The sequence below is a fragment of the Mesoplodon bidens genome (genome assembly GCF_964165515.1).
Source record: "Mesoplodon bidens genome assembly, chromosome: 5".
Lineage (NCBI taxonomy): Eukaryota > Metazoa > Chordata > Mammalia > Artiodactyla > Ziphiidae > Mesoplodon > Mesoplodon bidens.
In genome coordinates this window covers 145,088,004-145,215,487 of record NC_138161.1, presented here as the reverse complement: position 1 = coordinate 145,215,487, position 127,484 = coordinate 145,088,004, and the positions used below count along the sequence as shown (strand labels likewise).

Below are 127,484 nucleotides of genomic sequence, written 5' to 3'. Positions count from 1 at the left end.
CTGCCGCCACGTGGTCTATGCTTTTAGGACTGTTCAATGAACATTTATTTGGGCTTATAACCCAAATGTTTAGGAACAAGTTGCATGTGTGTGTGTGTATTTCATACAGAGAGAAAAGTGAAAAACAACCTTCATCTCTGGAGATTTCCAGGGGACATTTGTTGCCCTCTTCTTGACTTACATGGCTTGCTTGGGATGTCTCCCTGTCTGTCTCCATTCTTTGTTTACTTAGAGTCTCTCTTCCTCTCATTGCTTATTAAAAACCAGAGAGTGAGTTCCATGAAATCAGCAGTTGAGGCTCCACTACTGAATCCCAAGGAGCTAGCTCAGAGCTTAGGAAATAGTTGTTGAATGTTTGAGTGAATGTCTAGAACCCAAATCAGAACAACTGTTCCACTTATTGAAGAGATTGTCTTTTCCCCATGGTATATTTTTGCCTCCTTTGTCATATATTAATTGACCATAAGTGTGTGGATTTATTTCTGGATTCTATATTCTGTTCCATTGACCTATGTGTCTGATTTTTGTGCCAGTGCCATACTGTTTTGATTACTGTGGCTTTGTAATATAGTCTGAAGCCAGGGAGCATGACTCCTCCAGCTCTGTACTTCTTTCTCAAGATTTTTTTGGCTATTTGGGGTCCTTTGTGTTTCCATACAAAATTTGAAATTATTTATTCTTGTTCTGTGAAAAATGCCATTGGTATTTTGGTAGGGATTGCATTGAATATGTAGATTGACTTGGATAGTATGGTCATTTTAACAATATTAATTCTTCTAATCCAAGAACACGGTATATCTTTCCATCTGTTTCCATCATGTTCAACTTCTTCAATCAGTGTCTTATAGTTTTCTGAGTACAGGTCTTTAACCTCCTTAGGTAGGTTTATTCGTGGGTATTTTATTCTTTTTGATGTGACGGTAAATGGGATTGTTCCCTTAATTTCTCTGTTTGATAGTTTGCGGTTAGCGTATAGAAATGCAATAGATTTCCGTATATTAATTTTGTATCCTACAACTGTACCAAATTCATTGATGAGCTCTAGTAGTTTTCCGGTGGCATCTTTAGGATTTTCTATGGATAGTATCATTTCATCTGCAAACAGTGACAGTTTTACTTCTCTCTTTCCAATTTGGATTCCTTTTATATCTTTTTCTTCTCTGATTGCTGTGGCTAGGACTTCAAAAACTATGCTGAATAAAAAAGGCAAGAGTGGACACTGTTGTCTTGTTCTTTTCAATAAGTGGCACTAGGAATACTGAACAGCTATGTGTAGAAGAATGAAGTTAGAACATTCTCTAACACCATATACAAAAATAGACTCAAAATGGATTAAAGACCTAAATGTAAAACCAGGTACTATAAGACTCTCAGAGAAAAACATAGGCAGAACACTCTTTGACATAAATTGCAGAAATGTTTTTTTTTGGATCCATCTCCTAAAGCAAAGGTAACAAAAGCAAACATAAACAAATGGGACCTAGTTAAGCTTAAAAACTTTTGCACAGCAAAAGAAACCATTGACAAAATGAAAGGATAACCTACTAAATGGGAGAAGATGTCTGCAAATGATATGACCGATAAGGGGTTAGTATTCAATGTATTTAAAGAGCTCATACAACTCAACATCAAAAAAACAAAACAGCCCAATTAAAAAATGGGCAGAAAAACTGAATAGACATTTTTCCAAAGAGGAAATGCAGATGGCCAACAGGCTCATGAAAAGGTGCTCAGTATTACTAATCATCAGGAAAATGCTAATCAAATCCACAGTGAGATATTACCTCACACCTGTCAAAGTGTCTATAATCAAAAAGACCAAAGATAACAAATGTTGACAAGGATGTGGAGAAAAGGGAACCCTTGTACACTGTTGGTGGGAATGTAAAGTGGTGCAGCCACTGTGGAAAACAGTATGGAGGTTCCTCAAAAAACTAAAAATAGAACTGCCAGATGATCCAGCAATTCCACTCCTGGTTATATATCCAAAAAAAATAATTCAAAAAGATATATGCACCCCAATGTTCATAGGAGCATTATTTACAATTGGAAGCAACCTAAGTGTTCATCAACAGATAAAGACAAAGAAGATGTGGTGTGTGGGTGTATATATATATATATAGATAGATAGATAGATAGATGGAATACTACTCAGCCATAAAAAGAATGGAATTTTGCCATTTGCAGCAACATGGATGAAATTGGAGGGCATTATGCTAAGTGAAATACATCAGACAGAGAAAGATAAATACTGTATGATATTATATGTGGCAATTAAAAACTATAACAAACTAGTAAATAGAGCAAAAAAGAAGTAGACTCACAGATACAGAGAACAAACTGTGTTTACCAGTGGGGAGAGGGAAGGGGAAGGGGCAATATAGGGGTAGGAGGGGAAAAAAAGGTTATTGTGGGATTATATGAAATCATATGTGGGAAACTTTTGAAAATTGTAAAGCCCTGTAGGATTTAAAGAGTCTTTCATTCAATAAAAAATTTTCTAAATAAAAATAAATTTAAAAACTAAAAAATTCATCCTTTTCCCGCTGGGAAAAAAACAAACAAACAACTGTTCCACTCCTCAGAATGGCCTTTGGTTTGGAGCCCCATAGACTGTAGGGCATCACCCTGGGATATCTCCCCTATGATGCCTGGCATCAGGCACAGGGCCACCTTTCAGACTCCCACCCCACTTCTGCTCTGGGGTTTTGCTCTCGCAGGAGGCTGCATCCAGCATGGGGCTGAAGGGTGCCCTAGAAGGAGACAAGCCTCCCAAGCCGCAGCCCTTCCTGCCTCTATGAGTGGTCCTTCCATGGGGACCCAGCGGGGCACCCTTCCTCCCACACACACCTTTTCGTAACATCTGGTCCTGTCTTCCCACACACTCTTGTCACATCCTGAGCAAATCGTCTGTGGCAAGACGAAGTGCGACAGAAATGGTACCATCTTATAGGTAAGCCTGGGCAAGTCCTGTGCCTTCCCTGACCATCTGGTCCATACGTGAGGCAGGGGGCCGTAGGGGAGGGAGGGGTGGGACACGGGCCCCTCTGGGCACCTCTAAGCCTCTGAGTCAGCTTACGTGCTTACCAGCCCCAGCTGACTGTGGGCCAGGATGCCTTGTGGGACTCTGTCCAATTCTTCCAGTTCAAATGACAAAACCCCGACTCCAGCTACTTAGCTACAGCGACGTGGGCTGGCTCAGGTAGCGGGAGCAGACAGTGGCATTGCTCACAGAATGTGGTCATCGGGCTATGGGATCAGAGTTGGCTCCACATCCCTCTCCTTCCCCACCTTTTGTCATTGCTCATCTCTCCTTATTTGGGGTCTTGTCCTTAACCTGCCCTAGAGCAGACAGGCTTTCTCCAGGTGGGGAAAACAAAATGTGAAATGTGGCCACCGTGACACTCAGTTTGGCAATCCCTCTGGAACAAGTTTCTTCCACATGGCATCCTTGTGTTCCATTTTTGAAAATTATGTAAAGCTTCCTATTGAGGCTAACGATGTATATATAAGTTGTAAAGAAAACCTGTCATTAGGAATGCCCATTTACCCTCCACCCAGCTGGAGCAATCAAACATCACAATATTTTGAGGCCTCTGTTGTTTCCCTCCACTGCGCCCCTGCCGCCCCCTCCCCCCCCAACGCAGAAATCCAGACCCCCAGCTGGCTTTTCTTTGAGTTTATCACATTTGGATGTGTCCTTCAACAATACCTCCTTTTGTTTGCACCTTTTGAACTTCATCTAAGGTATCCAATGACGTATTTTTCTCCTATGACTTACATTTTTCTTACGTCATGTTCCTAAGATCCATCTGTTGCTGCGTATAACAGCAGTCCTTTCATTTTCACTGCGATTTTGTATTCCATTGTTTGCTCCAACTTTAAAATCATTTTCAGTAAAATGTGTCCAGTTTAAAACTGTAAACGACTTTTAGATTCACAATGATAACATCTTACATAGCCATAGTACATTAGTAAAACCAGGAAATTAACACTGGAAAATGTACCCAGTTTTCCTTCTGCTACTACAAATAATGCTGTTGTGAACATTCTTTATGTGCCTCCTGAGACAGCTGTGAGAAGTTTTTGCAAGCTGTGTATTGAGTAACTAAACTGAGGTATAGAATTGAGTATATGTTTAACCTTATGCCAAACCGTTTCCAACAACAGCCCTCAGCTCATAGAGCTCTACACCGTCACTTATAGTTTTCATTTTCTTCAAGAGTCTTGACTCTTCTCAGCTCTGTGCTATTATATGCACTTTTTAAAAACTTTTTAAAAATCTGAAGTATAGTTGATTTACAGTGTTTCAGGTGCATAGCAAACTGATTCATTTGTACATATTATTATATGCATTTTTTTTAGAAGCAGATACACAAAAACTTTTATTAAGTGGAAGTTAGACTTCATGGTAATTAACCAGTTACAAGTGCATTTAAATGCATGTGTGTGGACACCGTAGAAGTCAGAATGGTCTTCCTGAAAGTCCAGAATTATACGCATTTTTAATTAAACTTTTTATTTTGAAATCCTTATAGATTTACAAGCAGTTGTAAGAAATAAGACAGATCCTGTGCATCATTTATCCAGATTCCCTCAGTGGTAACATCTTGCAAAACTATAGTACCATATCACAACCAAGATATCGACAGGTGCAGAACATTTCCATCCCCACAAGGGTCCCTCATGAGGTCCTTTTATAGGGACACCCTCTTCCTCCTGCCCCACCCCTTTCCTAATCTCTGGCAACCACTAAACTGTTCGTTGTCTCAATAATTTTATCATTTTAAGAATGTTATATAAATGAAATTATACAGTATGTAACATCTTGGGATTGGTGTTTTTCACCTGGCATAATTCTGTGGCGATTCACCCAGGTTTTGTGTATCAATAGTTGGCTCCCTTTTACTGCTGACCAGTATTCCATAGTAGGGATTACCACAGTTTGTTTACCATTCACCCATGGAAGGGCATCTGGGGTATTTCCAGTTTGGGGCCATTACAAATAGAGCTGCTATGAACATTCATGTACAGGTTTGTTTGTTTGTTTGTTTTCATGTACAGGTTTTTGTGTGAACATAAGTTTTTATTTCTCTGGGATAAATACCAAGGAGTGCAATTGCTGGGTCATATGGTAGCTGCATGTTTAGTTTTTTTTTTTTTTAAAGGAATAGCCGAACTCTTTTCCAGTTGGTACCACTTTACATTCCTACCAACATCGTATGAGGGATCCGGTCTCTCCACATCCTCACCAGCATATGGTTTTGTCACTATTTTTTGAGCCATTCTGTGAAGCGTGTAGAGATATCTCACTGTGTTTTTAATCTGCTTTTCTCTAATGGCTAATAATGTTGAACATCTTTTCATGTGCTTATTTGCTATCTGTATATCCTCTGAAATATCTGTTCATGGCTTTTGTTCATTTTTTTAATTGCATTGTTTGCTGTTTTACTGTTGCTTTTTGAGAGTTCTCTATATATTCTAGGTATCAGTCCTCTGTCAGATATGTGGTCTGCAAATATTTTTCTCCCAGTCTGAAGCTTGTGTTTTCATCCTCTTAACAGGGTTTCCTGCAGAGTAAAAGTTTTCAATTTTGATGAAGCCCACCTTATTGAAATTTTCTTTTAAGAATTGTGCTTTTGCTGTCATGACTAAGCCCTAAGTCTCAAAGATTTTCTATGTTTTTTCCTAGAAGGTTAAAAATAGGTTTATGTTTTACATTTCAGTTCATGATTCACTTTGAGTTAAATTTGTATGAGCTATGAGACTTAGGTTGGAGGCTTATTTTGGGGTTTTTTGGTCTATGGATGTCCAGCTTGCTTCAGCACCATTGTTCTTCCTCTAGTGAATTATTTTCAGCCGTTTGTCAAAAATCAGTTGGGCCTTGTTACCTTTGGGGAGGGGGTGAACATCCGGACTCCCCACATGGTCTTCGCCGACACTACGGGTGGGAGTCACTGCCCACCTCCCCCCACCCCATACTGCCCAGTGGGGACAACAGGCCCAGCTCCCATCTTGGCCTCCTCTGATGCCCCCGTCCCAGCTGAAGGATTGGGGCCCCTCGATCTAGCTTAGAGATGGTAGAAGTCCATACTCACCGCTTGGACTTTGCTGGGGTAGGTAGGTGGCCGTGGGGGGGACCTCACAGTTTTTCTGCAGTGTTTGACTAAAAGTTTTCTGTCTTACTAAGCTGCCCCTTTCCTGCTCCATTGACTAGGGAGAGCAAGCTTTGGTTGGGGCTTTATTTTTGTCTGTGCTCAGTGGTGTTTTTTAGTCACTAGCTTCTTCAGCTCCAAGTCCAGGAAATAAGAGGTAAAAGGAAAACCCAGGGAACTCATCACTGTGTCATTCCTGAGGGCCTAAGGTCCAAAGCTGGTCTGCCTTCTTCTCTCCACATTTTAGAGTTTTCTTATGTTTGTTTTGTACATAATATCTAGAGTATTCAATTGTATTTAGCAGGAGGAATAGGGAAAAGTATGTTTGCTCCACCTTTCTACCTACATATTTTAATGTAAGCTTTTATTGAAATATATCATGCATGCCTAAAAGTCAACAAATCACAAGTGTATAGCTTAATGAATTTTTGCAGAGTGAACATATCTCTCTAACCACCACTCAGATCAAGAATAGGAATATTATATATATATATATATATATATATGTATAACTGAATCACTTTGCTGTACACTTCAAACTAACATAACATTGTAAATTAAATATACTTCACTATACTTCAATTTTTTAAAAAAAGAAGGGGAATATTGCCAGCATCCCAGAAGTCTCCATCATGCCCCTTCCCAGGCGTTGCTCTGTTCCCACAAAGGAAAGAGCTATTCAGATATTTCAGCAAAGACTGGTCTTGCCCATATTTAAACTTTGTATAAGTGGAGTCAAACAATATGTACTCTTTTTTTTTATATTTATTTATTATTTATTTATTTGTTTTGGCTGCTCTGAGTCTTAGTTGCAGCATGCGGGATCTTCATTGCAGCATGTGGGATCTTTAGTTGTAGCATGTGGACTTCTTAGTTGAGGCATGTGGACTCTTAGTTGCAGCATGTGGACTCTCAGTTGTGGCATGCATGTGGGATCCAGCTCCCTGAGCAGGGATTGAACCTGGGCCCCCTGCATTGGGAGCGTGGAGTCTTACCCACTGGACCACCAGGGGAGTCCTAAACAATATGTACTCTTGCATCTCTGGCTTCTTTCATTAAATATTGGGTTTGTGAGAGTCACCCATGGTGTTGCATGTAGTAGTAGTTGATCCATTTTTGAGGTTGTATAGTGTTCCACGGTGTGAATATATCAGTTTATTTATCCATCTATTGTAGAGGGACATTTCAGTTGTTTCCAGTGCTTGGTTACTACAAATATTGCTGTTATGAAAATTCTTAGATGTGTTTTTTGATGAATATCTGTGCCAGGTATACACGAATATTTCTTCTGGGCATATACCTAAGTGTGGAATTGCTAAATCATAGAGTATGTCTATTTTCAGATTTAGTATATACTTCCAGCTTTCCAAAGTAGTTGTACCAAGCAGCAGTGATATATGAGAGTTCCAGTGTTTCACACCCTTGCTTACACTTAATATTGTCAGTCTTATATTTTTTTTAAATTTTTAAATTTTTAAATTTTTTTTGCGGTACGCGGGCCTCTCATTGCTGTGGCCTCTCCTGTTGCGGAGCACAGGCTCCGGACACACAGGCTCAGTGGCCATGGCTCACGGGCCCAGCTGCTCCGCGGCATGTGGGATCTCCCCGGACCGGGGCACGAACCCGTGTCCCCTGCATCGGCAGGCAGACTCTCAACCACTGTGCCACCAGGGAAGCCCTGTCAGTCTTTTAATTTTAGACATTCTGGTGGATAGGTAGTGATTTCTCACAGTAGCTTTAATTTGCTTTTCCTTGATGCCTAGGAAGGTGTTATCTTTCTTTAAGGAGGATTTACATTTGTTTATGCCAGGCACTAGGGAATCCTAGCAAACGGTATTCACTTAATCCAGTTTCAGAAACTGAAATGCTTTGGAGCTGGACTGAAGTCTCTGTGAGAGCTGGTCTCCCTGCAGTCCAAACTGATGACTAGGTTGCACTTCTTTGGGTTCTCATCCCAACATGAGTCTCTCTTCTTCAGTGAGTCCTAGATTCCAACTATCTACCCCATTCCTTTGAGCCTGACTAGTACACCTCCCAGACTCTCGGCTGACTTGTCCACAATTAGTAAATGCTTCTGGGCCAGAAGTAGTCCAAATGTTGGGCGCACCTTCCTGGATTCCCATTTTCTCCAAAATCTAGGCCCACTACATCTTTGCTACTTTGTTCTCTCTCCAATATCTTCAAGTATATTTTTAAGAACTGCGCCTAGTTTTTCTTGGTGTCCGGATGAATCACCTACTCTTCTATCAGAAGAGACATGGGGTTTTAAAAAATTGCTTCTTGTTCCTTCTTCCTTTTACAGATATTCTCCCTTATACCTTTGAATATATTTGCTACATTTGCTATACTTATTTTACACAGTTGATCTGTATGCATTGTGTCCAGTTTGTTGTATATCTTTTACAGTGGTTTTAATCCTCAAGTCTCTCCTGGTTTTGGCTTGTGAACTCCCGTGTCCCTTGTGGTTATCAGCTGTCCAATCAGATAATGAGTAAGGGATACGATGAAGGTCTGCTTTTGTCACTCCTGGTGAGTATGAAGTGTGGAGTGGGGATGACCCTATAAGATGGAGAGCCCTGGGTACTCCAGAACTGCTACTCAACCTCCTTCTTGCTTTTGTGTCACAGAGAATTCTCTCTAGTCAGGGACTCCTAGATTCTTTGAAAAAAGCAGCAATGATAGAAGGCAAAGTCTTTAGAATGGTCTCATGAGTGGGATCACCTACTGTCCTTGAAGCCATCATCTGCCATCCGTGAGGGTCTGGAGGAGACTGGGGTGGAAGAGCAGATGTCTGGGCTTCATCAGAATCCCAGATGGGCGTGGCTCTGCTATGAGCCTGGCACCCCGAGCAGCCAATGGGCTGCCGTCCATTCCTTTTCTCCTGTGACAGAGGATCCAGACATCCTCCGGGAAATACAGCAGCAAGGAACGAACAGAACTTAACATCTCTCCACCACCCTTTCTTCCCACCTGTGTACCTGCCACCCCCGCCTCAGACTGCTACTAACGTTTCACATTAGTCACCCAGCTTAGTCTCCCAGGGGTTAGTCACAGTGTTTATATTAGTTTCTCCATCTTACTTCTGTAATTTCTCTGTCATTGATTTTCTCTTCTTTTTCCTCCTTCTTCCTCTTTCTCCTTTTCTTTTTCAACTTTAGGTTTGATTAGAGTTTCCTTATCTCTACTTTGCAAATTACTCTGCAAGAGAGTCTTTAAAATTTATTTTTATTTCTACGCTATTTCCTTTTGATTTGTTGTGATGTGTGTTTTTCATAAATCGCCTTTATCCAGTCATTCTAGCTATGAATCACTCATCTGAGTGAGAAACTGAGCTTCTCTCCCATCAAGTTCTTATTGCGGTCCATTGAAGTGAGGCTCCAGGCTGCTTAACCTACATAGTGTGGGGTGGGAGTAGATGTTAAACTATGTGTAAATTGGCAGGTCATGTTCAATACTGGCTGGATGGCCGGAGAGCTGAGCAATGGGTGGATTTTTGAAAGGTTTGCCCACAACAAAAATATCAGGCCCATGTTGGAGGAGGTCTAAAGCAATCCAAATATGGGCAAAATTTCTGCCTCATGGTCTGCGGCTGTCATCTTTGCTGATGACCTTTCAATAAAGAGGGGATTGGTTATTGTGAGAAAATCAGAAGTTTCAGTTATATGGCTCTATGCTTAGAGTCATAAGATCCACAGTCTCTGTTGTAAGAATTTTCATATGGCTGAGAGGTGATTAGGGTGTGAGCTCACAGACCTCCTTATTGCTCTCATGGAATGCTGTGGTCTTCTCTCTTTTTTTTTGTTGTTCAATTTTTTTTCTTTTTTTTATACAGCAGGTTCTTATTATCTACTTTATATGTATTAATGTACCTATGTCAATCCCAATCTCCCAATTCATCCCACCACCACCCACCACCCCCGCTTTCCCCCTTTGGTGTCCATATGTTTGTTCTCTACATCTGTCTCTATTTCTGCCTTGCAAACCGGTTCACCTGTACCATTTTTGTAGATTCCACATATATACATTAATATACGATATTTGTTTTTCTCTTTCTGACTTACTTCACTCTGTATGACAGTCTCTAGGTCCATCCACGTCTCTACAAATGACCCAGTTTCATTCCTTTTTATGGCTGAGTAATATTCCATTGTATATATGTATGTGGTCTTCTCTTGGTGATGGGAAATGGAATGAGATCACAAGAGAATCTTAGAGGGATACCACTCCTTATTCTATGGAAGGTCTAGATTTTAGAGTTATCAGTGATTGGATAAATTGAAAAACTGTCTGGATGAGTAGATGAATTAATAGAAAGGATAAAAGGATCCATGGGAGATGGAATGGACTAATTTTTGAATGGGTGCCTTTGTGGGTAAATAGCTGAATAGAAGACTGTCTGGAAGAGCGGGTGTAATTATGTATGGATCTATGTACATGTGTGGATATTGGAGTAAATGAATGTAGATAAATGGATAGACAGATGAATGGAAGGGTGGTGGGTGGACTGACAGACAAAATAGGGGGTGGATAAATAGCTACATATACATGCATGTAAGTCTGCATCATGTGTGTGAATGGAGGGATGACGAAGTAGGTAGGTGGATGTTTGATGGATGGATGGGGATAACAGATGGATAGAGTCAGAGCTACATAGGTGGGAATGATGGATAATGAGTGAGTGTGTAAGTGGATGAGGGCAGTGGATAATGGATGGATGACAAAAGAGTGAACTTTGAAATCAGGCCTGTGTTTTCATCTTAACTTTTCATCCTAGCTGTGTGACATAGGGTGAAATCCTTTAATTTCTGTAAGCCTTGGGAAAATTTTAAATATTCAAGAAAAAGTAAGCCATAAGTGAAAAATTTAAGGGGAAGTATTATTGAAAATAAATACTTCCAAGGTTAAAAACGTTCAAGAAATAAATATCAGAGAGGGGTTAAGGTTTTACTTGAAGTTAAATGTCTGTAAATCAAAATGAAGATTTCAGGAGCAGAGAAGCTGTGTTAAGATTTGGAAACATTTAACTATGAAATAATAGTAATACAAAACATTTTACAAATTGTAGTTACAAACTAAAATATAAGTTCTATTTATGTAAACATATTAATATCACAATATGTGACGATGTGAGGGATGGGAAGGAAGGCTCTGGATCTGGTGTCCTCATCTTTCATATCAGGGAGTCCAATGATAATGCCTACATTGAAGTATGGAAAGTAAAAATGATTACTCTCATATCAATGTGTTTTTTCCCTCTAAACTCTCTTTTTGTAATTATAGAAGGATCTTTTACTTTTACAAAACTCTCTTGAAGTGAATAAATATTTATTTGAAATTTTATCATTGTTTCACATTCCTTTTGATTTCTTTTTCAAGTTTTAACTACAAATGAACTGAAAGACAATAACATTACAAATAACATATTAAAAATCACATATTTATCAAAATATTTCAATATATATGCACTTGATCTTAGCCAAAAAGCTGAGAAGTGATAAAATATTTCTTTATATCTATTTAGCTTTTCTGGAACACATACATGAAACGATGTCTAGAATGATAACCTCCTAATGTAAATACTAATTATTTATGAGTAGTGGCATTTGAATTTCTTTAACCTCTACACAGTGCTTGAATAATTTATAATAAGTATGCATTCTTTGTACAAAACTCATACTGGTTTTACCTTATATGAAAGAGAAAATTAAAAAAAAATTAATTCTCTGCTTATTCAGCTCTTTTCATCATTACCTGAAGTAGTTTATTTGTAGGCGTACTCTGTAACCTTCTAGCTCTAGGCTTACTGTTAATTCTTTCTGGAATGCAACCCTTAATCTCAGGACATAGAAATTGCCATACTCGCTTTATTTTGCATGCTTGTTAGAGAAAAGTGTTGTTATTAAGATACTTGTTATAAAAAATTACTGCGAACTGTATGTGGTAGGAAAAGAAATTTGCTCACAACCCTTGAAAAGTAATCCTTGACTGTGTGCCCTCTGACTCTGTTATAACTAATCTGAGAGCATGTAAACTAAGTAGAGTCTCTGGAGAATAAGAAATTTAATGGTTAAGCTTTCTTTTCTAAAAAATATATGCATATTCACTTTTAAATAAAACATAGGGTCTCTTTTATGACAGTCATGGAGTCATGGGGAGCCGGGGGCAGGATGCATAGCAAACCCCCTGCCAGCTCAAGGCTAAGAGGAGGCTGATTATGCTTTGTTACCACTAAGTCATATATAGAAAGGAAATGCCTGCCTGCCTCCCAGCCAACTGGGTTGAAAACCAAAATTTTAGAAACTGACAAGAGGAAGTTTTCTTTAAAAATTTAGGGTTCTGCCTGAGACGTGGTGTACTACCTTCCTTTGGCTGCTGTAACAAATGACCACAAATTTGATCAGAATTCGTTCTAACCAACAGAGAATAAGAGAAATTTATTCTGACAATTCTACAGGCCAGAACTAGGATCACTGGGCTGAAATTAAGACTTCGGTAGGGCAGCGGTCCCTTTGGAGGCTGTAGGGGAGAATCTGTTCCTTGCCTCTTCCAGCTTCTGGTGGCTGCCAGCATCCCTTGTCTTGTGGCCTCTGCAGCCCAGTCTCTGCCTCCGTGGTCCATTGCCTTCGCCTCTTCTGTGTGTAATCTTCCTCTTCCTCTCTCTTAGAAGGACACTTGTGATTGTATTAGGGTCCACCCAGGTAATCCAGAATAATCTACCCATGTTAGATAATCTACCCATGTTAAAATCCTAAATTACAGCTGCAAAGTCTTTGCCATACAAACTAAGCGGCACAGGCTCCAGGAATTAGGGCAAGGAGGTATGTTTGGAGCCACCATTTAGCCTACCGCAAGTCATGAGGTTGAGAAACAGCTAGCAAAGTTTTACTCTTCACACTGTATAAATGAAGGTTTCCATCTGAAAGCTGTGAATGAGTGAATTTACTGTGATCTGAATTGTGAAACCCGGACCTGGGAGGGTTCCATCTCTGCCCCAGACCAAGGCAGAGGCCCGCCTCTCCTCAGTGCTCCCCTGGCACCCAACGGCCTCTCTTCTTGAGGCCTCTCTGCAGGGAGAGGATAAAGCTTCAGTCAGATAAGACACCCACCCTGGTGGTCTGAGTGCTTGCTCTTTGGAGCCCTGGGTAAGGACAGGAAGGCATAAAGGGGTGTATTGATCCAGAAATGGCCGCACTAGGGCTTGTTTCCACAGGAGTCACTTCTGACCACATGTGTCTCTTTCCTTTCCCTAACTGCCCTTGGGGTATTCTGGGGCAGCATCAGTCACATCGAAACAATGGGGTCCACCATTTGTGAGCCAGAACTCAAAGGGGATGCTTGCTGTGTGTGTGTGTGTCAGGATATGTAGCCCCTCTCTGGATGTGTGCCCTCTGCTTTGCACCCCAAGAAATCCCCACGCTTGTCGAATTCCTGGCAGCACTGTGCAGGTTGAGAGGGCCTCCTGGTGCTCTCTGGTTGCACCATGATTATAGCTCTGTTCCTTTTTAAAGTGTGAATTATGTGCCCCACGATCGTCCCAGTGCAGCGAGGTGGGAGGAGAGAGGAGGGTGTGTCTCCACAGATTCCCGATCAACACATAAGAATCATGCTCATGGACTTCCTCGGCAGTGCAGTGGTTAAGAATCCGCCTGCCAAAGCAGGGGACACTGGTTTGATCCCTGGTCCGGGAAGATCTCACATGCCACGGAGCAACTAAGCCCGTGTGCCACACCACTGAGCCTGTGCTCTAGAGCCCGTGAGCCACAACTACTGAGCCCCTGTGCCTAGAGCCGGTGCTCCGCAACAATGAGAAGCCCGTGCAGTGCAATGAAGAGTAGCCCCTGCTCGTGGCAACTAGAGAAAGCCCGCATGCAGCAACGAAGACCCAAGACAGCCAAAAAAAATAAATAAATTTATTTTAAAATATCATGGTCATTTGGGGTTACCCATCCAAAGACATGGAATAAGATTCAGTGGTATTCAGACAGACAGGACAGTGATTTGTAGATTCCTGACTCATTGCCATGAACGTTTTGTTCTGTCCCCCTGCCCTCCATGTGTCCCTGTGGCCTGAGGGGGCCCATCTTTGCAATCTCACACAAAGTCCAGTGAAAGAGTGTGATTTTTAAATTCGAAAATGTGTGTAAGCATATTAAATGAGTGAAGAAAATTCATGGAGAGAGGACTGGACTTTATAAAAAAACAAGAGCTTTGTTCTTTTTCTTTTTCAATACATAAATTTTTTAATGTTTACTTATTTTCTTATTAGTTATCCATTTTATACATATGAGTGTATACATGTCAATCCCAATCTCCCAATTCAGCACACCAATCCCCCCACACCCCACCACTCTCCCCCCTTGGTGTCCATACATTTGTTCTCTACATCTGTGTCTCAATTTCTGTTCTGCAAACCAGTTCGTCTGTACCATTTTCTAGGTTCCACATATATGCGTTAATATATGATATTTGTTTTTCTCTTTCTGACTTACTTCATTCGGTATGATAGTCTATAGATCCATCCACATCTCTACAAATGACCCAGTTTCGTTCCTTTCTATGGCTGAGTAATATTCCATTGTATATATGTACCACATCTTCTTTATCCATTTACCTGTCGATGGACATTTAGGTTGTTTCCATGACCTGGCTATTGTAAATATTGCTGCAATGAACATTGGGGTGCATGGGTCTTTTCGAATTATGGTTTTCGCTGGGTATATGCCCAGTAGTGGGATTGCTGGGTCATACGGTAATTCTATTTTTAGTTCTTTAAGGAACCTTCATACTGTTCTCCATAGTGGCTGTATCAATTTACATTCCCACCAACAGTACAAGAGGGTTCCCTTTTCTTCACACCCTCTCCAGTATTTGTTGTTTGTAGATTTTCTGATGATGCCCATTCTAAATGGTGTAAGGTGATACCTCATTGTAGTTTGGACTTGCATTTCTCTAATAATTAGTGATGTTGAGCAGCTTTTCATGTGCTTCTTGGCCATCTGTATGTCTTCTTTGGAAAAATGTCTATTTAGGTCTTCTGCCCATTTATTGATTGGGTTGTTTGTTTTTTTAATATTGAGCTGCATGAGCTGTTTATATATTGTGGAGATTAATCCTCTGTCCGTTGATTCATTTGCAAATATTTTCTCCCATTCTGGGGGTTGTTTTTTCCTTTTGTTTATGATTTCCTTTGTTGTGCAAAAGGCTTTAAGTTTAATTAGGTCCCATTTTTTTTTGTTTTGTTTTCATTACTCTAGGAGGTGGGTCAAAAAAGAAAAGATCTTGCTGTGATCTATGTCAAAGAGTGTTCTTCCTATGTTTTCCTCTAAGAGCTTTATAGTGTCTGGACGTACATTTAGGTCTGTAATCCATTTTGAGTTTATTTTTGTGTATGGTGTTAGGGAGTGTTCTAGTTTCATTCTTTTACATGTAGCTGTCCAGTTTTCCCAGAACAACTTATTGAAGAGACGGTCTTTTCTCCATTGTATAGCCTTGCCTCCTTTGTCATAGATTAGTTGACCATAGGTGCGTGGGTTTATCTCTGGGTTTTCTATCCTGTTCCATGGATCTATATTTCTGTTTTTGTGCCAGTACCATATTGTCCTGATTACTGTAGCTTTGTAGTATAGTCTGAAGTCAGGGAGTCTGATACCTCCAGCTCCGTTTTTTTCCCTCAAGACTGCTTTGGCTATTCAGGGTCTTTTGTGTCTCAATACAGATTTTAAGATTTTTTGTTCTAGTTCTGTAAAAAATGCCATTGGTTATTTGATAGGGATTGCATTGAATCTGTAGATTGCTTTGGGTAGTATAGTCATTTTCACAACATTGATTCTTCCAATCCAAGAACATGGTATATCTCTCCATCTGTTGGTATCATCTTTAATTTCTTTCATCAGTGTCTTATAGTTTTCTGCATACAGGTCTTTTGTCTCCCTAGGTAGGTTTATTTCTATGTATTTTATTCTTTTTGTTGCAGTGGTAAATGGAAGTGTTTCCTTAATTTCTCTTTCAGATTGTTCATCATTAGTGTATAGGAATGCAAGAGATTTCTGTGCATTAATTTTGTAACCTGCAACTTTACCAAATTCATTGATCAGCTCTAGTAGTTTTCTGCTGGCATCTTTAGGATTCTCTATGTATAGTATCATGCCATCTGCCAACAGTGACAGTTTTACTTCTTCTTTGCAATTTGTATTCCCTTTATTTCTTTTTCTTCCCTGATTGCCATAGCTAGGGCTTCCAAAACTATGTTGAATGATGGTGGTGAGAGTGGACATCCTTATCTTGTTCCTGATCTTAGAGGAAATGCTTTCAATTTTTCACCACTGAGAATGATGTTTGCTGTGGGTTTGTCATATATGGCCTTTATTATGTTGAGGTAGGTTCCCTCTATGCCCACTTTCTGGAGAGTTTTTATCATAAATGGGTGTTGAATTTTGTCAAAAGCTTTTTCTGCATCTATTGAGATGATCATATGGTTTTTATTCTTCAATTTGTTAATATGATGTACCACATTGATTGATTTGCATATATTGAAGAATCCTTGCATCCCTGGGATAAATCCCACTTGATCATGATGTACGATTCTTTTAATGTGTTGTTGGATTCTGTTTGCTACTATTTTGTTGAGAATTTTTGCATCTATATTCATCAGTGTTATTGGTCTGTAATGTTCTTTTTTTGTAGTATCTTTGTCTGGTTTTGGTGTCAGGGTGATGGTGGCATCATAGAATGAGTTTGCGAGTTTTCCTTCCTCTGCAATTTTTTGGAAGAGTTTGAGAAGGATGGCTGTTAGCTCTTCTCTAAATGTTTGATAGAATTCACCTGTGAAGCCATCTGTCCTGGACTTTTGTTTGTTGGAAGATTTTTAATCACAGTTTCAATTTCATTACTTGTGATTGGTCTGTTCATATTTTCTATTTCTTCCTGGTTCAGTCTCAGAAGGTTATGACTTTCTCAGAGTTTGTCCATTTCTTCCAGGTCGTCCATTTTATTGGCATAGAGTTGCTTGTAGTAGTCTCTTAGGATGCTCTGTATTTCTCCGGTGTCTGTTGTAACGTCTCCTTTTTCATTTCTAATTGTATTGATTTGAATCCTCTCCCTCTTTTTCTTGATGATTCTGGCTAATGGCTTATCAATTTTATCTTCTTAAAGAACGAGCTTTTAGTTTTATTGATCATTGCTATTATTTTCTTTGTTTCTATTTCATTTATTTCTGCTCTGATATTTATGATTTCTTCCTTCTGCTAACTTTGGGTTTTGTTTGTTCTTCTTTCTCTAGTTCCTTTAGGTGTAATGTTAGATTGTTTATTTGAGGTTTTTCTTATTTCTTGAGGTAGGCTTATATAGCTATAAACTTCCCTCTTAGAACTGCTTTTGCTACATCCCATAGGTTTTGGATTGTTGTGTTTTTATTGTCATTTGTCTATAGGTATTTTTTGATTTCCTCTTTGATTTCTTCAGTGATATCTTGGTTATTTAGTAACGTATTGTTTAGCCTCCATGTGTTTATGTTTTTTACGTTTTTTTCCCTGTAATTGATATCTAATCTCATAGCATTGTGGTCAGAAAAGATGCTTGATATGATCTCAGTTTTCCTAAATGTACTGAGGCTTGATTTGTGACCCAAGATGTGATCTATCTTGGAGAATATTCCATGCACAATTGAGAAGAAAGTGTAATCTGCTGGTTTTGGATGGAATGTCCTATATATATCAATGAAATCTATCTGGTCTATAGTGTCATTTAAAGCTTGTGTTTCCCTATTAATTTTCTGTTTGGATGATCTGTCCATTGGTGTACGTGAGGTGTTAAAGTCCCCCACTATTATTGTGTCACTGTCAATTTCCTCTTTTGTAGCTGTTAGCAGTTGCCATATGCATTGAGGTGCTCCTATGTTGGGTGCATATATATTTATAATTGTTATATCTTCTTTTTGGATTGATCCCTTGATCATTACATGGTGTCCTTCCTTGTCTCTTGTAACATTCTTTATTTTAAAGTCTATTTTATCTGATATGAGTATTGCTACTCCAGCTCTCTTTTGATTTCCATTTCCATGGAATATCTTTTTCCATCCCCTCACTTTCAGTCTGTATGTGTCCCTAGGTCTGAAGTGGGTCTCCTGTAGACAGCATATATATGGGTCTTGTTTTTTTATCCATTCAGTGAGCCTGTGTCTTTTGGTTGGAGCATTTAATCCATTCATGTTTAAGGTAATTATTGATATGTATGTTCCTGTTACCATTTTCTTAATTGTTTTGGGTTTGTTTTTGTTGGTCCTTTTCTTCTCTTGTGTCTCCCACTTAGAGAAGTTCCTTTAGCATTTGTTGTAGAGCTGGTTTGGTGGTGCTGAATTCTCTTAGCTTTTGCTTGTCTGTAAAGTTTTTGATTTCTCCATGGAATCTGAATGAGATCCTTGCTGGGTAGAGTAACCTTGGTTGTACGTTCTTCCCTTTCATCACTTTAAGTATATCATGCCACTCCCTCTGGCTTGTAGAGTTTCTGCTGAGAAATCAGCTGTTAACCTTATGGGTGTTCCCTTGTATTTTATTTGTCATTTTTCCCTTGCTGCTTTCAATAATTTTTCTTTGTCTTTACTTTTTTCCAATTTGATTACTATGTGTCTAGGCATGTTTCTCCTTGAGTTTATCCTGTATGGGACTCTCTGCACTTCCTGGACTTGGGTGGCTATTTCCTTTCCCATGTTAGAGATGCTTTCGACTATAATCTCTTCAAATATTTTCTCAGGTTCTTTCTCTCTTCTCCTTATGGGACCCCTATAATGTGAATGTTGTTGCGTTTAATGTTGTCCCAGAGGTCTCTTAGGCTGTCTTCATTTCTTTTCATTCTTTTTTCTTTATTCTGTTCTGCAGCAGTGAATTCCACCATTCTGTCTTCCAGGTCACTTATCCGTTCTTCTGCCTCAGTTATTCTGCTATTGTCCTTCTAGTGTCGTTTTCATTTCAGTTATTGTGTTGTTCATCTCTGTTAGTTTGTTCTTTAATTCTTCTAGATCTTTGTTAAACATTTCTTGCATCTTCTCGAATTTTGCCTCCATTCTTTTTCCGAAGTCCTGGATCATCTTCACTATCATTATTCTGAATTCTTTTTCTGGAAGATTGTCTATCTTCATTTCATTTAGTTGTTTTTCTGAGATTTTATCTTGTTCCTTCATCTGGTACATAGCCCTCTGCCTTTTCATCTTGTCTATCTTTCTGTGAATGTGTTTTTTTTTTCCCCACAGGCTGCAGGACTGTAGTTCTTCTTGCTTCTGCTGTCTGCCCTCTGGTGGATGAGGCTATCTCAAAAACTTTGTTCTTGAAATAGGTAACTTGTGAGTATAAAATTTAACTATGTATTAACAATTAAGCTCCCATTTAAAAAGTAAATATTGTGCTCTGACAAGACAGAACAAATGTATGCAGATATTTTGGGGCAAAAAAAGCTATTAATTAGAATATTTTAAGATCCAGATGAATTTTGAACAATAAATATTAAAATTTATTATAATTTATGATGAATGTTAAAACTGATAATCCTATTTTTTTTCACATAATGTTTTTTCCCCTAACAGACAGTGCATACTGAGGAAGTGGGGAATAAAAAAGTCATTTCTTTATTCTACTAAGTTAAAACAAATCAGACTTTTGGCTTGAAGCCATCTCTGTCTAAAATAAGTTGCAGGGCAGGTGGTGCCTTATAACATGATAATATTGGCCCTCATTTTAAAAATTCATAAATATAAAGGTAAATTGGTGAAACTTTTACAATTGGAAATGCTTTGTATTTGAGGACCTTCAATACAAAGACCATTTGTTTAAAAAGATATATTATTATTACTGTATAATAAAATCACAAGTGTTGATTTTAATCTAAAATTTACTCAAAACCCTTAATTAAATAAATCCTTGTAAAATCAAATCTTAGGTGTGAGTTTTACTTTAAGGACGATTCTGTGTTTCATCCCTGGGGCAATCGTGCAATTACAATGGTGCCCAAAAGAGATGCATGCATGTCATTTTGACTCTTTATACTGTGAACTATGATACACAGAAGCACATAAAGCATAACTGTATGGCTCAATGAATTATCACAAAACAATGTATCCACCAGGAGTTCAAGAAGTAGAACATTGCTACGATCACAGCAGGCTTCCTCATGCCCTTCCCAGTTACTAAGCCTTCCTTTCTTCCCAAACGTAACCACTTTTCTGACTTACAACATACAGTTTCATTTGAGTGGTTCTGGAAGCCCAGGGTATGAATTCTATTGGGTTTCAGCTTTTCACTCAACAGAATGTTTGTAAGATCCATCCATGATGCTGTGGTTACTATATTCATTGCTGTATGTATCGTATATGTATGTGCTTGTGTATGTGTATGGTGCAGTTTCCAGGTGGGGCTATTATGAATGATGTTGTTATGAAACATCTTGCTGGTGTCTCTTGCACACAGGCAGTGTATTTCTGTGGGTATATGCATAGGAGTGGGATTTTTGGGTCAGATGATATGCAATGTGTTCAGCTTCAGTAGAAAATGCCAAAATGCTTTCAAAAATGATGACACCAATTTACACCCCCATCAGCCACGTATGAGCATTCCTATTCTTGCCAACACTTAGTACCATTGGTCTTTTTAACTGTGGCCATTCTGGTGGAGATGTAGTAGAATCACTTTGTAGTTTAATTTTTATCTGCTGAATGACTAATGATATTAAGTACATTTTAATATATTTGTTGGCGTTTGGATATCCTCTTTTGGGAAGTAAGTATACAAGTATTTTGTCCATTTCTCTGTTGAGTGTATGTTTTTCTTGTTTACATGTATAGGAATTTTATGTACAGATTCTGGATACAAGTGTTTTACTTATTATATAAGTCGGAAATCTCTTTTTCTTCTCTGTGGCTTGCTGTGTCACTCTTTTAATGGTGTTTTTGCTGAAAAGAAGTATTTAATTTTCATGTAGTTCAATTTATCAATCTTTTTTTTTTTTTTTTTTTTTTTGCGGTACACGGGCCTCTCACTGTTGTGGTCTCTCCCGTTGTGGAGCACAGGCTCCGGATGCACAGGCTCAGCGGCCATGGCTCACGGGCCCAGCTGCTCCGTGGCATGTGGGATCCTCCCGGACCGGGGCACGAACCCGCGTCCCCTGCATCGACAGGCGGACTCCCAACCACTGTGCCACCAGGGAAGCCCTATCGATCTTTTTAATAGTTAGTGCTACTTATACTCTACATAAGAGATCATTACTGAGGTCTTCCACTTCCATTTCAACTTTGGAAATAGGCAGTTTCTTATGAAGTTACACATACACATACCCTTTGATCTAGCAATTTTTACTCCTAGGTTTTTCCCCAAGAGAAATGAAAACATAGATCCATAAAAAGATGTGTGCATAAATGTTCATAGCAGTTTTATTCATAGTAGTAAAAAAAAATTGTAAACAACCTAAATGCCCAGGTGAATGGATAAATTATGGTATACTCATCCAACGGAATACTAACCAGCAATAAAAATGTATGAACTTGTACGTATTCACAACCACATGAATGAATCTAAGCAAAAGAAGCCTGACACTGAAGACTATGTATTGTGTGATCTCATCTATATGAAATTCTAGAACAAGTAAAGTTATCTGCAGAAATAAAGCATATCAGTGGTGGTTGAATTAGGTGAGAGGATGGGGTAGGGAGGTAAGTGTAGTATTGACTGCAAAGGGGTATCAGAAAGTTTTCTGGAGGTCATGGAAACGCTCTATATCTGGATTCAAAACTCACTGAACAGTAAGTAGGCTTAAAATTAGTGCTTTTTGTTGTATGCAAATTATATGTTAATAAAGTTGATTTTTTTTTAAGCTTATTTTCTATTGTCTCTGAGGTTTTGGTCTAATCACTAGGAAGCTAGAGTGCTGTTAAGTGAGATGGGAAAGTCAGTGAAAGAAGGTTTGGGGAGAAAGATGGGAGTTCTGCTTGGACTTCATTCTCCAGCAGGCCCCAATCAGCCACCTGCAGTCACCACTGTCTCTCACAGCTTCTAGCAGGCAGTCATCTATCTGGCCATTATTTCTCAAACACAACCCTTTGCTTCTGGACTGGCCCTTTCCAACATTCACCCGGATTTCTGGTGGCTTAGCTTGAAGCTTTAGGGGTGTAGGTATGTGTGAAAATTTAAATACCCACAGGGGCTAAGCACGTGATGTGGGGACCTCAGCAACCCTAAGAATACAGGGACCACCTGAAAGGGTGGTCTCTACTCAGCTCCAGTTCTGTTGCAGGACTTGAGTACTGGCCCAGGATTTTTCCAAGAAACCCCCCCCCCGAGATTCAAACTCTCCCAATGATTGCAGCTAATTTAAAAACAAATGTCAAGTGGGTCAATTAGACCCCATGTGTTGGGCCCAGAGACAGCCAGTTCCCAACATCTGTATTTTTTTTGTTGTTTTTTTGCGGTACGCGGGCCTCTCACTGCTGTGGCCTCTCCCGTTGTGGAGCACAGGCTCCGGATGCACAGGCTCAGCGGCCATGGCTCACGGGCCCAGCAGCTCCACGGCATGTGGAATCTTCCCGGACCGGGGCACGACCCCGTGTCCCCTGCATCGGCAGGCGGACTCTCAACCACTGCGCCACCAGGGAAGCCCCCAACATCTGTTTTTTAACAAGGCACATTCTGGTGCAGGGACCCGCTCCAGCAGGTCTCACGCGAACCCTCACACTCTGGGCAACTCAGCCTGGCCACCAGGAGCCTGTGGGCCCCTGGGAGGCTCCTGCTTCTCGCTGGTCCCGCCGTCGGCTCTGGACCTGCTGGGGCATCTCAGCTCTGACTTCCTCTAGCAGCAGTGCCCCCAGCAGCCACCAAGACAGGAAGGAGGCCTCCTTCCTGAGAACCTACCTTTGCCAGCCCGGCTCCCTTTCCCAAGTACAATGCAGCCCCAGCGGCCTTTTAAACCCAGAAATCTGGTTGCATCTTGCTTCTTAAAAGCGTGTCGGTGGCTTCCCATTACCCACAGGCAGCATCCAGTTTCTAAAGCAGGTGTAGACGGTGCGTGGCACACCTTCCCTCTAGAGCCTGCTTCGCAGCTACACTCCGCCTCCTGCAACTTGTAACTGTGCTACCCAAACCCGACCCCCCTCCAGGCAAACATATCACAAGCTTCTCCCCTGTGAGTCTCCAAGCCTGTAGCTCCCCCTGCCCAGAACACCTTCATTCTAAGGCCCCTGCTCCACACACTTGCTCCCACCCTTCAAGATTCAGCTGGAGTTCACCTCCCCTACTCCTGATCCCTAATCCACTAGGGAGCTGGCCTCTCTCACCTTTGTGATACCACCACATACCCCCCTTCGCCCTGCATTCCAATGCAGGCATCTGTCTGCATTTATCCTCCATGGCACTATTGCAACTGGAATTATTAGCCAATCTCAACCACACAATTTGTGTGCCTTCTTGGTTACGTCTGTCTTCCACCGGGGAATGGCTTCTATTTGTCTTGTTCACCGCCACAAGCCTGGTGCCCGGCACTTGCCTGATGCCCGAGCCTGCGACAGGATGGACAATTGGACACTCCCCGAGATGGACAGGGCCTGAATCGGACATAGCTTTCTCTCTGGTGCCCGCTTCTGTCTCAGGGCCAGACCCCAGGAGGTGCTCCGAGAACCGGAGTTAAGGAGGGATGGGAGGGTACCCGAGCGCCCTGCAGCCACAGAACGGTGGTTCCCAGGCGGCGGCGCTGCGGGGAGGCTGTGACCCCATAAAGCGGGCTGGGGTGACCGCCCTGCCCACGACACGTCGGAGAGCGTGGGGGAACACATGTGTGCCTGCGGGCCCTCTCGGTGCTTCCTGGCACCCTTTTCTCTACCTTCCTCGTTCTTGAATGTGTTTACTGCACTTTCGTACTGAAAATACAGATAAACACACTAAATGGCGCTTTATCGCGCGGCGGGGGAGGGAAATCTTCTCAAGGACACGCCAGGGGCAGGCGCCCGAGGGCTGAGCCCCCGGGCGGTCCCGGGGTGTCCGGGATGCGGGAGTGGGGTGGGCGAGAGGAGCCCGGCGGGCCCCAGGGCGCCGGGGCGGGGACGCTGGGCTGCGGGAGGCTCGCGAGGCCGGGCGGCAGGGGGCCCCCGGACGCGCGCGGTGGGGACGCAGAGCCGGTCTCCCCCGCGCTCCTCCGCCGGGCGGGGCGTGGTGCCCGGCGTCTCACCTCCGGGCCCGGCGCGGCGGGCGGCGCCCCCTGGTGGCCGCCTTCCCCTCGGCCTGGCTCCCGTGGCGCCCGCGAGGCGCGGCTCTGCAGTCGCCAGCGCCTGCCCCGCGCCGCCTTCGGTGGAAATGAGAAAAGGGCCCCGGACCACAGTCCGCTGTGCCTCAGGTTCCTCATGGGATATGGCAGGATAATTGCATCTCACTGGGCTTGTGGTGACGATTAAAGGTGCAAACGTATGTGAAGCTCTTAGGACAGAGTCTGGGCGCTCAACACACCTGATCTATTGAAACGCTGGGCTGCAGGAGCCCTTCTGGAATCTCGGTGTGAATGGAGCGGAGGCTGGCGTCAAGGAGCCAGACGGGAAGAGCGTGAAACCTGCCTCGGTCTTTCGCAGTGGGGGACCCAAGGGAGAACTCATCCGAACCCGCTGCTTCCTCTTCCGTAAGCTGGTAAGGTGGTAGTGAAGTGTAATGAGGGCCGAGGTTTAAACCAATGTTGGGCCCCGTCTGGGATCTCTGAGGTCCCGTTTATGGAGCTGGTGTCTGTAGGAGGGGATGCACGCTGATGGACCACAGAGCAAGGAGAAGGGGGTAGCAACACACTGAAGGCCTGGATGGGTGCCCCTTTAAATTACCTGCCCCGTTCTGCCCTGAGACTCAGACTTTCTGACTCCCATCTCCAAGTCTGGGGTTCCAACAGGCTCAAGTGGGGAGAGAGAGGAGGTGGGAGGGGAAGAGAGGGGATAGAGCAGCTTCCACCCCACCCTGGGCCTAGGCAGCCTTGGAGCTCTGGCCAAGAGGGAGGACGCAGATGGGTGGTTCCTCCAAGCACAAGACTGGGGGCTCCCTGGGAGCATGCCAGGTGTGCTGGGGGTACCGAGAGGACCGCTCCCTGAGGGACGGCAGGGCCCACCCAGGAGCCCCTTCCCAGTGCAGACAGAGCCTTGGAGGGGACCTGAGCTAGAAGGACCTTCCTGGGATGGGTTGGCTGGGGCTCTGAGGCCCTCCTTCCAGGCCCAAGTAGGAAGAGGTGGGCGCTGACTCAGGAGCCAGGACCAGGGGGCCCCACCACTCCTGGCCGCCCTCAAAACCCTCCAGGAACCGCTAAGCCCAGACACGACTGCCTCTCCAGAGATGACCCCTGCTCTCCTTCATGCACCCTGTGTCCAGTGAGTTCTCAGAATCCCCACAGGTTTTCCTGCTTCCTGGTCTCTGCCTGAAATGTCTTTTCCTACACCTTGGGGTCTCTTGAAATCTAGCCCATCCTGCAAGGATGGATCAAGCCCCTACTCTGATCTCTCAGCCAAATGAGCTCTCAGCACTTGTACCTAATTCTTGCTCCTGATTATGTGACCTTGGAGGTTAGGGATCATGTGTGCGTCATCTTTTGTCCTCATCTACCTCAGGTACTAAGTGAATAAAGGAAGGCACAAGTCACAACTGGGAGGGCCTGGTTTTCTCCACTTGTAGGGGTAGAACTGGTCGTGCTGGCCTTTCAGGGCTGGTGGAGGCTCTGGGTGAGATTCCTGCACAGAGGATTGCCGCACCCCCTCTTCCTCCTCAGGGCCCTTCTCTCTGGCTCCTCAGCCTCCCCGCTCCTTTGGCCATTTGCCCCAGAAAGTCTCTCCCATCTCAGGAGAACCCTTCCCCGACCCCGCATCTGCCTCTGCCAATACTCCATCTGCTTGCTCGGAGCCAACCTTCCTGCCCACCTCCCGGTTCCTCGGCAAACTGCCTACGGGCTCAGCTCTGCCCGGAAACCATCCCCTCCCCTTTGGGGACCCAGTACTGATGCTGGCTCCTTTGGAGAACTTCTTTTTGCTGGACCCCCTCCCCCAACACCTGATGCACTTGACTTAAGTGTCCCAGTGAGCGCCTACATCCATCCAGGCTCGCCCCAGTGGTGGAGGAGCCTCGCGCTTATCCGTACCTGCTTTCTGTCTCTTCTGAGCTCACAAACGGATTATCTTTCCCCATCCCTGTGGCAGTTAGGCAGGGACACCGACGAGTTCTGGCCGAGGGGCTGGGAGCGGAGGTGAAGCCTGTTACTACTGGGCCAAGACGTTTACTTCCCAGTGCGAGACCTTCGAGGACTGCCTGGCCCCGCCTCGTCCATCACGGCAGTGTATCATGAAATGGAGGCACTGAGCCACCGCTTGGAGGCCACTGCCCTGAGAGCCGCCCAGACCCACAGTGCACTAAGACGTAAACTCCTGTTGTGCCACGTGACAGATTGGTGAGGTTTGTTACCCAGCGCAGCCAAGCCTATCCTGACTGAGTTTCCAGTTAAAGGAGTTTGTTAAATGAATGGATGGCTTTGTGAACTGTAAAGATCTGTGCACATTTTAGTTACTGTTATTGTCATCAAGCTGTAGCAGGTGCCTGGGATCAGGGACTTCAGCAAGCTGTGGTGACCCCTGTGTGGCACGGCAATGACGCTGCAGGGGTGGGGTGGAGAGCGGATGAGTGGGTGAGCGGGCAGGGTGTATCTTGGGAGAAAAACTTTCTCTCACTTATAATTTGCCAAGGGCTTGCCCACGACCTGTTTACATATTTAATCTCTGGTTAAAGGTTATAATGAATTCTGTGCTGTTGGCAGGAGATGGACATTTCTCCCAGGTACTTAGTTCTTGTGGTTGTAAAAGATAGTATTTCTCTCTTGGATTCAGAGTTTTTATTTTTATTTTATTTCTCTTTCTCGCTGTCTGTCTCTGTCTCTCTCTCACACACGCACACGCACACACGCACAGCCCCTGTCAACCTCTCTGGGAATCTGTAATATAATATTTTAATATTAATTTGATAGCGACTGGATTCACCCCCAGATTAACTGTATCTCTTCATCTTTGAACGCAGTTGGAGAAAATCACAACGTGGCTTTGTTTCCTAAGCGAAACTGCTAACCCGTCACCAGGTGGGCGTGTCTCCTTGAAGGTCTGTCTGTGTGCAGCTCTCTCAAGGCCTTTTCTCTTGAAAGGCTTTTCCTCTTTGTCCCTTTTCTCCGTGACTCTCCTTTAACTCCTGGTGCTATAGGGCTGACGCGGCCCTGGTTAATGAACAGTTGTAACATTCTTATTGCTTGAAAAGAAGGTGGGTAAGTGAAATATTACCTGGTTCTCTCCACCTCCGTTACCTACCTTGCTTGGCCCTCAGCAGATTCCCTCACCTCCATCCCATGGGCTAGTGAACTTCCGAGGGAACAGACTGACTCAGTAGGAGAGCTGGAGCAGACAGAGAGGTCTGGACAGCCTGGTTTGAGTCCAGATCCGGCCAGTTATTATTTGCATAAACTTGACTACATGGTCACTTCCTTGATTTCAGATTCCTCATCTTCAAATGGAGCCTTAAGACCAGTCTGACCTCCAACATGGGGCTATGGTAAGGGTCACCCCAAAGGGCTGTGGGCCAAAGGATAATTTATGGAGATGTGGCATTTAGTTCTCACTGCACTTTCCCTCTCCTGTGCCAAGAAGGCTCATGGAAGGATGGGATAAAAAGGTTCCTGCATACCCTTCCTTTCCTGGCTTTTTCGTTCAGCCCCTGAGGGGCTGGGAGAGGGAGTGGAGTGGAGGGGTGGCTTCCTAGGACTGGATGTGGGGATGGGGAGCATCACTGGGGGTACACAGGACCCTAGTCTTGGGATCTGGCCTCTTCAGGGTTTCCAGGCTCAGGGAAGAAGCAGGGCTTCTAGGAGGCCTCACACTGGGAAGGGACCAAAGACCCCCAGGGGCAGGACCCAAGGACGTGCAGATGGCTCTGAGAGCCAGACTCAAGGCTGGTTGAGGTTGAAGTTCCAGCCAGTCAGCAGCATGAGGGCCTGAAGTCAGACACAACCAATATGAAGAAATGACAGTGACACATTCTGCACTCTCAAGCTTGTACAGGGAGAGTTCCACTCTTAGGACTGGTAGAACCCTATATAAATGTGGGCTCTTGCATTGTTTTCCATGTCCACTAGCCCCTGATTGGAGCCTTCTCCTCCTCCAGTCACCTTTGAGCTGACCACAGGCCCAGTGTGGGTCCGTGTATCAGTGGTCTAACCATAAGTGGGCATCCTTGAGGCCCTGATGGCCTACCACACAGGGTCTGACAACAAGCCGCATCAGCCTCACACGAGGGGCCAGTTAAAAATGCCACTCCTGGGCCCCCTTCAGCCCCATATAAAGGGCCTCTGGGGCTGGGTGGAGAGGGTTGGGAATCTGCATTTTAACAACACACTCTATGAGAGTCCGACACTCAGGGAAGCTTGTTAAGCTATGCACCAGAAGTGAAATGAAGGTGACACCATTATAGTCCCAGCTGGCAGGTTTGCCGTGGGCCAGTCATACTGGCTGTGACCAAGTGATCGGTGATGATTACAATATTAGTTCTCTTTTGTTTCATGGACTTAGCTGTCCATGTCCAACCCCACTTCTGCATATAAACTCAAGGGCAGGAATCAGGGCTCCTGAGAGCCCAGCACTGTGGGGTCTTGACAGCCACCTGCAGAGCTTCGCTGAAGGGACAAGAGGCACCTGCTGCTGCTCTGTACCAGGACGATGGGTTAGAGCGGCATCACCTCCCATCCCCATGGCCTTGCGCCCCCAAGGGTTGGGGCAGGGGCAACTCCTCTGGCCAGAAGGTGTAGGTTCTGTCTGCTCTCTAGCCAATATACATGACAGTACAAATTCATGACCAAATTATATCAACAGCAGAATTATAATATATTAATAGCAATATCATAATAGAAAAAAGCCTTGGGAGGGCAACCATCTTCCAGAATCTGAAGGCTGGCATCCATTCTTCATGAGCTCAGCTGAAGGTGGTGCCTTCAGAATTCGGTTAAATGGCAGCGAGGAGGACCAGGGTTAGTTGCAGGGAATCATCTCCCAAGCGGGACCATTTAAGGGCCCACACTGGCCCCTGAGGTTGCATGGAGCCTCCCTTCCAGAGTGAGATCTGTGGAAATAGAGCTGGCGGCTTTGGAATCAGGCTGTCTGCGACAGTGGCTTTCACAAAGACTTCGGTCCCGTGGCAGTGTGGCCGTTGACATTCCACCATATGAGGCCTTTCTGGAGGTGGCTTCTGGACGGGTCTTCCAAGAGCAGTGGCACTCAAGAGATCTGCATGTGGCCACGACCAACATCCAGCTGCTCCACAGGACATGGCAAGTCAGCTCCCTGTTTGGTAAGGGCCAAGAGCGGGCTCAGTCCGATGGGGCGTGGACGGTCAAGGTCTTGCTGACAATCTCCGGGTTCTTGCTTGTGCAGCCCCAGCCCTGCCCCGTAAGCCCACTCTGGGAGGAGGCCTTAGTGTAGATGGAGGGCGGGGAAGCTCCGGGAGAACCATGCGCCAGCGCCGCCTTGCACAAGGTCGGTCTCCAATAAATAAAATACTTGTGGATGAAAGGCCTCCCTTGCTGGTTTCTGACTCTGAACCTGCACCCACAGCAGCAGCGCCTCTTGGCCCAAGTCCGGAGAAGGCGCCCACCCCTCTGGAGGCGGTGAGAAGAGGCTGAGAAAATGCTAATGAGCGTGTTCAGGACCAGGAGAGTCAACCTCTCGGGCCTCTACTCTGTGGGCTGCAGATGGCCGAGCATCCTGGCAGGTTTTGACATTCCCTGGGCTTCATCACCTGTTTTGCGGACATCCCCGATGGCCTCCCTTTACTCCGCGGCACACAGGCTAAAGTCCAGACGAGGGAGCCCATGTGAAGCCACCTCATCTGCGCCTGGGGAGGCTTGTGGGGGAGGGGTTCTTCCCACCACTCTGAGATGACGAGTCCTGTCCTCACACCGTGGAGTGGGGCCTGGGCATCACGGCTATCCACAGCCGGCCGCAGGTCTTCACCACAGCGTGGCATTCTTAGTTCGAGATATACCCCCAGAAAGACAGAGATAAACATGCACAGACCCATGTATAGAAGGGCCTAGAGTTAACGTGAACGGCATTAGGATGGCCCACCCTTGGGTGTCAGTCCCAGCTCTGGCACCTGAGCGTGGGTAACTGAGAGGGGACCAGCTGGCCGTACTTCTCAATGGGGCAGCTTCCAAAGTGGCCTCTCGGGGCAGGAAGCGAGGACCTGAGGGGAAGGTAGCCAGCCCCTCCTGGGTTCTGTGCTGGTGCTGAACCCGGACGCAGAGGGGGCTGCAGCCAGCCTCCCCCCCACCCAGGCTGGTTCTGGCCAGTAAGAGCTCAGCCCTCCCTTCTTCCTCTGGGCAGATACCCAGAGGCCTCTCCGCCTGGGAAACCACCCACTACGGGGCTGGTGGGTGCAGAGCTGCCTCAGCGAGCAGCCCTACTGCGCAGGATGAGCCTGGGCCTCTGGGGGCCCCTCCCGAGGGGCCAGGGAAGACCCAGCCCTCCAGCTCTGTGCCCCCCCCCGGCCCAGGTGCACAGCGGCCCCAAGGGACCCTGGGGTGCTCTGGGAGGAGGAGACAGGGAAGGCAAATTGTGGTGGGGTTTTCTTTCTTATTTAAGAAAGGAAAAGGAGATGCCGTGTGAACGTTAGTAAATGTGGGCAGCTGCGGGGCAGGGTCCGCCCTCGCGAGCAGGGCGGCGGCCGAGGTCGCCTGTCAGATGAGGCTGGCGGCCTTCTCCTGCACGTTGTACTCCTGGTTTTTCTTCACCCGCCAGCTGACGTACAGGAGCAGCAGCGTGCCCAGAGCCTTGTAGCCCACCTGCAGGCCCAGGTACCTGGGGGGCAGGAGACAGGCCCCGTGAGGGGTGTGGAGGCTCTGCGGCCAGCATCACAGTGGCCCGGGCCAGGTGTCCTCACCACTCAGGGAAGGATGCGGGCTCACCCAGGTGGGGCCACGCTCCTCATCCCTTTTATCCCCAGGACCACAGGCCTCCCAGGGAGTAGGCGGGGAGTAGATGTGGGACTCCCAGTCCAGTGCTTCTCGTCCCTGCCCTGGCGCCCCCCGGAGGGCCAGAGAAACGCTGCAGGCCCAGCCGCCTGGAGGGCCCTGCTGGCCAGCACAGCCGGGAGGGGGCCCCTTCCCGCTGCCCTCTTGGTCGGCCCCTCTCCAGGCCTTCTGTGCCCCTCCCACGCCGTTTCCAGATCCCGTCCTGCCCCCTGAAGCCCGCTCTCCCTGCTGCGCCTCTCTGTGTGATGAGGCAGGTGAGGTGCCGAACTCAGTGGTGCTGCAGCTGGGTGCCGCCTGCCCTTGGCCTCTGCCAGGAGCCGTGATGGGCCACCGCTTTCTGAGCGGTGGGAGGCTGGCCTGGCATCATCATCCCACAGCCACGGCCTCTCCCTTTGAAAAACCTCTTTCTGCTGCTGTTCCCGCCCCCCGAGGGCCAGTGGGGACTGCAGAAGGGGGGCCACATCAGAGCAGCCCCTGAGTCTTGGACGGCTCTCTGTGAGCCCTGAAATGCTGGTCACCGGTGGCCCCGCTCCCTGCCCAGGGCAGCTCCCCGCCTGCCCTCTCCCTCGGAGGCCTGAGAGCCTCACAGTTGCCCCCGGAGCAGATGACGGCCTCTGCTTGGGCCTGGGGCCTGGCCCGTCGTGCGGGCCCTCACCTGTCTCGGAGAGCGTCGTTGTCGTAGTAGATGCAGGCCCCTCGCCTTCCAGAGCAGTGCGCGCCCCAGCGGATGCAGGAGTAGTCGATGGTGAGGCCGTAGAGGGCTGGAGACGGCAGCCAGGCTGGCACCAGAGGGAAGAGAGTTCAGAGAGCTCAGGTCACGTGGACCTGCCAGCAGAGGCGCCCGGCAGGGTGGGGAGCGAGCCCCCCGGCGCCCCCGCACGGCTCCGCCCCACCCCGGGAACCACAGTGACTTTGGAAAGCGGAAGAGCTTTCCGTGAAGCCTGAATTACTCTTTCACCAGAGGCTTAGAAGAGAAACGGGGCCTGAGTCATCCTTCCAGGGCAGTGAGTCACAGATGTCCCCGTGGGCTGCTCAGACAGATACCGTAGTTCCCACACGCGGGACTGCTAGGCTCCACTGGGTGGCAGGAGGCTCTCGAGGACACCAACTCCTCGGGTCCTCACAGCAGCCCGGAGGTGGGTGCGTGTCCTCATTTTTACAGGGAGGAAGGTGGGCTTGGCTGGCTCACCTCTGCATAGGCAAGCGGGGTGAGGGCTGGACTTTGCACCCTAGTTTTTGGAGGATCAGATCCCACATTCTTCCACTACACGAAGCTGCCCTGCTGGCTTAGACAACACCCCCAGCAGACCCCCAACACCCTGGCTGCTCAGAACCTCCCAGGCCCCCTGAACTCCCCCACAGCTGAGTGGTGAGAACTGGTCCAGCAGGGGCCATGCCCTATGGCTGCTGAATATTCGGATGAGCCCCGCATCCTTAGCTACAGTTCTAGGCAGTCACTGGACTGGGGAAGGGCTTGGCCGGATCCACACCTGGGCCAGGCCACCCCATTCTCAGAACCACTCTGAACAGCCTCTCAGACTCTGTTTTGGGCCCTGTGGGAAGCTGCTTCTGGAGGAAAGAAACAGGCAATCTTCTGCTTGTGGCTCTGCCCGGAGGTGGGAACCTTCAAGAACCAGCCTCTCTATTCAGACCTGCTGGCTCCCAAAATCTCCAGGTGAACAGGGGATGGAAACTGGACACAACGACTGACCTTCCTGAATGCTGTTCCCTGAATAGAAATAAAGTCCAGAAAAATTTTCAACCAAGTCCCAGTGGGTAATTTGAAACTTGCCTAGTCCTTTTTTCTACCCAGGGTGGAATTGCCTTCTCAGGTGATGAATGGGTCCCTCCAGCCTGGGTTTTCTATCTGTGGTGGCCACACTGCGTTATATCTGAGCTCAAATGAAAAAACAAAGGCAGCAGGTGCTTTGAGCCTCAGGAGAGGGGCTGTTTTCACGGTGGCTGGAGGAAGGAGGGCAGGGCTCTCCAGAGCCCGTCCTGGCTGCTGTCGGGCCGGGCGGAATGTAAGGTTTCCTTCCCAGTGGAGCTTTCAGAGCAAGTTATAAAGGATAAGTTATAAATGGAAAGGCACTGTGGTGACGACCATACCTCTGCCACCAGGACAGGATAGATCCCAGTGTCCTGTGTCCTTTGTGGCTGTAATACAGGCCAGAGGAGGAGAGTCTGAAGGGGGGCTTCTGGGGCGAGAGGAGCAAGTGGCCGGAGACCGAGAAATCACCGAAAAACGGATTCAGCCCTCATCACCCCACACCTCCCCCAGATTTGGTCGGAGAGGGCCCCCTGCTCAGCAGGCCCAGGAGAGACATCACCCACACACCCCAGCGTGGTCATGGAAGCTGCTACGGGGTGAAGTGCAGATCAGACTCCCGGATAATAATGCACCACGCGCTCTGCAGGGATTTCAGCGTTTAAGGTCAGAAAGTGCACCCTGATCACAAATGAATTGCCTTCACTGCAGTCACCGTATTCCCCGCTGCGGTGCATGCCCCCGGGTCCTCAATAAATCTGTCCTTTTATCTGGTCCCTTTACTTAGTGTACCTTCACTGCAAGGGTCTCCATATTAGTGCCCTGTGTTTATCTAGTGCCTGGAGGTGTCCAGAAGGGACAGTCCAGCGTGAGCAGTCTGGGAAAGGACCTGCAGGGCAAGCTGGGCGCTCCCTGATGCCCGCAGGCAGCTCGTCCTCCTGTAGCCAGTCCTGACCGCTGTGCACAGTTCCCTTCCTCCTGGGTTCTGGGCTGCTTGAGAGCAGGTAGGGTTGGTCGGCAGAGGGCCCCACTTTGCTGAATGGAGGTAGGAGGAGTGGATTTTGTCAAATGGAAAGGAAGCCGGGCCTGGGCTCCACGGCCCTTCTGGTTGGGACAGGAGCACGAGGCTTTGTTCCTACAGCGAACTCTTGGAGAGAAACGAAGAAATACCTGCCTTTGATGTTCTATTAGGCATTCTCAGCTGCGTCCACTTTTCCTTTTTCTTACATACTTCCATTTGGTGTTAATGCCATAGATGGAATCTTTCCTAACCTCAAGTGATGGGGAAACCGCCCACATGGGATTTGGCATTTACTGTTGTGTTGATTGTGTACAGCTTCTCTTTACGACAGAGGTGAAACAGGGCTTTCCCCATCCCCACCCTGCACCCCACAGCCCTCTGATTCCCTGTCATCTGGGGCCACGAGGAGGGGGGCATCTCCGACACTCACCCAGCAGACGCATCAGCAAGAACTGTACTCCGATGGCAAATGACTTTTCCTCCTGGTTCACCACGCTGCAAAGGCACACAGGAAATCAGCAGTGGGGGGACTCAGGGCTGTGCCTTCCCCCCACGGGGGCAGCCATGGCCTCAGGCCGCGTCGGAACCTGTCCTCACGTGGCCTGGCGGGGTTCACCGGGGCCCCGAGCTCCCGTTGCTCCCCTCAGTGGTTCTCAAAGCATGATCACTGGACCAGCAGCATCAGTATCCCCTGGGAACTTATTAGCAAGGCAGATTCTCAGGCCTCGCCTCAGAAGAAGAGTCAGACACTCTGGGGATGGGGCCCAGCGCTCTGTGCTGGAAGCAGCCCTCCAGGAGATTCTGTGCACACTCAGGTTTGAGAACCACTGGTCTCTGTGAGTTTCTGGGCTGCCCAGAGCCCCCTTCAAGAAGCAAAGGGCAGAGCGTCTGGGAGCGGAGAGGACACTGAAGGCTGTGTTTATGGCCGCAGGTCTGAACAGCTCCTGTGGTGTTTACAGCAATAGAAGACAGCGCTGGTACTCAGTGTAATTAGGGCCCCTGGGTTGTCAGCTCCTGTGTGCAACTAAAAGAATCCCCTACTTTGGGCCGGCTTCGTGGGCATGCGACCTGTGTGGCCCCACAGGGCCCCACCCTCCGAAAGGTCCCGTGTTTGCTTTAGTGTTCTGCTGTGGCTGGCTTGAAATCCTTAACGACTTTGGAACCAGGAGCCTTGCGTTTCCATTTTGCACTGGGTCCTGCAAAGTATGCAGCCAGTCCTGCTCCCACCCTTCTTCCCTCAAGAGGAGAAAAGTGCTTGGTGAGGAAGGAGGTTCAGAGAGAGAGGAGGGAGGCTGTCTGCAGGAGGTACCGCCAGGCCCTGTCACCCCGGCTGGGCGTGGAGCAGCGGGAGGACACACCCTTCCACGAGGTGGGGAGCCGGGGGCGGGCCAGCCGGGGCGCCAGGGTTGCCTGTGCCCTGAGTGCACACTGAGTGGGAGCTGGCTGGGGGAAAGCCTTCGGGGGCTGAGGGGCCAGCAAGGGAGGGAACTCAGAAGTGATCCCCAGGTCTCTGCACACGTTTTGTTTTACCTCCATAGTTCTGCTAGCAAACTGGAAAGGGACCTTCTTTCAGCTTCTCAGGATACCCACCGGGGTGAAGCAGCAGGGAGGCACCCACTGGGATCCCCCAAGTGGGAAGTGCCTCAAATCTCAATCTCATGGGCACTGCCTTTATTGCCCATAGACGCCTTCAGTGGTCCAATCCATAATAGAAGCTTCTGTGTCTTGGTCCTTGTCCCTGGGCAGACTCCTCTGGATTCTCAGCTAAATGGGACTTGGGAACCCCAGTTTGGCTTCTGATAGAGATTTTGAGTTCCTTGTACTCTCTTGCCCCTTCAGCCCCGAATTAACGCTGGCTCTCTGACCTCTCTTTCCTGATAACATTTTCAGCAAAGCTTCACTCCCAGCCTGTATCTCCATGCGTGGCTGGAGGCCACGACTGATACAAATAAGGTTTGGGTCACCTACAATGCCATCTTTAAGCCTCACCTTCTCCATACTTCACAGCATCCATTCTTTCATCTTTCCCAGTGGGATTTATCTTTAAATCATTTTGGGATACTGGGGCCTCTTCTCCAATTTCACTCCAGCCCCTGACCAGAGATTTTCTAGAAAAGCCCACCCTGTGGTTGAAATGGTGCTTTGCCTCCACTACTTCTCCATCCCTGGGGCTTGACGGTCCTCTGGGAGGTGACCTAACAGGGATGCCCTTGTCCGCTGCTCAGGGACTTCCTTATCCTATTCCCTCTCCTCGTCGTGGCCACCCACACACCTTTCTCAGGACCACTGGGTCCACCATAGTCCATCTGACTTGGGGTGCAAGAAGGGAAGCCCGCTCAGGGGCCTTGGGTGAAAGCACGGGTACTTGGAATGCACGCATGGGGAGCAGTGGAGGAGAGGGTGGTGCTGGGAGGCAATGTGCTCCGAGCATCCCTACACAGTCTTGCGGAGTAGGCTAAGAATGCAAGGTCCTGACTGTTCGCTTCGTGGGCCATTTCCCAGGGTTGTGGCTGCAACGAGCATCCTTGAGGCATGAGGTAGAATCTTCTAGACCAGCAGCAGGCTTGGTCTATATAAGCAGTGGCTCTCCCAAGCTCACTGTTCCTTAGCTGTGACCTACACCCACTGCAGGTGAAACATACACCTGAGCCCCTCCACGCCACCCAGTAGGACTTGGGGGGCATGGGTAAATGATGCAGCATGAGGTCCACACTGCCTGCTGTGCTGTGAGCAGCAAAGTCCTCTGGCTTTGACCCAGGAGTCTCCCGGCCTCTGCCAGCATCCTTGTGGCACAGTGACAGAAACAGGAGCTTGGTAGTTTGCAAGCTACCTTGGAAGTAAGGTAAAATCCCAGACCCTTCCTCACCTCCTAGTCTTCTGGGGAAACTAGGTCATTGCCACCTAGCTTAGCTGATAATAGTAACAGCAATAACAATAATCCGGTTCATAGTGATAACTAACCAATATCCAGAGCACCTTATATTTACAAAGCAATTTACCATATAACCCTGACACCAACCCTTCAAGGTCAATATCGTTAACCCCCTTTCATCCGCGAGGGAACTGAGACTTGGTGAGGTGGGCAACACCCAAGGCCTCTCAGCCAGTACGTGGCAGAAGTGGGCCTTTGACCCTGGCCCCGGGCTTCCAGATCCTGTGTCTTTCCCTCTCTGCTTGCCAGATGGACGAGGACACGAGGGAGGCAGGCGGGGGTGAATGATGCCCACTTGGTTGAAACCTTACTCTCTCCTTCGCCGAGGGTGAGGCGAAGGGAGGCCGTCCCCTGTCCACACCCCCGGGGCACCTCCATGCTGCTATCACGGGATACCTGTGCCCCCCCCCCCCGCCTGGCCGGCCTCTCCCTTCCGACCTGCCTCCTAGCACACTGTGCTTTTCTCATTTCCATCCTTTCCGTGGCCCTCATTCCGTCTCTGGAACTTTCCTCATTTTCCTTCCCCGATTTTATGTATCCAACTGAATTCTCCTCCGTCCTCTCAGTTCCTTTAGGACTTGAAGATAAGTGGATCTACAGGCGTGCAGTCAGGCCACCTGGCTTGGTCACGTGGCTCAGCCGCCAGGCTCTGCCCTCCCTGTGCGGGATGGAGGCACAGGGACCCCGTGAGACACGGAGCGAGGGTGCAGTGAGGGACTCCCGACAGGCCCGGCACACGAGCCCCCGCCGCTGGCGCACCAGCATTATCTCCCTGTATCACCCCAAGAACGTCCAAGGACCCTGAGGGGCATGAAAGGCAGGAGAGCTGAGAAGGGGGCAGCTGGGCACGAAGTGAGGGAAGCGTGGGGAAGGAGAGGCGCACTCACCGCAGCACCATCATGTAGAGAGGGTTGTGGGAGGTGCAGGCTATGAGCGCCACAAAGGAGATGAGGAAGATGGCTGGGAGCAGGAAGTGGGCGCAGGGGATGGGGCACGGGCCCGTCTTTGCTGAAGCGGATCCTCCTCTCACGCAGCTGCAGTTCCAGTAGGTCTTGGAAGGAGAGGGAGGGGAACGGGGGAAACCTGCTGTTATTATTTCGACTCCACATACTTTAAACGCCTGCTCCAGCTCTCGCTCCTCTGACCTCCCTGGGGAGCTGGTGATGCTGGATGCAGAGGTTGGACAGGAGATCAGGTGGGGGTTTCAGGTGCCCCATGGATCCTGCCTCTGACCACTATTTGGGCAACAGAAACCACCTTCACCAAAACCAGTTGTCCAGCGTGGGCTGGGCTCTTCCCGCAGTTACACCCGCGTCGGAATACGTAGGATTCCACTGCCAGGCACGGCCCACCCAGTGGGGACCGGGGCCTGGGAGGGCCCTCCTCTGGAGCAGCAGGGGTTTTGTGGGTTGCTGTTTTTGGTGTGTTTACTGCAGGGACGTTAAAAGAAGATAAAAACAGGAGGAGATAGCAGTGGGAACCCAGAGGAATCTACTGTACTTTCTGCCTGAGAGGAATTCCTCCTGCCTGCAAACATCTCTGTCTCAAGTCTGCAAATCCATATGGCTCAGCACTGTTGTACAGCTCTCCTTGGTGGCCACTGCCTGTCAGGTGGCCTTCGTCTCTTCTCTCACAGTGTCTGAGAGACCAGCCCATGGTCCAATTACTGTGTCAAAGCAGTGATAGGGGCAAGATGAGAACTAACGAGCTGGTATGCTTCCTTCCACCAGGCATTGGAACTATGTACCCTTTTTACGTTGGCTGCTGGGAAGCTCATAATTAAGTTATATACAGTGTTGCCGCCACCTCCCTCAGGCTGGATTGTTTTAAACATAGATACTTTTCCTTATAATTTGCTATTTTTTCTTGATATTATGCTAATGGATTTTGGTCTTGATGTGCTTGTGCTGTTACTGGAAACCTGTCAAGATTATTTCTGGAAACAGATGAGTCAGAGGTAAGTAAATAAAGATAAGAAAACCACAGAAGCCACCACAGGCTCCTCTGACTAGAAGGCAACTGAGAGAGCGTCTTGTCCAAGTTCTTTGTCCTCCGGCCGCCTGAGAACCACGCTCCTCTGTCCGCAGAGCTGGCTGTGGAAGCAGCCTTGTCCTGTCCTCTCAGGGGAGGATGGTAAATGGGTCTAGCCTTGCCTGTGCCCTCCACACAGGCTTAAGGGAATAAGATGCATCCTCTCCTTAGGGCATCCTCGGGGGAACTGCACAGACTTCCCAGTGCTCTTAGGAAAAAGAACATCCAAATCCTAACCCGACACCCCTGCCTGCTCGCTGGCCGAGCTTCTCCTCACTCCACCAGCAGCCCTGGCCTTCTCTCTTTTCTCCTGTGCCGGCTCCTTCATGCCCTGGGGCCTTGCAGTTGCGTTCATCCCGTTTCACTCCCCCAGGTCCTCATAGTGTTTTCTTCTTCTGGTGGTTCCTGTTCTAATGTCACCTCCTCAGGGAGGCCCCCAGGCCTTCTCTGTCCCGTTAAGTCTCTTCGTGGCACGGGTTACTTTCTACACTCCCTTGTGCGTTTTGGTGGAATACAGCGTCCTGAGGGCGGGGGCCTGGGCTGATGGCCCCGCATACTTCGCGCCCGTGGCTGCCTCTGCTGCGCACTAACCATTGGCTGAACAGCCGCACAAACGGCTGGACTTGGTTCACTGCTGTCTGATCCTGGGGGCCATAGTGCCCCGAGGGCCGGCCAGGACCTCACCAAGGTAGCCTGGTGAGTGTGGGCTACCTGAGTGGCAGGCGGGGGCCGGCAGATACCTGGTCTTGCACAGACATGCCCCAGGCTGAGGCGGCACCCTGAGTTCTAGTCTCAAATCTGCCCCTAAATAGCTACAGACTTCAAGCCAGCTGTGTGGCCACAGGTGAGCGTCGAGAGGGATGGAACCAAATGCCCACTTCTGGCTCTAAGCTTCCAGGTCCACATCACAGAGGCCCTCTGCCCTGGACCGATCTGGGCCAGGCCATGTAGCTTTGCAACACTGCCAGGACGCAGACAGCCCCATTAGGATCCTTCAGGGTGAGACTGGCAGGCCTCAGCTGAAGGAATGCTCTGGCTTGTTTCTGCTCTGAGCATTGTTAGGCCTCAGGAAGGTGAATTTGTTGGACATCGGCCAATCTTTAATTGACTTTAGGCTGTAGACATCTGGTCATGACCCTAGGGAAGAGGAGGTGGACAGAGGGTGGGTGTGGCCCAGAGGCCAGGATGCTGGGAATGAGTGGGGTGGAGCCCTGCCCATCCCGAGTGGAGGAGCAGGCTGCAGGGGCACACACTCGGCAGTGGCCCGGGGCCCCTCCAGGCCCTTACCGGTTGCTTGGAGACTAGAGAGCTGACGTTGATTTCACTGCAACCAGCATGGCAAGGGGAGAGGTACTCAACCCCATCGTCTCCACAGACCGGGTGGAAGACGGAATCTGGGCACGAGCAGTCCCTGCGGCAGGCGGGAGCCTGTGGATGTGTAGAACTTGACGCGCTGCCAGCAAAAGAGGAAATGGGAATCAAACGCAGCAAGAGCAGAGGAAACCCCTCCATTCCAGCCCAGTGTGAGGCCCCCGCCCGGTTAGTGCGCCTGTGTGTCTCTGTCTGTCTTGGGCCAGCGCCACCCAGGGATCTGAATTATGTCTATTGGAGCCAACAGTGAATGTGGTCGGTGCTCACGGCACCTTTACTTCTTCTGCTAGTAGGAGCCCAAACTACTAGTCGTTAGAAATGCTTGGCTGGCAAATCCCCCACTTCAGAAGGGGTCGAGACAGCCAACCAGTCAGGACTCTGATGAGACAGATGGCAGATGCTATGGGAAAGTCACAGGCAATAATTTCCCTTCCCTTCTCTTTCGTCTGAGTTCGGGCTGAGGCCCCTTGAGGCAATCCAGGGTCTAGATGGCCCCCGTCTCTGGGTCTATGTAGCCATCACCCAGGTCACTCCATTCCCCTGAGCTTCAACCAAGGGATTTCAATGGCCGATCTCACCAATCTGACCATATCTGATATTCCTGATCTTCTTAGGGTAGGGTTGGGCTTGGGGCTGATAAACCACAGTTCAGAGCTTTGCTAAAATAATTATACTAATCCTAGTTAATGGGCATCTCTCATGCTCCAGGCACTGTGCCCGAGGGCTTTTCCTGCGTGCCATCACAGTATTAGTGGTGCTCCTTTTGTGGATGAGGAACCTGAAGATTAGATAAGTTAAGTAACTCTCCCCAAGCGGGAAAGAACAGCGCCAGAACTAGGACCTGGTCTGCTGACAAAGCCCCGTGCTAAACTCCCAGTAGAAGCCTTCTTGGTCTCTCTCAATCCACAGCCAGAAGACCAGTACAAACCAGGGGGTGGGGGGTCCCAACCTGAGTGACACTCCCTTCCCTCATACCCACCAGAGACAGGAGAGTTTCTTTCAAAGAGAAAGAGAAAACACCAAGGCTGAAAAGTATGGCATCTCCAAGTATTGCAACCTCACTGGGCAAGATCTTAAAGAAGAGCTGTTGAAAGGTGGCTCCCAGGAAAAAAGTAACGGCTCCTTGCTCAGCACACTCCCTCATGGGCCTCAAAGCCCTTCCTGAACATGAAGCCAGACTTAGAACTTAAAACCATGTTGCTTTATGCAAACCGACAGGTATACTTTACCTGCCCTCTTCCTCACCTGCCCTAATTTTTCAAGTTTGTCATCACCTTCCTTGTTCTTTCCCAGATCTTTGCAGGTCTCCGTCTCTCATCTTTCTCTGGCAGCTCAATAAGACTCTGTAATTTTAGCCAGTACAGAGTGGATGCTAAAGGTAGCTATTTCCTGGTTCCTCAGCTCACAGCACTACAGATTCATCCTGAAACCAAACTAACTAGTTTCTGGTGCTTCTTAAAAAACAGAACCCTAACCCTGATTGCTGGTGACCCACTAGGACCCTCTGATTTCTCCTCATAATTGAGCACACTATTCAAGATCTGATTTTCTCAGTTGCCACATAAGAGATTAGACCAACAAGGGAAGAGGAGAGAGGACAGTTGCGAAGAAGCAGAAAGGAAGACGTGTGGCAGCCACAGACAGGCTCTGGCCCCAGGCTCATTCCCACTACCTGCGGGGGTTGACCTCTGCCACGACTGGGGTGGAGCAGCCCATGAAGAAAAGAGGGGCACAGAGGATCATGGAGATGGTGATGATGGTGGCAGCCACGCGGGGAATGGTTTGCAGAGAGAAAACAAAACGCTTCATGAGGATTCCTCCAAACAGCATCCCCAAGGCCGCAGCAGGGAGGTTCACAGCACCTACAGACGGAGAGAAGCTGGTCTGGGTGCACAGGCCTCACAGTGTGTGTGGGCCGCACACTGAGCTGGACCACACAGAAGGGGGCATGGCTTCCTGAAGCGACATTCAATATGATTAATTGCAATAGTAATAAATGACATTAATTGAGCATTTACTGCAGAGTTATCTTGACGTGGCAGACTGCCCTGCCTGTGCCAAGAATAAAGAAGGAAGTGGGGCCCTTGCAGCCAGAGGGATGTGGTTGAATGTGCACTTATTAAGCACCTTTCATTACCTGGCCCGTCCTTGAACTATGATCACATGGGGTTAGCAAGGCACTGGTGGCGCCCCCTGCCTGATGTACTAGTCAGAGGCCAAAGGCTAGAGGCGTGAAGTCACAGCCGAGAGCCACACAGGAGGTCAGGGGTCACGCCCCGACCACCTTGCCACTTCCACATGGTCAAGCTCACCTGTGAATTGGGCCCCATAATTCCCTTGGGTACTTGGTGGAACCACATCAGTGCTTCTCACCCTCAGCTGCAAAAAACACCGATGCTGGATGCTGGACATTCTGCTTTCATTGATCGAGGGTGGGGCCTGGGCGTCCGTATGTCTTAAAGCTCTGCAGGGGAGCCTAAAGTGCAGTGGGGATGGAGAATCACTGGGCCCCACACTCCTTATCCAGGTGAATGTCTTCAAGTCATTGGAGAAGAAGGAAAAACCCCAGAGGCATCTTGCCCAGCCCCCAGTTCAATCCCCTCTCTTTCCTTTGTCGCCCCCGATGATGTCAGGGCCTTTGGGAGGCAGTCAGGCTTTCAGCCCCTCTGACGGGGAGGAAGTCATCCCCCAGCCTCCACCCACTCCTGTCTGGAACGATAGGGGCCTAAGAAATCTGCCAAGAACGGTCTAGAGTGCCAACCTGGAAGAACGTCCTTAAAATTCTTTCTCTCGGGCAAGAACCCTCTGGCTCCTGCCTGTGTCCGGTCTGGGGGCCCCCGGCCCTGGGTGGGTGGCGGGAGGGCCCAGCTGCGGCGGCACCCGGGGGACTCACCGATGAGGAAGTTGGCATAGGCCGCGGAGGCGCCGTACTGCTTCTCCAGGAACTTGTTGAGGAAGGTGGAGAGGCCGGCAATGACGGAGGAGAAGGTGCACTGGGCCAGGACCACCAGCATGAATAGCGGGTTCATCAGGAGCCTCAGGAAGATGCGGGGGAACCCTGCCAACAGGCTGCCGTCAGGGCCGGGCCTCGGGCAGTGGCCGCAGGGTCCGCGACACCGGCCAGTGCCCTTCCTCCCCCCCAGGCAGAATCCAGGCCCTGAGCTGTTCAGTGGCCTGTTGGGGGCCCACAGCCCCTCGGACTCCGCTCAACGTGCTCATGGGCTGAATGAAAGGAGGACAGCCCTGGGAGAACTCAGGCGGAGGGTGACTGTACATGACGGCTGCATCCATGGGAAGGGAGGGGAGAGGAGAACGTGGGCCAGGCGGTGTGGGTGGGGCTACCTCTGCTGAGTTTGGGTCTCCTGCTATCTGCACAGCACCAGTCACCGGGGCCCCTGGCAGAGCCAATTTTAGACCACCTGCTTTTAGTGCCCCTCACCACACCTGACACCACATGGGCTGGGCTACCCCGGACCGCCCCCACCCCCAGCCAGCCCTCCCAGGGCTGCCGGGTCCCTCAGTTACGTTTAATGAAATCCACCAGGGAGCTTCTTGACTTGGCCTCTTCCATCTTCCTGGCCTCGTCCGCTGTGGTGGGAGTCCTCTGAAGGCAGCAAAGGGGGCGAGGGTGAGTGACCCAGGCTCCCCGCAGCCACCTTCCCTGGGCCCTTGATCCTTCTGGTCTTAGTGGCTCAGGGCTAGGCAGTGGTCAGCCCCCCGGGTGTGTGTGGGAGGGCTTCCAAAGCCATCACCACCTGCGTGTCGGTGAGCCCGGTGCTTGGCCACTGACCAGAACGCATCCATGCCAGGGCCTCCCAAGATATTATTTCATATCTAACTGTTGGCTGATGCCAAAAGGCATCTGAGTGGATCTCACCCCTCGTCTGTCTGTCATGGCTACGCTTCTTCCCTGTCCTCGGATTCCAGGGGCTGTGGGCTCCTGGGACGCTCTGGTCTAGAATGACCTCTGCTTTCCAGCTCTCTCTTTCAATCTCCTCTATGGAGTCCCTTCTTTCTTCGGGGCCCAAAGTTGGGTCCTGCTCAAGGCTCTGACCTGGCTCTCAGCCTGCACTTTCTGTGCAGACCTCCCCAGTGAACTCGCCTTCCGCTTCCGAACTTGTTAGCTGCAGCCTGAGGCCCCCAGCTCTGAACCACCACACAGACGCAAGGCCCCTGAGCTCTGACACCATTAGGATCCCCCAGGGGACTCATCAGCAGGCCTAGGAGCTCCCATTCATCTAGTGCTTTCTCCACGGTGGGCAGCACACCCAGTGCTCTGCATGCAACGTCCCGTTCCTCACCACCTCCTCCCAAGATAGGCGCTCTATCTCCAGTATGTTAAAGCAGAGGAGGCTTAGGGACGAGGAAACTTGCTCAGGATCCCTCAGCTAGTTGACAAGTAGCAGAGCTGGATTCAGGTTTGCCTCCCCCCAAAACCACCCCGATGTGCTGCCAACCTCTGACATTCTTCCTCGAGCCAAGCGGAGGCCCCTCCAGCCTCGCCCTCCTCCGAGCTGGGCCTGGACCGCACACACCTCATCGCCAGGCGTCCAGCCCTGCCTCTGGCTCCGAACCTCGGCACACAGTTCTGCTCCTCTCAGCTCACGGCTGAGTCCTTCTGGGCACCCCCTCCGAGGACCTCTCCCCCCGCCCCTGCCTCATCTGTCCGCAGCCGTGGCCTCGGTCCTCAGCTGCGTCCCCATCTCCACACTGGCCTCATCAGATCTCCAGCCTTCATTCCTCCCAACTGTCCGGCCTCAACCTTGACCCGGCTGCCTTGCTGTCACCTGAGTGGGCACCAGTCCCTCAGAATTTCATGGGATTAGAACAGGTTGTAGATCCTTCAGTCTAAGGTCAAGGCCCCCACCCAGACGTCTCCCCCCTGTTTTCCATTCTCATCCTTCCCTGATGTCTCTCCCCAATAGATAGGACTGGACGATGCAGGGCAGGGCAGTCGGCTCCAAGTACGCTCCACTCACAGCCCACCCTCACGCCCTGCCGCACTAGGAATCCCCTTGTTACGCAGTCCTTTAGGATTAGACATGACCGGCCCTATCACATGCAAAAGTCAACGGCTCCAGGTCACATACTCGGCTTTTAATGGCTCTTAATTCCTTATCCCACTTTAGATGAACTCAGTGTTTCCCCAGACTAGTTCCCTGGAGGCCTCTTAATCTCTGAGATGCTAACAAGGTAAGGGAACACTGATGAGATACCATCGTTTGGAAATTCACAAGCACTCTCCCCTCTCAGAGTCTCTCAGAAGTCCTGTGTTGTGAAAGTTGTTTAGATTTCACCCAGAATTTACTTAACCTGCTGCAACTTCTCAGCTCTGTTTACTTTCTACCTCCACCTACTTTTAGGAAACTCTTATAATAGGTAGAATTGTGGGTTCTCAGAAGCTTACCTCCATTCCTCTGGGCATTGCTCGAGGAAAGAAAAAAAAGGGGAAAGAGGTAACAACCAGGCAGGCTGAGGAAATGAGCAGGCCCAGCCACCAGGCTCCTATCCATCGGGGGTCTCCGGGGCTCAAGTTAACTGCAGCTGAAGAGAAAACAAAGGACACAAGTGTTTGTTGGATGAATGCACGATCTCACCTTACTGATCGGGGGAACTTCCTTCCCACGATGGAGAAGAGGTCAGCTGTGAGCTGGCATCTTCGTCCAGATGGCGTTCTCTCTCCAGGCCACTCTGGTCTTCTCAGAGGACGGAGGGCACCGCGAGGATCAGTGAGGTGAACTTTGGCCTGCAAGCGCCATTCCACTGGTCAGTTTTCAAACCCACGCGTGTATTCGTGGTTTCCAAACCTGCACTCTTCATCACTGGATGTTACCGCCTCCCAACTGGATTGATCCCCAAGAAGGGAGGCCTCATCGTCCTTAGAGGCTCAAAAAAACAACCACCAACAGAGTAGGCTACCAGGCCTCTGCGGGAGATGCTTTCTTCTTTGTAGTCTCCCACCCACGCCTAAGGGTCTGCCACTGTGTTTCTCTTTGTAAAGAAACTACAGGGGCGTGGAGGGAGGGGGAAGACAGCAGAACAGCCCTCAGCCCAACGCTGGCCCGGGCACTGTCCCTGGTGGCCTGGGAGCTCAGTTGCTGGTCTCTTTGGGCCACGAAGAGCCAGGACCCAACTCAGGAAGTGCCAGTGAAGGGCAAAGATGGCTTGACCCTGAGCAGACACCTCCGCTGGCTTTGCCCTTTCATTTGAAGTACAGGTGGACGACCCCGAGCAGACGACCTTGCGGTCAGACAGCCCCAGGGCCAGGAGTCTATGGGCTGTGGCGGCGTGACTGGGTTAAGGCCTGCCCATGTTCTTTGTGAGACAGGCAGGCTCTGATCTGGGTGCTGGGCAGTGGGGGGTGGGGGCGGGGTGTTATTCCTGAAGGCCTGGCTTGGACCTGCCTTCCAGCCACACCTGGCCTGTGGGAACTTACATATCACCCACACACGCCCCACACATTGCCCCCCTTGGCTCTGTCTGGATGGTTTCCTCCACTGGGAAGGCCTCTCCCATCACCACCTGTGTAATTCCACCCACATGGGATGCAGACCTCACCTCCCTGGGAGGCCCTCCCTCATCACCTCATGCAGGAGCACTTTTTCTGCCTTGGAACTGTCAAAGCACTTTGTCTGTCCCTCTGTTACAGTGCCAGCCTTCCCTGCCTTGTGGGAGGCTGGGGTGTGTAAGGCAACCTCACAATAGCCATATGCCCTTGTAGGGTCCATCCCGGGGTCGGTTCCCTGAACGGTTAACTCAGTACGTGTGCTGCTGTCTATGGATTGCACTTTCTCATCCTAAGACACGCAGTGGCTTCATCCAGATCACTTTTTAAAGAGCTCACTCCTGTCAACCTCAATATGTATCAGGCATGTTCTAAACACTGCAACATCTCTATTTCACTCTCATTAGCCCTTTTTTACAGATGAGGAAACTGAGGCACAGAAAGGATGAAGATACTTGCCCAAGAGCACTCAGCCAGGAGAGGAGGCGGAACCAGGATTAGACACAGGTTCTCTACTACCTGTGCCCACGTGGTTAAACACGATGTTACACCCCTCTGGAAGGGAGTCATAATCCATGTGTGTATTCTATGTAGTGCTTCTTCTTTTCCCCAAAAGAGCTCTTATCAATATTTTCTTAAGCAATCAAAACCATCTTAGAATCAAAGAATCATAGAGCTCTTTTTAATACCACCACCAAGACAGGCAGCTGTGGTAGCAACACCTGAGGCCCTGCCTTAGGTCTCAAGGTTTCCCGCTGCAGAAAGTGTGCTTTCTTAGGGCAGAAAGTGTGTTTTCTTCAGCAGCGCATCCCCCTTGCCCACCCCCACCCCGGGCCTTGGAGAGAGGAGGCCCACGCTGTCCGCTGACTACAGGAGGGAGGGAGGGAGTGGGTGGCGAGGGTGCCGTGAGCATTTAAAGTTCAAGCTTCATCCTTGTCCCGACTGGCTGGGGGTTGTGGTCCTGGCACACACTCACCTGTGTCCACTCTGCCGTAGTCCACAAAGATCTGCAGCATGACCGAGCCCAGCAGGTACCCGAAAGCCGGTCCGAATACAGAGATGGCAAATAAGATGGCTGGAAAGGGGAGGAGGAAAGGAGACTGAGAGGGTGGCAGCCCTGGGCTCTTTCTCTTGCTGAGGGGTTCCTGAGACATCACCCCATCTGTCCCCTGGCCCTGACAGGTCCACACCTGTGGCATTCACTATAGGCATGGCTGGAGCCACTCAAGATCCTGAGATGTGTGGAACCAAAGCTGTTTCTCCTCCAGCCAGATGCCAGAGAGATCCACTTGCCGGGAGAGAAGTGGCCTCCTCGGCATTTACAGATGCTGGCCCAGGTGCATGTTGGTGGGCAGATCTCCTTGCAGGTGCAATGTGGCAGTGGCAGCCCTGGGGGAGCTTGTGGGCCACAGAGCCTGTGCGTGTGGTCTGTCTGGTCTGGGCCGTGGGCCCTGAGGATGCTCAGTGTGGCTTGTGCTAAGGGAAGGATTTGGTCAGTCAGATGGTCATGTGCTATCTGCTTTGCATATGCTTCTTTGAGGCCAAACTTCTCCCTAAGTGGATGGCCCAGAGAACAAGTGTGCCCAGCCTGTGCCCAGACGCGACAGACACAGTAGCTACTGCTGGTCGAGGAGCTGCCCGGTGCCTGCCCTGGGACCAAGGGCTCACGTACGTCACCTCAGGTACTCCCACGTCCCCAGTGCACAGGGACTGTGGGCCCCATCCTGCTGGTGAGGAGCTGGGGCCTGGGCTGGGACTCAGACCACGTGTGTCAGATCCCCAGACCTCTGCACGCATTGGCTGGGCCACGTCAGGACCCGCCCCCATCCCACAGCCCTCTTCAAGCCCGACTCACAGATGTACAGGGGCGAGTTGTTGGGCTCCGAGAAGTCGTCCACGTAGGAGATCCCGAACGGCTGGATGGGCACCGTGCCGATGCCTGCCAGCAGCTGGGCCACCACCATCAGACCCCACATGCTGCTGGTCTCCTTCCGGGAGTCCTGGGTGCTGCTGTGGCACTTGCTGGGGGGCAGGCCCTGCCAGTGTTTCTGACAGAGCTCAGTCTGGAGGTGGCTGCTGTTCCCTGCAATGAGACAGCGGGCGCCGGTCACCCCCACCCTGGAGTCCTGGCCGCATCAGCTGGCCTCCAGACCCGGACTTTCTCCCAGGCCTTCTGGGAGCGGCTCTAGAAACAAACGTGAGAGGAAGGGAGAGGGTGGGCTCCCTGCCCTGAGGCGGTGCAGCCCTTGTCGGGTGTGAGAGCCATCCTCGTCTCCTGGGGATCCATTCCTTCTCCTCTCTGGGTACAGGTGGGGGGCGGGGTATGGAGGAATCAGTACCTTCCTCCCTGGGGAAGAGGGAGCCAAGATCAACACCCAGGCGTGTCGGCCTTCAGTGCTCCTGTGCGCAGCCTCAGGCTCGGGCCCCCAAGGTGTGGTTCACTTCAGCAGGACAGAGGTCATTCTGTCCCACAGAAGATGGTGTCACCCCCAGCCTGGGATGCTCGCCAGGGGTCATGACTCCCAGAGCGCTCACTCCTGGATGACCCCGGCGTTGGGTCACGCTAGAGAGCCCTGTTGTCAAAGGCGTTGAACGTGCTTACCCAACCTGGCAGCTCCCAAGGATCAAGCACCTGGGGAGCTGAAGGGACTTTGAGACTCTCTGGTTTAAACCCTCCTGTTACAGATGGGGGGCGAGGCTGCACCTTCTGTGAGGGCCCCAGAGGCCGCAGTGCGGCCTGTGGGCACCAGTGCCTATGGCTCCGGGGACCTGGCCAGGCTGGACTGCCCCTCCCGTGCCAGCGTCTCCAATCCCGCACTAGGCAAAGAGCACTCTCAGCTCTCCGAGGGCTTCAGGGCGCCTGAGGGCTCCTTTCCAGGAGATACCTTCTTTTCCAGCCTTGTAGAAGCCAACGGAAACCGCTCACGTCACGGATCCTGCTCCTTGGGGCTCCGTTTCGCTCTCATCTGTGGTCCTCCCAGAGGCGGCAGAGCTCTGAGCTGGGTGGGCCTCAGAGTCCCACAGAGAGGACAGATGAGGGCCGTGGACGGGATCTGTCCATCACAGTGGACTCTGCCCAGCGCTGCTGAGCTCAGGGCTACCCTGGACGGTGGGGCTGGGGAGGGGTCTGCCCTCCGCATCGTCCCCTCACCTCCCGCAGACACACATGCTTGGCCAGCCTGGCCCCAGCATCTCCCGTCCTCTATACTAGTGCCTGTGTAGGACATGTTTAAAAACCACTGGCCTAGGGGGCTCCCCCATCGATCAGGGGGGCCCTTGGCAAAGGGGGCCAAGACGCCTGCCTGGTCAAGGTCATCCAGACCTGACACCAGCCGTGTGCACGGGAGCTATGTGCACCCAGGCCAGCGGCCAGCCCCAGGGGAGCTGTGTGCACCCAGGCTGACGGCCATCAGCCCCAGACGTGTGGGAGCGTTCCTCTGTACCTCCCCCCTCCCACTCCACACCCGCTGTCCCACCTTTCAATTCAGTGTTTGGATAGAGAGTGGTCTAACCACATGGGTAAATAGGAGGCGCCTCTTAGAATTAGAGTGGGGAGGTAGCCTTATTGACGTGCAAAGACAGCTGTAACATCTTGTAGAGTCAAAAAATAACTAGTAGGGCTTCCCTGGTGGCGCAGTGGTTGAGAGTCCGCCTGCCAACGCAGGGAACACGGGTTCGTGCCCCGGTCCTGGAAGATCCCACATGCCACGGAGCGGCTAGGCCCGTGAGCCATGGCGGCTAAGCCTGCACGTCCGGAGCCTGTGCTCCGCAACGGGAGAGGCCACAACAGTGAGAGGCCCGCGTACCGCAAAAAAAAAAAAAAAAAGCAAAACAAAACAAAACAAAACTAGTAGTTTGGAGAAGAATATGATCCCTAGTTTATAAAATGTATGCGGCCTGGGTTTCCCTGGTGGCGCAGTGGTTGAGAGTCCGCCTGCCGATGCAGGGGACACGGGTTCGTGGCTCGGTCCAGGAAGATCCCACATGTCACAGAGCGGCTGGGCCCGTGAGCCATGGCTGCTGAGCCTGCGCGTCCGGAGCCTGTGCTCCGCAACGGGAGAGGCCACAACAGTGAGAGGCCCGTGTACCGAAAAAAAAAAAAAAATGTATGCGGCCTAATGGAATATGCAGAGAAAAACTCTGGGAGACCATGGTTCTCTCAGGGTGATGGGATTGTGGTGATCTTTGTGTGTGTGTGTGCTTGCCTCAGTGTACTTTCTAATTTTTCTATAATGAACACAAGATACTTTTGAAATAAAGCAACAGTGAAAGGTTTTAAATTAAAAATATTTTTTTCATAAAAATATATAGCCAAAATGTAACAATGTCTCTCCCACTTCTTATTTCTTTGTTCCACAGCCATTGCCCTAGGCCTGCAAAGGGCAGGCCCATCACACTAGGGCTGAGTTTCTCTGCCCACCCCACCTTCCCTGACGCCTCTCCTGGCTTGTGTATTGGGCCTCTCTCTGACTTACATGCTTTACTGTAGAGATCCAAGTTCCAGCGCCAGAATTTTTAAGCTTCTATTTACTGCACAGGCAGACACTGCCAAGGCCGTGACGTACATTTTGTCCTACTCGCAGGGGTTATTGGCCCACATAAGTGGCTGCTCTGGGGCAGAGCTGGTATTTGAACCCATGTGTGCCTGACTCCAAGTCCTTAATGACATCAAGTCTGAAATGGCAGCTTTGAAAAGACACAGCACACAGTTTGCAGGGATGCAGGAGCCAGGCCTGGGGAGATTCCTCTGCCCATCCCTAGTTACATTCAAACACAGGAGCCCTCTGACCTCTGTAAGTGGCTGGGAACTTCCTCCCAGGTAGAGGTATCCTGGAAAGGGGCTGGCTGCTGGGAGTTTTGCTGAAATCCGAGACAAAGAGACGAAACAAACACATGGTATAAAGAGTCAAGAAACTGGCTTTGGTGAAATAAGCCAGACACAGAAAGACACATACTGTATGATCTCACTTATATGTGGAATCTAAAACAGTCAAACACAAAGAAGCAGAGAGTAGAATGGTGATCGCCAGGGGCTTGGGGGAGGGGGAAATGGGGAGGTGATGGTCAAGGGTATAAGGTTTCAGTTATGTCAGATAAGTTCTGGAGATCTACTAGACAGCATAGCGCCTATAGATAACAATACTGCACTGTAGACTCAAAATTTACTAAGAGGGTAGAACTTAAGTGTTCTTAACACACACACACACGCACACACAATAATAAAGGGGCAGGAGGAAACTTTGGAACATGATGGATATGTCTGTGGCTTTGATGGTGGTGACAGTTTCATGGGTATATTCATCCTCAAATTCATTAAGTTTTATACATTACTATGTACAGCTTTTTACATGTCAATCATATCTCAATAAAGGCATTTTTTTAAAGAAAGAAAAATTGGTTTTAGCCCTGGGTAGCTGTGTGATCTTGAGCAAGTTTCTGAACCTCTCTGAGCCTCAGTTTCCCTTTAGGCAGAGACCATAAGGTGGCTGGATAGGGAGAGTCCCTATGGGTCATTAAAGGGCTAGAAGGCTATGGTTCCAGAAAGGGGAGCAGGCATGAAAAGTTGGACCCGCTGGTCAGTCAGCATGGCTGATGGCTGTGCCTGCCCCTTTGTAGGAAGGCTGGTGTGCCTCAGTGAGGCTGCAAGGGCCTGATTCTCAGGATTGTCACTTTAGTCTGGAAGCACAAAGCTGTGAAATGTTCCTGCTGAGAAAGAGCCCCTCCTCACCACACTCAGGAACCCTCCCACCAACACTGCCCCGTGTCCAACACTCAGAGACGGGGCTGTGGTGCTGGCAGACTCATGCCCATCCCCAGGGGGAGGCCCAGGTGGCTGTGGGCTGGCAAGGCCCATAGATGTTGGAGCGGCTGGGCTGGGAGCCTGGGACCTGGGTTCTAGTCCTGGATCTGACTCCTCACGTCAGTGACCTTGACTTTGAGAGACCTCAGCAGATTCTGGGGAAGGGGCCATGCACTGCAGAGGGTGGGCGGTAGCCGGAGGGCCAGGCTCACAGCTCACTCCGCGCCCTCAGTACGGCAGCCACACGGACACCCCAGTGCGTGAGCGTTTACACGCTGTGGGCTGTGCTAGTCTTTAGAAAAAGACTCCACTACCCTTCTCAAGTCCATATGGGCAGGTTCAGGAATGAGGGTGGAGCCGGCTGCCTGGCCCTGGCCACCCTCTGACCCGTGCTACCAACTGGCCAGGTGCAGCTGTGCGGTCACTCAAACGGCTGGCCGCACGCCCTGCTCACCTCCCTCTGCCAACTTTGACTGAGGGGACACACATCTAAAGGGCTCGTAAATGAAAAAGCTGCTCAAATGGGCAAGTTCTCAAACGGGCATTTCTTTTCAGAAGATTCAGACAAATTTCGAGTAGATTTTGTTGGCGGAAATGAGCAAAGTCTGGGGGTCCCTAACACCGTGGGCCACTGTCACTTGCAAATGTGTCTGGTTGAGCTGCCTGCCTCTGTCTAGGAGTGACGGCAACTCCCTGTCACATGTTGTCTTGTCGGCTCTGGGGTGGCAGGGTCGGGTCTCCCTTAAGTGCAAGGGTGGAGCAAAGATCACCCACAGGCAAACCACCACACTGGGAAAGAGGTGCGAAGAATTGGCCCTGCTCCCAGGGCAGCCACTGAAGGACCACACCCAGGCCCGTCAGCTCCCATGGACAATGCCTGCCTCACAGGGAAAAGCTGGGATGCTAAGACCTGAAAAGACCCCTGGACACACCTTCCAAAGCCTTCTGTCTGCTGTGCTACACACATCATCAAAGAAGCAACCGCAACGTTGCCAAAATATCGGTCAAATCAAAACCACAGTGAGATACCATTTCATACCCTTCAAAAAACAGAAAACAAGTGTTGGATAAGATGTAGAGAAATTAGAACCCTTGTGCATTGCTGGTAAGAATGTAAAATAGTGCAGCCACTGTGGAAAACAGTATGGAAGCTCTTCCCAAAAAGTTAAACATAGAACTACCATATTATCCAGCAGGTACACTCCTGGGTATTTACCCAAAAGAATTCAAAGCCGGGACTTGAACAGATATTTGTACACTGCTGTTCATAGCCAGATTATTCACAATAGCCAAAAGGTGGAAACAGCCCAAATGTCCATCAGATGAATGGATAAACATAATGTGATATACACATGCAATGGAATATTACTGCACCTTAAAAAGGAAGGCTTAATACACATGCTACATACAAAATGAATGAACCTTGAACTTGCTAACTGAAACAAGTCAGACACAAAAGTACAACCATTGCACGATTCCATTTATATGAGGAACCTGGAATAGAAAAATTCATAGAGACAGAAAGCAGAATGGCGGTTGCCAGGCAGGGGCTGGGGGAAGGGGGAAGAGGGAGTTCATGTTTAAGGGGCCCAGTTTCCACCGGGAAAGATGAAAAAGCTCTGGAGATGGATGGTGACAATGGCTGTACAACAGTGTGAAAGTACTTAATGCCCAGAACCGGACATGTTTAAATGGCAAGTTTTATGTTATATATATTTTACCACAATAAAAAATACAGCCTGGTATCCACAGCGTACCAGAGAGCACGTGGGGAGGCACCAAACCCAAGTGCTGCTGGGGAGAGGGTTTGGGAGGGATGCCCAGAGACAATAGCCTCTGAGCTCAGAAGAATCAGCAAGAGACAGAAGAGCCGTGGTGAGGAGGGGAGAGCTCAGAGGTTCGGGGGGTCAGTATGCAAACACCACCAGGGCGAGGCCCAGCTGCTCCTGGAGGGCTGCTGCGTCCCGCGAAGGGGCCTGGATTACATCCTAAGGAGAACCCAGAGGGTGACGATCAGGAGGGGGCCAGTACAACTAACATCCTGGAGGGATTAACCAGTTTTCAAGGCCCGTGTGTAAAGGGCGGAACTGACCCAGCCAAGAGCTACTTCGGTGGTAAAATAGGTGAGGCTGTGTGTTGCATGAGAGGCAGGCAGGGAGTGCTGGTCCACCCCACGGCTGCGAGCACGGGGATGCTCAGCCCACAGCGGGTGTGTCAGATACACAAGGCCAGGCTGCTGTAGGGAAGCAGAAGCCTCAGAAACAAAGGGCCAGAGAATAAGTATTTCTTTTCAGAGTTCTAGTTCTTGATGTTGCTGATTCTTATTATTTTACTAAAGTCACATTTACTAGAACATTGTTGCTGGCAAAATTATTTTTCGTGTGCCTTTTAGCGGTCATCAAAGATTGTAAAAATGTTGACTGGCTTATTAAGTCTTTACATGGCATGTTGCACCGTGCCCCAATGCCACAAAAATCCTCATGAAATTTCACCTAATGAAGTGTCCAGGAGGCAAAATTCTCTGGGGATCTTTTAACTGTTATCCTTAACTTGTAGAATGTCAGATTACATGTCAGAAACTAACTGCCTTTATTAAAAATGTGTATTTGGGGACTTCCCTGGTGGCGCAGTGTTTAATGCTGGGGACACGGGTTCGAGCCCTGGTCCGGGAAGATCCCACATGCTGCAGAGCAACTAAGCCCATGTGCCAAAACTGCTGAGCCTGTGCTCTAGAGCCCGCGAGCCACAACTACTGAGCCCACGTGCCACAACTACTGAGCCTGTGCTCTAGAGCCCGCAAGCCACAACTACTGAGCCCGCGTGCCACAACTGCTGAAGCCTGCACGCCTAGAGCCCTTGCTCCCCAACAAGAGAAGCCACCGTAGTGAGAAGCCCGTGCGCCACAACGAAGACTAGCTCCCCACTCGCCACAACTAGAGAAAGCCCACGTGCAGCAACGAAGACCCAACGCGGCCAAAAATAAATTAATTAAAATAAATAAAATTTTTTTAATGTGTACTTTAAAAGATAATCAATTGGCACCAAATTAAATCCAAGTCTACTGAGATCCTCTTGGGCTATTCTACGTTCCAAATTGATTCAAGATCTCTCAACAAACTCTCTTTTCCTTATGCCTGCCCCAAATGGGGCCAAATCCACCCCAGACCAGGCTGTGACACAGGCGAAAGGGAAAGATCAGTTCCTCCACCTGGGAAGCAGCAGCTTGCTCTGCGTCCTGGAGGCGGGGTGTGGCGGTGGGGAGGACCCGCTGCTCCCTGACGTGTTGTGTTGTGGTGAAGGTGTTTGACAGAGACAAGGTCTGAGCTTTCCAGGAACTGACACCTGGGCCTCCCTGCGGGGATGGCCCTGCCCAGCTCACTCTGGTGAGGACAGAGTCTTCTAGAGTTTAGAACCTTAGGCTCTTCTCTTAAAAAGAAGAAGACAGGGCTTCCTTGGTGGCGCAGTGGTTGAGAGTCTGCCTGCCGATGCAGGGGACATGGGTTCGTGCCCTGGTCCGGGAAGATCCCACATGCTGCGGAGCGGCTGGGCCCATGAGCCATGTCCGCTGAGCCTGCGCGTCCGGAGCCTGCGCGTCCGGAGCCTGTGCTCCGCAACGGGAGAGGCCACAACAGTGAGAGGCCCGCGTACCGCAAAAAAAAAAGACAGTGATGGGAGTGAAAAGACCTGTATCAGGACCCATCGGCAGAACTGTGGGGCTCAGCTTTCTGCAGCCCACCCCACCCCTCTCCTCCCTGGAACGGAGCACCCTCTCCCCGGTCCTCAGCCGTTCCAGCAACGGCCCCGCACCCAGTCCTCTCCTTGGACTTCGAGAAGCTCACCGCCCTCCTCCTCCCACCTGCCCACCATCAGACCCTGTGATATGGTCAGAGAAACGCCTGCTTCTTCCAGCCACCACAGACTCGGAGGCCACCCGCCTCCGCCTTGAGGGGCCTGGGTAAAGGAGGGAGGGGGTATGTTCGAACGGGCTGTCAGTCTGTTTCTCATCTTCCCTGAGGCCCACTTCTGGAAGGCTCAAGTTTATCAGAGCACATTCTTCTTCCCACAAGACACCAGAGGTCTAGCCGTGCCAGTTTTCACAGGGCTAACTAGAAACAATTGGGGACCTCTCCCCTCCTCCAGCAACCCCCCCACCAGCCCAGATGCACGCCAGTCAACCCTCTGACTCATCCCACAATTTACATACGCAGAATTTCAGCTCTAATTTCTGAACCCCTCCATGGGCTTGGGACGTGGGGACGCGGTGGCAGGAAGGGTTACCTCCCTGGACTGGGACCCGCGGGGACGGTGGAGCTGGGCAGACTAGGGCCTGGCCTCCCCACTGTGCAAGGACGCACGTTCCAGGTGCGGCCGGGCTGAGGCCAGCGGGCTGTCAAGGGTCTCATAAGAGGTCTCTGGGGCTTCCCTGGTGGCGCAGTGGTTGAGAGTCCGCCTGCCGATGCAGGGGACACGGGTTCGTGCCCCAGTCCGGGAGGATCCCACATGCCGCGGAGCGGCTGGGCCCGTGAGCCATGGCCGCTGAGCCTGCGCGTCCGGAGCCTGTGCTCCGCAACGGGAGAGGCTACAACAGTGAGAGGCCCGCGTACCGGAAAACAAACAAACAAACAAACAAAAACAAAAACAAAAGAAGAGGTCTCTGCACAAAGATCCAGCGCTGGGGCCAAGAGAGGACCCTAGAAGGGTTGAGCAACATAGGAAGGCTGTGGCGAGTGAGTAATCCTTCTCGTCTGGTAGAGGAAAGAGAGAATTGTGCCAGGAAACAAGAGGGCAGCACCTTGAGAGCCACCCATGACCTCCCTGCTCGGAAGAGGGCACCGTTTGCGGGTGAGTAGGGCCAAATGAGGAGGAGGTTAGCAAGACCCAAACCTCAGAAGCAGCCCATAAGAGAACAATAGAGAAAGGCAGCGGTGTTTCCGGAGAGTTTTCTGGAAGCGTGGCCAAAATGCCAAGCCTCGAGCTATCAGCAAACTCCTGGAACCTCGTTCAGAATGTTCCATCCTGAAAGACCTATTTCCTCATCCTCCTAAATTCGGCCACTCAACAGTTCTTCCCGAAACTCTGGCCACGCCCACCGGCAGGCCTGGAACAGGCTGTCCCGAACTTACTCATGATTGAGATCTCAAAGTCATTTATAAAGTGACTTGTTTGCATATCAGAAGTGATTGGGTCCCCATGGAGTTCACAAAGCCTTGTCAGTCCATCATGCCCCTGTGATAACATGTGTTCTCTTCCAACTAGACTAAGCCTCCACTTAGACAATGATTTCTATGGGCACGTGCATTCTGACTTTTATCTTGGGAAACTAGGAGAACCTATTCTTCTGCACTAGCTGGGGGTTGACAGCTGGTGGGGCAGTGCAAGGAATTCATATTTTGAAGTCAGACAGACCGGGTTCAAATCTTGGTTCTGCGGCTCACTGGTCAGGGAACTCTCAGGATCTTAGTCTCTTCATTTCCAAAACAGATACGGATAATCATACCTACCTTGTAACATTCTTATTCAGATGAAAATGAATAACAATGTCATAACCTGCGATATAGTGATCACACAGTAAGATCCACATTCATCCAAATAGGCCAGAAATGGAGAAATTTAAACAGATGAAGGAGATGGCAGAACCCTGGAGACAGGCGTTAGGGCCCAGGTTTCTAAGGACTTGGGGACGGATCCAGAAACTTAGAGACAAGTAAGGTCAGCGCTGGTCACTAGCAACGAATGGATGTAATAGAGGGGTTGAGGGCAAGTGGGTTGCTTGCAAGGACTCACATCCATGCAGGAAAAGAGTGAGCTTAGGTGAGTGGAAGAAGAGGGTTCCCCTGGTCTGCTCTCAAGACTGAGTTTCCGAGACTGAGACTGAGGCTGTACGCCCCTTCCGCACCGCCACCCTGGCACCAGAGGGGCCGTGGGGAAATGCCTACTTGTATTGAGGAGGCCATGTGACCAGCGAGCTGGGCATGAGAGGGCAGGTCCACTGTGCGCTGTGTAACAGGCTGGGCACCACCCTACCCCCCGCCCCGCACATGCGCCCGCCCCTGAGGAACCGCCACCAGGCCTCGGAAAGAGGCATCACCCAGCTCAGCTCATCATCAACACTGTTTCTTAGTGGATAGGAGGGAAGCAAGACACACCCGAGGCAACAGGATGGCCGCTCAGAGCCATTTAATTTTAGTGTTCAAACAGAATGTGCGCTTAATTTGCACCCCCCAGTTGGGAGTGAAGCAGAACTTATTGTTCACAGATTTATTAACAGGTTGATGAGGAGCAATTTGAAGGGGGAAAAAAAAAAGGGATTAGCTGAGCCAACATGAGTTCATCAAGAGTCAGTCATGCCAAACCAAGCTCATTTCCTTTGTTAATGGGGCTCCCAGACTGGCAGGAAGCCATAACACGGTGTTACTTGAGTGGAGGAAGCCTTTGGACAAAGCCTGTCATGATATCCTGACAGATATCCAGACCAGAGGTGGACACGTGGCTGAGTCCTCGAGGGAGAACTGCTCAAGGCGTGCCCAGTGCAGGCGCAGATGGGCCTGTGTGACCTGGGAGACACCACGCAGCACCACTGTCCCGGACCTGGGGACAGCTGAGAACAGCTGACAGATTTGTGAAGGACATGAAAGGTGTGAAGCCGGTGGCAATGGCAAATAAGACAGTCCAAAGGCTGAAAATTCAAAATGAGATCCCAGGCTACAGGGAGGGGCTCCAGCCAAAGGGACTGAATCTTCTGGAGTCAGCTGCGGCTGCTGTACCAAAGAATCATAGCCTGGGAGGCTTACACACAGAGGAAGTCCAAAATCGGGGTGCCAGCCTGGTGGGGTTCTGGTGAGAGCCAGACTGCTGACTTCCCGCTGCACCCTCACGGGGCTGAAAAAGAGCCAGACAGCTCTCTGACCTCTTCTACGAGGGCACGAATCCCACCACGGGGCTCCACTTCCATGACCTCCCCGCCTCCAAATACCTGACTTCTCTTTGCCGTTTCCCCCTTTAGATCTCTGAGCCTCACATCCCCTGACGGTGGCCAATCCAAGCTCTGAATCCTCAAAAGCCCTTTTGTTCCTGAGAGAAAGAAACTGCTTCTGCTGGTTTCCTGCCTCGTGGTGTGGGTCGCTCGCTGCCCGAATGTGCCTGCTGGTTCCCTAGTCAAGCCTTTGGGCCACAGGAGGTGTCTGGGCACAGTAGCCTCGAGTGTGGTCAGAACAGCAGAAGCTGCTCCCTGTGTCCTCTGGGGGTCCTTGGGGGCCCAAGGCCTCAGGCAGGAGGCATCAATGGTTTCTTCAAACCACAGGGCCCCAGGGGACAGGGGCTGGCACCCTGCTTCTGTGGGGCTATCCCCGACTCCCTGACAGTTTTCCTGGGGCAACCATAGCCACTGGAATAGTAACCAGCCTTCCTTTTCCACCCTGGCTGCTGACTCTCCCCAGGAGGCCCTCCCCGCTGCCTTGGGTGGGCCCAAGACACACAGTCCACCAGGGGTCCCCGGGACGCCACTCTCCCCAGAGCAGCAGGATGCAGGACGCAGGACGCAGCCTGGCCCCTAGGCGTCCCTCCCCTCCTCACCAGACATGGAGCAGGCCTGCACCCCCAGCCTCGCCCCTGAGCAAGTGAGGAACAAGCCTCCAGGGGGAGGGGGAGGTCTCTCCTGGGGCCAGGGCTGGAGACCCAGAACAAGGGATCCCGCTTCCAGGCCAGCCAGGGTGGGTCGTGACTCTCCCACAAAACACACGTTAAGAGAGCCTGACAGAGGCAAAGGCTCTCAGGTCAGCCGCTGGGGCCGTGCCTTGGAGACGCCTGTTCTCCGCGGCCCCAGCTCCTTCCCCGGCCTTCCCCTGACACGCAACACGGCAGCCTGGTGTCCTCTGTCATTTCTCCGCACGCGTTTCTCTTCTTTCCTATACTGTGCGTTGAAAACGTGTTCCACGTCAGGTCTCGTTAGCTTAGCTGTGCTCATCCGTTCAGGGCGGTTTCCCTCTCAGTTGACTTGATAACACCCATGTGTTTTGTGACTCGCCCCCCACTGCTGCTTCCCCCCCTTTTCAGGTTAACCAGACCCAGCTGGCCGGGCTGTGCACCTCCCACCCCCCCCACGTCCGCCCACCCTCCGCCCCCAGCACGCATGCTCCCCCCGCCTCCCTAGGCACCTCCACCCTAACAGCGGCCCTGCTGCCGGCCTCGCCCGTCCCCGCCTCCACCTCCACACCCTCGCAGACCCCACACCTTCCACCCCCCTCCACTGCCGGCCACCTGCTCACAGAGGAACGCCTCCCTCACACGCACTCACGCTTACCCCGCAGACACTCCCCTCCCCCACGGTTCCGAGCGGGTCCCTCTGGCACCACGGCCGGGTGCTCCCCCCGAACTGCCCTGAGCTCAGGGGCCCTGAGCGGCTCCCCCCTGCGTGGCACTGGGGTTCTGCTCCAGGCCGGCGTGTCCTCCGCCGAGGAAGGGGCGCGGTCACTCAGGAGCCCGAGGCTCCCGTCCCCAGGCCTGCCCACCACCCTCCTGCCCAGGGACGCCTCTGATGAACGAGCGTGCGTGAGGCACTGGCAGCTTCATGAGCGGAGGACTAGAAAGCCACTCTCCCCTTTCTTTTTTCGGCTGCTCCAAAAATACAACAGACTCCCCCCACCCCCGCTCCTCCCACAGGAAGCCCCTCCTGTGTGCATCCATTGTCTGGGTGGGGCTGACTTCCCTCTAGACTTGGCTCAGGACCTCTCACAGGTTACACCTACTCCTACCAGACACTTGTTTCCAAAGACCCTTCTCTTGTCTCCCGGGAGAACTGGTCTTGCGTTGGCCTGTTTCCCACCTATCCAAACCTCTCTGAGCCTTCCAGAAGTGGTCTTAGAGGCTTTGGCTTGGTGGCTAGGCTTTTCTCTAAAGGCGCCAGGCGTATTTCCGGACCCCACTGACATTTAGAAAATCTAAACATTCATAAATGTCTGCATGGCCTTTTTAAAATTAGCCATGAGTTGTTAAAGGTCTCTGTGATTCCCACAATATTCAGCTCCTCTTTCATTTTTTTCCCTGAAATACAGAGTTACTTTTCATTTCCCATGTTCATTTCTGGAGTAGCTTTGCTCCAAGGGGAAAGAGTCAGCAGTCAGCACATGATAATAGGTCTGGGGGTCATTGCTCATGAGGAAGAGATTTCAAATACCACATCAAGGGCAGGCCAAGAGAAATGTGCTGAACAGCTAACACGGGCGAAGCACTTTACCTATACTATGTAGTTTTCATTTTGCCCTCAGAACACACTGAAAGTGGAGGTATTATTGTTCCCATTTTACAGATGAAGAAACTGAGGTTCAGAAAGATGAACAGCGGCTTGCCTAAGCAGACTTAGCCCCTAAATGGCTGAGCTGGGATTTGAATGTCTATGCTCTCTCTACCCAGCATACCAGGTGGCTCCAACTTAAGGGTCTGGGAACAGAGCAGCGCAGCAGCCTAAGCTTCAACCAAGAGAAATCCTGTGCCTCACGGGTAAAGACGCAGCAAGGACTATACCAAGGGAGGGGCCCTGCTCCGGCTAGGGCAGAGGACAGCTGTACGGTCAGGACCAGGGAGAAGCTGCCTTCAAATGCCCGCAGGACGTCCAGCGCATTGGCTGTGAGCTGTCAGACTCTCCAGAGCAAGCAGGCGCTTCCTCCTGTGGGACGCTAGTTACCCAGCATATTACATGTATTGTTCCCAGCATCGCTTGTTATAAAAGCCGGCGCTTAATGGTTACTGCATGTGCCAGCCCCTTGGCTAAATTCAGAGCATGCGTCCTTCGGCCCTCGCAGCCCTGCGAGGGAGGGTCCATTTTATACAGGTAGGAACTGAGACTCAGCTGCGGAGGAAGTGGCCCAAGGCCATGCTGTTAGGGGGTTTCAAAGCCCAGCTTCAGACCCCGGACCGTCCAGATTCATGACATGATTCAGGGTGGCACGTTTAATGAAATTTGTGTGTGCCTGATGGCCCTGCATAATTTAAAACTGAAGTTCCCATAGGAATACATTTGAAGTAAGAGTCGTATTTCAAACTTTTCCCACGAAGTGAGATTTTATGAATATTTTTGTTTGCACATATTAGCATAGCACATGCCCCCACTGTACTGGCACCCACAGCTCCAGCTAGATCCCAAGGATGTGGCTCCTGGGCCAAAGTCCTCCTTATCCCAACCCCCTGGCACTGGGAAGATGCCCTGAAGGTAGCCCAGCCCTGAGCACTTGCAGCTGCTGCTCTGATCCCAGCCAGCGTAAAGGAGACTGTGTCCTATTGCTGCAAACAGAGTTTACACAAACAAAAAAACAACGAAGCTCACGCTCCTGGACAGCGATTCCTCCCTGCAGGCTGGCAGGCGAGCTGTGGTCCCTCTCACAGTCCCATTCTTTCCTCTCTCAGTGGAGGTGGGCTAAGAGCACTGAGGCAGAGAGTTTGCCTCAGAGCAGGGAGGATGGTGGTGGAAAGGACCCCAGACGCCCGCCCACCCCTAACAAGGAGCAGAGTGACTGCTTTCAGAGGCCCGCAGGTCTCCAGCCACCCTCTGTGGTGGCTGCTCTGTGTGATGCAAATGCCCTTGGTATTCAGCCCAGGCTGGGGGAGCCAGCCTCCAGGCTAAGCAGGCCATGGTGTGTGGCGCCTAGCAGGATGCCCTCCCCGAAGCCTGGCCCCAGCACCCCAGGTTCCCTTGCTGATTCCATTAGCCCAGTCTTCATGCTGACCAGGAGGGGCAGGGACCATGTGTCTGGAGCAGGCTCGGCACATGGCTCTCTGAGGTGGCCAGCAACTCCTGACTCTCCTTCAGAGCTGGCCTCAGACCCCTTGTCTAGACCGAGGGGGAGAAAGAGCTTAGACCCCTAAGCTTGGGTCTGTCTTCCTCCTGGGCCTATTTGAAGCAAGACTCAGGCTTAAATAGTCCAAATAGATCCAAAGGCCACAGTGAATTTATGGTAATCACCAGTGATCAGTTCACTGGTGATTACCAGGGAGGTGGGGAAAAGATTCCCAGCCCAACAAACATTTCATCATTACACGTCGCTGTTCCTGCTCCATTCTTTTTCCATTCCAGCTACCCACCTCCCCACTGTAGGTCTCACAGCCTATAAAGCATTCCCGTTTGGCATTCTAAGTGACTCCCCTCTTGGACCCGCTCTGCATATATGACTAAAAACAAGCCTGGTATTTAAGCAAACAGGGATCAGTTATCCCCTCAGTGCATCCCTGGGTGGCCCGTCTATCCTCAGACATCTTCAACTCCAATACAGCAGACCGAGAATAAACGTTTAGGGACTGGGCCTCTCACTTGCTGCTCCTCACAAAACCACTGCCCACATACCATATCCCTTAAAACTAGTGCAAATTGATCCCACGCCAATACACTATCATAAAATTAGCTCCAAAGCAGTGATGTTCCCAGGGTGCCAAGTAAATGCAAATACAAAACCACCCTTGGGGCTATTTCCTACCCAGACTACACAAAATTTCCACAGGGGGGAAAACAAATCTCACTGCCAATGACCGCACCATCAAATATTATATTACAGAACATAAAGGAAACACTCCACCGTAAACAAGAGCAAGCAGACACAGAATGTGGGAGGATTAGCAATCTCAAAATCTGTGCTAATAAAACAATCTAAAAAGGACTATAAAATAAATACATTTAAAATAGTTGAAGGGCTTCCCTGGTGGCGCAGTGGTTGAGAGTCCGCCTGCCAATGCAGGGGACGTGGGTTCGTCCCCCGGTCTGGGAAGATCCCACGTGCCACGGAGTGGCTAGGCCCGTGAGCCATGGCCGCTGAGCCTGCGCGTCTGGAGCCTGTGCTCCGCAACGGGAGAGGCCACAACAGTGAGAGGCCTGAGTAACGCAAAAAGGAAAAAAAAAAAAAAGTCGAAGAAACTAAAATGAAAATAGAAATCATAAGGAAATACCAAGAAACCATGAAAATAGGGCAGATGGATTTGAAAAACTGTTTGAAAAGAATGCTGAAGGATGTACTTCAGGAAAAAGGAAGTTAAATCAACAAGGGTGGATGAAATGCAAGAAGCAATGGTGAGCAAAGAAGCCGGTAAACTTGTGGGTAAATATAACTAAGTACTGAACTATTTATAAATAACAACTATATTAATAATGACCACTGGGAGGAGGGTAAAGACAGGCAGAGCTAAAATATAGTCAACAATAACATGGAAGATGGGAGAGGATGGTGGGCATCCAAACATCCCAGGATCCCACCAAAAGCACAGGAGGATTGAGTGGGTATCTCACAAAGTTGGTTGGGGTGCTTCTGGGGCAATGGATACCACTCTGGGTTATGCTGCCCTCTCCCACCAGAAAGTTTCCTCGGCTCTTCTCCCCAGAGCGTATCTGAAAGTCAGAACCTACAGAATCACGTACCCTCATCCCCTTGAAGCAAGAGTGGGAGGCCACTTACCCATGCTGGTCACGGTGTATTGGTAAGGTTCTGAGAGGAAGTGTGGGAGGGTGAGGACAAAGGCACCCGAAGCCAGGAGGAGACCCCCCATGCCGATCAGCCGCGGACGGTGCACCCGGCTGCCAAAGTAGCTGACAAAGATGATGAGGATGGCATTGCTGATCTGCAGAGAGAGCGGAGGAGCCACGTGAGACCAGAGGCTCTGTCCTCAGCCACCCACAGAGTCGGCCTGACTGTCCCAGCAGAGAGGCAAGAAGCTGCCTGGTGTCACCCAAGGGCCCAAGCAGAGCTGTGGTGCCAGCTTTGCCGGGAGGGCCAAGCATGCAGTTTCAGCTTTCCCCTGTTGTCAGAAACCCTTCCCCGCCTCAGCCTTCTAGACCAGACCAAGAGAAGTATCTAGAGACCATGGGAAGCTCAACCATTAGGACCAAAGCTTTTGGGACCAAATTCAAGAAAGCCTCCTATTCTGGCTGGCTCCTAGGAACAGTACGTGTTCCCTAACTAAACTCCCTAAGGACTCTGACTTCATAGTCAGAAGAACCACCAAGCAACCTTCACTATCTCGTTTCATCATGCAACAAGTCTCATTTTTGCAGACGACACGACTGGGGCTCGGAATATTCAGTAACTTGCCATGTCCATGAGGTCTGGAGGTGGCTCCAGCAAGGACTGCCTGAGGTGGAAGCGCCCCGTCTTAACTACACGGGTCTACTGCCCCTTGGAGAAGGGAGCTTCTGCCCCAGCAGCCCTGCTGCTAATCAGCTCTGGCCCTCCCCGGGATGGCTTCCACCTCTGTGAATGAGGGACGAGGACTAAAGCGCCCTAAGTGCCTTCCCGGGTGGAAACACCAGTAACTCATGTTCCTGGTGCTCCCTGGAAAGCGTGCTCTCTGAGCCGCACCCAGAGCCAAAGAGGGGACCCGAAGGCCCCAGCTTGGGGAGCAGGGTCTTAAACGGCAAAAGGGGTGCTTGCTGGTGGATCTTCTGACCTCGACTCCATCCAAAGAGATGGTCCTGTGCCCCAGAAGGTAAGTTCACCTGAACCAGAGGAGCCCTGGATGGCAGCACTCGTAGCCCCTGCCCTGTCCACACCACAGTGTCCTTCCGGCTGTTGAAGCAGGTGTCCCTGTCTCAGGAAATAGGGACCAGAGTCTTGGTATGTGGCTCTTGCCAAGATTGCCAATGACCTCCTCATTGCCAAGTCCGCTGGCCAATTCTCAGTTCTCTTCTCACTTGATCTCTCAGCACCCTTTGATTCAGTTGACCGTTTCTGCCTTCCTGACACACTCCTTTCACTAAGTTTCCATGACACCATGTTCTCCTAGTTTGCTGCCCCGGCTGCTCCTTCTCGGTCTTCTTGGCTGGTTCCTCTTCGCCTCCCTGATCTCTTAACCCTCAGAGCTCAGTCCCCACACCTCTGCTCTTGTCTTGGGGAGTTCAGCCAGTCCCACGGCTTTCCTTGTTCTGTATGCGCTTCTGACTCCCACAGGCCCGGCACAACCCAGAGCTCGTTCCTCATCTTCCACCCAAAACCTGGTGCCCCCCTCCCCAGTCCTCCTCCCCTCAGTAGACGGCACCTCATCCTATGAGTGGCTCAAGCAAAACATCTGCGCCTCATCCTCGACTGCCCTTTCACACCGACATCCAACCACCAGCAAATCCCACTGGCCGGGCCTTCAATGGCCCCTCAGAAGCCAACCACTTCTCACCACCTCCACCACCACCACCTGGTCTCAGCCACCATGGCAGCCTGTCTGAGCTTTGCCTTCTACCCGCCGCCACTCTTGCCTCAGAGCCCTCTATTCTCCTCCTAGAGGCCAGAGTGGTCCTGCTGAAATGCCAGACCGTGTTCCCTCTGCCCAAATCCGATAGGTAACAAAAACAAAGTCGGTCCCAGAGCCTCCGAAGCCCTGAGGAGCCTGTCCCCTTCCCCATCACTGCTCTGACCTGCTCTCCTCCCGTCCCCCTCCCTTCCTCCACCCCAGCCACTCTGCCTCTTGCTGCTCTCTGAACACAGGCCGCTGTGTTGGCACGGGCTGCTCCCTCATCTTACATGTCTGCGGGGGCTCCCTTCTCAACGCGCCCCACTTTAGATCTCTGTTCAGGTTGAGCCTTCTCTGAAAAAGAAGGGGGTGGGGTGGGTGGAATGGGGGAAGGGCCTCAAAAGTACACACTTCCAGTTATAAAATAAGCAGGTCCTGGGATGTCACGTACGGCATGGCGACTATAGCTAATAACCCTGTGCTGTATATTTGAAAGTTGCTAAGAGAATAGATCTTGCAAGTTCTCATCACAAGAAAACAACGTGAACTACGTGAGGTGCTGGTTCTTAGCTAGACACTGTGGTGATTGTTTCACAATATAGACATATCTCGAACCATTATGTCGTACACCTGGACAGCTACTATAAAGTTAAATATCAATGATATCTTAATTAAAAAGGAGTTATTTAAATATAACTTATAGTTGTAAAAATTAACAGAAATAAATTATAATATATTTAAATATATTTATAATTTAAATATAATTTAAAGAATAAAGAGTTATTTAGAATGTAACCACCATGCCCCTCCACGATTTTATTTTTCTTCATAGCATTTACTCTAATCTGATCCACCATGTTGTATTTATTTCTATAAATAAATGTCATATTTATCAGTAGAATGATATATGAGCAGAGATTTTTTGTCTGTCTGTTCATTCCTGTCTCCCCAGCACCTAGAATGGTGTCTGACACATAGCTGGTGTAAATGGTAGGTTTTTTCAAGAAGAGAACACGATTGCCCAGGAGACCCCCCCTGTGTGGCCAAGAGTAAGAATGGTTTATGACACACAGAGAAAGGGGATGTGAAGGTGGGTGAGGAGGCAGCCTAGTGTGATCGGGAAAGACGTGGTTCTAGGACATTCTGAAACCAGCACCTGGGAACAAAGCTTTATTCTTATGCTTCCTAGATTTCATTCCCTTTTTGTTTCCCCATCAGTTTGCATGAAATGATTGTAAATGTCAGACCACATCAGCTAAGCTAACTGGGGCTGACTTGAGAAGGTCTGGGAGACAGACGGGAGAGGGCCCCGAAGGGACCCAGGGAGGAAGGATTGGGGGGGTGCCCCGCCCCGCCCACCTGGAGCGGCCCATCCTGCGCTCCCCGCAGGGCCTGGGCTGGCTTCTGGGAGGGAAGCTGGGCCTCTACAGCTGTTATGGCTGATGCTGGCTTAAGACCTTGGTTCCCAAACTTTCCTTCAGCTGTGGCTTTCCTCTGAAAAAAATTATTTTCCCTAATATTAAAAAAAAAAAAAAAGAATAAGCTGTTCTAGCTGAGGAGAACAGGGTCTCTGCAGCCCGGGCCTCAGCCCCTCGGCCTGGAAGTGGCCCCTAAAACGGCTTTGTGGACTTCGTGTTAGAGCATCTGAAGGTTATCACACAGCCCGTCTGTAACACGTCCCTGCCCATGCCTCAAACCAGAGGGGCCCAGGGCAAACTGATGGGGGGCATTAAGGGTGGCTGACTGCGTCTGCTCAGCCCTGGCCGTGGGTGGACCAGGGAAGCCGCTGCTTCACCGGGCTGGATGCCCAGCGTCTTCCCTGCCAGCCAAGCCCTCCTCCTGCCGCTGGCCTGTTACACCCAGCCCTGGTCTCGCCTTCTCCTCACCCTTTGGACCCCAGCGAGACTGGGTGCAGCGTGAAGGCTCCCGTCCCCTGGAAGCAGGCTGCACACTCCGGGTGTCCAGATGGGCTCACCTTCCCCTCCACCAGGCCTGGTTCTTTTCTCACACCCCTCAGGCTTCTGACAGGCAGCCGCCTTGTGGTCTGCGGTGCCTTCAATCCTGCGCTCAAGCAGCTGCCCAATCCTGCCTTTCCCTCCTTTGCGGCACTGCCGGGGTCCTCTCCTCCCCCAGCCGCTCAGGCCTGGCTGTGACAGCCGCCCAGCCATCTGACTTCGGGATACACTGTCCCTCACCTCAAGTGTCTACCAGGCAGGCACCTCTTCCAGAGGGTTCGTCTTCGCGAGACTGTGCCCCCGGGCCTGGCTCTGCTCAAGAAGCCAGGCCAGTCCCTCACTGCCCACCCCAAAAGCTGGGAGCCTCGAGCTTGAACACGAAGCCCCCTCTGATTTGGCTGCTCTCTGCTCTTCCGGTAAGACCCCTACTTTCTTACTCAGTCTGTTTCTAAATGCTTCGGTCAGAATCAACGGGATTGTAGAAAGCCCTTCGGCTGAGTTCCTCTCCTTCACACAATCACCCATCCACTCCCCCTCAACACACACAGATACACAGGCACAGACACACACACACACAGACGCACACAGATACAGAAATACAGACAGACACACGGATACACACAGTCTCAGATCGCAGATACACACACATAGTCATACACACAGACACGCACAAATACTGAGACACACAGAGAAACAGATATACACACAGACACACATTTTCCCACTAAGCACACACACAAGATTGTTAGGTTCAAGGAATTAACTTTCTTATGATATTTGCCTCAAACCATGCCCATAGGCATGTTCTAAAACCTGATTGTTGAAAAGCTCATCTAAGTTTAGAAAAGTGAAAATTTAATGGGTGAATTATTTTCATTTTTTATTAAACTATAACCTGGGGAAATATTTTGCCCCTTATTGGCCTAATCAGCCTCCTGCCGCAGACACACGGATGCACACACAGTCTCACATGTCCCAGCTAGCTACTCCCTGCCCCTTGAAAAATCCAGTTGTTCCCGGGCCCACATCTTTGTTCCAAGCATGGGAAAAATAAGAATGAAAATTTAACCATCGAAGATCACAGATTCAACTATCATCCGAGCCATAGTGGAAGAGAGGATTAGCCTACACACCAGCTCTGATATTGATTAGTAGATGTGCCTAGAACACTGTGTTGAGAAGGATCCAGAGTCTGGACTCAGCAGAAAAGAAGACTGCAGTTGATTAGTGATGTCTGCCAGGGTCACGGGATAGGACTGTGATGAAACAAATGTCAGAGATTTGGTTTTCTTGTGTCCTTCATTTGTGAAGACAACATGTGCCAGAAGCATTATCAAAGTCACAGCCAACATGTAGAAGGGTGCATTCTGTGTGAGTGGTGCCAGGTCCCCGTCCTGTAGGAGAGCACAGCCTACGTGGAGGGTAAGACCCCCGTCACTGGGCATCACCAGGAAGCTCAAGACACAGATGCACAATCAGGTAGACAGAGGCATACATATGCACGTGTATACACACACACACATTAAAACACACGGACACAGACACGCATCCAGAAAGCAGTGAAGGCATCCACATGGGCCTGGGGGTTCAGAGGAGGGGGTTTGAGGCCCATGAGGCCCGCAGGCATGACTGATGGGCCTCAGGGCTGTACGTGTGCAAGTACGTGCACGTCACAGGGTGGAGGAACAGTCCACGGGGAGGAGGAGTGCATGGCGACCGTCAGACGGACCTGGGCTCCCATCCTGGCTGCACTACACACGTGTGCGGCCACTGGGATGGGGGTAGGCTTTCTCCTGCAAGCTTCCTGTCTGGAAGACGTGACTGTGAAGAGAGCCCTCCTCCGAGGACCGCAGAGGGATCTGGCACAGGCGTGGCGGGGAGGACTCCTGAGGGGCACTGCCGTGTGGGCCGTGGAGGGCGCAGGAGTCAAGGGTAAAGGGGCGTTTCCAGCAGGGAGCAGGTTGTGGGATGGGGAGACTGGAAGGTGGGGGTTGGGGGACGTTGGAACGCTTCCCACCTTCCTTTCAGCCCAGCCCAGAAGCTGTCTGGGGAGCCCAGACTCTACTGGGTCGGTTGTTGGCCTGAATTTCGCTATGTCAAGGGAAGATCTAATTGCGTCTGGGCTCCTGGGAGGGGGAGGCCATGGCCTCCGTCCCAGAACAGCGGGCCTTGTGGAAAGCAAAGACAGGAGCCCGGCCCAGGGCCCGTCTCCTCACCTGGAGCCGACGACGCTGCAGCCACGATGCAGGGGCTTGCTGCCTCCCCTGCCCCTTTCTCCCTGGCTTCCAGTGACTCCTAGCTGACCCTGCCCTCTGACCTCTCACCCTCGCCTCTTGGCCCACCCTATCTTCCTCTAACTTTGATGTGCCATCAGTGAGGGACAGTGTAAACTCCACGTGGCTGGGAGGTCATAGACCTCTGACCTTGCCTGGGAGTCAGGGCCATTGAGCAGCTCTGGCTCCTGTTGCCCTCCGAAGACAGGAGCTGCCAGCCTGGGGCTGCTTCCCTAGCTGCATGCCTGGGGCTCGTCTTCCCCTGCACTGGGGACGGGCAGAGGCCACGTAACCTCGTGGGTGGTCACAGAACTCAATCAGAGGCACAGAGTTTGGAGGCAGCGGCCCTGCACACCTGGCACAAGCTGCTGCCCTTGCTGAGCCCCGGTGCCCTCAGCGGTCAGCGGGGGGGGCAGAGTGCCTGCCCGCAGGGCTGCCGTGAGGTCAGGTGCCTCCAGATGCAGGGAAGCCTCGGGAAACGTAGCTGATGGGTCCAGCCCCGCACCCCCCCCCGCCCCGTTCCTCTGCCCCTCCCGGGCCCCCTCCCGGATGCCGTGCTCAGGGTGGTGCACAAGTCGGGTCTGATGGCCTAGAGCATCCTGCTTACCTCATTCAAGCTGGAAATGAGACCTGAGGAAGAACTGGAGAGGCCAAAGCGCTTCTCGATGGTGGTGAGGCTGCTCTTGAAGTAGGCGCTGTACAGGAGCTGGCAAAGCTGCAGCAGGCCATGGCACAGCACGAACACCTGCGGAGGAGACCTGGACAGTGAGGCCTCTGGACAGCGAGCGCTGACCGCCCACCTGGGCGCTCCATTCTGGGGCACAGAGGCCCAGCAGCCTGGTCCCGCTCCCCTGTTAGCTGGGGACACTTTCTCCAGCAGGTGGTCCTAGGGTGAAATGTCATCATCCTCGGACCAGTTTCACCCACAGCCTCAGTCAACACATGTGCACCATTCCCATCATTCCTGCCATTCTTGTCACATTATCATCAATGGCAGGAAAACCACAGGGTTGGAGAAGCATCCCTGAGGGAAAGGCCTGACTCATCGGCCATGGCCCAGGGCGTTCAGCACCTGGAATTGTTCTCTGACAGCTCTGCCCTCCCTCCTGTGTCCTGGGAGGGCTGAGGGCCACACTCATGTCACTCCCAGGGGCACAAAAGCCAGGGGTCACACTGCTCCATTCCTCTTGACCTGCCCTCCATCCCCCTCCCTCCATCAACACCCATCCTCCCAGGCCCACCTCTCATACCCCAGTGAGGCTCCAGGATGGGCTTTCACACTAGCCGGTCTGAATGAAAACACTAGCCAAGCTTGTTACCACCTCTTATATGGGGTATTTGTGATTGTGCCGGCTCCTCTCCTGAGTGGATGATGAGGGCCTGGAGAAGGCATCCCACCCTGCCCCATATGCCTTGTCCTGTGGGTATGAGTAAATGTGATAAGTAAATGTGGTTGATGGGGAGGGTGGGGAGGGCTTGTGGTATCTGGAGTCGGCTGCAGGCAGCGCTCTCCTGGGTCCTCGGCTATTGGGCTGAGAGCAGGCTCAGAGCTCAGAGCCCAGAGCCCCATATCCTGAGCCCCCTGGAACTGCCCCTTCTGGAGATTCACTCTTCCGCCAGGGAAGGGTGGGGTGCCATTATGTTTCGTAGTCTGCCAAAGCTCTTCCCTTAATTGAAGGGCTGGCATCTCAGGAGAGCAACTGGGGCTCCACCTTCATTTCCGTTTCCTTGTAAAGCCAAGCCAGCCCCTCCGCAGGGGCCCCGCTCCAGGCTGTGGGATCAGAGCTGACCTCCCCTCTCCTACCTGTCAAGGCAGAGCCTTTGTGAGGCCAGGGTGCAGCCCTAGTTGCCTGCCCGTGCATCCAAACCCAAGGAGGTCATCACGCCACGAAAGCAGACGCCTGTCCGAACTACCGCCCCCCTGACCCCGGAGCCCGTGGGGCCTCCTCACTCCTCATCAGTGGCCGAAGGAAGCCTGCCCTCCACCCCTGCCCCTTAAGGAGGCTCCACTCTGCTTCACTTCATATACTAGAATTCTTAATATTCTGTGATAAAGGTACCCTGGAAGATGATCTAGTCTCTCTTATAAATGGGGAAACAGAAGTCCAGAGAGGGAGAGGGAGAATCCTAGCGCCCCAGAGTTGGGGAAACCAAGGGCCTGCGAGGGTGGGAACTGGCCATGGCTGCTCCACTGTGTGAGAGGCAGCCCAGAACCGGTCCACGGCAGGCATCTCAAGTGCCTGGCACTAAGCCCACAGTGCCTGCCACATCCAGGACAGAGGCAATTTGGTCTTGGATGCCTTGCCAGATCCTCTTCTTCTGACCGTCCCCTGAAGGCTAATGCCCCCCCCAAACTCTGTCTGTAGTCCCTTTCTCTGCACATGGTACCCTTTCTGCACACAGTCATTGGAAACCCCACTTGTGGTGCCCACGTCTCAGACCCTCCTCCAGAACTTCCCCCAGAGCTTTTACACACAAGTCCATCTCACTGTGTGCTGGACGTGTCCACGTGGACATTCTCAGACCCCTCAGGCTAATCGCCTCCCAAATAGGGCTCAGGGTCCTCCCCCACAAACCTCCCTAGTTTTTCATTCATTCCCCACCACCTTCACTCAGTTCCCTAAGCCAGAAACCAGGAATCCTCCTGGATGCCTGTTCCTCACCCCCTGGCATTTGGTGCCACCACTAAGCCCTGTGATTTCACCTTGGCGTCTCTTGTATTTGACCGGCCCTTCATCTCCAGATTATGCCTTGCCTCAGGCCCTCTCCCCTCTCCCCTAGATTCCTTCAGATTCCTCTCACAGATCTCCTGCCGTCCCCTCAAACCTTCCATCCCACCACTCCAGAAAGAGCTTTATCAAACATCAATGTGAGCAGGTTGCTCCCAAATTAATACCTCTCACTGGCTCCCCACTTCCTACAAGATAAAAACCAATGCTCATGGTGTGGTATCCAAGATGCTACAGGTCCCAGACCCTGCCTGCCTCTTTGGCTCCACACCCTGCCGTGGCAGATCATGTTTCACAAAGATGGCTACACCAATATCTCCTGTCCCACATACACCTCTAACAGTGGGACAATGACATTCGTTCATCAAGAAGTGGGCTCTGTGTTCCCTCCCTTTCGATATGGGCCAATCTTAGGTATTTGCTTCTAAGGAAGAGAAGGAAGAAGAAGTGATGCTCTGTGACCCCTGGGGCCAAGTCCTGAAAGTTGATAGTGAATCCCCCAGCCCTTTCTCTCTTGGGACCCTTAGACCCCAGACATCACACTATAAGGAAGCCCCGTCTTCCCTACTCACGGGGGGTCCACATGGTAGTGTTCCAGCCAACAATTCCAGTTAAAGTTTCAGCCTGCAGCCAGCATCAGCGGCCAGACATGTTACTGAGAGCCTTCAGAGGGTTCCAGCCTTCAATGCCAAGTGGAGCAAGAGTGAGCTATCCCCACCAAACCTTCTACAGATGGCAGATCCCTGAGCAAACTAAATGTTGCCATTGTTTTAAGCACTAAACTTAGGGCTGCTTTGTTATGCAGCACTAGAGCTAGAACACCTTGTCCTTCAAACTTCATCAAGGTCACACTACCCCACAGCACACACTCATTGTCTGCATCTTTGCTCACAATCTGCACAAAATCATCTTCCCCGCCTTTGTCTGGATAACCCTTCGGTGGCCCCCTTGCCCAGCACAGGGCTCAGGTATGTGTCTAGTTCAAGGTAGCTTCCGAAAATCCCGGCACCTGATGCTGACTTCTGCAAAGAGGTATCTTGATGCCTTGGCACATGGCTGGCATTTAGGGCGACATCCAGCAGAGGATGAGGGCTGTCATAACAGCCTGGGGGAGAGACAGTGAGGGCTGAACCAATGTCCAGGGCAGTGGGGAGGTGGGCAGGGGCCAATCAGAGGCTCCTGCAGAGGTTGAGTTGACAAGGCTGTCACTGATCCCAGGTGGAAGAAAAGGAGCAGCGTTTCCAGCCTGAGGGCCAGGAACGGGGCAAGGCTGTGTGTGAGACGGGGGCCCCCGAGGAGGAGTGTAGATGGAGAGGGTGGACAGCGGGTTCAGGTTTGGAACATCCGAGGCTCTGAGCGTAAAGCTCAGAAAAGACTGGTCTCCCTCTAACCAAATTAGTAATGAATTAACAGGAGTGACTAATCTCTACTCAGTTCCCTAGCAGTCTCACGAGAGGAAGGTGAAGATAGTGTGGGGAAAATCTGTCTCAGATATTTTCCTGAAAGATAAGCCTTTGCTTTTTCCAGTAAATACAAAAATCCCTTCAGATATAAGGTGGAAGACTCCACCTAGAGCCAGCGGGGGCCTTCCTCATCCCACACACCTCCCCCTCCAAAGAGCCAACCACACCGCCAGCTTTCAGCCACTGCAGTCCTGTCAGGTCGGGGTGACTTACGGGTGCCCCGGCAGAAGATGCCAGGTAAAGAGAAAGAAGTGGATGGCTGGTTCCAGCAGAGGTTTCTGGCCTGAGCCGCTCAGAATCACAGCCATCTGGTCCTACCTACTGAGCTTATGTGGACAGGACCCAGGCTGCTGAAACTTACCAAGTACCCACTCCATGGCCAGCATGACATGGAGCAGCAAACACTCGACACCAGGCAGGACACCACGTGTGGATGCAGAACTCCACCTCTCGCGAGAACATGGGGCTTATGAGCATAAGCAGATGGATCGGTGGGAGAAGGAAAGGTGCGCTAGTTGGGTTGCAACCCACCCCCTGCCACCACCGTTTAGACAACATAGTGTTGTGGAATTTGATAGTTTGGGTCTGGGAGTCAAACAAGCCGAAGTTCACATCCTGACTGTGCGGAATGGCAAGACCTTCGGCCACGTATCTGACCCTCTGACGGCAGTTTCCGCACTAGGAAATGGAAGCTGTGATAATACCTCTTCCCGCTGCCTTGTGAGGCTTGCACGAGAGAGCCTGTGTTTAAAGGCCTGGCGCCCTGACTGGCCCACAGGGGGCGCTCCACATTCCGGAGGGATATGTGAGAAGCCCGGGCTCCCTCCACTCCCTCCTCTTCTGCCCAAATAATTGAAACTCTCAGTTACTTTCACGTCTCCTGTGGCAGGAAAACTCTAGGACAGAATTTCCCACAATGTCTTAGGCAGGTCACCACTTGCTTGAGATGCTCCAAGTTGAAAGGATTCCCAGGAGAAAAAAGTTGGGAAAACTTTGCGTGCTATAATCCTCCCTTGCGAATGTTTACAATTCACATTAGCACATTAAAGGCTCTAAGAAAACCCTCGGTAAAGACCGTCTTAGCTTTGTTTTACCCAACTTTCTCCATAGCTTCTTTAGCCATGTAACCCCCTGTATGTATATAAAACAGATTCGATCATTCTGCAGAATATAGCTTAGGGAAAGATTCCATGTCCCTTTTGAAAGAAGCTTATGGTAGAATCTGGGTCTTGAGATTTCTTCACAAAAGGAAAAGAAAATAAAGATATATTACAGGGGCTGTATTATCTCTTTAAAAATAGCACACCAGCATTTTCTGTCTCCTCACTCTACTTTCTTCCTTTTTCATAGCACTTATTGCTTCCTAAAATTACATCATGCATTTGACTTCTCACTTATGGACATCTACCCCCACCAGAATGCAGACTTCACAGAGGAAAAAGGATGTGTTTTTAAGATGCCACATCCCTGTTGTCTGGAACAATGCCTGGTCCCTAAATGGGGCTCATTCATTGTCAAGTGAATGAATATGTCTTTAAATAGTCTAACTGATGAACCCTCTTCCAGAATATGCACCCATCAGAGTAGCCATTTGGGAAGCTGCAGATCTGTTCCAATGATCTGTCCTCAATCATAAATTTCCCCTTCAGCATTGCTTTTGATCAGTCCACAAGTCACAAAGTTTACAAGGTACAAAACGTCATTTGTCAGCTCAGCTGCCCACCTACTCACTTGGCTCAGCTCGAACTCATTTTTGGATATTTCTAAACTCAAATTAAAAAGTTAAAGATTTGCATTTATGTATGAAGAGACTTTCTGGGGTGGTAGAAATATTTTATATTTTGATTGTGGTGGTATTTACACAGGTGTATGCATTTCTTTTTTTTTTTTTTTCCTGCGGTACACGGGCCTCTCACTCCTGCGGCCTCTCCCGTTGCAGAGCACAGGCTCCGGACGCGCAGGCTCAGCAGCCATGGCTCACGGGCCCAGCCGCTCCGCGGCATGTGGGATCTTCCCGGACCGGGACACGAACCCGTGTCCCCTGCATCGGCAGGCGGACTCTCAACCACTGCACCACCAGGGAAGCCCCAGGTGTACGCATTTGTCAAAACTCATCAATCACTTAAAATCTGTGCACTTTATTATTTGTAAACCATACCTTAATAAAGTTGATTTAAGGATCTTTTTAAAAAGATCTGCAACCAGGAGGGTATTCAAAATAACGTTCTGAGCCTTTGCAGGGAATTCCAAAAACAGTTTTTAAAAAATACTATGAGCATGGGCAATGTCATTGGAGTAGATCTGTTTATTTAAGGGGTTCACTTTGAAACCATCAAAACCCATGTAAATATCTATGTGTGTGTGTGCTAACGTAAACATCTAGGTTTACGTGTGTGTGTGTGTGTTAAAACTATACATGTCTTTAGGCACATCTTGTAGAAGAAAGCTCGAAGGGAAAGTTAATGCAGGGGGAACAACATTCTTGTAGGGTGTGGTGGGCAGGAAGCTCTAAAACTTCTAACTGTTCATGTTCACAGCTCTATTCTTTTTCCAATCTTAACAAACATGAAGAGGAAGTTTGACGAGGAAGGAAGCAGGGAGATTGCAGTGGTCATGAAGATCTTTCTTTAACAATAAGGACTCTTTGTACTGCCTTTGCCAGAGAGCTAAGAAAGGTTGAAAAGATGCTGAGAGGACAAGTGAAGGTTCAGAGTGGGGCCCCAGGCCCCAGCCAAACTTCAGAGCTCTAAGTAAGTAAATAAGTAAGTAAGTAATCAGACCATAAGGGTAAACCATGAGGACAAGGAGTGAACCCCTCACAGCACAGGATGAATCGGAAAGGATCAAAGTCCAGCCTGGCCGTGGTTTCCTCTGCTCTACACGTTCATGACCCTCTTTTCCAAACTGGACATAAGAACTATGATCTGAGGCAGCTAATTAGAGTTACAGGGACACTGGGAGAAGTTCTGCAGTGTGGACCCCACAGGGTTATTACCCGTTTAACCACTGACTCTGCTGTCAACCAACTCTGATTTCGTCCACACGCATCCTGATAAAGGCAAAACTCTAGAAAATTCAGCTGATGTCTTAGGTCCACTAGGATGTGATGTCTCTGAGATAGTTTAATACACTGAGGGAGCCCAGGAGTGGGAAGAAAGCCATCCGGGAGCAGGAGATGGGGCTGGACTGGGACATCGGCTGTGACCTCCCAGTTTGGAACAATGCTCTGATCCATAAATGGCAGATGTCAGCAGTTTAATGGAACTATTCTTCGGGAGGAAGGGAGAGGAGGAAGGAAGGAAGGAACGGGAGGGAAGGAGAGAGAGATGAAAGAGAAGAGCTCAGGGAAACCTTAATCTCACCCTGCCCAGCAGTGCAGGGAGGGCTCAGAGGAGCGCCGAGGGTTGCTTGCGGTTCTCCTGAGTGAGCGAGGAGACTCCGAAGTGCCGCTTGCTTTAGCTCCTCCAGCGTCTACGGGTCAAAATCTGGCCCCAGAGTCCATGCGGTTCCTCCTCTCTGGGCTGGAGTGGACTGCAGCCCAGAGGCAGGAACAGCTGGAGGCTCACACGTCTCTTGGGCAGCACCAGAGCTGCCCAGCCATGGTGATCACCCAGCTGGGTTTGAGCCACACTGGCTTTCAGAAGCTCTTTTTCACGGTCAGCTGAAACCCCTCCTGCAATCATAAATCCTCTTACATTTATTTTCACTTTTTCATTTTTCTCTTTTATTTTGAATCAATGTATCATATGCGCATGTTTAAAAAAATTAAGTAATAGGGGCTTCCCTGGTGGCGCAGTGGTTGAGAGTCCGCCTGCCGATGCAGGGGACACGGGTTCGTGCCCCGGTCCGGGAAGATCCCACATGCCGCGGAGCGGCTGGGCCCGTGAGCCGTGGCCGCTGAGCCTGCGCGTCCGGAGCCTGTGCTCCGCAACGGGAGAGGCCCCAACAGTGAGAGGCCCGCGTACCGCAAAAAAAAAAAAAAAAAAAAAATTAAGTTCTATGGAAGGGCTTAGAACGATAAGGCCAGCCCTGAGCTCACTCGAGCCCACCGCCAGTGCTGCAGTGCAAGGACAATCAATCACCTCTGTTTTTAGTGTTTCTGTTGATTACATCCACACCTCTCAGAATAATATGCTTGCTCTGCAATTTCTTGCTTTATCGCTTTTGACTGTGTGCCATGATAGAAGAGCATTTAGCTCCATAGTTCTATCAGTATCTGTATCCTTATTGAATCGCTTCATTGTGTGGCAAGCAAGCTGGAAGCCAGGCTTCCATCCTGGGGGTGCACCCGCACCAGCTGACGGCCCCTTGGTTCATGGAGAGAAGGCTGCCTGTGCTTTCCCTGGGGTAAAGGGCTGCTCGGTACCAGCCCCTCGGGTTCAGCTTCACGTGTCATCTCTGCCTTCTGCCACGCCTGCCCACTCTGAATGCGTTGCTCCCCTGTGGCTGTGCGGAGTCCCAGGTCCACAGGCTCCCCGCTGCCGGCCCCACCCACGCACTTAAGAGCCCGCCCTCCGCCACTCTGTTCCATCCATCAACACTTCCATCTTGCGGAAGCCATTGGACCGTTTCATCCACTCATAATCCCTCTCCCTTTCTTTTTTCTGTTATTGGTCTTTACCATTTTTGAATTCATTGCTGTTATCCTAATGAGAGTGTTGGAGATGAGGGGAGACAAACGTGATGAGCCTGCCATCTTGAATTATGAAGCCAATCTACCTCCTGATGAGGAGTCCAGTACACAAATTAATAATTCTGTCCCCACTTTTTCAATGGGAAAAAAAAAGAAGTATGTACTTGTCAGTGGACTAAGTGGTCAGACCAAAAAGTGTACCCAGGCCCTTCTCCACAACCTTCCCTCCCCCACCCCCAGGCCACTCATGCATCCTGACACCTCGTGATTTGACTAGAATCTTCCAGAATGGTTGGTGTGTCTCCAACAGAAGGCACATGGCTGGAGAGTGGTGCTTGCTTGGGGTGTCTCCCCATCTCCACTTAAATATTTCTATGTTTTTAGTGTCTCTATTCTCATAGCCCATGCTCAGTCCTGGTTGGAAGTTCACCAAATGGGTAAGACCTGGGAGGTGAGGCTCAGGGCTCAAGAGGCCCTAATGCAATGGGGACAGAGAAGGAAACTCAGACACGGTGGCTCCCGGCTGTTTCCCAATGATCTCAGAGAGGCAGCACCTGAAAGGGGAGGAGGGTCTGTGGGCTGGCTCCTCTGAGGCCCCTCAGAGCTGGAGGGGAGAGGGGATCCTTCCCCCATCCTGCCAAAAGAAGAAGGAAGCAAAGCAAAGGTGTGTCCTGGAGTAAAGGCCTTCGGCCTACTCACCCCTCCTGTACCTTCAGCAGGGTGTGACTTTGGATCCGAACCATGGCCCAGTGGCCCCAAAGGGGAATGTCTCTTCCAACAAGTGAGTCAGGAAATCAAGTATGTTCCTGTGTAGCAAGAATGCTGGAAAAGAGACACAGTTCAGAGGTTCAAAATAGCTAGCCTAGGGTCCAAGGTAGTGGTAGTCACAGTAGCAGGAACAGAAGGTATCTTTAGTGTCATTCGTGTTATTATGAACTAGAAAAAGACTTTGATAAGACACAGTCCTGGGGACCCTTGGAAGTATAAAAATCAGAAGAGTCAAAGAAAAACACAGATTTTCCTCACACCTTCCTTGTTCCCTAAGAGGGCAGTGGCCAGGCTGGAGAGCTGGGACTGGGATCCTGCCTGGGAAGAGAGGCCAGCTGAGCCAGGGCCCCGACAGTACCTCTGCTCAGTGTGATTGCTCTTTCCAGGGCCCCCGAGCCAGCCTCTACTGTCCACACCGTGACCTTCCTGTCCGGCGGATCCTCCTCTGAGGTCTGTGGGAGCTGCTCCAGGGAGGACTGGGCCTCAGTGGAGGCCAGGAGGCCACCAGAAACCACGACAGGCCCAGAGGACCATGGTGCTGAAGTGGCCTACCCCACCGTTCATACTCCTGGGGGACGGGGTGGGGCTGGCCAAGCACCTCTAGGAGCCAGGTCACCAAGGAATTGGGTTAGACCAGGATATTTCGGCCATTTTTTAGTTTAGTCCACTCAGCTTAGAAAAAAAATCTCACCTGAAGGCCTCTAGGTAAGAGAAAATTTAACTGGACAATGGAAGTCCCAATCCGCACAGTTCTGTGGTTTTTGTTGTTATTGTGAGCTAGGAAAGGCCTTTGATAAGACCGAGTCCTAAGGGCCCTTGGAAGTATCAAGATGAGCACTATCTGTAAAGAAACACACGGATTTCCATGGCAGTGGCCCTGTTGGAAGCGACAGGGCCACGGAAAAGCAAAAGGCAGATGAGCTTCCTAGCTGTTTAATACCCATAATCCTCACACACTTTTGGCTGTGGTTGTTTTGCTCTGTTTTTCCCCGGTGGTGCGTGTCTGAAGCTCAGCCCCAGGGATGAAGAAGGCAGATGGCTGGGTTGACCTGGTGGCATTTGTGAGGGAAGATGAAAGATCAAAGGGCGAGAGACCGCCTGAGGTGACCAGGACCTGCAGTGTGGGCTTTAGAAATCATAGATGAAAAAAAAAATTCTGGAAGAGATGAAACATAAGCGCATGAGACATAAGTGCATGAATTTATCAGATTAGCTAAAAGCATGGTGCTCAAAGTTTCCCAGAAAAATAGAAACTTTGAAACAAAATTATCAGTGACATTTATGTAAATATGTGTCCAAATTCTTCTTCAGAAATTTCCAAAGTCACACTTTTTTTTTTACATTTTTTTTTTTTAAGTCGGAAAAGCTTTCCCTCACAGAAAACAAGTGCTGTTTGTCTTCTCTGGAAGTTGGCACAAGATCAGTTTCTTAGGTGAAGTAAGGAGCTGTTAGGGAAACTGCATTGAATCCATTCATGGCAGGAAAAGGACATTCAAACCGTATTAATATAGAAACTTCACCTATTTTATATTCTTCCTATTCTTTGTGTAACAGCATGGGATGTTAGTATTTTTCCTCACCTCCCTGAAGGGTTTGCAGATTAAGCTCTTCCCTTCCTGCCCTCAAGGAAGGGGAATTTAGTTTTTCAGAGAGAGAGAAAGGGGGGTGTGGGGACGTGGTATCGGAAGAGCCCAGGACTCTGGGAGCAGATCCCTGGGAAGCAGGCCAGGAAGGAGGGACCCCACTGCCCAAGAAGCCTGGCTCGTGGCCACAGGGAAGCACTGAGGGGCTATTTTCCTCACTCGTCTTATTTGTTTAATGAATAACTTCTGTCTTCCTGTTGTTGGTCACCCTGTATCTTCTGCATCTGGCTGCCTATCTGGCACATAACAAATGTTCAATAAATATCTCCTGCATAAAGTGAATCCACCCGGAGAGGCAGACATGATTCTGTCGGTTTATGGCTGAGGAAGCTGAGGTGCAGGGAAGCTGACGAAGTCCTCATGTCACACAGCTGGTAAGTTGTAGCAACCGACCGAAGCCACGTCACGCCCTCGTTCTGCTCCACCCAGCAGCCCAAGCGCATGAGAGTTCGGGCAAAGAAGGCATCACTGACACTGTTTTCACCAAGACTGCCGGTTACCTAACTGCCACCTCCAGTGGGCTCTCCAGCGACGGCTTTACCCAAGTCCTGCAGCATCTGACACGCCTGTTGCCCCTCACCACCTGCGATGTCGTTGCCGCCCCCGAGCCCTTGCAGTCTCTCGAAGTGCCTCTCCTCAGAGGTTCTTGCAGGAGCTCTTTCCTGCCGCCCCACCCGAGGTTCTGTCCTCAGCCCCCTTGCCCATCTCTCTGCACACACTCACCCTGGGGGTCCTACTCGTCCACGCCCGAGGTCATCCTCAGCGGGGTGTGCTGGAGCCTCCAGTCCACGGCCAGGCTGCGGACCTCCCACCTCAACCCCCTGCTTCCCACGCAGCTCAACTTTACTCCCAATGATCAGGACCTGAGATGCACGCCCCAAACGACTATCATCGACTATCGCTACCCGGCACTGCCTCCTCTGGGTTCCAGTCCTCGCCCTGGTGCTTCGACCTCCAAACCAAGGCTCCAGCCCACGCCGCACCTCCACCTCCACTGCCACCTCCCATCGAGACACCACCTGGCCGCTACCACAAGTTCCTACCCTTTCCCCAAGCCCACTCCTTCCTCCTCCCAATCTATTCGTTAACCAGCAGCCAGAGTGATCTTTTAAGAAACTTTATTTAAGTATAACATTCACCAAAAAAAGGCACAAGTCACAAGGGTACAGCTTGATAAAAATGTCACATGTTGAGGACACGTGAGGGACCAGCACTCAGACAGAGAAACAGAACATTTCCGGCTTCCCAGACGTCCTCTAGTGCCCTCTCGGTCACCACCCCCCACCCGGGGTAGCAACTCTCCTGGCCTCTAGCAGCACAGGTTAGTTTGCCAGTTTTGTATTTTACAGAAATACGATCATATAGTGTGTCAGCGTGATCTTCCGAAGATGGAGACCAGAGCCTGTCATGACACTGAAAAAACCCTCCAATGGATCCCCACCAGCTCAGATCAAAAGCAAGCAGAACATCGCAGCCTACAGGGCCCTCCCTGTTCCAGCTCCCATCCACCTCCAGCCTCGCAGAGCTTCCCACCACCATGGCCTCTCCTCGGGTACTAAGCTACCTACATTCGGTCTGGGGTAACAGGCAGTTGAAATTTGTAGCTGTTTGGAAAACTCATGGCCCATGTGAGATGATGTGTTGCCTCAGAGCCTTTGGTGGTGGGGCCCATTCTCTCTATGGAGGGAGGGGCTCTTCATTCTCACCCCCTCCCTTGCTTAGCTTCTACTCACCTATCTATATGGTGGCAAAGAATGTCCCTGCTGTTACACATTCTCCATTGTTATTGCATGGCCCTGAGCCCAGATTACAGTTACAACCACCTTAAGTGTTTGGTGCCCTGTGGCAATCCTGGCACCCAGAGCATAGCTGTTGCCAGCCAGCGGGGCGGAGGAGGAAAATGACCACAGAAGCACTGCTGCTACTTTATGAGGAAGAGGCAGTCCACTCAGCAAATATCTGACGATGAACAAATCAACGGGAAAGAATGAATTTCAGGGAATGACACCACCGGTTACATAGACACCTGTAAGCCACAAGTAAGTGGATGTAAAATTATCAACGTGGATCATGAATTCCTTGAAGAAATAGGGTTTTTTTTCTTTTTCTTCCCCTTCTACTGTGCCCATTTATCTCCCAACGAGGTAAATCAATTACTCAGCAAACCCTTGTAAATTCTTTCACTGTCATCGGGGTGACACCCAGAGCCAGCTTCCCCAAACATCTCCATTTGGAGAAATGAACCCCCGGACTTATGTTCACCTCTTGGCCCTGCCAGGCTTTTTAGGAGAAAACTGGAGACATACTGAGCAGGGAGGGAGGCTGTGTCTGGGTGTCCCCCCAAGGCTGCCCGGCGGGGAGTCTGAGGGTCCATGGGGAACAGTGGGTGCCCCGCTGGGACAAGAAAGGAGCCCTCGCCCAGCGAAGCGCTGCCGGGCAGCCTGTGCCTCCCCCTCAGAGGCTGCCGAGTTCCTGATAAACCACAGCACGCCCAGCCCCTTCAAAGCCACTGTGGAAGTCTGAGAACCCAGCTTCTAGAATCTGTAACAGAGTCAAAGTCAGCAGACGCCTGAGAGGAGGGGGGCGCCCGTCGCCCACCAAGAGAGGCCAAGGCACGGGCGTGCGTGGACGCCACGACGCTGGGTCTGCTCGTCGTCCCACTGGCCCTCTCGCTGGCTGCTCTGGTGTCAGAGCGCCTCCTGAGGCTGTGGCATTCCGGAGCCGCACGGACGCAGAAGGTGTGTCCCGCCGCCGCCACCGCCGCCGCCACCGCCACCGCCTGCGCTCACAGAGGCGGGGACTCCCCCGCGATAGGCTGTCTCTGGCAGCGACGCTCTCCTGCACGGAAGCATTCCCATACCCCAGCCTGATCACCCCGGCATTCCTCTGCCTGCCGGGGACCCAACATTCATAACCACGGCTGTTCTCACAGGTGCCTGCTGCCTTCCAAGACCGCCCCCATCACTCCAAAAGCCATGGCAGCTCCCTGAAAACTCCGTCCCAAGAGGAGAGGCCCCCGGCAGCCAGGATAAGACGGTCCCTACACAGGACAATCGCCACACTTCGTGGGCATGCCCTCCCTCTGCTTTTCTGGCGGCCGGTGGGAGGGTGGCAGGAGGAAAAGGCTTTGTCCAACGTTCAAACCTCTCTATCCCATCAGATGCCTCAAGAGGATGACGTGTTCTCCCTAAGTGCTGAGCACAAATCCAGAGCCCATCACCTGCCCTCCTGGGGATCCCTGGAGGGGCGTGGAACCTGGTGGTCCCAGCTCCCCACTGACCGGTGACAGTCAAAATACCAAGGATGTTGACCCAAAGGGCTGCACCTCCTGCAGGTGACTCTGGCAAGGCAACCAGAGTATCTGTTGCCACCATGCCCTGTGGGCCTCCACTTCACCCCCCCCACAAGCCCCTCTCCCCTCCAACCCCCCAGGTGGTCCCCCAGCATCTTCATTATGATCGTCACCACTGATCTCACCTCTCTCTCCACCCTACTCCCTCTGCCTCTGCTAAGGACATTCCCTATCACCTGTGCTGTCCCCAGCCTCTTTGTTGGGTATTACGGGCTGAATTGGGTCCTCCGAAAAGATATGTCAAAGGCCTAACCCCTGGTACCTGCGAATTATTTGGAAATAGGGCCTTCGCAGATATCATCAAGTTACGGTGAGGTCATACTGGATTAGGCTGGGCCTTAATCCAAAGACGGATGTCCTTATAAGAAGAGCAAATTTGGGTACAGAGACACAGGACGCTGGAGGCACAGAGTGGAGTGATGTGGCTAAAAGCCAAGGATTTCTGGCAGTCACTAGAGGCACACCTGCAACTCCCTTGGTCCTCTTCCCTCAGTTCAGTGAAAGAATCCTGTCCCTCTGGCCCAGATGTCCCCAGCTGACCCTACTGGAAACCTGGTTCACCTCTCCCGGGCCCACCACCCTTCCTCCTCCAGCTTCGGAGAGAGTCTGCGCTCACCTGCTCTCCAGCTGACTGAGGAAGCAGGTTGCCTTCTTCTTCAAGTGTTCAAGTCCCTCTAAATTCACCCAGCTAGTTTCTTAAGTCCGCTATGACTCATCATTGTCTTCTGTGGACAAACACCAAGACAGCCGAGGCCTCCTGCGCTGGTCACCCATTCCCTGCCTCACTCTCTCCCACCCTTGATTTGATTGCCTCGGGGCTCCACTCCCCTGCCCTGGGTGCCCCCCTCTCATTCCCGGGCTCTTCTGCCTTCTATCCACAGCTGCGGGGGGGGGGGGCCCTGACTGCTCACATTCCGTGAGGATTTTCCCCCAACACGGACCTCTCCTCTGTGGGAGCCAAGCAGCTACAGGAAGCCCGTGTGGAGCGGAGGGGCCTTCCTTCTCTCCACAGGCTGAGACTGCTTCCTTCCTTCCCTCTGAAGCTGTCCTGTAGGGTGCTGTGCCTTCTCGGCTGGCGGCACATTCTCCCAGGTAGCAGAGTCAGTCTGCAGGCATTGCTCCACAGGCCAGAGAATGTCTACCCACCCTTTCTTTAGACCTTGTGAAAGACAGAACTCCAGATCGATTGGCTTTTCCACACGTGCTCTAAACCTGAGCCTGCAACATGTGTACCTGAAAGAGTCCTCCCCGCCTTGCAGGGCTGGGCAGCCCCGTCACGCTGAACTTGAACTCAGCCCTCTTCATCCAGGTTACAACTCCTTGTGCGGGCTGCCCTGTGCCTAGAACATGCTCCTGCCCCTTTGCCTTGCCTCCTTGCTGGCCTAACGGACTCCCCTGTCAAGCGCTGTTTGAACATCGCTTCCCCAGGAAGCCTTCCTGGTCCCTTATTTTGGCTACTCGGCTGCTGTCACGTACCCCCACAGGGACCTGCGGACCCCTCTCTCCGACGCCATCACCCTCGGGATTCCAGGGCAGTGATTCGGGCATCCGCTCCCGAAGACCCTCATTTACTTCAAAACACGCACAAGGCAAGACACCCTGCACTGGAGGCTGTGTCTCCCTATGAAGACTGAAATGGAACCTCCCTCTGGCAAAGGTGCAAGCAGAGTTTACAGTTCCCGTGGCCTGCCACCTCTGACAGTTCGTATTGGGGGCTGTGTGTGCATGCGTGGCAGGGGCTACATTATTGCTAATTTTGCCCAGAAGGAACATTTGAAGTAATGTGATAAGCAAATATTTATTGAATATCATTATGGGCCAAGCATATTCCAGGGGAGACCAAGCAGGGCTAGACTCCTCTGGGGCAGTTTGTTAATAAGATGAGGTATGTGTACACAGTAGTGGCAACTACTCTCAAGGCAATATGGCAGATGCCAAAGGGGCTCAGGACACACGAGGGTGAGGGAGAGGTCCCTGGAGAAAGGGAGGTTGGACTTAGGTCTTTGAGGACGAGGAGAACATCAGAAAGTGGAATGGAAAAAAAGGGGCCATCCCAGGCCCAGGAGGCAAAATGAAGAGTAGAAAAACACAAGCGTGATTAGGGGTCAGGAAATGATCTGGTTCGTCTGAGGAAGTTCTGGCTAAGTGAGAGGAGAAAACCAAGTCAAGTAAGAGGATTGGTACCTGAGAGGAGCCACAGAATTTTCTCTCTCTCTGGCCATCACCGACGACTTCTGAGCAGGGATAATGCATGTCAAACATTTTTAGAAAGGTTAAGCTGTAACAGAGTAGAGGCAGGGAGGCCAGTGAAAGATCTTGGGACGAGGTCGAAGAAGCCTCTAGTCAGGGGGTGGCAGTCAGCAGGGACATCAGCAAGGGAGAAGGTCATGACCTGATGACTAAGGAGAAGTGGGGGATGGTGAGTGGGCATCTGAAGACCAAGGAAAGGGAAGCAAGGAGCTCAAAAGACAATGCAGAGCAGGGTGAATGGTGGGAGGCAGAGGTGGGCTGTGGGGCAGGGGAAGGCCCAAGTGGACATCCAGGGAGCCATCCCTGGTTTCAGGCTAGCCGGCAGGTGCCTCTAGGGAAAGATGCCCTCACTTCTGACAGCTCTGTAACCCCACACCCCAAGAAGAAAGGAGAAGATGCCCTCAGGACCAAACGGAATCCAAGGACTAATCACTACATTAAAATGGTGACTCAGTAGCTACTATTTGGGGTCTTGAAATAAATCCCCCTAGGGCTTTATGTTGGCACTCTTTGAGCAAGACCGCAGCTGTGGGAAGATGTCTTGTTCTATTATCTCTGTTACCTTTTGTTCCTTCTCCCAGAGGTCAGAGCCTCGTGCCTTGTTAGACTTCACACAGCTGCAAGTCACCGTCTGTAAGATGGACAGGTTGCCTGCAAGGAGCCCCAAGGATATCTCCTAACAGAACTTCTTGCTAAATTTGCAGAAGAATCAGGAGGACAAAGGGGCTTTCGATGAGGTTTTCTGGGACATGTGAATTCTGACCTGAAAGATAAAGGATCTGGCGCCCAACAGAGGCTATTTGATTTCTAATATGATTTGGTCCAAGTCCAGTCCTTTGTCTGGTCTTGAAATGGGTAGAAGTCTGCCCCTCTGGTCCCCTTCTCCAGGGGTGGGCAGCTTTGTCCCTGAAGGCTGCATCAGGATGAGGGTGGTCAGGGCATCTACTTGGTCTTCTGTGGTCACCCCCGGCCAGCACAGTGGCCTGGGACACCTTTGTCCCAAGGAGCCTCTATTCCAGCTCTACCCTCTCCATCACTTCAACTTATTTCTGGACTTTTCTGGGCTGAGGGCTGCTCCTTCCATGGCCTCACCTCCTGGACTTTCCTATGTGCCTCCCAAGGTGTTCCCCTTGCCCTCCGCCATGTCTGCCTTCCTTCCCACTCCACTCTTCAGATCAGCAAGGAGCAGGGAAGAGGGAGAAACAGTTGCGGGGCCTGGAGAGGGGAAGGTAGAAGGAACTGGGTGGGCTCCAGCCCTCGGCTGACAGGAAAGGATTTTAGTCAGCACTGCAGAAAATGCCCAAAGCCTTTCTTGGAAAAGTTTCCTCAGGTCCCAGGTTTGGCCTGAGAGAGGAAAGGAAACTGTGACACGGAAAGGTCAAGGCAGGGGGCCAAGTGAGGCATGCTAGCCTCTTTCCCATCACAAAGCCACGTTTAGACGAAAGCAACTGAACATCCTTTCCTGGTACCCACACCCTCCGTTGCTCCCTCCCACCCCCGCTGCCCAGGGCCCCAGGGAGCGAGCAGGGGAGTGGGCCCCAGGGGTCCCCGCTGTTGCGGGGGTGGGGGTGGGGGTCGTTTAGGCTGTCAAGGTCCTCTCTGTGCCGTGAAATGGCCAGTCTAAACACAGGAAATGAGGGCAGGAGTGGGAGCAAGGGGAAAGCAAACCAATTCCTCAAATTCCCTGTTTACCTACGGTAAGCAATAAGCTATAAATAGCATTAGTTACGATGCCCCTGAGCTCGGCCTCCGAGAACATTCGCCATTTCCAAGCTACCTGTGGGAAAAAAGAGTGCAAAATGGAACTCTGCCGAGCACAGCACGCCTGTGTGCCCTGAGCTCCCCGGAGAGTCTCTGAATCCCAGCGTGTGGCCGCGGGGCTCCTCAAGGCCAAGAAGGCTCTGTCCACCCCACCCACCTTCCTTTCTCCGCAGGGAGCTCTGGGAGGCCTTCACTGGCCAGTCCAGAATGCTTCCCCAATTTTCTCCCTTCAGTTCCTCTCCACACGAGAGACTCATGTTCCCTGGGAACCATTTCAGTCTAACACGATGACTTCCCATTAATCACTTTAACGAATACCTTGGGGACAAGACTATCACAACCACCTCAGTGCCCTCTGCCTGCGAATCGGTGCTCTGATATGTGCCTTGCCTTAGAGCCGAGGTTCTCGACCTTCAGGGTGCATCAGAGTCGCCCAGAGGGTTTGTTAGAGCAGCGTGCCCCACCTCCAGCTTTGGACTCAGTAGATCTGGGGGATAGGGCACAAGAATTCACATTTCTAACCAGCTCGCACGTGACGCTGAGGCTGCTGGTACAGGGACCACACTTTGGGAACCACCGCCTCAGACTCAGGTCGGTCCCCCTGAACCCTAACCCAATCCTTACTTCTGGGCGCTTCTTTCCTGGAGACAAGGCACAACGTCTGTGTAAACCCTTTACAAAGGAATGGGGGTAAAACTGAGACACACCCTTGATGTCTCTGCCCTCCCCTTGGCCATCTGCCCATCTGGGTACGGGGTCTGCTCGTACAGTGAGGCTCTGTCCGCGCTGTCGTGTGGGCCGAGAGCACCCCACAATTAGCTCTGACTGGGAGCTTCCATCCACCTCCCAACTCCTTTGAACTGCCTCACCTGGAGCTCTTGACAGCGAGTGCAAGGGAAGGTGATTTCATCTTCCACACCTGGTCTGTTTGGCTGGACTCTCTCCTGGCAGGTTTCAAAACTCCTGAATGAAATCATCAATAACCATCTTCAGATGGGGAAAGATTAGCTGAGCAAATACTCGACGCCTACCAGCCGCAGCCCTGGGAGGAGCAGACGTGAGCTCACCCACCTTTCCAACATTGCGGGCGATTCATGTCTGCATCCCAGGGGGCTGTGACCTCAGCAGCAGGTCACAGAACAAATACTGGTGGGCAGCGTAGGAAGGGTCACTGAGACGCTGGTGATATGCTGGGCATCTGCTCTGTGTAGGGGACAGAAGCACAGCCCGATCCTGGAATTTTCAAACTGTGGGAAGGACAGGATGGAGTGCCCCACTGCAAGCCTCCTTGTGGAAGCTCGCCCCTACGCACAGCTTCCTCCCATCAGGGACGTCAGCAAAGCACCTCTGGCCCCCCACGCCCCTCCTTTCTCAGGGCTATTGCCCAGGGGTGCTCACCTCTCCTTCCTGCAGGACATTCTGTCCCATACTTGTCCTGAATGTCACTGCCCTTTGACCTGGGACAGTGCTTTTGACGTGTCAATTTGGCCACGCTACAGTCCCCAGTTAACTAATCTAGGTGTTGGCTATGAAGGGAGTTTGCAGCTGTAATTAAAATATATAAATTTAAGGAAGATTATTTTAGATATTCTGATAATCTGGGTGGGCCTGATTCAGTTAATCAGAAGGCCTTAAAAGCAGGGTGGAGAGAGAGAGAGAGAGAGAGAGAGAGAGAGAGAGATTGATTCCCCTGAATAGGAGCTTTGGCCCAATGCCTGTGATCATTCTTTCCTGACTGCCTGCCCTGTGAATTTTGGATTTGCTTATTCAGCCCCACAACTGTATAAGCCAATTCCTTGAAATTAATCTCTTAATGCATATATATATATATATATGTATACACACACACACACACACACATACATGTGTGTGTGTTTGTATCTTCTATTGGCTCTGGCTTGATTAAACCCTACAGTAGAGAAAAAAATGGCCTCCCCAATGCCTGTGTACTGCTATTAGAACCTGTGAATACATTGCCTTACATGGCAAAAAGAACTTGGCTGATATGACTGAGCTAAGATTCTTAGCATAGGGAGGTTATCCTGGATTATCTGGAAGGGTCCAGTGTAATCACAGGGGTCCTTGTAAGAAGGAGGCAGGAGGGTCAGAGTCCGAATAAAAGATGAAAAGGAGAGATTTCAAGATGCTGAACTCCCGACTTTGAGGATGCAGGAAGGGGCCAAAAGCCGAGGAATGCTGGTGGCCTCTAGAAACTAGGAAAGGCAAGGAAACGGATTCTTCACTAAAACCTTCAGAAGGAGCACAGCCCTACCAACACCTTGATTTTAGGTCTTCTGTCTTCCAGAACTGTAGGAGAGTAAGTCCATGTTGTTTTAAGCCACTAGGCTTATGGTGCTTTGTTACGGCAGCAGTAGGTACACTACTACAAACCCTGGTCCATACCAACTCTCCCCGCCTTCCCCCGCTTCAATGCCCTCACTCAGGCCGCTTCTTTTCCCTCGGCAGAACCACACCTTCCCATTTTTGACGTCTCCTGGGGTCTGTTCTCCAACTTTCCACAGAAAGTCTCAACGGTCTTGTCTGTTCAGCCCCCCTCCTGAGAACAGGGCTCCCCCTTTTCTTAGAAAAGTGTACCTATTCAACTATGAGAAGCCCCCACCTTGCCTCAGGGCACGTGACCCAGCTGAACCAATGAGAGTCCTGCCCCAGTAGTTTTTCAGGTTGGAACTAAATGAAGAGCAGCAGGTAAGCTGGTTGCTGACCATGACTCAGCCATGAAGAGGACAGAGGTTTACAATGGAAGACAGTGACAAGAGGAATGAAGAGGAGAGAGGAGACGGAGCCAGCTGGCGCTCCAGGCCACCTGCCCAGATCCATCACACAGTCTTCTATTGTGTTTCTTGTCTTTTTCTTGTTGGTTAGCAGGAGATCTTTGTATAGTCTAGATATGAGTCCCTAGTCAGTTTAATTTAATTTTTTTTGAATTTTATTTTATCTATTTTTGATACAGCAGGTTCTTATTAGTTATCTATTTTATACATATTAGTGTATATAGGTCAATCCCAATCTCCCAGTTCATCCCACCACACCCCCGCCCCACCACTTTCCCCCCTTGGTGTCCATACGTTTGTTCTCTACATTTGTGTCTCTATTTCTGCCCTGCAAACTGGTTCATCTGTACCATTTTTCTAGGTTCCACATATCCTAGTCAGTTTTAGACACTGCAGACATCCCACAACGCGTCATTCTGTTTGCCTGAAACACTATTTTCTGTTATTAAAGTAGATAAATCTTCCTTCTTTAGTGGGTATTCTCCTGATATATCTTCTTTTGTCCTTTGATTTTCAACATTTTCTTTTAAAGAGCATGAAACTAGATTCTCTCTCTCTCCCTCTCTTTTAGGCAGTCTGTCTCTAGCTTTGAAATGGTGAGAGTACTCCATTTTCTGACAAACCTAGATTTATGTCCACTTCATTTTATTGTGCTCCTATTTACCATAATGTTTTCTGTTTGTTTGTTTTTGTTTGCCTTTTATTCTCCTCTTTTCCAGCCCTCTTGTGGTTGATTAGGTTTCTACTTTTTACACTCTTCTGCTTTGGAAGGTATGCATTCAATGTCTTTACACTGAATGATTATCCATACGTTTTAACTTAATGTTTGACTTAAGAAAGACTAAAGTTAATTAATTATTCCACTCTCCTCCCAAGCAAGCAAAGGACTTAAGATTTTAACTTCAAATTTCCCTGCCAATTCTTCATATTATTGGTATGTCTTATTCTACTTCCACCTTTTCTGCCCTCCATAAATCATTATTTTTGTCTATTCACAATCAATAATTACTACCATTCTGTATCATCTTTTTCTGTGCTTGATTTCTTTCTTTATGAATTTCATCCTTTCATAGTTTATTTTAGTAGGACTCACAATTAGTAAATTCTCTGCCTTTGTTTGAAAATCTCTATTTGTCCTCTTGAATTATCATTTAGTTATAACATTTGAATTTGGTGGTAATTTTCTTTCAGCATATTGAAAAGTATTCCATTGTTTTCTAGTATATCTATTTATTTTGAGAAGACTGTTATTGGTCTAATTATTGAGTCTTATGCGTAATCTATAATGTTGCTCTAGTAGCTCTTAAAGTTTTTCTGTCTTTACTGTTCTGCAGTTCCAGTATGATAAGTATAGGTGTGCTTTTTTGTAAATTCCTGTCAAAACTTACTGTGCTTTTTTACTTTGAGGTACCATATGTCTTATTAATTCTGGAAATTCTCTGTCATTTTTTCAGTATTGACTATTACCTATTCATTCTTTTCTCTTCTTGGGGACTCATTTCAGACTTATATTGGACTTTATTTTTACTGTTTTCATGTCTCTTAACCTGCCTTTTATAGTTTCCACTTCTTTTGTTTTTGTTGTGTTTTTTTACTCATGAAACTATACTTTATTCGGATCTCATTAGCTTTTCTCTTTTTCTGTCCCAGGATCCCATCCAGGACACCATACCACATTTGGTTATCAGGTCTCCTTAGGCTCCTCTTGGCTGTGGCAGTTCTCAGACATTCAGACATTCCTTGTTTGGAGGAGTACTGGTCAGGTATTTTGTAGAATGCTCCCCAGTTTGGGTTCGTCCATGATTTTCTCATGGTTAGACGGGGGTTATGTTTTTGGGGGGAGGAAGGCCACAGAGGTAAACCACCCTTCTCACCACATTAGTTAAAGGGTACATATTTTCAAGATGACTTATCACTGATAATGCTAACCTTGGTCACTTGGCCAAGGCAGTGCTTGCCAGGTTTCTCCTCTGTGAAGTGTCACAGTTTCTATTTCTTTATTCCTCTGTGCTGCATTCAGGTGACTTCTTCAACCCTATCTTCCACTTACTAATAATCATTTTGTGCAGATGTCATTAAGTTAAGGACTTCAAATTGGGAAATTATCTAATCTGTTAATTAACCAATCATTGTATCTAATCTGCTATTTAACCATTCGCTGAATTTTTACTTTCTGTATGTATAGAATTCCCATTTGTTTCTCAAATCTGCCTGTTCCTTTTGCACAGCGTTTGTTCTTTCCTGGTGTTTTCTATTTTCTCTTACACTTCTTTAAACATTTCAATGTATTTTTATAGTCTCTTTCAAAATGTTCCATTATCTTAAAATCTTGAGGTGCTAATCTTCCTCACTGAATGTATGTACTGCCTGTGGCTTACAATGGGTCATTTCCTGTATAACTGTTTATCGTAAGCTCCTGTTCCACAGACATTGTCTTCTCTTGGGGATACCAGTTGGTTTGGACTGTAGAAGTATCCCTCCAGAGTGGTTTTGCTCTTGTGTCTACTAGATGGCAAAGAGTTGTCACCAGCCTGGAATGAATTTCTTATCCTAATTTATATGCTTAGAGATTCCCATACCATGTGGATAGTATACATTCTGCTTCCAAGTCCATGTGGCATGGACTTGGTGTTTTGATTTCTCAGCGGAATTATTTTACCCAGAGGCCCTGTTAGAGATATACCTCTTACCTGTAACAGGGTGGTGGGCAAAGTTTTACAGGTTCCTTTCTCAGCAAGGGACCCAGTTTCACGCATGCATCTTCGTACCAGCTCCCCATGTCATCTTTGGTGCCTGTATGATTACTAATACCCAATCTGCAACAGGAGTTTCTTGAGGGTTTCTTTACACACAGCTTCCCCTCAACCCCCGCTGGCACACTCATTGTTTGGGCGTCCAACTCATTCATCCTTTCTTGCCCCTGAAGATTTCACTTTCTTTCTTGCAAGTTCAGCTCCACATTTAAATATTTGATGGTGTTCTATTTTATGCAGCAACTCTAGGTATTTGTAGTAGGAGGGTCCCATGTTTTGTAAACCTGTCATATGGATGAAAACCACAATTCACTATAGTTCTTTATGACCCATCTTATCCCAACTAACCAGAGCCTTTGGAAGACAGGGACCTTGCCTGATTCATGGTTGTATTCCCCATGCAGAGGCTAAATAGCAGAAGCATGAAGGTAGCATGTTAAGAGTTCAGAGTCTGCGGTCCCAGATGTACTGAGCAGAGCTCAGTTCTGTTTCTACCTTCTCCTCCCTCACAAAACCCAGTTCTTTCCCCTCTTATTTGACACATCTTATAACTTTGCATCTATTTGTGCATCTGCCCACTGTTTACATCTCTCGTGAGGGCATGGCCCACTCTGTTTTGTTCATCATTGTACCTCCAATGGTTGATGGTAGGTGATCAATAATTACGTGTTGCATGAATAAATGAACAAATGAATGCATCTCAGGCAGCTGTGCTGACACCATTCCCAGCCTCAGAGTTCTGAAACCCCTGCTGTTTATGACATCAGCAGAGTCCTGCCTTGCAAACAGTGGGTCACCAGCTGACTCAAGGCTCACCAAAATGACTGCGTGAAAGCCAACCCAGGGATGTCACCACATCCTCCCAAGTATAAAACTCCAGGCTCAGGACCAGACCCCAGGCAGCCCTTAGCAGATCCTGTCCCAGACTCTGCCCTCACAAATGGGCCTCCCCCTGAGGCCCATTCTTCCTACGTGGCATGGAGCTGATCAGGGACACTCACTCCCCTAAGATGTTTGGCCAACCCTTAGGGCTGGATTCCCAAGCTCTGAGCCAGTCCTCGGGAGTGGGGCACCAGAAGAGCAGAGAGGCCTTCCTGGACAGAAACATTCTCAATCTTCCCAGAAAAGAAAATGTTCCCTAGTTGTGCCTCTCTTTAAGAGTTAAAGCATTGTTCTCTGACTTCACCTCCCTCACTGAGGAGCCATAAGACTCCAGTGAAATAATAGATGTAAAAACGCAGTGACAACAGTAATGCGCACAGGAATGGTCCTTACAGACAATCCCGTCCCCTGGCTGCCCTCCTGGCCGCATCTCTGGTGCATCCTCAGGGACCTGGAGATCAGCCTCCTCCCACCTTACGTCTCGCTTCATAGACCACAACGACAGATCTCGCGGCAGCAGGCAAAGGTGGGTGTCACCGCAGACTTCAGGGCTTTTAATTGGTAGTGTTTTCTAATTATAAATGCAGGACATGTGTATTGCAGAAATATGGAAAACATAGAACGTCACAAAGAAGAAGAAACGATTTACAGGGTCCCACTCAGAGCGCTATCTCTGTTTAGGTATATACCCTCTTTAAGTCTCGTGACATTTAAAACTCTGGATCATCTCTTCGTCCAGTTGTCCACCCTGCTACCTCTACTTAACATTATAGAACGAACCCTTCCCTCAAGTTGAAACTTCTCGCAATAAAACTTTAAAACATGTCTTATAAATATCTCATAGATGGATGTCCCATGATTTATATATGGCCTTGCCAATAACTAGCTATACGAGTCGTTTCCTCATTACAAGTTTCTGAACAGACGAGTTAAATGATAAAACGTTGTTCAGCAGACTGGGTTTCCATTTATTTGTTCAGGAAAGGTTTCTAAGCCACTTGGTCACTGTCCCCACCCCATGCCGGGTCCCTGGTCTCAACCCTTGTGTGCTGTGGGTGAGACGACGTGCCGCAAGAGAGGAAGACTGAGGAAGAAGGACTTTCCGGGCCACCAGTGTCAGATGTGGTTCAGGAAAATAAAACCATAAATAGGAATAAGCAGCCCTGCTGTGTCTGTCAGTATGGGGACGGAAGTAGCAGAGTCCTGGCTCGGCTGGTTGGCGTTTGTGGTGGGAAATGGAGAGCAGCCACAGAGGACAGGGGCTTAAGACAGAGTCCCCGAATTGCAGCTCTGTCGCTGTGTGATGTAGCAGTTTCCACACGCTGCCTGCCACTTTCCTCCACTACACAGCGTGGACAACATGCACCTCGCGGCACAGAGAGTGTTTCTGGAAGGACCTGCCCTTGTCATTTCACTAAATTTGGCACACGTGGGTGCCCCCCAACAAAGCTTTTGCGTTCACCACTAAATATCCACATGTCCCCTTATGCTTTATCACACAGATGTGGCCTAATGAAACGTGTCCGTCTTTGTGATGATAGCTCAGAAAATTATAATTGCTGCTAAAAATGTGTTGGTGCTGAGGGTGGGAATTCTAAATATTCGTGACTTTAAGGTAAACCAATACAGGCTCGACTAACGCCTGTCCCCACTCCTTGTTAACTTGTACGTGTTTACGTATTAAATTCACATGTGGACACAGTGGGCCTGCGCTTTCCCGGGACACAGAGGGAGGAGGCTGGAGCGGCAGCGAGCCCAGGAGGGCAGCCTCCTGACAGCAAGGGCAGTTTGGAAATGAAGCGGCAGCCACAGGGCCCTGAGGCTCACTTTCCAAGTCAGTGACAAGGCCCAGGGCTGGAGACAGTCTGCTAGACAAGGCCGGTTCTACCTCGCTTGGGCTCGGCCAGACTGCGTGGGTGGGATGTGGGCGTCACAGCCTGGGGCACAGGCGGGGGTCCACAGGAACGTTCCCACTGGCATTAGGCTGGATGCCCTCGTAAGGGTCTCTGTCAGGCCCCCTGATGATCAAGTCAGGGACTCTGGTCCCGGTGAGCCCCTTGTCTACTTGCTCCAGAGAGATGTCGCCCAGCTGGGGGACGGGGGGTGGACCCAGTGACCTGTCCAGGGCTCTTGCTGGACTCTCCATGAAAGTTCCAAGTCAGGGAGAAGCAAGAGCTGGGGTGAGAAGAGAGAAAGACGGGGGTAAGAAAGAAGGAAGAGTGTGAGAGCCGGGGCGGGAGCAGGCCTGGGGCTCCTGAGAGCAGAACAAACCGGGGGGTCCCCATCACGGGAAGGTCTCTGCTGGTTCCAGGAAACCCCGGGCCCACCAGCCTCCCTAAAGCCTGAGGTCCCCTCGTGAGTGATAACCAGAGCCAGCGAGGAAACCTTTGTGATCTGGGACAACAAGGGTCGGAGGGCCACACGGGCCCCTCAGCAACACCCACCTTCAGAGCCTGGCCCGGCTTTTAGAGGAGGGTAGCCCAGGACACGTGGTGGCTTTCTGTTTCAACCTAGTTAGAGGGACTTGTGGGAGGGGGGAGACTGCTTTCTACCAGAAACAATGAGGAGAGTGGCCAGGAAGAGGGGGATCTGCTAGCTTCACTCTGGGGGATACACAATTCTGAACTTCAGTAATTCTATAGGTGAGGGGCACCACGTTTCTATAGCTCAGTGTTATCATTACTCGTATGGATTCTATACAGTAAGACGATAAAAAATGCTGCACAAATCACAACGGGCAATGAAGGCAGGGCCAGGCGGGAGGACTTCCACGTACTAACAAGAGGCAGAAGTGGGCCCTGCCGCTTGGTTTCTCCCTGGAAGCCTCCAGCTCCTTCCTGCCATGAGTCCTTGAGGCTTATTTCCATTGCTGGGCACTGTCCCTGGCTCTCCATGGGCACCTCCCTTGCCCCACAGTCAGTGGGTGGAAAGTCCATTCTTGTAAAATGGCGGTGGGGTGACCAACTTATCCCAATCTGCCCAGACGTCTTCAGTTCTAAAACTGAAAGTCCTGTGTCCCAGGAACCCCCTCGGCCCTGGGCAAATCGGGGCAGTGGGTCACACTGAGAAGCAGGGCCCTACAGGCCATTGTTTCTTGGGAACATGGGTGTCTCTTCGAGAGCTGAGTGCAAACAGCGAAGCCTGGGGAAGAGCCTCCCGCTGTAAACATGCAGAAAAGGCTCACGAGTGAGTGAGGCCCAGGCTCCGGCATCCACACTCTGCATTTTAACTGAGGCCTTTTGTGCTCTAGGCCAGCATCTCTCAAGGGTGTTGGATGGAGCACCCTTCAGAACATAAATAGGTATGGTTGATGTTTGGGTGAACAAAATAAAACTTGTCATCAGGACTCTCAGGTTCCTACAGGACTTGGTGCCCACTAAGTGACAAAGAAAGGGTTAGTTTGCCCATATTTATAGAGGAAGCAGTCAGCCCTGTGGGGGTCAGTGCCAATGCTGACCAGACTGAGTGTCCCACGGGTCACAAGTCCTGGGGTTACTGCGCCGGCTGGTGCCTTCTCCCCAAGCCACAGCCCCCATAGCATCTCCACCCAACAAGGCAACGAGGCTGGGAAGACAGCTCTGGGAGAGGGCTGCTCACTGGATAGGATCATCCCATCCATCCAGTCCACAGTGTAGTCTGAGACTCCTGGCCTTGGGTTCATCCTTCACCCCGATCAAATTTAATCCATCCCAGGGAATCAAGGTCCACGAAACCAAGAGAGCTGGGATTGATCGCAGACAACCCGGCCAGCCGCACCCTCCTCTTTTGCCAGGTTTCAGAGCAGGTCTCCTGGCAAAGCTCAGACCCAGCTGGCCCTGCTCCTGGTCTCATCTCCATCAGCAACTCAGCATGAGATGGGAATCTGAGAACCTGAAAGGACCTCAGAGATCACTGAGCTCAGGCCCCAAGGTTCACGGACGAAAGAATCCAGAACTGAGAGGCGTTCTGGGGCCGTGGGAAGAAAGGGGCCGGGAGTGAGATGACCCTGGTGGGAATTCCTGCTTTGCCATTGACTGGATATGTGGTCTTGGATGTGCCTCGATTTCAAGTATGAAATGGAGATGCTGATACCTCCCTTGCAGGGCTGTCGTTACGAATAGAAAAAGCTTAAGAACATAGACTGAAAAATCAAATTCAAGGGAAAAGACAACCATTCAGCTAAGGCCAGAAGAAAAGCTGGAAACACGTAAATATGTAAGATCTCATCCACCTACTAAAAGCAAGCTTTAAATCTGTCCTTAAATCTTCCTAAAAGGCAAAGTAGAAGAGAAACTGAATGGGTTATAAGGTTTGGTAATCATTCCATTGCAGAATGAAAATCAAGTTTCACCTGATATCAAGACTTGCTGTTTAGCTACAGTAATCAAGACATTGTGGTATTGGCAGAGAGATATACACATACATCAATGAAACATGATAGAAAACCCAGAATGGACCCACCCAAGTATGGCCAACTGATCTTCAACAAAGATACAAAGGCAATTCAATAGAGAAAGGAGAGTCTTGTCAACAAATGGTGCAGAAACAGTTGCATAACCACAGGCAAAACAAGGCACCTTGACCTAAGCCTCACATCTCTACAAAAATTAACTCAAAATGGATCATAGATTTAAATGTAAAATTATAAAACTTTTAGAAGAAAACAGAGGATTTCTCCTTTAGGAGTTAGGATTTGGTGAAGAGTTTTTAGACATGACACTAAAAGCAGTATCCAGAAAATTAAAAATTGATAAATTGGACTTTATCACAATCAAAACCTTTTTCTCTGTGAAAGATTCTGTTAAGAGGATGAACACATAAGCTGTAGACTGGGAGAAAATATTTGCAAACCACATGCCCAACAAAGGACGTGTATCTCACATATATAAAGAACTCTCAAAACAACCATTTAAAAATCCAATAAGAAAATGGAGGGACTTCCCTGGTGGCGCAGTGGTTAAGAATCTGCCTGCCAGTGCAGGGGACATGGGTTCGATCCCTCGTCTGGGAAGAACCCACATGCCATGGAGCAACTAAGCCCGTGAGCCACAGTAACTGAGCCCGCATGCCACAACTACTGAAGCACGCACGCCTAGAGCCCATGCTCCGCAACAAAAGAAGCCATCGCAAGGAGAAACCTGCGCACCGCAACGAAGAATAGCCCCAGCTCGCTGCAACTAGAGCAAGCCTTAGTGTAGCAACAAAGACCCAATGCAGCCAAAAATAATAAAGAGAAGAAGGAAGAAAGAAAGAAAGAGAGAGAGAAAGAGAGAGAGAAAAAGGAAAAGAAAAATGGACAAAATATATGAACAGATATTTCAGTGAAGAGCATATACACATGGCAAGTGAGCATATGAAAAGATGTTTAACATCACCAGCCATTAGGGAAATGCAAATTAAGACCATGATGAGATCTCACTACACACCAATTCGAATAGCTAAAATACTCTACTTCCAGTTCCCTGAGACCTTGCACAGGTCACCTCCCCTCCTGGGCCCATTTCTTCATCTGGAGGAGGTTCCTGCTGGTGTTTACATTCTATTGTTGCATAAAAATGGGGTCCTCCGGTTTATTTTCACCAGGGGCAGTGCCTCTCTGTAGGGGTGGAATTCTTAAAAAAAAAAAAAAAAAAAAAAAAGGATAGCTAAAATAAAAAGCAGTAACAATACCAAATGCTGGCCAGGATGTAGAGAAACTGAATTTCTCATACCTTGCTGGTGCAAATGTAAAATGTTATGGCCACTCTGGAAAAGAGTTTGGCAGTTTCTTTTAAAAGTCAACGTGCCACTACCACATGACCTAGCAAATGCACTCCTGGGCATTTACCCCAGAGAAATGAGAGTTTATGTCCACACAAAAACCTATTCATGATTGTTCATAGCAGCTTTATTTGCAATAGCCGCAAACAGGAAACAACCCGAAGGTCCTTCAGTAGGTGAATGGTTGGACAAATCACGATACATCCATGCCATGGAATAGTACTCAGCAATAAAAAGGAACAGACTATTGATACATGGAACAGCTTGGGTCGATCTCAAGGGCATTATGCTTAATGAAAAAAGCCAGTCTCAAAAGGTCACACACATATTGCATGACTCCATTTATATAATGTTCTCAAAATGACAAAATTACAGCGCTAGAGAACATATCAGGGATAGGAGTCGGAAGGAGACCTTTGTGGAGATGGCATAGTTCTGTCTTGAAGCAGTGGGGTGGTGGCTCCCTGAATCTGTACACACGATCGAATGGCCTGGAACTACACTCACACATCATGGCAATGTCCATTTCCTGCTTTTGGTATTACACTATAATTATGTAAGATGAAATCCTGGGGAGGAACTGGGTAAACACAGGACCTCTCAGCATTGGTTTTCCTGTGCATCTATAATTATTTCAAAATAAATCCCTCTGCCACTTGTTCTGTGGCAGCACAGGTCACGAATTCATCACCAGGAGACACGAGGAAAGCTAGGAAGAGCTTTGAGCATAGTTACAGGAGGAAAGGGTCTAAGTGACCTTTGACCCCCACCCCACCCATTCCCATAGTTCTCCCTCCCCACCCCCCAAACCATCCCCCAAAACTGCCTCCCCAACACACACACACACAAGCAGGGCAAGGTGGGCCTCTCAGGGGACAGACACCCTGGAGATCATAATATATGCTGTCCCCAATGTCAGAGAAATACACCCTGGGGTGGCAGGAGCATATCTTAGTCCACCAGGTTGATGAAGGAATTCTTTGGCCCAGGGGGTTCTCTTCAGAGTGTCTCCCCAGGCATGGATTGCAGGTTGCTGGGATGCAGCACTTTCCTCTGGAAACTGAGAAGTTAAGCCCAAGCTGCTGCTCCATGACTGGGGGGTCAGAGGCCTCAGGACGTTATGGACACAGGCCAGGACAAAGCACCTCTCCCTCATTCGGGGGCCTCCCTCCCAGGTGACAGGTCACCAGAGCCACCCAGGCCAAGCTGTGACATTCGTCTGTCCCTTTCTTCCCACTGTTCCTCCCCAGCCTTCCGTCCCCACTGACCGGATATCCATCATTTCCCTACACTGGGGCCCTGGGTGTGTTTAAGTTCCCAAAATTTGGGCAGCAATTACCAATCGACCACTCCTTCTATAAGACAACCTCAGTTTGGCCCCAAAAGTTTCATTTTCAGAAGAAACAGATCTCTTTGAGGCTGCCAGGATAAGTTAGCCAAAATGCTCCCTGCTAACTCCCCCACCCCTGCCCCATAATTGTTGAATGAACCTGTTTTTAATTTAGAGCTTTGGAGTTCTGGATGCCGAACTGCTCCCTCTACCAATGACGGGCGAGCAGGTCCTCTAGTTCTTAAGAATGCTGTAACCCAGAGGCGATTGAGACTGTCTCTAGATCAAATACAATTGTACTGACTCCTGCAGAAGGGAGTACCAAAAACTCAGCCTGAGCCTGAGAGTCACCAGGCTCGAGATGAGATGAGGAGGAATGAAAGGGTCTGAGCCTGTCAGTGCTTAGGCGGATCTGTGCTGCAGCCATGGCAGTGGCCCCTGGTCACGGCTGGGATGTGTGTGTCACCAGGGCCTGGAGAAAGCCCTGACCGCTCGGAACAAGCACATGTGAGGAATCTCCACGCGCTGACGCTGAGCTGACCAGTGCCGTGCGACAGAGAAGGCCAGGCGCACAGGGGTTGGGGTTCTGACCTGGAGGCTCACGCTCCTGGTTCCTCTACGCTCCACCCTTTCTGGCTACGTGTCCAAGCCCAAAGGACCAGCCTCACTAAGCCTTGTTTTCCTCATCATTAATGGGGACGGTAACAGCATCCAGTTGACAGAGCTGTAATGAGGACTGCATATGGGTAAGGTATTTCCATAGTTCCCAGTAAATTCTGACAGATCTGTTGCTGTTTGCTACTATTGCTATTTTTGGATATTATTATTAACTGTAGTTTTTCTTAACTATTAACTATGTCTCACAGAATGAGGCGTAATTGGTGGAATATTCGATCCTAAATGACGTTTGAATTCACAGTCTTGTTTGTTGAGGCGAGAACTGACCTCACAATGATGCCAATCCCAGAAAGCCCAGTGTGGTTTACAAAGCCATTTCCTCTGCCTCGTTCCACATAATCCTTACGAAGGCCTCCTCCACCCTGCCTCCGGGAGGAGGGAATTGTTCATATTACCCAGTTTTTTTTCACATAAGGACTCCGAGGCTCAGGAATGCTTCCCTGTGTTACCTAGTTAGTAAGGGGATGGCGTGGGGCTTGGATCTGAGTCCCCTGGCTTCGTCTCCTTTCCCTAAACCGTATGGTATGTGGCATTTTGCAGGAATGCCATAAAGCCTATTGGTTAGCCTGTCCCAACAACGAGGAACCTAGAAAAATGACGGGTCCTCAGGTTGGGTGTCCTGTGTTCCTCCCATGTCACACAAGTCACGACATGTGCAGTCCATACCCCCCTGGGAGGGTGCGTGGCAGCCACCAAACCTCTCATTGGGAGAAGGAAATCTCTCATCAAATAGCAAAGCCCCCAGAAGCCAGCCCTACCCCCGGGAAGAAACGACTTCAGGGAGTTTAACTAATGGAATTCCCGCCCCCAGATGTGCCTTGAGATATCCAATCTCCTCCCTGGTTTCAGGCGGATAAGTGAAGCTAAGGGGAAGTTGCTCCTAAACTCTGGTCTTAGAATTACTATGGATCCACGGAGGCAATGATTAAAGGAATCTGGTTTTTAGAGTTCAGAAGAACCCTTAACTGGTATGAGCCTTCCGGAGGCCAATTGGCCTGGGCCCAGGCCTCAGGCATGTGTGGCTAAATCATCAGCACGTGATAAATTATCTTAGTTTTATAGATCTTCAAAGAAACCGCTGCCATCGACTCATTTATTTTAGGGACTCAGGGCGGGTCTAAATGGATCAATCTCGTTTGGGGTTACCCTCGATGTCAGACGTCCCTCCTGCTCCCAGCCCTAAGGGTGGTGAAAACAGAGAGAGTTGCCCCCACCCTGGCTCCCTCCTGGGCCTCTCTCTTTTCAGACCACCCAACCGTTGCCCCTGCCCTTTTCTCCCAATTCCTAATTTACAGACCCCAAGTTTTCCACAATTCTCTGCTGAAACTTCTCTAAACTCCTTTAAATGATGGAACCCAAACCACACACAGTGTTCTCATCAGGGTCTGGCCAAAGGTGAGGAGATTTGAGGATTATTTTAAACTATCTCAAAATTTCTATGTCTTATTTATGTCCAACCATGGAATCAAGTCAACCTTTGTTTAGTGTGGTGTGGGGAAAGAGCAGAAGCAGGAGTGGGGAGCCCAGCTCTACTGCTAACAATATGAGTAAGTACATAGATGGGCTCCACTGTGACCTCCAGATCCTTTTCTGTTGGACACACATAACTGGTCCACAGAGACCCCCATCCTCCATTTGTATGTTCTGGGTTCCCCTTAATTGCGCCACTGGAGGCATTACCTAGCCCCATCTGATTGTGTGATTGCCAGAAACCACCATAATTCCCACCCTGACCCCAAGGAGCCGTGACCTGGGCTTTACAACCTCCCACATCCTCACCACAGGAGGTTCATTTCCTCAGTTGCTTCTGCAGTGCCAGAAGAGGCAAAAAAGCCCGAGTGTGGATTCAACCATTCCAGTCCTCTTGGACCTGTGAGGGGCTGGAAAGCATTCCTGACCCCCTGGGGAGGAAAGCGTCCTCGCCACACTACTGTCTACACCCCTTCACCTACTCCCCATAACTTGCCAGGCACCTGCCTAGGCTTTACGGAATAGACTGCGAAAGCCGCGGCTTTCCTGGGGCCAGTTCCGGACCAGGAAAGCTGGTCCAAGAGCTGCAGTGTTGGTTGCCAGCCTCGGGGGAATTCTCAGCATTGCAGGCAGCAGCCCGTTCAGGTAGCAGAGCTCACACGCTGCCGCCCTTGGCGCAGACGAAAGCCTAGCGGAGACGAGCCCCTCTGCCAGCCACCCAGGATGAGATGGGCTCTGATCTTCACCTCAGAGGGACCCCAGCCTGTCCCCTACAAGGCGCCAGACACGGGCAACTCCAAGCCCACTCCCTTAACGAAGTAACTGCCCACAGGAGCCCAAAAAGGTGCCCCGGGGATGTTCTTTTTCAAAGAACAGAACAATTCCCTCGGCTAGTGCCAGGACTATCTGAATAGAGTTGGCCCAATAAGCAAGTACTTTCATCGCCCTGTTTCCTACCCTGACGAGGGCGTGTGAGCACGCGCGCGAGCACATACTCGCGCAAACACATGCACACACGCACACACGCCCAGCACGCGCTTCCCTGGCCAGGTGCCCCCTCGCCGGCGGCGCGGGGCCCGCGGGGATGCGCCCCGGAGCGTGACACCGACGGATGGACGGCGGGGGAGGGAGCCCGCCCCCCCCAGCGTCTCCCGAGCGCCCGCAGCACCGACGCCGGGACCCCGCCGAAGGTGCGCCCGGCGCGGCTCGGGCCAGGACGTCCCGGGTTCTCCGCTCACCTTAACGTTGCTGAAGATAGAGCGGGGACAGCGGCCGGCTCGGCCCGCAGAGGCGCCGCTGCCCTGGCGCGCGCCGGGCTCGGGTAGGAGCCCCATGGTGGCTGCAGCGCGGGGCCCGGGGCGGGAGGCCGGGCGAGCGGGGCCGGGACGCCTGGGCTGCGGCGGGCGGCCGGCGAGTGGCGGGTGCGGCGTTGGTGGCCGGAGGAGGCACGCGGCGCGGTCGGAGGAGACTGAGCGCGAGGGTGCGCGCCCAGAAGTTTTATAAGTGGCCGCCGCCGCCACCGCCGATGATGAAACGCGCGCTCCCTCCTCCCTCTTTCCCTCGGGTGTCAAAGGCGCTGCGAGCCCCCGCCCCGCCGCCGCCCCCACAGACAGGTGTGACGCGGTGGCCGGCTGCGCTTGACCTCGTTCCGGCCGGAGTTGTCTCCGTGCCCGCAGCCCTGCAGGGACCCGCGAGGCTCGACCGCCCCGGGAGAAGGTCCCGCCCGCTGGAGGGTGGGGGCGGGAGGGGGCGGGAGGTGGCGGGCCCCGGGAGGGGGAGGTCTGAGGGAGGGGGCGGGAGGCTGCGGATTGGGGGGGCGCCCGGGGCACTGACGGGGAGGGGTGAATGCCGCGGGCCCGCAGTCTGCAGGGGCCCCGAGAAGGGATCGGCAGGGCTGCGGGGGCCGGAGGAGACTGGCGTAGGAGCGAGGGGCGCCGGGGGGGCCAGCGGGAGCCACGGGCGTCGGAGAGGCGCCGTCGCTTGTGAAGGGAAGCGGAGCCTCCGCGCCCCGCCCGACGCGCTCAGGGAGGTTTACGGAGTCGGTCTCTGCTTGTTTGCACTCGCCGAAAACCTGGGCTCTCAGTTCCGCTGATGGCTCTGAGACTTGCCGAGGCTCTGTTTGCGTCCAAGGACTGATTTATATTTAAACTGCTCTTTGCGCTGCAGAGGGGCCTGGTAACAAAGGTGGAGAGGTGGGGGCCGCCCCGGGCTGGGCCTGGACTCTCTGGACGGGAGCCAAGGTAAACTGGAGGTGCTGTCCAGTGTCAGCATGGCTGCGCCTGGCCTGGAGTGTTGAGGGGAGGCGGGGAGGTCGTGGACAAATGGGATGCACCCACTGATCTCCTTTGCAGGGCTGGAATAGAACAAACGCTTACTTTTTTCTTCCCCAAGATCTTTTCCACCAGCAGAGGTAGTGCAGAAAAGAGAAAGAAGGTGACACTTTCGCGATAAGGGTAAGAAGGGTCTGCCCAAAGCAGCTGCAGTAAGGAATCCAGTTCTGGGAGTATTTTTCTAACTCCCTAATTCCTGTAGTTCTCTTCAGAACCAACCTCTTCAAGCCCCCACCCTCACATCCCCCCTCCCAGCTATTCCCACGAAAAGATGCCCCTCAACTCCCAGGAAGATTCGGCTAAGACAGGGGCCACAGGACAGATGGACCATGTAGGTTTCTTACTTCTACCCAAGGCCTGATGCCTTTCTGGGCCTGGTCTGGGCTGTCCGATGTCCAGGGGCTTCTCCTTTCTACCTGTGGCCCAGGACCCTGTACACAGCGACACACAGTGCTGGAGGAAAAGCCATTGGACACTTTACTCACCCACAGATCGAGGGGCATCAGAGAGGCTTTCCAGAGCCCTGCAGCAGCCCCAGATCCAGAGTAGGCATGAAACTCTGGTCACCAGTAAGCCGTCTTAGAGAACTTGCAACACAAGAACGGCCTTCCCCACGGAGCACTCAATGTGCGCTGGGCGCTGGGCTGTAGCAGCCATGATGGACTGCACCAGGCATTCTGCTGGCACCCCCAGGCACAATGCCACAGAACCCCAGCATTAGCCCAACAGTTATCAGCACTGTCACAACCTGGATTTTACAGATGATGATGAGGTCAACCAAAAAGAGTGACTGGAAGTCATACACCTAGTAAGCGATGAAGCTGGAACCGGAACCCTGCTTTCCTGACTCCAAAGCCCAGACTTGCAGCACTATGCCCTTTGAAAAGCTATCTATCCCAGCAGCCTCATTTCACAAGTGAAACCAAGCAGAGACCAGAGAAGGCCCAGGCCAAGGTCATGGTCACATTAGGGCCGCCATGACTGGAGCGTCTTCCTCAAACCTTGAGTGAGTCCTTGCCATGGTCCTCTGATAGAATCCTAGGCAGGGTCAGCCTCTCCAGCCCTCACCTTGTCCTGATCCATTAATCTTGCCTCTGCCCACTGTCAGGACTAGCATCATCTTTAAAGAAAAGGTCTATTCAGAAATGCCCACAGATGGTTATCTGCCATCATCTGCCTTTTCTATGGGGGAGTGCAGCTAAATGTAATGGAGACCCAGCTGAAGTTGGGGCCTCAATGGGATTTATTTGTCTTTCATAATAAGAAGCCACTAGTAGGTAGTCCAGGGGTCATGACCTAGGTCCCTTCAAGATTCCTTAGTGTGTGACTCCCGTCCTTATGGCTGGCTCATCGTCACAAGATGGCTGCTCCACCGCCAGCCTCCTCTCCTAATTCCAGGGAGGAAGTGGAAGACAGAAAACAGGAAGGGGCCGTGAGCACATCAGGGAAGCAAATCTCTCCTGTGCACGCTCAGCTACCTTTCCTTAAGGCTTGCTGGCCCAAACTGGGTCACATGGTCACCCATTAGAAGGCGGCTAAGAATTGTAGTTAATACTCTAGCTGCTTCCTTTCAGTGTCTACATATAGGGTAACCCATTTCCCTCAAAGAACACCCCCAGGGTCTGTTTCTAAGGCTCTTCCCAGATCCTCTGATTTCAGCAAATACTTCTCAGCACTAGAAAAACAAAGCACAAGGACAGTTCCTTGTGAACTCTATGAACTCAGGGTGGTGAGTGAGGAGAGAAAGCATCAGTGTGACATAGGAAGAGAGCTGTTGTGCACATCTGCTATGGGAACACAGAAGAGGGGTCCTAGCTCGTCCTGGGGCAGCAGGAAGGCTTCCTGGAGGAGGTGACTTTCAAGCTGAGCCCTAGGGACTGCCAGGATTGGGAGGCTTAAGGTGAAGGAAGGTAAATCTGCTCCATGATTTGAGTCTGGCTGGAGCATGAGACCTGGGGACAGTGGGAAGGTGTGCGGTGAAGAGGCTGGGACACGAGCGGCATGCAGTGAAGTGTAGGTCTTATCCCCAACATAATGGAGAGCCTTTAAAGTCTTCTGAACAGGGGGTGACGTGGGCTCTTTGGCATTTTACATGGGCCTCTCTGGCAGCGGGGTCAGAGTGCAGTGGGGCAGTCTAGAAGGCATCTCAGGAGCTCTGCGGGGATGACGCCCAGGGTCTGACTTGGGCAACCTGCATCAGTGACACCAACTACTGGCAGAGGGGACCAGAGGGGTCAGCAGCAACTGGGGGAATGCGATGAGTCCTCCTCGGTTCCTTTTGAGTTCCGACTGCCTGGAGCACATGCAGGCAAGGCGGCCAGCAGGCAGACTGGTACAGGGATCCAGTGCTCAGGGCGGACGCTGAGCTAGAGATTGTGGCCTGGACATCCGCATGGAGGCAGTGGGTAAGCCTCAAGAAAGGATGAGTCTCCTGGTGAGAATGTGTTGGAGAAATAGGTCCAGGACCAGCCACAGCAACATCCAGGTCGCGCAGGGGATGGAGCCAGCAATGGAGACAGAGGGGAAGAGTCCAGCATGGAGGGAAGTAAACCCGGGAGTGCACGTCCACATGTTGATATAGCCCCGGGGTAGTGTTTCGAGGAGGAGGAGGTCAGGAGCATGCCTAGGACGGTGAGGAGGGAAGATAAGACCCAAGGGTGGCCATCGGGCTGGCTATAGGCTGGCACTGAGGGCCTTGGCAAGTGTTTCTGGTGAGTGATGTGAGCAGAAGCCAGACGACGTGGGCTGAGGAGGAGCTGGAAGGGAGAAAGTGCAAACGGAGGCCGGCGGCAGAACTTGCCCCAGGGGTGCAGAGGGAAGAAGAGAGATAAAGGAGCTGAGCAGCTTCTCATCTCAGCCCTGAAACCTCCTACTTCCTCTCCGCTTCAAACTGGAGCAGTTACATGTCCCGCCTCCAGGCGTTTGCTCATGCTTTCCTCCTGCCCTGCTGCTTGCCTCAGAGCACTTGGATTCTACCCTTCAAGGGCAGCTCCTGTTACTGCCTATTCTGGGCCCCCATAAAAACAGTAGAACCTGTCACATACAGTATCCCCTGTCACCCAGGAAACTAGAGGTCATTATGCCCATTTCACAGATGAATAAACTGAGGCTCGGGGCTCTTCCCCAACACATACCATGTGTTCCTGCCTTTATTTTCACAGGTTCCAGTGGAGACAATACATGTGTTGCTGAGGGCACAGACCCCAAAGTCAGACATAGATACCACTGCCCTTCACAAGCTGCGTTACCTTAGTTGGCCTGCTTAACCTCTCAGCTTCTCTGTGCCCATCCTGGGGCTGTTATAAGTGTGTGAGGTGGTGCCGAGAGTTCCTGGTGCTGGTGTGGGAGCTGCCGGTGCCTGGTGGTTGGTGGGATTTTGGGTGTTCTCTTCCTCCAAGTCAGCTGTGAGCTCCTTGAGACAAAGGTTCTGTGTTCATTCTCTTTGCGTCCCCCATTTGGCCGAGCATATCCCGTTGCTTTAAAATGTTTATTTAATGGAATTGAGCTGAAATGAAGTCCAAAAAGACCCAGTGACTGGGAAAGGCCTCATTGCTCCTGAGGCCTCCAAGCCCTCGCTGTCTGTCAACCCCCTACTGCCTGCATTCCGGGCCCCTCCCTTCTGCCCCCTGGAGGCCTCCCTCATCAGCCTTGTAGTCACTGGAGGCTGGCCAGGGGCCCCTTGGTGTGTTTATCAGTCCCCAAGCCACACCCAACACTCCTGCAGCCACTAATGGAGGTCTGTTGACAATTTGGACTCAACTACCATCTTGCCTTATCTCTGCCCACCTAGCTCCTTGTGTGCCAAGTTGGTGCCCAACGACCACCCCCCCCACCAAGGTGGAGGGCACCTCTGCAGCCGAGTGATCCACCACTGTGTCAGTGTCACTGGGGGGGAGGCCCGGTCCCCTGTGAGCCGCCCTGGCCACTCGTTTATAGTTTTATTGGACAAACATGCAGTGTTGACAGTCCTTGCCCCGTGCTGGCACAATGCTGATTCATTTAATCCTCACAACAGCCCAATAAGAGGGATTACTTTTACTAGTGCCATTTTATAGTTGGAGAAACTAAGGCACAGAGAGGTTAGAATAACTTGCTCGAGGCTACACAGCGAGGAGGTGGCAAAGCCGGGATCCCCACCCCGGCCTCGCGGTGTAGAGTCCCAGCTCCTGGGGGCCCCCGCTCGCAGCGTTCGGGCAGGACAAGGGTGGTCCCCCACCGGATGGACCTCCAGGGGTCTGCAGCCACCGTGGGCCTCACCCATCCCTGCCCCCTCAGAGCCTCCGCTGCCAGCAGCACACGCAGCCCAGACTGCTCTCCCTGAGGGGGGGTCTGAGCACGGCCCGGGGCCTCCGGGACCCGTCTAGGTCCAGCTCTGAGGGCCCGCCAGTCCTCGCCCTCCACCTGGCGCCGTCCCTCCTGCAGCACCTGCTGTGCGCCATTCTCTCGGCCACTGGGCCCCTCCCGGGGTTGACCTAGCTCCCCACTGCCCATGAGAAAATGCAGCAACAAGAGGAAGGGGCTGGGGTCCCGTTCCTGGGACCCCAGCTGCGTCGCATGTCACCTGGGGTGCACCAGTGCTCGCTCGGGGTGGGGCACACAGATGGGGTGTTTGCTTTCTTCCAGGAAGGGCTTCTCAAGGCCTGGGTGTCCTGTTCCAGCTCTAGGTCTCACCCAGTGCGGGTCGCTCACTGCTATGGCAGGAGATGCAGCAGGCGCAGGAAAAAAGAGAGACCACAACAGGGCTGGCCCCGCACCCCTCCCTGTGAGCCAGCCAGGCCCCATCCTCTGTGCTCCATCAACCCGGGTTCAGGTTGTCCCCCAGCGGTGTTATCATAGCCCATCCTCCGGCGTGATCACCAGCCAGCCTCCCGGCAGGGCTCGGACTCCACCTCGACTTCCTGATCCTGCTGGGGTCATACCGCACACTGTCTGCGAGCATCTACGGTGTCCTTGGCCCTTTGAGGGCCCGGGGCCCGTGGATCCTGTCCTTTGGATGTTACCAAGTAACCAGAGAACCACTGCTTTGTCTCTTTGCCATGACGCTTGTTTTTGAACTGTTTGTTAATCTTTACATTACAGTCTTTTCAAAAGTAATTTAACTGTGTTTGAACCCTGCTCCACCCATCATCCCACACCACTGTTAACACTTCACTCGGGTTTCTGTTTTTCCCGTTTCTTTCCAATAAGCATGTTTTTACTTAGAAAAATCACAGTATAGCATTTAGCTCTTACTTTTTACAATAAGCATTTTTCCACGTGGAGAGGGGCTTGTCACCATCTCTTTGAACGGCTGAGTGGGCAACCAGGAGTTATTTAAGCCCTCCGCTGTTGTTGAATGTTGGGGTGTCTCTAACTTTTGTCTTTTACACACAGGGACTTGATGGATAACTTTTTGCAGAAAGCTCTTTGCCTTTGGACTGCTGGCCAGCAGTGTAATTCAAACACCTCCAGATAGTTTCCTCTGTGATGTTCCAAATCGTTCCTCCTGCTGCAGTTCTACCCCTTAGGTCTTGTCTCCTCACCAGGCACACCCCTCCTGGCCCCTGTAGAGGAAAGCCAGCACCCCAGGGGAATGGCCTGACTTGCTACTGTAAAGTCCACCCAGGCCCTGGGAACCTCCTGGGGTCTTTCTTGTCTCCAGTAGCCCAGACAAAGCCCTGGAACTCAGAGAACCAACTCAGGGCTGATCCACAGATGCCAGGTGGTGTGGCTGCCTTGATCCGACACCCTGTCCCCCATCCCCAGTTCTGGAGAAGGAACTGTAGGCACCTTCCCGGAGAGAGCTGATTCCTCACCTGTATAGTCAAGGCATTGGGCTCCATGGTCCAAAGAGGGACCTCTTGTTCTCCCAGCTCTGTCAGCTTACTGGCTGTATCACGTAAGAAAAGTAGCTCCACCTGTCTGTGCAGCACTCGCCTCTCCGAGCTGCGTGGGGAGTGAGCGGCTCCATGGTGGTCACCGTTGTTACCGCTGTGGTTTTCTCCTAAGCCAGCAGTGCTCCCTCCTAGGCCCTGATGCCTCCTCAGTTGTTCCCTGCTTTCTCCCTCGGAGGCTTCCTTTCTCCAGAAACGTCTCCCCAGAGGCTTCTGCTCAGTGGAGCCCGGGAGACACTTAATCCAGCCCCCTCTGTGGAAGCTGAGCCTGGGGCGGGGGGGGCTGTCACCTGTCACCCCAGGCCAGAGGTGGTTGAAGGCATGAGGGGCCCAAGCCTGCCCATCCCTAAGGAAGCTTAACTGGAGCCCCATCCTCCCCTGATGCTGGGGATGGAGTTGGGGGCCCAGGAGGGGAACTGCAGGATTAGGCCTCCTCCCAGGCCCCCTCACCTCTCTCCTCCCCGAGGTGTCCCCTCTGTGTGCACTGGGAGAGGCCAGGCGTCCCAGTCCCAGCCCTGGAATTCCACACCCTCGCCTGGGAGCCCAAGACCTGGGCTCTGTCGTGGCTGCACTGTGTGCGCGCATGCACACACACACACACACACACACACACGTGTTTCCTGCTCAGAGGTGCCCCTCCGTTCCTCACCCTGCCCTCTCCTCGAATCGTCACACCTGTCCACAGCAGGGTCGCCCCACAGAAGCCCCAGCGAGGGCACGCGCTGCGCACCTTCTCCATCTCCTGAAGTTCCCGCTTGGCCTGGACGACGTCCCTCCGGGGCACCTGGATCCCGCTCTGCTCCCTGTCTGCCGGGCTCCGGGTCGAGGTCGGGCCTCGCGCCCCCGCTGGTCCCGCCTCGCTTCTGGAAGGAACTCGCTCTTTCGTCAGTCTTGCTGCTTCGCCCGTATCTCCTCCTCCTGTGTTTATCCAGGTCTGTGGCCTCCTCACCGGAAAGGAAAGGCCTCCAGCTCCCTGCTTCCTTCCCTCCCACCCTCCACAGCTCCCAGGGGTATTCTGGGGCCTGCCTCTGTCTCCTTCGAGGAGACGGAGTGGGCCCTGCCTGGCTGTGCACACACCCTCCGGCGCTCTTTGGACTGACCCCATATCAGGTGGATTGTGAGCCTTCGGGGCAGGGACCAAGTGCAAACATGTGTGCAGACAGCAGGATGCCACCCGGGGAAAGAGCAGGAGCCCAACTGTCACTCGGGCGGGGGCAGCTCGTGGGGACACGCTTATCACACAGGCCTCACTTCCCAACTGGACAGCGCTCGGCCTTCCCAGCTCCCGGGCCTGACCTGACGGCGCCAATGCTTCCTCTGATGGTTACCCATTCTGCTGCTCTGCGTTCTCAGCGGTACACTTTGGGGCCTCGGAAGCTCCGTGGGGCCCTTCACCTGGGCTGGGGTCCCTAACACACCCTGGGCCCTGTTCCCCGTGCACTCAGTCACCTGATGAGGTCACTGGGAGTCAGGCCTCCTCCCTGTTCATGGGTCACCAGAAGGGATCGCCTGGGGGTGTGGCCCCATTGCTGGGAATTCGGGAAGAGAATGTTGACTGCTTCCGTGCGAAGCCAGCTGGGGAGGAGGTGGAGGCGGGAGACGGGGCAGGATTCGAACCCAAGGCTGGGGAGCTCACACTGGGGTGTGGTGGGGACCCCTGCTCTGAGAGCCTCCCTCTGGCCACAGTAGTAGGAATTATGGCCAGAGAAGTGGGCGTCTCCGGCTGGCCCCTCCCCAGATCTGTCCCACTTCTGGTGGAAGCACCCGACCTTCCTTTGGGGGACCCCCTCCCCGCTCTCAGGTTATGAGGTTAGGTGGGTGGACCCCGCTGGGACAGAGGGCATGGGGCCTGGCCCTCTACTGGAGCTGTCAGGACAGCATGCTCTCTCCTGGGGCTGCCAGCAGGGGGACGTGCCTCCCTCAGGGAGGGGTCTGGGGCATTCTGGGAGAATCTGTCCCAGGATGCCACCATTGAAGGAGCAGGAATGTGGTACAGAGGTCACTGAGGCCTGTGACTGTGTCCTTCAGGCCCTGGGTCCCGCTGGACCTCTGCATCTGGACGCTGCGATTCTGTGAGCCAGTTTAAGCTGTGTGGAGCTGGATTTCCTGTTGCTGGCATGTAAAAAGTGCTAATGAATCCAATAAACAAGGTCTAGACAGCACCAGGCAATTCACAGAGCAGCCTCAGAGCTAGGATCTCACTTAACCTGGAAGCTGCCTTGCGAGGCAGGTCTGGTTGTTACTACCCTTCTTTCAAAGAATGAGAACCAAGGCGAGAGGTGAGCGTGGCCTGGTACCTGGGTCTTCTGAACACAGACCTCGTCCTTCTGCTGGGTCTCATGTGTCAAGGAGCCCTAATGCCGTGCTGGAGTCGGGCCCTGGAGGTTGAAGACACAAGGGTGGAAGCCGGACTGCCCAGCACGTGGTGAGACGGCCGAGCTGCAGAGGCTCTGAAACCATGTGGAGAAACAGCTCCGTGGGTGTACACGGTCACTAAAATCACGCTCACGAAGAACCTGCAATAATGAGGAGAACGCTATGTCATGATGTCAAATTAAAAATAGGACAAACATTTATAGATTACACACACACACACACACACACACACACACAATACTTGCAATTATGTTTTTCAAAAAGCTGGTGCGTAGGATTTTTTTAAGACTAAAAGAAAATACAGCAAAATGTTAATAAAGATGATCTTTCCATGGTGGAAATGTGAGTTTTTTAACTCATTTTTTCTACATCTTTCTCATTTCTATGATAAATTTACTTTACAATGAAGCAAATATAAGCTTTATAAAAAACAAAAGAAAGAAGGAATCACTTGGTCACACAGCAATTTTCCGTAAGTACCATTTTCAGAATTGAAACCAAACCGATCCCTTGTCTGGAGGGCGTCGGGGAAGCTACTCCTGGTCCAGCCCTGCCTTGACCACTCTCCCCTGGTGCTCAAGTTCCAGTCACTGAACGCGGCCGAAATTCACATGCATCCTGTTCCCTCCTATGAGAGCTTGGCTACTCGGAGGGCTTACATCACACCGCTGCTAGGCGGGGGGCCCCCCCTCATGGTGCACTCCAGCCCACAGCAGCCTGCGGGGAGCTCCGGGCATTGTCCCCCTTTCACTGGGGGGGGGGCGGGGCGGGTAAACCGAAGTTCAGGGAGCCTAAAACTTTGCCCTCAGCCCTAGGGCTGGTGAGGGGCAGAGCTGGAACTTGAACTGCAACCCGTCCGATTCCAAAGTCCACACCACTGGCCGTGCTGTGACGTGGCCTCTATTCTAAAACCTTCCTGGGTCACTTGTTTATTTGTCCCTTTCACAAATATTTGCTGAGCATCCACTATGCCCATGACATAATTTTTATTCACAAAGGAGACTCGGAGAAAATCTGAAACAACTGCATACCCCAGCAGCTCACAATGCAGCCCAGCCGTCCCAGAGGAGAGCATGTGCAGCCTGGTGGGGTTACAGGATCGTCCTTTGGGCAGCGGTCTGAATACACCACAACTTCTATTATAGCTGTTTTCTGTCTAATAATTTTTCATTTCTATTTTTAAGCATTTATAATATACATGATATACTGATATAGTGACATCCCTAGAAAACGTATGTGATAAACCTTTGATTAGCATATAATCTTGTTTATATGTTTATATACATGAAACTGTACATTGGATGATCAGGAAAGGCTTGTGGAGAAGGTGGGAGCTGCACTGGGATGGGGTTTATCCAGGCAGAGTGAGAGAAGAGGGCATCAAAGGCAACACGAGAACATCACCAGCCACAGCCCCATGGGGATGTGTCCAGCCTAACTCAGGGAGTGGGATTTCGGCTCGGAGCCTACAGAGCATTGGCTGGCCCTGCCCGCCTCTGGGCCCCTGTGTTTCAGCTTGTGTTCACCCAGTCCAGCAGCTAGGCTCCTACCCTGGCCTGGGACGTGGCCCTGAACTCAAGGTCTTTGGAGCCAGATCCTCTGCCTCCCCCACCCCTAGACCCTCCACGCTTCCTTCCAGACCCAACTGCTCCCACCATCCTGCCCCTTCCAGCCCAACCCACCTTGAACCCTAGGTCTGTGGTCCCCATCCACCACCTCCTCAGCCTCTGCCTCTCTGCTCCCTCCACCTGCATCTCGAGGAACTGGCTGCCCTCAGGGCCCACCTCCCAGTGCCCTCCTGGGCAGAGCTGCTCACCCTCCAACACCAGGCCCAGGCAGTGGCTGCGGGGCTGGCTGGAGGCTTTCCCCTGGGCCCCAGAGGCCACTTCCAAGCCTCTGCTCTGTGAGCCCTGCCTCTTGCAAGGCTTGGACTTCCAGCCCAGGCCCCCTCAGCCCCTCCTCATTTCTGTCTCCCAACCTTCCCCAGGCCCCTCTCCTCATTTTCCAAGGCCGTGACTCTGACTCAGAGCTTTTCCTCTCGGCCTCCACATCACTGCGCCCGGGCAGCATGGATATCCACATGGACTGACCCCCAGCCACCCCCCTCACCCCACACCCTCAGTCCTTGACCTCCTCCACTTCGGAGGCCTTTCCCTCCCAGCACAGGGGTCACCTGCAGCCACACGCGGGGTGCCTTGCTCCCCTGGGAGCTGCTCCACCCCCGGAACACCCACATTCGACTCCGGCTCATCACTCTGCACCCAGCCTCGCATTTCACAGAGTCGAGTCACACGGTGCTTTAATGCCTTCAATTCTCCCATTTATCTCTCCCCACCTACTTCCACTTCCTTCCAGCCTAGAAGCCAGAGAATTTCCGGCAAGGGCTATCCCTCTTCTTGACCAAGTGTGGCCAACCCTCAGGCTGTGCCCTGGGTCCATCCCCTTCTGCTTTCTTGGGCAGTAATGTGCTCCTTCAGATTTCCTCCCTCCCCACTGCAGATTCAACTCCCTCTCATTTCTGAACCTCCTCCTTCAGCAGGCTTGCTTCTGTTTCCACGTATCCCCACATTAACGACAGAGGAACCACTCACCCCTTGGCCTCCACTTGCCACTGTCCTGTTTTTTGGTCCTCTTTTACAGTCAAGCTTCCTGAGATTGTCTCTGTTTTCCTCACCTACCACTGATGGCTCAACCCACTGCAAACTGGCCTGGGGATTTCACCATCACAATGGACTGCTCGTGTCAGGATCACCAGGGACCTTGTTAACTTATTCCCTGGACGTCTGGGTTCTTGTCCTGACAGGCTCTCCGCAGCCGTGAACACGTGCTCGTGGAGGCTTTCTTCCAGCTTAGTCTGCACACCGCCCCCTCCTGCTTCCCCTGCCCCGACTCCGGCTGCCCCTCAGGTTCTCTCCCAGCACCCTCATGGTACGTAGCCCTCAAACACCCACGGGAGCTTCTGAGAGGCCAAGAATTTGCATTTCTTACAAGTTCCTGGGTGCTGCTGCGGCTGGTCCACAGACCACGCTTTGAGAAGCACCATGTTGGAGGAAAGTGCCTTGTCCTGAGCCCCTCGGTGAATAAAACAGGCGCATTGCAAAGTGGGGCCCTGCCACCCAGACTGGGAGAAGGTTCTGGCTCCACTTGGGCTCGGCTGACAACAGTGAGGCCCTTGACCTTGGGTTGGACTGACTCTTCTCTTGGCTCATTTTCCAACTTATTCTTGGTCATCGTTGCTGTGGCTAGAGAGAAGGAAGTAGGTATTACTGGTCATTACTGGTGCTAAAGGTGGAGGTCGGGGGGCAGTGATGGCCCTCCGAGGGGCTCTGCCTGCTTCGGGGTTAGACTCAGACCTTCCTTTCTCACCGCTGCATTTTATCTATGCCACATGCTTTGTGGTTTAAAGGCACACAAAGCTATGCTTCCTCAAATACCTGGAAAAAGGTATCTAATAATTACATTCAGAATTATTACTCAGTTTCCTCTAAGGCCATGAGCTCCCTCCCCAGCACCCACTTCTGGGCTGAGGGCCAGAGGACCCTCCACGCAGGGCAGATGCCCCCCTGAATAGGAAACAGAGTGAACTTATTCCTGCTGTAGGAGCTCGCTCCCCAGGGGCTGAGCCTCAGACCTGCCTGGCTCCTTCCTCTCTGCCCCAGCAGCCTTCACTGCGAGCCCCTGCCAAGGGTCTGACCTGTTTCCCGCAGCTGGCGTGGACTGGCAGGCTGATGGTACCTGCACAGGAAGGAGGGCTGGCATGCTCGTGCTCATGAATGCACGAAGCCACTGAGGCAGGGGTTGAATTTCTATGCATGAAGCCTAAGAGCAACGCTTTCTTTGGTAAACACTGTAACAACGTGGTACTCACTTCCTTACCGCGACTCAGATCTGACCCAGTCATTCAAAACAGCCACACTTTAATACAGCCCGTGGAGCAGTGCCTGGATCCTTGCCTGGCACTCGAGAGATGCTCGATAAATATTTGTTGAGTGAATGAATGCGTGCACTCCAGTATAACCTGTCCGTTCCAAGAGATCTGACGCGATCCCGGCTGCTCTCAGCTAAACTGAGTTTTTCCTGTTTCTTTTTTTTTTTTTTTCCACATCTTTATTGGAGTGTAATTACTTTATAATCGTGTGTTAGTTTCTGCTTTATAACAAAGTGAATCAGCTATACATATACATATATCCCCATATCTCCTCCCTCTTGCGTCTCCCTCCACCTTCCCTATCCCACCCCTCTAGGTGGTCACAAAGCACCAAGCTAATCTCCCACTAGCCATGCGGCTGCTTCCCACTGGCTATCTATTTTACATTTGGTAGTGTATATATGTCCATGCCACTCTCTCACTTCTTCCCAGCTTACCCTTCCCCTTCCCCATATCCTCAAGTCCATTCTCTACGTCTGCGTCTTTATTCCTGTCCTGCCCCTAGGTTCTTCAGAACCTTTTTTTTTTTTTTAGATTCCATATATATGTGTTAGCATACGGTATTTGTTTTTCTCTTTCTGACTTCACTCTGTATGACAGACTCTAGGTCCATCCACCTCACTACAAATAACTCAGTTTCGTTTCTTTTTATGGATGAGTAATATTCCATTGTATATATGCCACATCTTCTTTATCCATTCATCTGTCGATGGACACTTAGGTTGCTTCCATATCCTGCCTATTGTAAATAGAGCTGCAATGAACATTGGGGTACATGACTCTTTTTGAATTATGGGTTTCTCAGGGTATATGCCCAGTAGTGGGATTGCTGGGTCGTATGGTAGTTCTATTTTTAGTTTTTTAAGGAACCTCTATACTGTTCTCCATAGTGGCTGTATCAGTTTACATTCCCACCAACAGTGCAAGAGTGTTCCCTTTTCTCCACACCCTCTCCAGCATTTATTGTTTGTAGATTTTTTGATGAAGGCCATTTTGACTGGTGTGAGGTAATACCTCATTGCAGTTTTGATTTGCATGTCTCTAATGATTAGTGATGTTGAGCATCCTTTCATGTGTTTGTTGGCAATCTGATATCTTCTTTGGAGAAATGTCTATTTGGGTCTTCTGCCCATTTTTGGATTGGGTTATTTCTTTTTTTTTGATATTGAGCTGCATGAGCTGCTTTTAAATTTTGGAGATTAATCCTTTGTCAGTTGCTTCATTTGCAAATATTTCCTCCCATTATGAGGGTTGTCTTTTCGTCTTGTTTATGGTTTCCTTTGCTGTGCAAAAGCTTTTAAATTTCATTAGGTCCCACTTGTTTATTTTTGTTTTTATTTCCATTTCTCTAGGAGGTGAGTCAAAAAGGATCTTGCTGTGTTTTGTGTCATAGAGTGTTCTGTCTGTATTTTCCTCTAAGAGTTTCATAGTGTCTGGCCTTACATTTAGGTCTTTAATCCATTTTGAGTTTATTTTTGTGTATGGTGTTAGGGAGTGTTCTAATTTCATTCTTTTACATGTAGCTGTCCAGTTTTCCCAGCACCACTTATTGAAGAGTCTGTCTTCTCCATTGTATATTCTTCCTTCCTTTATCAAAATTAAGGTGACCGTATGTGTGTGGGTTTCTCTGGGTTTTCTATCCTGTTCTATTGACCTATATTTCTGTTTTTTTGTCAGTACCATACTGTCTTGATTACTGTAGCTTTGTAGTATAGTCTGAAGTCCAGGAGCCTGATTCCTCCAGCTCCGTTTTTCTTTCTCAAGATTGCTTTTGTTATTCGGGGTCTTTTGTGTTTCCATTCAAATTGTGAAATTTTTTGTCCTAGTTCTGTGAAAAATGCCATTGGTAGTTTGACAGGGATTACATTGAATGTGTAGATTGCTTTGGGTTGTATAGTCATTTTCACAATGTTGATTCTTCCAATCCAAGAACATGGTATATCTCTCCATCTGTTGGTATCATCTTTAATTTCTTTTATCAGTGTCTTATAGTTTTCTACATACAGGTCTTTTTTCTCCTTAGGTAGGTTTATTCCTAGGCATTTTATTCTTTTTGTTGCAGTGGTAAATGGGAGTGTTTCCTTAATTTCTCTTTCAGATTGTTCATCACTAGTGTAGAGGAATGTAAGAGATTTTTGTGCATTAATTTTGATCATCTCAATAGATGCAGAAAAAGCTTTCAAAAAAATTCAACACCCATTTATGATAAAAACCCTCCAGGAAGAAGGCATAGAGGGAACTTTCCTCAACATAATAAAGGCCATATATGACAAACCCACAGCCAACATCGTCCTCAATGGTGAAAAACTGAAACCATTTCCTCTAAGATCAGGAACAAGACAAGGTGGTCCACTCTCACCACTATTATTCAACATAGTTTTGGAAGTTTTAGCCACAGCAATCAGAGAAGAAAAAGAAATAAAAGGAATCCAAATTGGAAAAGAAGAAGTAAAGCTGTCACTGTTTGCAGATGACATGATCCATATACATAGAGAATCCTAAAGGTGCTACCAGAAAACTACTAGAGCTAATCAGTGAATTTGGTAAGAGTAGCAGGATACAAAATTAATGCACAGAAATCTCTTGCAGTTCCTGTTTCTTTTAATCCTTCCCTTTTTAAAGTTCTCAGATGGGGCATAAAACAAATCCCCTTTCATCCTGCCAGGAAACATGGAGCAGTCATGTGCAACCAATGCACACATGAAAATCCCTAGCCACGGGCTCCCTCTGCACTCAGCCAACCCAGCCCTCCCTCCATGGGCCCCACCCCAAAGGGAGCCCCGGGCCACCTTCTGATGACCCCCCCAGTGGGATGTAAGGGCTGCCTCCCCTTCTCTGGAGATCTAAAGCTCCAGGAATCTGCAAGGGCAGGTGTCCCCTGATGATTGTGCTGGTGTCCCTCCCCTTGTAGATTCCTCGTGACATGATGCCCCTTGTTCCCAGGCCTCAGGAGATCTGGGGCCTCAAAAGAGGACTAAAGAACAAAGAAGAGCCAGGGATGTGAGCCAGGGGTCAATGAAAGGCAAATGAAAGATGTTTTTAAATAATTGATTTTGTCGCCAACTTGTAAAATAAACTTGCTTTTTGGAGCCAAGAGTTGTGAAGATTGCACCCAGCTCTGCTTCTCCTCATGCCCAGTTTCTCTTCTTGATCGGGCTCTCAATGCCAGAACCTCACCAGTGCAGGCATAGCCCTCCCCTGTAAGAAAGTCACAGTCTTACTGGGCAGACAAAGCCATCTTCATCAAAACGGCCATGCAATGTGACCAGGTGGCAGAGGTAAAAGAAATCACTCTACAGCGTGTCATGGTATCATAAATGGTTATTGGTGAATTTGGTGTCATATTTTTCTAGTTATGAACAAATTAGAAAAAATTTCATAACCATTTACAAAAATGCTAAAGTTTGTGTAGTTAAACTCATGTCAAGTACCCCCCACTGAAAGTGGTCCTTTCTTTGGGCAGTGTTGCCCCAGGCCCCCAGCTGCAGAAGACTCCCCGTGTGCGGCTCCAGCAGATGACTGTTGTCCCCTGAGGCCAGCCAGGCAGGCAGGGCTCATGCTGGATGGGGTTGGGCAGCGCCGCCCAGCTGGGCCATGTGGCCCAAAGTCAGAGCCCCAGGTTTCCCTCTCTGGGCTTGGATGCCTGACTTGTTGGAGCAGAGACTCTGGAGAACAGGGAGCAGGAAGTCCGTTCGTCAGTCAGCCGAGGCCGGGGTCTGCCGCCCTCCCATCCTGGCCCTTTGCCTCCACAAACAAAAGGCAATGCAGCTCCTCTCTCTCCCATTCCTTCTGTCAACATCTGATGCAGTTCGTGACCTGGCATCTTCAGAGAAGCCATGACGAGAAGAAATAGAAATCAACCTGCCAGCGATTTCAGCCCAGACTGATGTCGAGGGAAATGTGGCTACCACCCCTTCGAAGCTGGGGAGCAGGCAGGAACCCAGTCCTTGACCCCTCCCAGGGCTGACTGGGGCATGGGCACCTCCCCGGAACCCTGTGCTGTGATGCAGGGCAGAGTGTGTTGCAGACGTCGTCTTTTAGAGCAATCATCCCAAAGTGTTTCACAAGCATATGAGTAAACACATCAGCTTAAAGTGTGATACTTCACAGGAAAAATTAATAAGCTTAGCTAAGTTTTCAAATACTGGATATTTTTCAATAAAGTTGATTCCATTTGCATATCTCCAATCCACAAGTATTATTAAGAAGATGTATTATTGAAGATGAAGAATAGAGAAACCTTATTTACTATTTAACTTACAGATGCATACAGTGGTATCATTAACCTGGATAACATCCAGCTCCGAGCTCACGTGGGAATCAGTCACAGAGATGCTCACGGTGTCTTCCACACCTGAGTGCGATGTTGAGCTGAGGGCTCTTGTTATGCTGCCTTCTTCCTTTCTAAAAATGTGTTCGAGCTACTATAACAAAACACCATAGCCTGGGTGGCTTATAAGCAACAGAAATTTACTTCTCATACTTCTGGAGTCTGGAAGTCCAAGATCAAGTCATCAGCAGATTCTTGGTTCATGGACAGCATCTTCTCGCTGTGTCCTCACAGGTGGAAGGGGCAAGGGAGCTCTCTGGGATCCTTTTTATAAGGGCACTAATCCCATTCTTGAGGGCTCCACCCTCATGACCGCATCGCCTCCTAAAAGTCCTACCTCCAAATACCATCACCCTGGGGGTTAGGTTTCAACATATGAATTTGGGGGACACAAGCATTCAGCCTATAGCAATGCACCAAGAAGAGGAAGAAAAGCAAGAGACAGGGTGAAAGCATAAACTCAGAGCACTATGCAGCTGGTGACCACTGCAAAAACTGATGCGCTGGAGTGACCTCTGGGGGGATGAGGGTCTGGGTATCAGTAAGATTGGCTAGAGGCTGTATGCACTTTCTAGAACCCAAGAGAGGGGCATTATGCCAGGAGCGGCCTGGGCCTACCCACACATACTGACAAACCTCAGTTCTTGACTGCCAGTTACAAGCTGCTTGCAGAGCCTCTGACACTGGATGGCATGCACCAGTGGATGTAGGGGCCAAGTGAGGGTCCCCAGATAAAATGCCGGATGCCTAGTTCAATTTGAATTTCCAACAAACAACAATTTTTTTTTTAGTATAAGTATGTCCCAAATACTGCATGGGACATGCGTATACTAAAATATTATTTGTTGTTTACTGGAAATTCACATTGAACTTGGTGCCCTTTATTTTTGCTCGCTAAATCTAGCAACTAGCTACACTAGGTGCCTGACGGCCTTTCCGGACCAAGTCAGGGTGCTGATGGCAAGCATCCACCTGGCCAGGCCTCCCCAGACACTCAGGTCAGGGGTGTGATCTGGTTAGGTGACAGCAAAGCCACTCTTGAGTGACCTCCTAGAGAATGGGGTCATTGAATCCATTCCACAAGCAAGGGTCCTCATCCTAGCATTTCATCTCAGACACAGGTCAGTGGGGTAAAAATAAACAATAGCCAAATTTAACGTGAAGATTGTGGGTGAAACTGAATCTAGATGCTTTATATCAAACGTGTTACTGTTTCTTTTTCTGAGGTCACAGATGTCAAAAGTTTAATGGGAGAAGGACTTAAAAGAGAGTTCTCTCTATGAACTTTTTCTGTGAATTGGGAAAAGACTACCATTATCTTATTTGAAATGCAGAACATACCTACTCCAGCCTGAGAAATGTCAAGGATCCACCAGGACACAGCTTGTTAGCAGACTTGCAGCACAGACGGACACCTCGGAAGGGATGGGAGAGGGATCCAGGAGAGCAAGCCTCGGGCAGAGCTGAACCATTTCACAGGGACCAGGAGAGGCGCAGCCGACCTGAAGGCAAGCGGTGTTTTGGGGGAAGCGGTGTTGCCTAAGGATGCACAGTATCTGTGGGGGCACACGGAGGCCTGGGGACTATGTGTGTTTGTGGCGTTGTCATTGTTGGGGGCACTCTGGAGAATGCAGAGCCCAGATGACTGGCCATCAGAGCCCCAGGCCCTGGGAGGGGGCATGGGAAGCTGAGGGCTGGTAACCCAGAGAGAAATCTGGGTCTGCTCATGGCCTGCCCTGCCACACAGAAGAGACCCTCCTGGGAGTAGGGGGGACCTGTCTGAAGGGTTGGAGACTAAAGCTGAGAAGCCCAAGTTTATTACCCTGGGAGAAGTCTTGGGGGGACCCCAGGGCCTGTCGGGTGAGTGTGGCCTGAGTGGGAGTGGTCAGGGCCTGCCTGCCACCTGACCGGGCAGGAGGGGACAGTGGGGTCCATGACAAAGTGGCCACACAGAGGGAGGCGCCCTGCGTGGCCTGGGGAAACAGAGGTGTAGGGAGCCACGCTGCCTGATTTAGACTGTTAGCACACGGGTCAGGGGTTTAGCTTCTGCCTTTACTTGCTGTTGGCCCATTGGCCAGGTGTCTCCCCCAGTGCCAGGCCTGACAGCTGGGTCTGGTCCCAGCTCCGGCACCATCTCTGTGTTACTTTGGACAAACCATGCCTCCTCTTGGGAGCTGTTTTCTCAGCAGCACAAGGAGACCCGTTCCATGTGCTCTGGGAAGTCACAGCCTCTCCCATCGGGTGGGCCGTGTTGGCCCAGCAGAGCCATTGGCATGGACCAAGCAGGTTCTGAGCCCGCGGCCTCCACGCAGGATGGCCCACCTTGGCACCTGAGCCAGGCACCCACCGCCAGAGCTGCCCCACTTTTCTTGGTGTTTCATCAAGGGAGTCTGAAAGTGAAAACAACAGAAAGAAAAGTGAAACCAGCCTCCCCTCCCTGGGGGAAGGGCAAAGCAGCAGCAGCCCAAGTGGCACAGGCAAAGGTCACTCTGTGTCCCTTGAAATGAAAACCCAACGAAACCTTTGGGACTTGCTCATTCCTGTCTTCCATCAGCGGTTCCTGTACGGCTCTGGTTCCGGGGACACAGCAGGCCCCGTAGAGGCCCTCACCACAGCCCTGTCAGCCAGGTGACCTGCTGGCCGCACTCCACACCCCCACCCTGCGCTGGGGCCAGCTGAGCCGCTGAAGACAAAGGGTCATCTCCCCACACGCAGAGTCACAAACACGCCTGGGCACGCACGGCCGTCTGTGCACGGGGCCACACTCACACCTGTGCACACGACCCAACCTCAGCCACCCCTGCAGCTGTCCCCAGACACAAGCCTGCGCGCACCCACTCTGCCATGAGCACGCTCACATGCACGGACACAGGACCCCCTGTACTCTGGCACAGCCACCCTCCCTATGTGTGCTCACACCCAGTGCACACACACACACAGACAGGGGCAGGGCCTCTCTGCCGATGGCCATCAAGCCCCTGGGGCTGCCGTTCCTCTGCTGGATGAAGCAGGGACACCAGCTCTCTCCCTCCACTGCCGTCCTGGAATGGTCTCCACCTCCTTCCTGAGCTCGACCCACGGGGCAGGGCCCCATAAATGCATTTCGTTCTGTTTGCACTGACCCAAAGGGCACTTGAGACCCAGCCCTTCAAAGACCAAGCCACCACCTACCAGCTGCTTTTCCCACACATTTAACATGAAGCGCTGGAGGAACTTGCATCCTGGCCCCCTGGGCTCTAGGGCAAGTCGATATGGTTCTTTTTATTTCCACGTTAGAGAGACTCTTCCAAGCTGCCAGAAACACAGACACTCCAGTGGGTTGGAGTGATGGCTGTTTTTTGGAGAGGAAGACAGGAAGG

At 50.8% G+C, this 127,484-nt stretch overlaps 1 protein-coding gene across 1 annotated transcript; it reads right to left on the bottom strand.

The window, feature by feature from the left end:
• Positions 1-29,028: 29,028 nt before the first annotated feature.
• SLCO2A1 (solute carrier organic anion transporter family member 2A1) lies at positions 29,029-106,928 on the bottom strand. The gene is made up of 14 exons (XM_081236110.1): positions 106,527-106,928; positions 71,653-71,790; positions 65,056-65,218; positions 48,680-48,907; positions 47,801-47,899; positions 45,727-45,863; positions 43,845-43,923; positions 43,213-43,377; positions 41,992-42,181; positions 40,236-40,401; positions 37,805-37,968; positions 34,416-34,480; positions 31,852-31,975; positions 29,029-31,023 (listed from the first exon to the last, which is right to left on the bottom strand). The coding sequence occupies exons 1-14, from the start codon at positions 106,620-106,622 to the stop codon at positions 30,903-30,905; spliced, it is 1,935 nt and encodes a 644-aa protein (XP_081092236.1). The 5' UTR covers positions 106,623-106,928; the 3' UTR covers positions 29,029-30,902.
• Positions 106,929-127,484: the final 20,556 nt, after the last annotated feature.

Bases quoted from the DNA above. Each gene is read 5' to 3' on its own strand.
- SLCO2A1 (XM_081236110.1), bottom strand. From the start codon at position 106,622: ATGGGGCTCCTACCCGAGCCCGGCGCGCGCCAGGGCAGCGGCGCCTCT. The intron at 65,219-71,652 runs GTAAGCAGGATG...CTCTCTCTGCAG, and splicing joins TCATTTCCAGCTTGAATGAG to ATCAGCAATGCCATCCTCAT. The intron at 47,900-48,679 runs GTGAGTCGGGCT...TCCCCTTTCCAG, and splicing joins CAACTCGCCCCTGTACATCT to CCATCTTATTTGCCATCTCT.